The 144179-nt window shown below is 43.8% G+C and overlaps 1 protein-coding gene across 1 annotated transcript; it reads left to right on the top strand.

Annotated features, from left to right (window-relative positions):
- Positions 1-23743: 23743 nt before the first annotated feature.
- LOC141114392 (embryonic polyadenylate-binding protein-like) lies at positions 23744-124283 on the top strand. Its single transcript, XM_073608039.1, has 15 exons — positions 23744-23936; positions 33143-33336; positions 38237-38352; positions 51645-51784; positions 52919-53013; positions 53282-53419; positions 53908-54003; positions 61833-62102; positions 64741-64753; positions 71609-71680; positions 87431-87553; positions 93245-93378; positions 112319-112409; positions 122715-122845; positions 124132-124283. Exons 1-15 carry the CDS (start codon positions 23744-23746, stop codon positions 124210-124212), a joined length of 1887 nt encoding a protein of 628 aa, XP_073464140.1. The 3' UTR covers positions 124213-124283.
- Positions 124284-144179: the final 19896 nt, after the last annotated feature.

Here is a 144179-nt window from a genome sequence, read left to right as displayed (position 1 = left end):
AAGTTCTAAACTGATCAGCCAGATTGTTAGAAGGAGCCAGCAGGAACCACTATACAGCCCATTGCCAATTGTTGTTGGACATCAACTTTATTCCATATTGGGACTGATAGCTGTGACACTTATGCACTTGTGATTCATTAAGGTGTTACTAAACCCTTGTTTTTTTTTAATTGAAATAACAAACATGTTATACTCTACCTGCTCTGTGTAATGGTTTTGCACAGAGCAGCCCAGATCCTCCTTTTCTTTGGTCCCACGCTGGCGCTCCTGGCCCTTCCCTCCTGCTGGGTGCCCCCACAGCAAGCAGGTAGCTCTGGGGGCATCCAAGAAGGCGCGCTCCCGTACATCGGCTCTGTGTGTCCATTCACTCGGCCCCCGCTAATGGCTCCCGCTGCTGCCAAAAGCCAATCAGAACTGCAAGTCCCCGGAGAACCAAGGTTCTCGTAGAGATTGCTGGATCGACAGGGGGCTCACCCCCTGTAGCACCCTCTGAGTTTAGCTAGTGTACTAGGTGTAAATAGGTTTAGTTGTTAAGGCTCATATACACTATGAGAAAATCGGGTGACAATTTTTGTCGAAAGAATTTTCGTAAGATTTTCGTATAGTGTGTACACAACTTTCGACAGCGGATTGCGACTTTTTGTACCATAATTCCTGAAGGGCCAAACTCTAAAATTGTTCTCGTATGGGAACAGAACGAAAGATTTTCGGTTAACGTGTACCGTTTTCAGACGAGTTTCGTATAAGAAAAATCAGAAAAGAAAGACTGCGCATTGATCAGAAACAATAAACAAAAAAAAAAAAAAGCATTTGTCGTACAAGAATTTTCGTACGAATTTTTGTTCATCGGTTCCGATTTGCTGTGAAACAATGAGGAAAATCAGACGATCATTTGCCCGATTTTCTTATAGTGTGTACCCCACTTTAGTGTAGGAAAATTTGGCTTGGCTGAGAGCCAGGGCTGGGTTGTGAATCTGGGTCAGGGATTAGTGACTCAGGGGCTGGACGACTCATCCTGTCAGCTCTTCTGGTGCCTCCCCCTGTTCTCTGGAACATTGGAGAATGTTCTAGACATAGTGGGTGGAAGCTAGGAGGGGCTGTTAGAAATATTTACGAGGACCTCAGCCAATTCCCAGTAGGGTGCTGGCATGAGTCAGGCCAGCAGAGGTAGTCGGGTGGAAGATGGAGATGGAGCATTGATGAAGATGTCGGTGGCCCTTGAGGTTGCCTCTAGTCTGGAGGGGCTGTATATAGAGACTGTATATAGCAAGAGTTGTCCCTGAAGTTTGTTTGAAGTCAGATGGGCATCCCATAATCTCCCATCCCTATCCAAGTTACTGTGTATCCCTCAATAAAACAAAAAAAAACAAAGTCACAGACTGTTCTCTGACTCTGAGTGCTTGTGGAAATTTGGTGTGCCTGGCTGTGCAGGGTGAGGATTCCATTCTACTTGTGGCTCCTAAGGGGTGTGCTACACATAGAATGCATGAAGGTAAAAAACTTGTGCCTTTACAACTAATTTAACCTCTTGTCGACCGCCCATACGTACATTTACAGCCGGCGGTGCCTCCTCTGCGCAGAATCACGTACCTGTACGTGATTCTGCACTTCTGGGTCTGGGGCCGCCGGCGACCCACTCCCGCTGTGATTGGATACAGCGGGAGCCAATCAATGGGTCCCACGGGCACGATGTCTGCCGGGACCCCCAAACGTTCGAGGCACAGGCAGAATGGCAATCTGCCTATGTAAACAAGGCAGATCACTGTTCTGTGACAAGGGAAGGCAGTGATTTTGTGTTTCTGCTAAGCAGGAACATGGATCTCTGCCTTCCACAGTACAAGCACCTCCCCCACACAGTTAGCAAGCCCTAGGAACACATTTAACCCTTTGATCGCCCCTGATGTTAACCCCTTCCCAGCCAGTGTCATTGGTACAGTAACAGTGCATAATTTTTAGCACTGATCACTGTGTCACTGGTCCCCAAAAAGTGTCAAAAGTGTCAGTTAGGTGTCTGATTTGTCCACCACAATATTGCAGTCCAGCTATAAGTCGCTGAGCGACGCCATTACTAGTAAAAAATAAATTAATTAATTAAAATGCCATAAAAATATCCCATAGTTTGTAGACGCTATAACATTTGCGCAAACCAATCAATATACACTTATTGGGATTTTTTTTTACCAAAAATATGTAGCAGAATACATATTGGCCTAAATTTATGAAGAAATTTGATTTTTTTTACATTTGTTTTATTGGGTATGTCTCATAGCAGAAAGTAAAAAATATTGTTTTTTTTTCAGAATTGTTGGTCTTTTTTTGTTTAGAGGGCAAAAAATAAAAACTGCAGAGGTGATCAAATAAAACCAACAGAAAGCTCTATTTGTGTGGAAAAAAAGGACATACAATTCAATTGGGTACAGCATCGCACGACCGCACAATTTTCAGCTAACCACTTAAGGACCGCCCACTGCATATATACTGCGGCAGGGTGGGTATATTGCGCGAAACAACATACCTGTACATTGTTTCATGCAACAGATAGTGTGGGTGCACACGCACCCGCTGCATGGAGGAGGAGCCAATGCGCGCGTCGGGCAGACCAGATATCCACCAGGCACCCTCGATCGCTCCACAGAGAGGTAGAATGGGGATCTGTCAATGTAAACAAGACAGATCGCCGTTCTGACAGGGGAGAACATGGAGATCGTCTGTTCCTAGTAATCAGGAACAGCGATCTTTGTGTTCTTCCTGTCAGTACTTCCCCCACACAGTAAAGCCTCATACACACGGTACGATTGTTGGCCAACCGAGCGTCTGATTTTTGCCAAAAGGGTGTGTGCCAGGATCTTGCCCTGCATACTAATGGCACACAATTGTCGTGCCACAAACAGGAACGTAGTGACGTATTACGAGGAAATTCAGCTCTTGAGCGCCACCCTTTGGGCCCCTTCTGCTAATTTCGTGTTTGGTGAGCATTGATTCCGAGCATGCGTGTTTGTACTTTCGACTTTTGTGTGACGGATTTGTTTACTGACCATACGAAAATCAGACGTCAAGCCGTTGTCCGCGGAAAATTTACTAGCCTGTCATCCAACATTTGTTGGACGAAAGTTGGACAACAATTGTCAAAAGGAGCGTACTAACGGTAAGATTTGAAGACAACAGTCTGTCAACAGACAATCCCCTGCCAACAATCGTATCGTGTGTAGGAGGCTTTAGAAAGCACAAACAGGGAACAGATTTAACCCTTGATTGCCCCTGATGTTAACCCCTTCCCTGCCAGTGTTATTTATACAGTAATCAGTGCATTTTTTTTTTTTTTTTTAGCACTGATCAATGTATTGGTGTCACTGGTCCCCAAAAAATGTGACTTAGTGTCAGATTTGTCCACCGCAATATCGCAGTCCCACTAAAAACCGCTGATCGCCACCATTACCAAAAAAAAATTAAAAGTCCACAGATCTATACCGTAGTTTGTAGATGCTATAACTTTTGTGCAAACCAATCAATATACACTTATTGGGATTTTTTTTTTAAATATGTAGAAGAATACATATCAGCCTAAACTGTAAATTTGTTTGTTTATATATTTTTTTCTTTTTAGCCGATCGGCGGCGGCAGTGGAGGTAGAAGACATCAGTGGAGGAAGAAGACATTGTTATTGACGTTGGAGCTACGACGGGGGACATTCTTCATTTTTAATAAAGGCTTTGTCAAAAACCTTCTCTTGTTTTTTGTAACACTACAATGCTTTTTTTTTGTTGAATGCGTACCCCATACTCATTCACATGGGGGGGCGCGGGATTGGGGGCCCCTTTCTTAAAGGGGGATTCCAGATTCCAATAAGCCCCCTGCCCACAGACCCCTACAACCACCGGCCAGGGTTGTGGGGAAGAGGCCATTGCCCCCACCAACATGGGGACAAGGTGATTTGGGATGGGGGAGCAGAGCCAGCTAAGGGTCTGGTATGGATTTGGAGGGGAACCCCATGCCATTTTTTTCTTTTACTTTGGAATGGGGGTCCCCTCCAAATCCTTACCAGACCTGAAGTCTGGAGACCCCATGCCATTTTTTTCTCCAATTTTTTAGCCGCCAATTCTTTTCTTTACATTCAGCTGTCAGTGGGACTCATTGGTTGTTTAGGACGCGGCAGCTGGCTTCCTGGCCCGCTCCTTAGCAAACAGCTGTATACAGTGTTTTTAAAGGGACATAAAAAAAACACACACAAAATGCAAAATGCATGAAAAATGCACGCAAAAGCGCAGGTTTAAAAACACAAAACATTCCGCAAAACATGTCTGAAAAACGCATCAACCCCAATTACATAGATGTGAGCCTATGCTTCCTATGGTACATGTTCACACCTATGCGTTTTTCAGCCGCTGTGTGTTTGGAAAGGGTCGGGGACCTTTTCTCCCGCAACAGATAGCATTTTGTGTGTATCGGACTTCAAAGGACCCACAACAAAAAAGCAAGTGTTGCGTTTTGATGCGTTTTTATATGTTTTCTTTTTTTTCTCTATAACAAACTGCTGCCGCATCCTTAACAACCGATGAGTCATTAGCTGTCAACCCAGCATGCCCTTGGCTGACGACGTCACAAGGGGCGGGGTCACCCAATTACGTCACCTGGTGGCTCCGCCCCTTAGTTATTTTTAGAACCGTCAGACGGCGGGAACCTTTTTTTTTTTCGGGCCAGCAGTGGCGTCATGATTGACAATGGATTTACTTCGGGGGACATTGTTTTTTTTTTTTAAATAAAGGAATTGTCAAAAACTGCCTACTGTCATTTTTTACACTACACCTTTTTTTTTTTTTGGTGAATGAGTAGGGGTGTATGTACACCGTTCTCATGCATATACGGAGAGGCGGATCTGGGGGCCCCCTTGTCCCCATCAACATGGAAGCGCACTGACAGCTGATGTCTCATTGGTTGTTAATGATGAAGCGACTGCCTGCTCCTTTACAACCGGCTATTCACAGTTTGCTAAAGAGAGAATCAAAATCGCGTAAACGCACCGCAAAACGCAACGAAAAACCACATCAACCACAACTGCATAGATGTGAACCTAGGGTAAAGCAGTAATAAACCCAAAAGGAAACATTTATTATATTGCAGTTTTCTAATTCTTAGATGTGATGGCTAAGTTGGTTTCCTTTTTAGGGTTTCTTTCCTTTATTTTCATCTGGTGATCCAGCCAGCAAGTCTGTTGTTTTTCAACAGAAAAGCGACCTTGCAGTTCCAGGGATGAGACAGACCATTTGACACAGAACAGGGGTGCTTACAATGATCAGCTTTTATTTATTTGTGTGAAACCTTTATCCTAAAAGGAAAAAAAAGGATTAGCTGGAGTTTGGCTTCAATTTGTTACTGTAGCTAAATCTGCTAGTACTTCTAATATTCCCCTCCTCCCCAGACTGACACCTTCATCCAGATTGGTGCCTGTATAATACAGGAGGTGTGTTACTGGTCAGATCACCAGGTGATCTGCCTAAAAAAAAGAAAAAAACACAGCAACCACATCTAATGACTGGTAAGCTTTTTTGGCTTGTATAAAATATTAATTACTGTAATTACATTTCTCTCCACATTCTTCGGCAGGGAAAGTAACCCTGGGGAGCTGGTTACAAAACCTCACAAAAAGCACGGGGTCCGCTCCAGGCTCCTGTCAGTCCAATTCCGGTAACAGCCACTGGATGTGCATGCTAGAAAGGAGCTTGTCTCAGCCCAGACTTCATCCAGGTTACTCCCCCGACGCATTTCGCCCTGCCCACAGAGCTCCATAACTAAGCCCTGTGAGCAGGGGGAAACCGCTTTGGGTGTGTGGCTTGAATGGATTGTGGCCTGAGGAGGCTTTTACTGCTACTACCTCTGAGTTTTGTCAGATGTGCGGCACCTGGAATTGATTCCTTCCCCCTGGGGAACTAGTGTCTGACAATGGGCTATAATTTGTTCCATCTGAGTTTGAAGCCTTCCTGAAAGAGAGAAATATTGAAAGAAGCTCTTCAAACTACAGAGTTCCTAGATGTCTACAGAGTGAATAGGCATGCATCTACTCAAGCATCACCAACTGACCTACCACATGGCAGACAAATTCCCATTAAAAATATATGTTTCAGATATACAACTTCCAAAATGTCCTGTGCCTCTGAAATCATCAACTGCTAAGACTTTGTAAGATCAACACAATAAAAGTAAGGCACATTCTGATCAGAAAGGTGATGCAGGAGAAGTACTTTAGACCTCAGCCAGCCAGGACATTGTGTTGTAGCAGGAGACCCACCACTTCAATCAAAGATCAACTTCTGTTGAGCAGGAACACACTTACTGAAATGTGGCTAGTCCCTGATTTCCCTGATTTTGATCAGTGTATGGCCAACTTTAGACTGACTAGTCAACGAGTCATTTAATAAAGGATGTCACGGAGATGTTAGTGGAACAGAAGACATGCTGAGATCAAGAGGGGTTTAGGGCCCCTGGCCAAGGAGGGACTAAAAAACAGGGCGTCAGATGAGAAGAAGGCCACAGGGCAGTAATTCCAAAACCATAAGAGACATGCAGAAATATAACAAGCCAAATCAAGGGATAATTCCAGAGGCACAGGGCAGCAATCCAGTACAGCAGGGACTTAGTCCAGGGTCACTGGGCAACAATCCATGCATAGCAAGTAGCAACAATCTTGTGCAGCAAAGATTTAAAGAAGAACTATAGGCAAAACTTTTCTTTCATTATGGATAGAGTAAGGAAGAGTTATAACCCCTGTTAGAGTTTTTTTCGCCATCTGTGTCCCATTGCGGAGATTTCCCTTTACTTCCTGTCCCATAGTCAAACAGGAAGTGCCCCCATTGGAAGATTTCCCCTCTATTACTTTTCTGGGGACAACCCAAAATTTGGGATTTTCTTTTACTTTCTCTTTCAATGATAATGGTTAACAGGACAAATAGAGAGGGTCAATCTCTATGGGGTCACAGACTGCAATAAAAACTGACAAACATTCTAATTCCTTTGTGCTTTATCCAAAATGAAAAAAAAAAAAGGTTTGCCTTTAGTTATACTTTAATCCAGGGTCACAGGGCAACAATTCAAGGACTCAGCAGCCAACAGTGGCCTCAGCGGAGGAAGTCCAGGCAGGGTGGCAGGGAAAAGGAGGTTCAGAGGGCAGAGGTCCTTCACAAAGCCATCGTAGGTCCTCGTGGGGCTGTGTGTCCTGACCTCAGCTTCAGGGCCACATAGACAGTAGTTGAAGGAAGAGCAGAGAATAGAGTCAATTCTAAGGCACTCTCAGCAGTTTCATGTATTTTCCAGTCTCCTTCTAAGGAGACCTGCCGTCATGAGCTCTTCTGTCCATCATCTGCGTTTTGAGTTTAGCCAGAGACCTCACCTCAAATTCAGATGGTGCCGATGTGTCTGGCTCTTTCCTGTCACAGTATACAATTATTTATGGGCTATTGTAAATTATCACAGAGTGACCTAGCTGAAACAAACAAGTGTGTGCTGGAGGAAGAAGTTGGAGCTGGATATAAAGACTGTATATAGGAAAAATGTCCCTGAAGTTGTTGAAGTTTTGCTGAAACTGAATTGGACATCTCATAATTTCTGTGTTGACAGAATTTCTTGCTCGTCAGATGGGTTTTGCATTCCTGCACAATTCGCCTGAAGCAGGTGGAATGCAGGTCAGAAGGAGCTAAATTGCAGGTCCAATAAGCCAGACAATGAATTCTGGATGACCTCAGAAGCATCCAAAATTGATATCATTGAAACAAGCTCAAAACTGGTTGACATGGGCCCTGATAGAGGTCTACTACACACCAAGAAGGTCCCTAAAGTAGATGCAAACTGTAAGGGCTTGTTTACGCTACACTTGCGGTTGGGGAACAGTAAAAACACATGGTTGAGCTGTGTTTTTACTGCCCCCCAACCATTGGGGGTGCTCACACACACCGCATCAAGAATGATCCCCTCTGTCGTGGTTCGGCGAATGCAACCCATTTAAATGCATTTATAGAGGTAAAACAGGTAGTGAGGAGGCAATGTATTGCCAAACACCCCTGAAAAGCCATCCACCATGAACAGGTGCCCCATTATGGTGTGTCCTGTTGACTCTAGGGTGGAATTTCACCCAAAAAAAATATTTAGCTTTCCTCATTCCTCCCCCATTTTTTAACCGCTTGCCAACCGCCCTTTAGCAGATTTACTGCTACAGGGCGGCCATGCTGCACAGAATCACATATACATACATGATTCTGCAATTCCGGGTATGGGGCGTGCCGCTTCAGCTGTGATTTGTCACAGCAGTTGCTGATCAGCAGGTGCTGGCCAATGGATGTCCGCTGATCGTCGAGAAGACACCCCCGCCCTCTCCCCAGAGTAGAACAGTGTTACTATGGTGACAATTAACTACTTTGATAAAAAGCATGTAAAAAACATTGTACAAAAAGAAAAATAAAGTTAAAAAAATAAAAAAGGTTTAAAAAAAATAGAAAAAAATGATTTATTTATTTTTTACATACTGTGATTTGCCACAGCAGAAGCCAATCAGCAGGTGTCGGCCAATGGGTGTCCGCCGATCATCGAGAAAACACACAGAACGGAGCTCAACCTTTGTAAACAAGGCAGAGCTTCAGCCCTGGTTCACATTGGTGTGTTTTAAAATGCGATTTGACATGTCAAATCGCATGTCAAATTGGCGGCAATGCCACCATCCTAAACGGTGCGGCGCGGCACTACTTTCTGTACTACTTTTTGCATTTTCGGGGTGCGATTTCCGCAGAAACCCGGACAGATGACTGTGAAAACGCCACCGAATTCAGGACTGACATGCAGGGATGAATTTGTGCAAGTTCAGCTGAGCTCCCACTATTTCGGTTGGGGAGATAATGGATTTTCTAATCCATCCCATCCCATAGTAAAAGCAGCACACATAGTAAACACACACACTGGCTAGGCACACATTTAACCCTTTGATCGCCCTAGCTGTTTAACCTCTTCATAGCCAGTGTCATTAGTACAGTGACAGTGTATAATTTTAGCACTGATCACTGTATTAGTGTTACTGGTTCCCGCAAAGTGTCAAAAGTGTAAGTTATTGTTTGACTGCCCACCATACTATTACACTTCCGCTATAAGTTGCTGATTGCCACCATTACTAGTATATAAAAAATAAAAATAAATAAAAATTCCAGTATATATCCCAAAGTTTGTAGACGCTATAACATTTGCATAAACCAATCAATGTACGCTTCTACGCTTCTTGGGATTTTTGTTTTTTTTTACCAAAAATATGAAGCAGAATACATATTGGCGTAAATTTATGAAGAAATTTGATTTCTTGCAATTTGTTTATTGGATATGTTTTATAGCAGAAAGTAAATAATATTTTATTTTCCAAAATTGTCGCTCTTTTTTTGTTTATAGCGCAAAAAATAAAAAAACGCAGTGGTGATCAAATACCACCGAAAGAAACTCAATTTGTGGGAAAAAAAGTAATATTTTTTTGGGGGTAGAGCGTTGCAAGACTGTCAGTTAAAGTAACCCAGTGCCGTATCGCAAAAAATTGTCTGGTCGGGGGGGGGGGGGGGGGGGGGGTAGTGGTTAAAGAACTTCCACTTCCTGCTATCTGGCCTAGGCCGGAATGACATCGGGGCCCCGCTGCCTTATGAAATCCTCTAAAATCTGCTGTTGGGCACATTTTGCGACAACAAGTGCGCCACAAGATCTCACACGTGTACGGACGCACCTCAGGTCTGCTAGCTTATGTTCCTGCCCAGCCCAGGAGCAAAGCACCCTCAGGATTTGGTGCCAGAAACGCCCCCTTTATGTACAGGTGTGAAGCAGGTCTCTGTCATATCCTAAAGACCCAGCAATGACCTGCTAAACGCTTGTGTACGTGCAAGTTATTCAAAGATGGCGGCACCGAAGAGGAGCAGGGGAATAAAAATTCTCACACTAAATCGCATGAATTCCTACAGGGACCCCCACAGTTTTCCTGCAAGCGGAACTGCATGGTACCGCAGCAATGCGATTTTGTCAGGTCCTGTTTTTTATAAAGGATTCTGGGACTTCTTTACCCGCAGTTCTTGTGGGCACAGCTTATTGCTGCTGAACCAGTGACCTGTGCGTGCAAACATGGTATAGGTGTAAACCTAGCCTTAAAGGGGGCCTAATGCCTGCCAGATTTGACATAAACTAAGGCTAGGTTCACACTTTCTGCGGCCGCGGCTCACAGTGAGGGTCCGGTGCGTCTCTGTACACCGATTCAGGTGCGAATCAGGTCCGAATTTCTGCCTATATTTGTGCCTGATTCGGAATCAAAGACGCACAGGACCCTTCTTCAATGCAGACCATGGCCACCCCGGAGCTGTGTGAACCGGCTCCATTGAGAGCCGACTCTCCTGTATGCGAATTGGAGGAAACCCGGATCCAATTCAAATAAGTGTGAATCCAGCCTAAAGATAACGTGCCGTGCTGCAAACATGCTGGTCTGAACAGCCTCATTCAGCAGTAAACAACAGACATGGGTGTCGCTTAGGGTTGCCACCTCATTCCTTGAACACATATTATGTACACAGCTTCTGTGGCTGATTAAGGTGGTAATTAACCACTTGCTTACTGGGCACTTTCACCCCCTTCTTGCCCAGGCTTTCAGCGCTGTCACACTTTGAATGACAACTGCGCGGTCATACAACACTGCGCCCAAATGAAATTTTATAATTTTTTTCACACAAATATAGCTTTCTTTTTGGTATTTAATCCCCACTGGGTTTTTCATTTTTTGCTAAACAAATGAAAAAAGACCAAAAATTTTGAAAAAACAACCATTTTTCATAGTTTGTATAAAATTTTGCAAACAGGTAACTTTTCTCCTTCACTGATGTGCGCTGATGAGGCGGCACTGATGGGTACTGATATGCCGCGTACACACGATCGCACATTCCGACAACAAAATCCATGGTTTTTTTTTGACGGATGTTGGCTCAAACTTGTCTTGCATACACACGGTCACACAAATCGTGGCGGAAATTCCGATCGTCAAGAACGCAGAGACGCACAACACGTACGACGAGCTGAGAAAAATGAAGTTCAATAGCCAGTGCGGCTCTTCTGCTTGATTCCGAGCATGTGTGGAACTTTGTGCATCGGAATTGTATACACACGATCGCAATTTACGACAACGGATTTTGTTGTCGGAAAAGATCCAGATCTCAAATTTTGTTTGTCGGAAATTCCGACGGAAAATATCCGATGGAGCCTACACACGGTCGGAATTTCCGACAACAGGCTCCCATCGAACATTTCCCATCGGAAAATCCGACCGTGTGTATGAGGCATTAGGTGACACTGATGAGGTGGCACTGATGAGGTGGCGTTGATGGGCACTGATAGGTGGCACTGATGAGGCGGCACTGGTGTGCACGGATGAGGCTGCACTGACAGGCGGCACTGATGGGCACTGATAGGTGGCATTGATAGGCGACACTGAAGGGCACTGATAGGTGGTACTGATGAGGCGGCACTGGTGTGCACTGATAAGGCTGCAGATTGGTGGCACTAATAGGCGGCACTAATAGGCGGCACTAATGGGTGGCACTGATGGGCACTGCACTGGTAGGCAGCACTGATAGGCTGCACTGATTCTGAGGCACTAATTGGCAGCACTGATCAGTGACACTGATGAGGAGGCACTGATTGGCAGCACTAATGTGCACCGATTGGCAGCACTGATGAGCACTGATTGGCAGCAATGATCGGTGACACTGATGAGGAGGCTCTGTTTGGCAGCACTGATGGGCACTGATTGTCAGCACTGATAAGCACTGATAGGTAGCACTGATCAGTGACATTGATGAGGAGGCACTGATTGTCAGCACTGATAAGCACTGATAGGTAGCACTGATCAGTGACACTGATGAGGAGGCACTGATTGGCAGCAATGATGGGCACTGACTGTCAGCTCTGATGAGCACTGATTGACAGCACCGATGCGCGCTGATTGGCAGCACTGATGCGCACTAATTGGCAGCACTGATGGGACTGCCTGATTATTGGTGTAGGTGTCCCTGAAAGGAAAGCCGATAACCGACTTGTGTTTACATCAAGCTTAGCGGTCATTGGACACAGCTGGTCATGTGGTAAAGGGCCGCTGTGATTGGCCCTTTTTACCCTGCGGTGCACATTCAGCGCGATGACAGGAGGATGCCTATGGACACCCTCCTGGCAAAGTAAGCTCGCGCTGTAGCCGTCTTTCGGCTATAGCGCGGGCAGGAAGGGGTTAGACTCACTTAGTGCTTTATCTGCATTCAATTTGCTTCTGAACCGGTGTGATTCATATGTGTATTCGGTTTTAAAGGGATAAGGTGGCAACCCTAGTCGCTGCTGGATTTGTCACAGTGGCCCTCTGCCGCCATAGTCCCATTCAGAAGTCTGCTGGACAGGGTGACACAATAAGAGCAGAATTGAGACACAAGCACAGAGTGTTGTCACTCTATAACAGGAAGTGCCTGAACAGGTTCCTTCAGGGCAGGGTCACCAGGGATTATTTTCACAACCACTACAAATGTATTAATACAGAAAATGAGTTTTACTCATTTATTAAACTTTATAAGGGATTCTGTGATTGGTTCTATATACTTTAAACACTGCACCACCTGTAATTGGACACCAATGGGAAGGCAGGAAGTAAACAAACATGGCTGGCTCTAGTGTGCCGGATGTAGCTACAGGACCCGGTAAGACGCGCCCCACCTGGAGTCCAAGCAGCGGAAGCTCCGCCCCCACCTGAAGCCCTAGAAGTGGACAGCTCCGCCCCCACCTGAAGTTCCAGCAAAGGAAAGCTCCGCCCCCTATAACGGTTCCGCTCCTGCGTAGCGGACCAAGGAGGAGTGGCGTAGGCAGCAAAGGCCTGATCGGCTTGGTGTGAGCTGTGATCGGACGTCCTCCATCGGCTTCCTTTACCAACACTGAGATCTTACTAGGTAGGGGTATCAGTAACAGTGTGTATGGTGTGGCCCCCTGGCCAGCAGAGAGGTGTGGCGTGATCATTACCTGCACCAGGTATAGTGCATATGGCTGATTACAGGTGTGTGACTGGTGAGCTGCACCTCTCTGGATGATTTCCCTGGGCTGCATGCTTGTTTATAGAAACCCAGGCAACTAGCATTTTCAGAAGGAGATCAGCAATGGCAGCCCCCATGTTCACTTTAATGGAAGCTTGCTGTACCTTTTATAGCTCTTGATGAAGTACCTGTCCTTGCCAGGTTGTAAGACATGCTGGGATTTGTAGTTCCCCAGCAGATGGGGGGTCTGGCTCTAAGATGTGGACAGATTGTTGCATGTTCCGCATTTGGCGATGATCCTTGCTGGTAATGACATTGCATGTTGGTGTGCTGCGCTCCCATCCAATGGCACTCCAGCCAACAGACCTGTGTCGCATCGTAGATCTACGACCAACTGGCTTTTTTGCAACCATATGGCAACTTCAGCGCTAGTTCAACAGCAGGGTAAGTTACTTTGTGACCAAAATAGTTTCCTTTTAGTCGCAAGCTTTTAAAAGGGATTTTGATTGATTGGCGCATCGATGAGGCAAGACGGTGCGGCAAGACGGTGCGGCAAGACGCTTGGCGCGGCAAGATGCTTGGATTGGCGCGGCAAGATGCTTGGATTGGCGCGGCAAGATGCTTGGATTGGCGCGGCTTTGATTGGCGCATCGGCAAGGCGCTTGGATTGGCGCATCGGCAAGGCGCTTGGATTGGCGCATCGGCAAGGCGCTTGGATTGGCGCATCGGCAAGGCGCTTGGATTGGCGCATCGGCAAGGCGCTTGGATTGGCGCATCGGCAAGACGCTTGGATTGGCGCGTCGGTGCGGCAAGACGCTTGGATTGGCGCGTCGGTGCGGCAAGACGCTTGGATTGGTGCGTCGGTGCGGCAAAACGCTTGGATCGGTGCGGCAGGACGCTTGGATTTGCGCATTGGTACGGTAAGACGCTCGGATTGGCGCATCAAGGTGCTTGGATTGACGCATCGGTGCGGCAAGACGATTGGATTGACGCATCGGTGCGGCAAGATGATTGGATTCGTGCATCGGTGCGGCAAAACGATTGGATTGGCGCATCGGTGCGGCAAGACGCTTGGATTGGCGCATCGGTGCGGCAAGACGCTTGGATTGGCGCATCGGTGCGGCAAGACGCTTGGATCGGTGCGGCAAGACGCTTGGATCGGTGCGGCAAGACGCTTGGATCGGTGCGGCAAGACGCTTGGATCGGTGCGGCAAGACGCTTGGATCGGTGCGGCAAGACGCTTGGATTGGCACATCGGTGCGGCAAGACGCTTGGATTGGCGCATCGGTGCGGCAAGACGCTTGGATCGGTGCGGCAAGACGCTTGGATCGGTGCGGCAAGACGCTTGGATCGGTGCGGCAAGACGCTTGGATCGGTGCGGCAAGACGCTTGGATTGGCGCATCGGTGCGGCAAGACGCTTGGATTGGCGCATCGGTGCGGCAAGACGCTTGGATTGGCGCATCGGTGCGGCAAGACGCTTGGATCGGTGCGGCAAGACGCTTGGATCGGTGCGGCAAGACGCTTGGATCGGTGCGGCAAGACGCTTGGATCGGTGCGGCAAGACGCTTGGATCGGTGCGGCAAGACGCTTGGATCGGTGCGGCAAGACGCTTGGATCGGCGCATCGGTGCGGCAAGACGCTTGGATTGGCGCATCGGTGCGGCAAGACGCTTGGATCGGTGCGGCAAGACGCTTGGATCGGTGCGGCAAGACGCTTGGATCGGTGCGGCAAGACGCTTGGATTGGCACATCGGTGCGGCAAGACGCTTGGATTGGCGCATCGGTGCGGCAAGACGCTTGGATCGGTGCGGCAAGACGCTTGGATCGGTGCGGCAAGACGCTTGGATCGGTGCGGCAAGACGCTTGGATTGGCACATCGGTGCGGCAAGACGCTTGGATTGGCGCGTCGGTGCGGCAAGACGCTTGGATTGGCGCGTCGGTGCGGCAAGACGCTTGGATTGGCGCGTCGGTGCGGCAAGACGCTTGGATTGGCGCGTCGGTGCGGCAAGACGCTTGGATTGGCGCGTCGGTGCGGCAAGACGCTTGGATTGGCGCGTCGGTGCGGCAAGACGCTTGGATTGGCGCGTCGGTGCGGCAAGACGCTTGGATTGGTGCGTCGGTGCGGCAAGACGCTTGGATCGGTGCGGCAGGACGCTTGGATTTGCGCATTGGTACGGTAAGACGCTCGGATTGGCGCATCAAGGTGCTTGGATTGACACATCGGTGCGGCAAGACGATTGGATTGACGCATCGGTGCGGCAAGATGATTGGATTCGTGCATTGGTGCGGCAAAACGATTGGATTGGCCCATCAAGACGCTTGGATTGGCGCATTGGTTCAGCAACGCGCTTGGATTGGCGCATTGGTTCAGCAACGCGCTTGGATTGGGGCATTGGTTCAGCAAGACGCTTGGATTGGCGCATCAAGGCGCTTGGATTGGCGCATCGGTGCGGCAAGATGCTTGGATCGGTGCGGCAGGACGCATGGATTGGCGCATCGGTGCAGCAAGATGCTTGGATTGTCGCATCAGGACACATGGATTGGCGCATCGGTGTGGCAGAACGCTTGGGTTGGCGCATCAGGATGCTTGGATTGGTGCATCGGCGCGGCAAGACGCTTGGATTGAGATTTGTGACTGATTACTGCTACAGGATTGCTAAATGGCCCCCTAGGCGCAGTTTATTGGCGCGTTAGGTAATTCATTTAAATGAGCGTGTGTTAAAGTGGAGCTAAAACCGTCGATTGAACGGTTTCCCATTCAAGGCACGCCATGAATGATAACTGTCACAGTTGCTTGTGCTCTCAACTGACCTGTCAAAGCATCAAGTGGCTGTTGGCCTAACTTATCACATGTGGAGCACCATTGCTGTTGCATATCGGAGCCTAAGATGGCAGCTTCCTTGGCTATAAAGGAGTGGAGGGTTTCGTTTCACTTTAATTGAGCAGAACAGTGTAAACACAAGTCCGTAGGTACCAGTCATGTCTATAGGCTGCAGCAGAACATGGTGGCCTCCAGCTGCAAGCTGATCACAGGGGAAATCGCAATTATTTGCGTTGCGTTGGATCCTTTCTTCCAATGGGTAAGCTGGTACTGAAAATCATTGTACATGCTCTCTGCCCTACCTATACATGTTAATTGACATGGGAAGAAAAAAATTCTTAAGGGCTGCTTCACACCAGGAATCGCATCATTTGAGTGCAGTGCGTTATCATACTGTTCATTTGAATGGGCTGAAATCGCACCGCACCAAAAATAGTGCATGCACTACTTAAAAAAAACTTGCTGCGCCTGCCATTGCATGGTACTTCTGTACCAATGCGAATCAGGGCAGGTGAACTCGCTGTGTTTGGGAGGTCCTTAGCATTTAATTGACAGACACTGCAGATCATAACGGCGGTGCGGGAAAACGCGCACTGAATGTGAGTTTCCCGAATCGGGTTCTGGTGTGAACGGGCTCTAAGGCACTCTGGTTGTACACCCCATCTAATGTGTGGCACTCATTCATACTTGACTGGCCAGACCAGGGAGGTATAACTCCTGCACATGCGCATGAGAGTTAGGCCCCATTTAGACTTGAGCGTATTGGATTCCGGGGCAGGATTGCACGACTGCTTGCGATTCCAGAATCGCGGTGCAACGTGCTTGTGCCATTATTACTTAATGGCACCTCAAATGTGGTGTTATGTTAGTGATTGTCACGTGATAAAACGTGTGCAAAGCACGAAACCCTAAATGTGAAAGAGCTTTTTTTGGAGTGGAGGGAGGCCCATTCAAAATGAAAGGTGCTGCTCCAAAAAAGCGTGAAAAAATGCGACACAGCAGCGTCACTCAGACATGAACAAGGCCTTAAAGGAGAACTCTGAGGATTTAAAGCTTAGTTGCTGGTCTACATTATCTGCATGAAAAAAGAAACGCTGACCCACTCTCAGGAACATCAGATCTTTATCTGTTATTGTTGCTTGTTTGGCCCTTCCTCTTCATGAAGCCCAGTTTGTGGACGTTTCTTTTGTGCATCTCAATTGCTACTGCCCCTCCCACTGTACCGCCCCCTCTTGTGATCTGAGTCCTCTGTATGTGTTCTGTGTGGAGGAGATATACTGACACGCCCCCTCCCCCTATACCGCCCCCTCTCCTGTGGGCTATATGTGCTGTGTGGAGGAGATATACTGACACGCCCCCTCCCCCTATACCGCCCCCTCTCCTGTGGGCTATATGTGCTGTGTGGAGGAGATATACTGACACGCCCCCTCCCCCTACACCGCCCCCTCTGCTGTGAGCTGAGTGTTCTGTGTGGAGGAGATATACTGACACGCCCCCTCCCCCTACACCGCCCCCTCTGCTGTGACCTGAGTGTTCTGTGTGGAGGAGATATACTGACACGCCCCCTCCCCCCTACACCGCCCCCTCTGCTGTGACCTGAGTGTTCTGTGTGGAGGAGATATACTGACACGCCCCCTCCCCCCTACACCGCCCCCTCTGCTGTGACCTGAGTGTTCTGTGTGGAGGAGATATACTGACACGCCCCCTCCCCCCTACACCGCCCCCTCTGCTGTGACCTGAGTGTTCTGTGTGGAGGAGATATACTGACACGCCCCCTCCCCCCTACACCGCCCCCTCTGCTGTGACCTGAGTGTTCTGTGTGGAGGAGATATGCTGACACGCCCCCTCCCCCCTACACCGCCCCCTCTGCTGTGACCTGAGTGTTCTGTGTGGAGGAGATATGCTGACACGCCCCCTCCCCCCTACACCGCCCCCTCTGCTGTGACCTGAGTGTTCTGTGTGGAGGAGATATGCTGACACGCCCCCTCCCCCCTACACCGCCCCCTCTGCTGTGACCTGAGTGTTCTGTGTGGAGGAGATATACTGACACGCCCCCTCCCCCCTACACCGCCCCCTCTGCTGTGACCTGAGTGTTCTGTGTGGAGGAGATATGCTGACACGCCCCCTCCCCCTACACCGCCCCCTCTGCTGTGGGCTGAGTGTTCTGTGTGGAGGAGATATACTGACACGCCCCCTCCCCCCTACACCGCCCCCTCTGCTGTGAGCTGAGCGTTCTGTGTGGAGGAGATATACTGACACGCCCCCTCCCCCTATACCGCCCCCTCTCCTGTGGGCTATATGTGCTGTGTGGAGGAGATATACTGACACGCCCCCTCCCCCTATACCGCCCCCTCTCCTGTGGGCTGAGTGTTCTGTGTGGAGGAGATATACTGACACGCCCCCTCCCCCTATACCGCCCCCTCTCCTGTGAGCTGAGTGTTCTGTGTGTTCTGGTTTTGCTGCCTAAAGTACTAAGACAAGTACTGCCAGCCCAGCCCATAGTGGATCTCACAAGAGACCCCCTCTTATTCCTTTGCTTCTGCTGTGACGTATAGATTGGGCTTAGATGGTGCACAGATGCAAAGGTGAGCTTTTCTCTTACCTTTAAAAAAAAAAAAAAAAAGTATTCTTTTTTGTGCAGGAGCCTGAAAAGCATTGCATCCGCAATCAGCAGTTTGACAGGAGATATACTGACACGCCCCCTCCCCCTATACCGCCCCCTCTCCTGTGAGCTGAGTGTTCTGTGTGGAGGAGATATACTGAAACGCCCCCTCCCCCTATACCGCCCCCTCTGCTGTGAGCTGAGTGTTCTGTGTGGAGGAGATATACTGAAACGCCCCCTCCCCCTATACCGCCCCCTCTCCTGTGAGCTGAGTGTTCTGTGTGGAGGAGATATACTGAAACGCCCCCTCCCCCTATACCGCCCCCTCTGCTGTGAGCTGAGTGTTCTGTGTGGAGGAGATATGCTGACACGCCCCCTCCCCCTATACCGCCCCCTCTGCTGTGAGCTGAGTGTTCTGTGTGGAGGAGATATGCTGACACGCCCCCTCCCCCTATACCGCCCCCTCTCCTGTGGGCTGAGTGTTCTGTGTGGAGGAGATATACTGACACGCCCCCTCCCCCTATACCGCCCCCTCTGCTGTGAGCTGAGTGTTCTGTGTGGAGGAGATATACTGAAACGCCCCCTCCCCCTATACCGCCCCCTCTCCTGTGAGCTGAGTGTTCTGTGTGGAGGAGATATACTGACACGCCCCCTCCCCCTATACCGCCCCCTCTGCTGTGAGCTGAGTGTTCTGTGTGGAGGAGATATGCTGACACGCCCCCTCCCCCTATACCGCCCCCTCTCCTGTGGGCTATATGTGCTGTGTGGAGGAGATATACTGACACGCCCCCTCCCCCTATACCGCCCCCTCTCCTGTGGGCTATATGTGCTGTGTGGAGGAGATATACTGACACGCCCCCTCCCCCTATACCGCCCCCTCTGCTGTGAGCTGAGTGTTCTGTGTGGAGGAGATATACTGACACGCCCCCTCCCCCTATACCGCCCCCTCTCCTGTGGGCTATATGTGCTGTGTGGAGGAGATATACTGACACGCCCCCCTCCCCCTATACCGCCCCCTCTGCTGTGAGCTGAGTGTTCTGTGTGGAGGAGATATACTGACACGCCCCCTCTGCTGTGAGCTGAGTGTTCTGTGTGGAGGAGATATACTGACACGCCCCCTCTGCTGTGAGCTGAGTGTTCTGTGTGGAGGAGATATACTGACACGCCCCCTCTGCTGTGAGCTGAGTGTTCTATGTGAGGAGATATACTGACACGCCCCCTACACCGCCCCCTCTGCCTGTAGCAATTGTACTGCTAGCAAACAAAGAGGCAAACCAACTATGGGACTCCCAAGACCACCACTAAACCCATTGCAAAACCCGCTCTGGAGACTTCAGGTGTGGCATTGGAAAATATGTTGGGGTCCAAATATGTACACCATATGTTAGTGGGGTTGCTGGTTTTGCTGCCTAAAGTACTAAGACAAGTACTGCCAGCCCAGCCCATAGTGGATCTCACAAGAGACCCCCTCTTATTCCTTTGCTTCTGCTGTGACGTATAGATTGGGCTTAGATGGTGCACAGATGCAAAGGTGAGCTTTTCTCTTACCTTTAAAAAAAAAAAAAAAAAGTATTCTTTTTTGTGCAGGAGCCTGAAAAGCATTGCATCCGCAATCAGCAGTTTGCGGGTGCAATGCAGAGCTCCTGCAGCCTGTCATTGTAAGCTGTCTGTCCGTACATTTTACAGGCAGGCAGTTACAGAATGACAGGAGGGATCAATAGACTACAAGGATGCTCACCAGCACCCTTGCAGTGTATTGAGAACTACAAGCCTGCGACTTTAAGTTGCATAGATTTGAAGGGGGTTCCATTGCAATCAATGGGCTGCAACTTGTCATGTGACTGTGTTCAAAGTCGCATGTTAGGGTTAAGAGTTGGTTTTAAATGTTAGGGTTCGGATGCTAACCCTAACACACAAAGTTGCAACCCATTGATGGCAATGGAACCCCTTCAAATTTATGCAACTTAGTAGCAGCGACTTTGAAAAGGTTTGTGCACTACTTTGATGCAACTTGTCAGAGTATAAAGTCGCACTTAATACTTTGCCATTGGCTAAGAAAAAAGCGAAGTGAATCAAAAACACAACACTTTGTTTTCCGTTTTGGTGCGGTTCTTTTGAAGTCTTTTGCACCAAAAACGCAATCTGCTGTGGGAAAACCAGTCCCTGACCCTTTCCAAGAAATGCAGCGAATGAAAACGCATTGATGTGAATGTGTTCCATAGGAAACCATGTTCGATGGACTGTTGTACGTTTCTGCAAAACGCGCTGAAAAAACTCATGGTTGTGAACAAAGCGTTAGGCACTCCAGTCACTACAGATAGTAGCATATCTGCTAACATCAGTTTTTGGAAGTGTGGTCTCACAGCTAAGACTTTTCAGATAATCTAATGAGAGTAATTCCTTCGCAATTAGCAGGGCAGAGATGTCGCACTCTTTACCTTGTCCAATGGGAGAATGCTTTGCTTTCCTTCAGAACATGCAAAGAATTCTCTGAATGGCACCTATTGAAGATATGCTGTCCAGTGATCTCCACTTGCTTCTGGGTCCCATGCTGAGCGGCTTGCCTGATGCATTGTAAATACTGAAAGTTGGCTGCTCAGCACGGGACCCAGAAGCAAGTGGAGATCGTTGGACAGCACATCTTCAATATTATCAAGCAAGCATGCAGTCCAACAATATCGCTGTGGCCTACATAAACTATCAAATAGAAATAAGGAGTCAACCGGCATGAAAAAAGGTGGCTCACATATTGTGCTTGGTGAAATTTCATAATGCAGTTCTGTTGGCAGTGCGTTGTCCAAGAGTGGACAGCTGGATGGTGGATTTCCTTAGCAGTCAATAGCTGGGTCTGGGAGTGTGGACTCTGCACTAAGACGTGTTTTGTCAACTTTGCCTCTGATGGACAACCTTGAATGTGGATTTTCTTTTCTCTTCTTCCTTCCTTTTTTTTTTTTTTTTTTTTGTGTTATGCCATAATCGGGGTCCCAAGGTTGGTACCCTGCTCCAGAGATCCTTTCATGGATACAGTTTATGCTCTGGCTGCCTGAGAACTCCATATTCACTGGTATACATAATTACCTCTCTTAAGCTGGCCATAGATGGAACGAATCTTGGCCGATTCAGCAGGAACTGGCAGAGATTTAATCCATCTATAGGCAGCATGTTGGATTTTTAGCGTCTTCAGCCTCTAGCAATAATCAATGTATTCTCCCAGTCGGGACGGCTATCTGCAAAAAAACACCCCCCCCCCCCCCCCCCCCCAGCCGGGAGAACACAATAGCTCCATGGAAGGGATTTCCCCATCAACACTAATGCCGCGTACACACGAGCGGACTTTACGGCAGACTTTGCCCGGCGGACGGGATTTCGTCGGACAATTCGATCGTGTGTGGGCTCCTTTGTTTTCTCAAAAGTTGGACGGACTTAGATTTGAAACATGTTTTAAATCTATCCGTCGATCTCGAGTCCGGTCGAAAAGTCCGCTCGTCTGTATGCTAGTTCGCCGGACAAAAAGCCACGCTAGGGCAGCTATTGGCTATGAACTTCCTTGTTTTAGTCTGGTCGTACGTCATCACGTACGAATTCGACGGACTTTGGTGGATTGTGTGTAGGCAAGTCCGTTCATTCGGAAAGTCCGGCATAAAGTCCGCCGAGCAAAGTCTGCCGTAAAGTCCGCTCGTGTGTACGCGGCATTACTGTGTTGATGGGGAAATCAAGCAATTATTTTATTTTTTCTTGCAAGAAAAAAAAAAACACCCATGTGAGAATGTGAGTTCCCGCTACGTGGCGTTGTTAAGTGGGCCTGACAGCTGAGTGTCTCCCTTCACTCCCATCTATGTACATTTGTATAAATCTGACCATACGCTATATAATCTCTGTACAATTTTACCAGATCTATGGAATAGGATGAAACACCTGAACAATTTATTCAATTTGTATCAAATCAGACAGGCCATTGTACTACATAGCTGATGGAAGATCTAAGGAGATTGTAGAATCGGGTTGTACATAAAATGGGAGGAAAGTGTTATAGTAAGGGGGGGGCGCAGAGTGGTGAACACGCCCTATCATGCCCTTTTTCTGTGATTTATTGTGGGATTCAAGCTTCCTGGATGTCACATGATCTACAGGAAGTGATGGAAGCAAAAAAAAAAACATTTTTCAAACACTCAAACAAATGAAAATTGAAAGCTTCCATCGATGAGGTAAGTTAGAGAAGAGCACGTTGGGATGGCTGGGCCAGAGATGACAATAGTGAAATTCTGCCCAAACAGGTCAACTTACCCTTTAGGATTTTCATACACTGAGTTGTAGACCCTAATCCAGTCTTTGCAGCCTAGGGCAGTACCAACAGATGTGGAGCATTGTACCTTCCTCTTGGCAGTTGCTGAAACAGTAAGGTGAATGTTGAGGTCCATATTTTACTATCTGAGGTTGGATAAGATGCCATCCAAGTAGTATTTTATATGAATTTTCAAAATTCAATATATTGAAGGAGCCCAACTCTTTCTACCCAACTCCTCTTCCCATTTCTTTTGTTATACAATTAGTTTTAGGAATCATTTTCGATAAGTTGATTGGATTGATAATATTAGGTTAGGGGGCACGCCTACCTTATTTATTTCATTCCAACTCGTTAATAATTTTCCTTATTGAGTATCTCTGACCTACAGAATTTCAAATAGTGGAAGCACCAGCGAATAGATTCTGGTGCTTCCACAAAGGCTGTGGTTTCTGTATAGTCCAGTGATACCTGGAATACCCAAGGGGGTAGTGTTCCGCTTGCATTGCCAACATTGTCCTTGGGTCAAGGTGATTGCTTCTGTCAATGTGTGAAGTATGACCTGTCTTGCACATTTGTATCTTTAGGGCTGGGGAAAAAATCGATTTAAATCTTGAATCGAGTTGAGAGGTCAAATCGATTCAAAATTTCAGCAAATCGTTTTTTTTTTTTTCACCAGGACCGGCGCTGACACCGCGCCGGTCCTGAGGAGCTGCGGGCAGGAGTTTTTAGGCGAGGCTGCGGCTTCGGCCTAGCCTCGCCTAAAAACTCCTGCCCGCAGCTCCTCAGGACCGGCGCGGTGTCCAAAAAACAAAACAAGATTCACGATTCGAATCAAGTTCAAGTTTTTTTTTTTTTTTTAAATCGCAGATTTTTTTTTTTGAGAAAATTGCCCAGCTCTAATCTGCATTAGATCATTCGAGGCAATATAGTTGTTTTTAATGTAACTTTTGTAAAATTGTTTCTGTTACCCTTTTCAGATTGCCATGAATGCAGCCGTGCCAGGATTCCCGCTATCCTCCCTGTACGTTGGGGACCTTCATGTAGATGTCACAGAAGCAATGCTATATGAAAAGTTTTTACCAGCAGGCCCAATATTGTCTATCAGAGTTTGTCGTGATTTGACCACTCGTCGGTCCCTTGGCTATGCTTATATCAATTTCCAGCAGCCTGCTGATGGTAAGCTTTGCAGAGTTTATCTTGACGTTTAAAAAAAATAAAATAAAAAAATAGATCTAGCCAGAGAGACATATAGATATAAATCTTCATCAGGGATGCACTGATAACACTTTTTAAACTACGAGTATGGATACTTTTTTGCAAGTACTCGCCGATACCAATTATAGATATCTATCGCCTAATAAGAGTTGGGAGGGGGGTGGTTTGGGAGTTGGGTGAGGGCAGGCTAGGAGGGGGGAGTAGAGGGGTAACTGAGGGCAGGGTAGTTGAGGGTGGAGTGAAATGGGGCTTGTGGGGTGGGAGAGTTGGGATGGGGAAGGCTGTGATCGATGGGAGGGTATTTGGGAGACATGGGGGCAGAGGTGACAGCTGGTGGAGACAGGAGGACACAGTACAGGGGGCAATAAGGCACAATACAGGGGGGTAGGAAGGTGCTGTAAAGGGGGTTAGGAGGGCACACTGGTGTCACTGGGCAGAGCTCTGTCTCCCATCCCTGCATTGTACACAGCCTGAACACAGGCAGCGCAGTAACCATAATCAATTTTGTTATCTAATAACACTTACAGAAGGTGTAGGAAGAAAATATGCAGGAGGGGAGGAGGAGGCGTTCGGCTCCCAAGCTGACATCGCCGGTATCTGTTTCGGGTATCAGCACATTTTCGCGAGTACCGATACTCGTGTAAAATGCCTAGTATCGGTACCGATAAAAAAAACACACGATACAAATGTTCTCGATTGAGTTGCAGTTCAGTGAGTAAAATAAGTATTTGATTCCCAAGCCAAACATGATTTAGTACTTGGTGGAAAAACCCTTGTTGGCAAGCACAGAGGTCAGACGTTTCTTGTAGTTGGTGGCCAGGTTTGCACACATCTCAGGAGGGATTTTGGTCCACTCTTCTTTACAGATCTTCTCTAAATCCTTAAAGTGCTACTAAACCCAGGACTCTGCATTCACTATATCTGGTCTCCCACAGTACACACAACATGGAAATGCAATTATTTTAGTAAATATAAACTGCTAAATACCCTTTCTCATCTGCAGTATATAGCAATCTTGTTGCTTTTATGAGTTTCTGCTTAAAGCTTGTAGGAAGAGTTTTCATCCTCCCCTTATCTTCTGTCTAGACAGTGCTGATTGGCACTGTGCTGATCACATGCTCTCCCCAAAAAAACAACTCTCTACTCTAGCAATACACACCAAACTGAGCATGTGCAGCCTGACTCCTAATGCTTTGTTCTATAATAAGATGGATTGGTGTTAAAGAGGAGGAGGATCAGAGAGACCGGATCAAATTAGCCTTTATACACCATGCAGAGGATTAACCCCTTAGGTTCCACAGTGAGTATAACCAGCATGCTTTACTGCATATACACACTGATTTTACTGTTGTGGGTTATGTAACACTTTAACGTTTCTTTGCAACTTGAAGTTTCAGCTCCCTTTGTACATTTTCTTTAGGATTAAGGTCTGGAGACTGGCTAGGCCACTTTTTTACCTTTTTAATGTGCTTTTTATTCACTCATTTGTTGTCCTGGTGGTCTGTTTTGGTTCATTGTCATTCTGGAAGACCTATCCACAACCCATCTTCAGTGTTCTCAGGGAAGAAGGGTCTCATCCAAGATTTTACAACGTATGGCCCTGTCCATTGGCCCCTTAATGTTGCAAAGTAGGCCTGTACAATTAGCAGAGAAACCGTCCCAAAGCATAATGTTTCCACCTCCATGCTTGACTGTAGGGATGGTGTTCTTAGCGTCATAGTCAGCATTTTTCTTCCTCCAAACACGGCGAGCCCCCCTCCTCAAGAAGGCACATGTACAGCCCCATGTGAAGTTTGCCAATGAACATCTAAATGAATTTAGAGAATGATTGGGAGAGAGTGTTGTCAGAGAAGACCAAAATTGAGCTCTTTGCATTAACTTGACTCGCCGAGTTTGGAGGAAGAAAAATGCAGACTATGACCCTAAGTACACCATCCTTACAGTCAAGCATGGTGGTGGAAACATTATGCTTTGGGGCTGTTTCTCTACCAAACGTACAGGCCAACTTTACCGCATTGAGAGGCCAATGAATGGGGCCATGTATTAGCCAGAACACTGAAGTTGGGTCATAGATGGGTCTTCCAGCATGATAATGTCCCAAAACATACCGCCAAGGCAACAAAGTAGTGGCTCAAGAAGAAGCACATTAGGTTAAGTGGCCTGGCCAGTCTCCAGACCTAAAATTTATGGTGGGAGCTGAAACTTCGAGTTGCCAAGCGACAGCCAAGAAACCTTAAGGATTTAGAGAAGATTTGTAAAGAAGAGTGGACCAAAATCCCTCCTAAGATGTGTTCAAACCTGGTCACCAACTACAAGAAATGTCTTGCCTCTGTGCTTGCCAACAAGGGTTTCTCCACCAAGTACTAAGTCATGTTTTGCTTGGGGATCAAATACTTTTACTCACTAAACTGCAACTCAATTTATAACATTTGTATCGTGTTTTTTTTCTGGAATTTTGGTTGATATTCTGTCTCTATTATTTAAAATACACCTATGATAAAAAATTATAGACCCTTCATTTCTTTGTAAGTGGGCAAACTTACAAAATTTGCAGGGTATCAAATAATAATAATTTTCCTCACTGTATATATACTTGTGTATATAAGACACTGAAAATTACTAGATCCCTACCAAAAACAAACTAATAGGACTTTCTCAGGAAAAACTGACTTAGAACCGTGTCATAGATTTACAATGTACATGCAGCGTGGACCAGGAAAGCGGGACCATGACCACTGTATATCAGGGAAGACCAACCCAATATTTAGATGTATAATTTTAGGTAGAGGGAAATATATAAACTCTCTTGACTAGTCAGGCGATTCAAAGTCAAGGGGATCGCCTTCAAGATTAATATAGATGTTACCCCACCAGCATGGTATTAAATGGGGCGGGTCGCGTTCCTGCTTTTATTGTCCATGCACATTGTAAATCTGTCTGTTCTCCCTGAGGAAGCTGGCTTTGTCCCTGCAAAACGTGTCAGACTCTTGCATGGGAAATACCATTTGAACTCTTTAGGAATGTGTTTCATAACTTGTCGAACTATATGAATGCAGTTTTCTTTTATTTGACACCTATGAGCTTTGAGTGTTTTACATTTTTAAACTTTTTAAGGTTTCTGTCCAATAAAACAATTTTGTTTTTGTTTTTTTATGTTTGGCGGTACCTTTAAAGTCATATAAGTTGGTTTCTGGTAAGGGTCTAGTATTTTTCAGTGTTGCTAGATTTGCCCGTTGAGCAAAGATAATTACATTAACTTTTCATTTTCAAAAGTAGAAGTCCCACCAAAGCACACACACCACAAGGCGTTGTTTTCTATAGAAGCCTTTTTTGTGTTTCCCTATTCATTTTTTTTTTTTCTTAAAGTGGGGTTCCACCCAAAAAAAAAAAACTACATGAAAAATTAAAAAAAAAAAAAAAAAAAAACATTTGGATATTTTTTTTTTACTTACCTCTAAATGCCTGTTGCTAGGTGGTCCCTCGTAGTCTGCCTCTTCCAGTGCCTGGGCTGGTGACATCACTTCCCCCTCGGCACAGGAAGGGCTCAGCTCTGCTCCCTCCCTCCTGTCAATCATCTGGGACCCATTACAGGTCCCAGGTGACTGAGCGGTCAATCACGGCGCTCGGCGCCGCTCGCGCATGCACAGTGGGTGCCAGGCTGTGAAGCCACAGCCCGGCGCCCACAGTTGCAATGCCGGCGCCGCTGAATGGAGGGGGAGACGAGCGGGGCTTTGATCCATCGCATCGCTGGTCCCAGGGACAGGTAAGTGTCCAATTTAAAAGTCAGCAGCTGCAGTATTTGTAGCTGCTGACTTTTAATTTTTTTTTTTTTTTTTTTTACTGGACGCCCTGGGTGGAACTCCTCTTTAACGACGCTATCACAAGGGCTGGTGGTGGGGGATGCGGTAAAAACCGGTGGCTGAGCTGCGCCGGCCGCACACCCAAATGTTAGCATTACAGCCTGCGGGAGCATTACACATGCTGCCTGTCAAACTTGCCCATTAACTACAGGGGTAGCACACTGTAACCACAAGCCAAATGCTTGGCTCATGGTTGCTATGTTGTTTTTTTTTTTTGTTTTGTTTTTTTTTATGCTGTTTTTGGAGGTAAAATACAATATTTTTGTATTTTGCCTTTTTTGCAGTCTTTTGTCTACTGCAATTAAGCTGCAAAAGCGTTCCTCTGTGTCATGGTTTAGAGCCATGACAGCCTCTTGTATGACACAGTCTCTGAGGACTTCAATATTGAGTAAGGCCAGCAAGGCTGCAGTACTGAGAGCAACCTCAAAATTGGTACCATTGGGTGCCATTTTGAAAAACATTCAGTTGCACACACTATTTTGACTTTCTCCTACCTTTCAGCCTAGAGGAAGCATGTTCCTGTTGCTGCTCCTACTTCTCAAGCGCACTGTGGACCATCCAGTCTAGGCTTCCCTTCCACTGCCCGCCTACAGTGACTTTGTGACCTTCTAAGATCCTCATCAGCACTAGCCCCCCTGGGTTTGTGAGTACACAGGGCTTTCACTCACTTGCAATGACTTTTTCAAAGACATCTGCACCAACAGGTGACCTCTGCCCATATTCCTCCACTGCTGGTGGGGGTGACTTACAGTGAGGGGGAAAAAAGTATTTGATCCCCTGCTGATTTTGTACATTTGCCCACTGACAAAGAAATGATCAGTCTATCATTTTAATGGTAGGTTTACTTTAACAGTGAGAGACAGAATAACAGAAATATCCCGAAAAACACGTTTCAAAAAAGTTATAAATCGATTTGCATTTTAATGAGTGAAATAAGGATTTTATCTCCTATCAATCAGCAAGATTTCTGGCTCCCATGTGTCTTTTTCTATACAGTCAACGAGCTGAGATTAGGAACAATCTCTTAAAGGGAGTGCTCCTAATCTCAGCTTGTTACCTGTATAAAAGACACCTGTCCACAGAAGCAATCAGATTCCAATCTCTCCACCATGCCAAGACCAAAGAGCTGTCCAAGGATGTCAGGGACAAGATTAGAGGTCGGCCGATATATCAGCCGATATTTGGTGTTTTTTACTTAATCGGCATAAGCCGATTGTGCTGATAAAAAAGGCCGATACCGCGACTTGCAAATGACTTCTGTAAGAGAAGTCAATGCAAGTTGCCTGTATTCTTCTGTGAAGCCACTTCTCCCCTCCTCTGGGCAGCCTGCCAAATCTGATAAAAAGAACCTGAAGGATACAATGTTTACACTTATGAATGAACTGAACTCTGTGTGTAGAAGCTCTCAGTTTAACTATTTAAAGACTAAATCTTTTCTGACATTTGTTGCTTACAAGTAAAAATCCTGTATTTTCTGCTAGAAAATCACTTAGAACCCCCAAACATTATATATATATTTTTTTTTAGCAGAGACCCTAGGGAATAAAATAGTGGTTGTTGCAATATTTTATGTCACACGGTATTTGCGCAGCGGTCTTTCAAACGCAGTTTTATTTTTAAAAAATACACTAATAAATTAAAAAAAAACTAAGCAGTAAAGCTAGCCCATTTTTTTCGTCCAAAAGTTTTGATTACCTGTTTTTGTGTATTTATTTTTAAGATATAGTTTTTTTTTTATTTATTTTTTTTTTTTATCTAAATTCTACATACAAGTGAACTGATTGGAGGTTTGTTTTGTTTAATAAATGTAAAAAATGTTCTGTATCACTTAAGGTTGCTTTCACACTGCAGCGGGCATTCGTTGACTGTAAAACGCTGCTAGTTTTAGCGGCGTTATTCTGCTGCTAGCGGGGAGCTTATAACCCAGCTAGCAGCCGAGGAAGGGGTTAAATGCGCCCCTGAAGCGTCGCTGCCGAAACGCTTTGCAGGCACTTTGGCAGCGGTGCGCATTCATTTCAATGGGCAGGAGTGATGGAGCAGCGGTATGCACCGCTCCAAAGATGCTGCTTGCAGGACTTTTTTTTTAACATCCTGCCAGCGCATCACCTCAGTGTGAAAGCACTCGGGCTTTCACACTGAGACTGCAGGGGAGCCGTTTCACTTTACAGGCGCTATTTTTAGCCCAAAAGCGCCTGAAAAACGCCCCAGTGTGAAAGGGGTCTAACTTAAATTTTATGAGATGAAGGAAAAAAAATCGGCCTAATATATCGGCCCAAAAAAATCGGCATCACATATCGGCCATCGGCCACCGCGATTTCTAAATATCGGCATCGGCCAGAGAAAAACCCATATCGGTCGACCTCTAGACAAGATTGTAAACCTACACAAGGCTGGAATGGGCTACAAGACCATCTCCAAGCAGCTTGGTGAGAGGGTGACAGTTGGTGCGATTATTTGCAAATGGAAGAAACACAAAATAACTGTCAATCTCCCTTGGTCTGGGGCTCCTTGCAAGATCTTATCTCGTGGCTTTTCAATGATCATGAGAACGGTGAGGAATCAGCCCAGAACTACACAGGAGAATCTTGTCAATGATCTCAAGGCAGCTGGGACCATAGTCACCAAGAAAACAATTGGTAACACACTATGCCGTAAAGGACTGAAATCCTGCACCGCCCGCAAGGTCCCCCTGCTCAAGAAAGCACATGTACAGGCCCGTCTGAAGTTTGCTAATGAACATCTGAATGATTCAGAGGAGAACTGGGTGAAAGTGTTGTGGTCAGATGAGACCAAAATCGAGCTCTTTGGCATCAACTCAACTCACCGTGTTTGGATGAGGAGGAATGCTGGCTATGACCCCCAAGAACACCATCCCCACAATCAACTTTCCCGCATCAAAGGAACGATGGACGGGGCCATGCAACGTCAAATCTTGTGTGAGAACCTGCTTTCCTCAGCTAGGGCATTGAAAATGGGTCATTGATGGGTATTCCAGCATGGCAATTACCCAAAACGCACAGCCAAGGCAACAAAGGAATGGCTTTAGAAGCAGCACTTTAAGGTCCTGACGTGGCCTAGCCTTAAGACCTTAATCTGACAGAAAATATGTGGAGGGAGCTGAAGGTTTGAGTTATCAAGCATCAGCCTTGAAACCTTAATGACTTGGGGAGGATCTGCAAAAAGGAGTGGGACAAAATCCCTCCTGAGATGTGTGCAAACCTGTTGGCCAACTACAAGAAACATCTGACCTCTGTGATTGCCAACAAGGGTTTAGCCACCAAGTACTAAGTCATGTTTTGCGTAGGGGTCAAATACTTATTTCACTCATTAAAATGCAAATCAATTTTATAACTTTTTTGAAATGCGTTTTTCTGGGATATTTGGGCAAACGTACAAAATCAGCAGGGGAGCAAATACTTTTTCCCTCACTGTAATTGTCTTCCCGGAAAAGGCCAACAAGTACAGCATACACACTGGGACCCATATTATTATGGGGTCATCCTCATTGGTGTCTTGTACAGCTCCACAATGCATGACTGCACCCTCCCGTACGATCACAAGACCTCAAATGTCTAGTTCGGATTTTTTTTACTGGTTTGTGCAGAAATAATACAGCAGTTTGCTCGCAGGGGCTCTTAGTATTTAGCACCCTCCACAACTCATTTCAGTTTTTATCCTAAGGTACTTCTAAGCGTGTTCAAGGTTCCGATTACCATCTCTGATTCAGAGTCCTCATGGCTTTCCCCTTTAAAAGCCTGTATTTCAGCAAGTTCCATTTGACTTGGCTTTGCAAGGAGTTGTTGATCCTTTTGAAGTAGTGCATTTATACCTTGCAATTGGAGAATAAGCCTTCTGTTCCAGGCACTTTAGAGCTGTCACTACAAAGACCTTCCCAATACATTCGGTATGTAAAACCTCTCCTCTATGGCAGATGTGTCAAACACAAGGCCCCCAGGCTGAATCAGGCCAGCTAGGCCATTTCATGTGGCCCTCGAACCTGGGCTTTTTTTCAGCCAGAACCCTGCACACTGTGCATAGCACACCCCTAAACCTTGCATTCTGTACATATTGCACCCCTTTATGTAGCACATCCCTGAACTCCGCACAACACACTCCTGGTATTTATTGCCCTTTTAAGATCCTCCCACCCCTCTTGTAAAATTCTTACATCCATTGGATTTCTCAGTGGCTGTTGCTCACCCCTCAGTTGGAATGCTTTTAGGACAGGGGTGTCAAACTCAATTTCAGCGTGGGCTGCATCAACATTATAGATATAACAAAAAGCACAGCGCTGGATATAAATACAAAAATTGATATTACTATTAAAGCACCAACAACTTTCATATGTGATAAAAGAAAAAAATAGAAATGAACAATAACATGAATGCTTCACTATAGTGATATATATGCATGAACAATAACATGAATGCTTCACTATAGTGATATATATGCGTGACTACTCCCAGTTTTTTATCCACACATTTAGAAAAAGTCCAAAGATGCAAAAATTATGTCAAAACAAATGTCCAAAAAAGCAATTAAATGTGACTTTGAATAATAAATCCGTGACTGTCACCGTGTTGAAATCCCGTCACCTGGTATAGATTGAAGGCTTACCAGATAGCCTCTGATCAGCGGCGTAGAGCTAACAGCTTGGGGTTTGCCCTCCACAGCGGCTGGAACTTTAGCTGGGATGATGGATGTAGATCCACAAACGATCGCCACAGGCTTCCAGACAGCGGTACAATCAGGGAAGAGAGCTCTCACCGATATGGAAGCGTTTAAAAGAAAAGAGAAAACTCCAATGGTGTAGAACGTTTTATCTCTTGTTTATTAAAAAGTCGCCTCACTGGCATCCATAAAAACACTTTTCCTTGCAAGGAACCAATACAGCTTTAAAACGAAAACTCCGCGCATGCGCCGTCGGTACGAGCGTGTCTATCTATTTGGATAGACACGCTCGTACCGACGGCGCATGCGCGGAGTTTTTGTTTTAAAGCTGTATTGGTTCCTTGCAAGGAAAAGTGTTTTTATGGATGCCAGTGAGGCGACTTTTTAATAAAGCAGTTAAGGTCCTAGACAGCGGATATTCTAAACCGAGACCTGCGTGAGTCCTGCTATCAGAGATGGCAAGGTGGATTGATTTTCATATACAGAATACCTTAAAAAATGGATAATATAACGTGATAAATCTGTTAAGTGGGTAAGAACATTAAATAAATGTAGCAAATAGTGCATAGATTGATTCAATGAGCCAAACTTCGAATCCATTGAACATTTTTTCTTACTTGTGATAACTCTTCACAGCTGAACGGGCTTTAGACACTATGAACTTTGAAGTGATTAAAGGTAGACCAATCCGTATTATGTGGTCTCAGAGAGATCCTGGCCTTCGGAGATCTGGAGTAGGAAATGTCTTCATCAAAAACCTTGACGACTCAATTGATAACAAAGCATTGTATGATACATTTTCAACATTTGGAAACATTTTGTCTTGTAAAGTAAGTTACTTTTTTTTTTGTATCAAATGTTTGTGCGTTTTGTATAGTGCTGCAGTTTACATGATTTTATTTGAAACTCTCCTGCAAGTTGAATTGCTTTAGAGCTTGTTAATGTCAAACACTCCCAACGGCAAAGTTTTCCTGCAGTTGTTGGTGACTGTGTCTCCTTCCACATAGTTAGGATAAAGATGTCACTGTTTTATTACTGGACACACCAATAGTTTATTATGCATTATTAAAATCCTATGGGATAATCTGACACTAGTGTGTGTGTATGTGTATATATATTTATAACAGGAAGATAATTTAGTGGGATTTTGTGGGTGCCAGGCAAATAGAATTAGACATACACCAAAGTAAAAAAAATATTTATCACATTTTATTGAACATAGAAAAAGTTTAAAAATTGTGCTGGCAACAGGGAGAGGGAAAGGGTAGGAAGTAATAGGAAGGAGGGGAGGGGCAAGGAAAGGGCGGGGGGGGGGGAATAGGAGTGAGGTGCAGAAAGGGAGGGAAGAGGAAACGAGGACGCGTGGGAAGGGAACGGGGTGGAGATGTGAGGCAAGGGGATGGTGTAATGATGCTTTAATGTGTAGATACCACCTGGGATAAGTGAACAGAAACCAGTGTGAGGAGAAACAGTGGCTGTGGGGTGAGGAAGTGATAGCTAGGTTAAGTGGGCAAATGGAAGATGTACTTACAGGTCACCCGGCTAAGTCTAAGAAAAAGAGAGGGCTGCCAAGCAAAGATGTTATCTAATTGGGAAGGTATAGACCATAATGAATATCTGCTTCAATTAGTGCTGGATATAAGAAAAAAATATGAGGAAAGAACACGCTGCAATGATGGGGTTGGTTCAGGGGAGATTAGACTTATAAACAGTATAAGGGGACATATATATTGGTCATCCACATATTAGAGGACCATAGTCCTGTGTACAGATCGTCTGTCCCCACTTTGAGAGCAAAGAGTGGAGAAAGATAGACGGTAACAGGTAATTATAATGAATGAATAGTCAGCGTACTCAGCATGGCTAATCAAAAGCAGCGAGGTTTAAGCATAAGGCAAAAGGTTGAAACAAATTCACACCCAGGGGAATAATAAAAGCATGTTGGATTCAGAGAATTACCTTATACAAGGAGATATATCAGGGGTGGCAGCCCATCCAGTGTCTGACATAGTGTGTGATAGGGAGTGTTTAAATGTATGTGCACGTTGTGCACGTGTTGGTGATGCCTCTTTGTTGACACTGTCACCTATCCATACCAATCGGTGTGTGTGTGTGTGTGTGTGTGTGTATGTATATATATATATATATATATATTCTCCATGAGGTTACTGATTCAGTTGAATGGAGCTATAATTTCTTGGGAGACAACGCAGTCCTAGAACGATCTAGGAAGCCTAGATATAAACCTTGAGTGAAGTTGGCCTTTCAACGTTTCTTAAAGGAAACCTTAGTTAAAAGAATTATGAAGGCTGTCATTGTGAAGATTCCAAGTGCCATGCTGACCCAAAGACTTCAGTATTACTAACCTGCAGTAAGTAAGCAGGCCAGGCGCTCCAAATTCACTTTTGATTTTTCTTGATGGATGCCTGTGCCAAGTCGTTGATCGAAAACTTTGTACATCATCACTGTCAAGCACCTAGCATTTCCAACAAGAAGTCCGTAATAGCAGCCTACGTGTTCCTAGTGGTGGGTACCAGTGCTGGATTTATAAGGGTGCAAAAGGAGAAATTGCCCGGGCCCTCCTGTCAGAGGGGGGGCCCCCCAGCCCCAGACTTCCTTTATTAAAAAATGTTATTTTAAAATGTAGTTTTATTATTAACAAAGTGTGTGTAGGTGTCGGGGTACAGAACAGTTAAGCCTGACTTCAGAGGCAAAGAAGGGGATGAGGGCTTCTGTGATGTATGACTTGCAAGTTCCAATTACCTGTGTAATGTGTATTCTTATGCCCCGTACACACGGTCGGATTTTCCGATGGAAAATGTCCGATCGGAGCGTGTTGTCGGAAATTACGACCGTGTGTGGGCTCCATCGGACATTTTCCATCTGATTTTCCGACACACAAAGTTGGAGAGCAGGAGATAAAATTTTCCGACAGCAAAATCCGTTGTCGGAAATTCCGATCGTGTGTACACAAATCCAACGGACAAAGTGCCACGCATGCTCAGAATAAATAAAGAGATGAAAGCTATTGGCCACTGCCCCGTTTATAGTCCCGACGTATGTGTTTTACGTCACCGCGTTCAGAACGATCGGATTTTCCGACAACTTTATGTGACCGTGTGTATGCAAGACAAGTTTGAGCCAACATCCGTCGGAAAAAATCCATGGATTTTGTTGTCGGAATGTCCGAACAAAGTCCGACCGTGTGTACGGGGCATTACAGTAAATAAAATTGAGAAAAAAAATCAGAAGTGTCTTCGGAACCTAACTTTTTTTTTTTATTACTTTTATAATTTTAATTTTTTTCTTGCTAGATGCTATCCTCTATCATTGCATACTAGCACATTATGAGAGCAACAAAGTCACCAGCGTTAAAAAGTAGACAAGTGTGAAGCTGAAAATGGGGGGGGGGGGGGGGGGGGGGAGGGAGGAAGGAAGTAAAAGTCAATGGAGAGGGATCTGAACCCAGTGCGGCTGGATAAAAACCATAGCTGGAAGATACGGATCAGAACAGTCAAAATACTAAAATCCTGCGCTCGATGGGTGAGGAAACAAGCAGTCCCACAATAGATGAAAAATAATGAATGAATGTATTCAATCTTGCAGATAATAAAAACCAGTCCTATGTAAAAACAAACGAATTAAACGAATATCTTACGTTGTCACCTAGAGTCCGCTGAACAGCGAGGAGCCTAACAGTGTCCAGATAAAGTCAGTTCTCCGGCGCTCGCCGGCGTGTAGATGATAATCAGACGTGTGGGGAGCGAGGACAGGAGCAGCGTTCAGTGGGAAGGTGGAAGGGAGCACATAATGACAGACTTCTCTGAAAACAAAGCCCTGCAGCGGCGCGCTGTCACTACTGAAGGCATGCAGAAGTTGCTGTTTATGGCATGGCTCTGAAAGAGTTCCTTCAGAGCACATTGCCGATGATGTCATCAGGCGCATCTAAATTTAAATATTTCCTAAATGGTGCACGTTTAGGAGATATTTACATTACCTATAAAGAGTAGCTAAACCCAAAAACAAATCCTGTAATATATATTGCTCCTCACCAGTTCTTAGATGTAGTGGCTGCATTAAGCTCCTTCCCTTTATTTTCACCAAGTGATCCTGTGAATAACATGCTTGCAGTCCCTTCATGGCTGCACTTATTTCTCCACTGAATCTGAGGGCAGCCACAAAGGTTGGACATCAAACATGCTTTCCTTTTTATATTTATTTGATGGTACTAGATAAGGGATAAGCAACCTTCGAGAGATGGAGATCTACTTATGCAAATCAAAGACAGTAAGACCTTTTTTATTTATTTTTTGTGTTTTGAGTAAAAATATTTTAAGTATTACAAGAGAGTGCAGGGTTTAGGAGTGGATTATGCAGAGAATTCAGGGTTAATCAATGCATTTTGCTCAGAATGCAGGGATCGGGAGTGCGTTGCTCTCAGAATGCAGGGATCGGGAGTGCGTTGCTCTCAGAATGCAGGGATCGGGAGTGCGTTGCTCTCAGAATGCAGGGATCGGGAGTGCGTTGCTCTCAGAATGCAGGGATCGGGAGTGCGTTGCTCTCAGAATGCAGGGATCAGGAGTGCGTTGCTCTCAGAATGCAGGGATCAGGAGTGCGTTGCTCTCAGAATGCAGGGATCAGGAGTGCGTTGCTCTCAGAATGCAGGGATCAGGAGTGCGTTGCTCTCAGAATGCAGGGATCAGGAGTGCGTTGCTCTCAGAATGCAGGGTCCAGGAGTGCGTTGTGCTTAGAATGCAAGGTTAGGGAGTGCATTCGGTCAGAATGCACGGTTGTGGGGGATGATGTGAAGGGTGGTAAAGGACACTGCTATGGGGTGACCCTGCCCATAACGATATCCCCTGCCCCCTTCATATCCCCTAATCTCTCTCTCTTGCTCTCTCGCTCGCTCTTTTTCTCTCACACACGTGTCTACTGCGCCCCCCTTTTTCCCCTATAGCAGTAACCTCTGGCCTCCCTTCCCTCCCATAGCAGAGAGTCCTATTAGCAAGCTGGTGATTGGTTGCATAGGACCACCCCGTGTCATGGCAACCAATCGCCTGCGGTTTAACTTAAAAAGTTAATTTGGCCGGCTCCTCCTCCCACCCTCCGTCCTGAGCTGTGCTTCCTCCTGGTCTACGCTGTTCACTAATGACAGCTGCAGAGGAGGCGGGAGGCAGGAGGGAGAGAGAGACCAGTACATAGAAGGTGCGGCAGAGGAGGCTTAGGGCTGGGAGGAGAGAGGACTGGCAGCTAGAAGACGGGGGTCGGTGGCGCAGGAACTTGTTTACGGTCTACATGTCACTTGCAGGCAGTCAACAGGTGGTCCATGATCGACGAGTTGCCTACCCCCACACTAGATGGACTAGTAGTTTATGCATGGAAAATAAGGATGTTTGTGCTTTCTTTTCAGCTCACAGACAGTAACAAGGGCACTGCATTTCCAGCAAGACCAGCTGTTCTTGCTGAAAATTTTCTTGGTTGATGATTTTCTCCTGAAAAGTGAATACTAATGCAACCACAACATCTGTGGACTAGTAACGATAGATTTAAGTTTTTGTGTTTTGGCTGTGCTTTAAGATTTCATTAGGTGGAAGCCATTGTACTGTACTTTGACTAACATTGGGTGCTTGCAAGATATGCCCCTGGCCACTTTCTTAACAGGTGTGCTCTTCCACTATGCACCCCAAAGTTCGGGTTTCAGTGTACCATGGTTTTATATTATTTCTACAGGTTGTTTGTGATGAGAATGGATCAAGAGGTTATGGTTTTGTTCATTTTGAGACTCAAGAAGCTGCCACCAAAGCCATACAAACGATGAACGGCATGCTGCTCAATGACAGAAAAGTGTGAGTACTAAACTTTTTTTCTTATGTATATGTTATGCATGGCTCCTCCTCCACAGCTGCATCCTTCATTCAGACATCTATGTTTTTTTAAATCACAAGACCTGTCTGCCACTGCAGCAGACAGGCCTGTAGTGGAACGTGGAACATTAGTGCACTGCACTTCTTCAGCTCTCTAACTTAACCACTTCAAGCCCAAGGACGTCATATGAAGTGATTGACTTTCAGTGCGGATATACAGGCGGCGGGAGGCGACATCTCCCTCCCGCCGCCCTCCGGTGCTTCTCCGGGCTCTCCCGTGCGATCGGGGACCCTGAAAAAGAATCTGACGACACCGGATGAAGAGCATAGAGATTTCCGGCGACCAGATGGTCACCAGTCATCTCTGACCATCAGAGGCCCGGGCGTGAGGTTATGATGTAACGTCTGGGCCACGGATTTAAACAAAGCTGAGATCTCGGCTGATGAAAAGCACGGGATCGTTCATTTTTTTTTTTTTTTTTTATATTTGATGCTTTCCAGCCTGGAGGAGAGATGTGGGGTCTTACAGACTCCACATCTCTCCATAAAGAGGACTTGTTGCGCACCATTCCTATTACAAGGGATGTTTATATTCCTTGTAATAAGATTAAAATTTTTTATTAATTTTTTTAAAAGAAAGTGTAAAGATAAAGAAAATTTAAGTTAAAATAAACAATACATTTTTTATTTTTTTTAAAGCGCCCCCGTCCTCTTGTGCTAGCGCCCAGAAGCGAACGCAGATGTAAGTTGCGCCCGCATATGTAAAGGCTGTTCAAACCACACATGTGAGGTATCGCTGCTTGCGTTAGAGCCAGAGCAACAATTCTAGCACTAGACTGTAACTCTAAACTGGCAACCTGTAAAAAATTTAAAGCATCGCCTATGGAGATTTTTAAGTACCAAAGTTTGGCGGAGAGGAGAAAGGAGATATATCTAATCCTCTGATCCTCCCAGGACAAGACCAGTGGCATGAAGGATCGGGTGAGTATAAGCTTTCTCCTCACCTCCCCCTTCTCTTTTTTTTTTTTTTAATTTTTTTTTTTTTTTGCCTGGAGTTGTGCTTTTAAAAGCAAAGCTGTTAAAATTAAAGAGAAACTGCAGTCTGCTCACATAATTTGTAATAAAAACATCTTTGCCATTTTGAAGCTTCCCTCCAACCACTTTGCATATTTTATATATACTGTGATTCTGCACTTGCCAAATATGCTGCAGAAATCTCCCTTCACTGAGTCTGGCTGCATCCATTTTAATCACGGCAGCTGAAGCTACTGCCTGTTTGCTTCCTGGATTTACACAGACACCCAGAGGCACACCTCCAGCCCTGCAGCTTTCATTGGCACTCTTATGACCCATCCCCTACTCCCTTCCTGGCAAACACTCAGGAGAGTGAGAGAGAGAACTGTGCATGATGTCATAATTTTTACCAGACAAGAAAGAGGAAGTGGGCTGTATAAGGTATTTACTCGCAGAAAAATTTTTTATATTATCCAACGTTAAAACAACAAGGACCGAAGATTTAATAGATGGAAAGTTGAAAAAATGACTAAAGATCCATTTCAAGGTGTGAATAAAATCTGTACCAGGAAAGAAGAATGTAAATACTCACCTTTTTGCAATGCCCAACATTCCGTTGATAAGAAATCCTATGCTAAGTTGTGTTGCAGAAACCTTCCCTTTCCAGGATTGTCGATCTCTAGCTTTTCGTTCGGAGTTCATTGGTTGCTCCCAACTGCCTTTACGTTACTACTGCTGAGAAGTTGAAGTATGGCAGAAAGAGACATAGGTCACCCTTCTGACTTCCTTCACCAGTGTCATAAGTAGGGCATATGAAACGTACCAAGTAATTATGTCAAACTCTGGCAGTTTACTGAACAGTATTTTTTTGGCTAGGCAGAGCATTGATCTAGTCAATGAAGAGGGCAGGGGGGAGGAAATGAGCAGTGCAAGCAGATTCACTTTTCTAGAGCAACATACTGGTTTTCTAACCACCTCAACTGATTATCCCTGTTCCTCCCAGTAGCCCAAAGTTCTTTGGTCAAGCTGAAAACAGATCAGCCATGGTTATCCTATGCCAATGGGTGCCCTAAGGGGAGAATGGTTTCAGTCTGCCAAAATAGTAGGATTTTGCGTCCGATTTAGTTAGATCAACATTTTTTCATTAAAGCTCCACTCTGCCCCTTTCTGAAATGCAGAATAAACAAAAACTTTTGGGGGTAAACAATTTAGATAATATGCTCGCCTTTCCCCCCAAGCCTAGACAAGGTGAAGTTCCCTTTCTGGGAAGATCTGGATAATGAAAAATACTTAATCTACCGCAAGATTTGGAGTGCTTACCGTTTCCTGGGATTTTTCCTGCAAGTTGATGACATAACCCTCTGCACCAAAGAAGCTCATGTAATGTAGTGTATAATATCTCCCCTAATTTTTTTTTTTTTTTTTTTCCCCTGCAGGTGTTTTTATAATTTTCACAATATTTTACGCTGACTTGTTCAAGCTATATCCAGATGGTTAGTCTCTACACTACGTTGTTAATGTTAACTCACATTTATCTGACTGATCAAATAATAAAATTGAACTTTGTGTATCCTATACAATAGTTGTATTGCCTTACAATCAGATTGCTCTTATACAATAAACAGTTATATCAGAAATGTTGCAAGGAGATCTGTAGATCTGACCCTGAGAAGGCTCTCGGCTCTACAGGTCTTTATTATGCAACTACCTTTTGCAACGTTTGTTCTTTTTCTTGGAATGCGACTATAGAGGACACCAACACTGGTCTATATTATTAGGTGCTCCTATTCTGATTCCCACCCCACTTCCCTTCCTTTGTACTTCCTAAGTAATTGTATTGCTGAACGATCAGAGAGTAGCTAGGATTGTTCATTATTTTTTTTTCCTCAGAAAACTTTCAATAAAAGTTTGAAACCGAAATGTTGCAAGGAAGGCCAGGTTTGTTTTAGTACGAGAAGACCATTGGGGACACATGCATATGTACATGCTGTGGCACTTTGACCTTTACTTGGGGTAACTGCTGGACATGCATTAGTATGCAAACCTTGCAGCATGTGTGCTGGCTCAGCACTGGTGTTGACACAAGCAACCAATCTAAACTGAAACACTGCTTGGACAATGAACATGGCTGTTCTGCTCTTTTGTGTATGACCTGGCTTGGGACCTGCTTTTGGACATTTGCTTACTCATTGTGTTCCTCAGCCTGCTTGCTTGACACTACTCTGCTGACGCTACTCTGCTGCCCGGCTGTTACCAACTTTGGCTTGAATCATCAACTCCCTGTTTCCTGAGTTGGTGCCTTCACTGCCCAGCCGTTACTGGCTGTGGAACAATCCTTGATGATCTTGTACTTTAGAATTCACAGTTCATGCACAATAACAAGGATGTCAACCTTATCACAGAGTCTTGTAAGTGGAGTTCTGACACTCCCTAACCCTCCCCACTGCTGTGCTCGTGAGGTGCTGTGAGGTATAATATGAGTGGCTTCACCTGTCACAGGCACTCTTTTCTTTCTGCGCCCCCCTCCTCCGGTTCCATAGAAGCCGTGCTATCAGTTTCCTGAAATTAATGGAAGTGAAAGACCTTACATTTATCCGCCTATCCCCCATTCATAAAGTGCTTTTTTTCTTGGGGGGGGCCTCTAAAGTTGCTTTAAGGATGAACTGGCCAGATTGGGTATTCCTGATTCTCTTGAGGATCTGATCCATCATGTCATTTAGCTTGATTGCAGACTCCAAGAAGGATGAACCTAGAGGCCCAACAATACTCAAACCACCTGGGGATGCTACCTTGAGTTTCGTCCACTCCAGTTTCACCTGCATGTGTCAACTCACCCATGTCCTCTGACATTTTCCCTAAACTTGGGTTTGTACGCTCACTACCTTCCACCAGGTAAAGACTATGACCACAACAGTACAATCATCTTTACTGCGGAGAAGTGGACAATTCCCTTCACACCGGCCTTGTAAATTTGTTCCCTCTTCCCATGTTGCCAAATATTCTGCAGGGAGCAGCTTCACTCACATTGCTTTACCTTCTTTTCTACAGATATTCAGAACATTCAGGCCTGAACGATCATTTACCCTGTTTGCTTCACTCAACGCGTAAGATTCCTTTGCAAGCCAAGACCCCACCATTTACCATTCACTTGCCCAATGGATCCATTCTCAAATCTGGACCAATAACTCAAGAGACTTTTCCATTATTAACTTTGTCTGCCGCTTTTCAATAAGAATATTTTGTGTTTGAACATTGTTCCATCTCCTTTTTGTTCCCTGTTATACTGAGCATTTCTTGGCTGCAAGCATTCAAGCCTCCTATGGATTCGAGTTCAAAGAGAGTAACACTCCCTTTTGTTTACTGCCAGCAGCAATGTTTCCAGTGGGTTTCAATTGACTCTGAACCTGTTTCTTGACTACATTCCAAAGCCCTCCAGTATATCATAATTTTTTGACATATTTGACAAAGAGAAAGCGGACTACTAAAACCTCATTGGCCTTATGACTGCCTGATTGAACTTTTGGTGCTGAAATACCTTTTTTGGTTGGATATTTCTTCTGTCTGTCTGCAAGAACTCCTCATATTGGTTGGATAAATTCTCCCATCATCCCCTGCCAGGGCAGAAATAGTCTTCATGTATAAAAAAAAATCTCTTGATTTAGTCACTTTGAATATTATACAAAAATCTGTCTCTCATAATAAAGAGCACATAAATTATATGTTCCACACAGTGAGTGTGTTTAAAGGACCACATGCGATAACAAGTCGCATTGAAGTCACATGAGTGGAAAAAGGGAAATGCTAGCATGAGTGTTCTAATACTAGTGAATAATAAAGACACACTATAGTAAAAAAATACTTAATAAAACAAACCCATGTATGACCATAGATGTGATAAAAAACAAACAAACACAATACTAATTTCAATTGTGCTACTGAGAGTGAGGTTCAGAAACAAGTCAATATCAAATAAACAAAAAAAAATTCAAAGATATTAATGTGTTATACAAATATGACTAAATTCATGAAAGTCCCTGAGATTAAAACATCAAAAGCAAACAGTAAAGTTGTATGAAGAAAACGTTGCTATAGCTATCTGACAGTCTCTTGGGTAAATGTGATGGGCAGTTGGTAAATACACCCGGGAGTGCCTCCACCCTCCAGGAGTAGGGGGGGGAAGGGGTACTCTTACCAGAAATGGTGGACCCAACTCGCCATACGGCGGTGGATCAATCAGGCATGAGACTGGAAACTTAGAATCAAACTCCAGGGACGGACCAATCGATCCCGTCCTCTGTAGGCCAATAGGAAATCCAAAGCGCCAATTACCATGAAAATGGATAGGGCTCCTACGATAAGATACTCCGTCTTCTCATGTGCCAAGTAATGGGAGGTTGCAAGCACAGCTCAATGTCTCCTCCAGATAGTAGTGATATTTTCAAGGCATTAAAAGGGAGAAAAAACCTCCACATATCATAAATCCAAATGGTGGAATTTAAATTTATTTAAAGTAAAAATATATCCAATATCCAAATCTATTTGTTTTGTTTTTTTTATCACACTTCTAAGGTCATACATGGGTTTGTTTTATTAAGTATTTTTTTTTTACTACAGTGTGTCTTTATTATTCACTAATATTAGATCACTCACGCTAGCATTTCCCTTTTTCCACTTGTGACTTCAATGCGACTTGTTATCGCATGTGGTCCTTTATACACACTCACTGTGTGGCACATATATTTATGTGCTCTTTATTATGAGGGACAGATTTTTGTATCGTATTCTTTTTGATTATACAGCCTTTATTAAGGTTTGTTAGGTTCACTTACCTCACACATTATTAACGCTACACATTTCACCTTACATATTTTTTCACAATTAGTCTTATTGTTGTGTCGGCTGCTCACATTTGGGGTTGGCGCAGTATTTTATTTTCTTTCTCTTTTTTTCACTTTGAATATTAAGTGATGCCTTTTTAGGTTCTGCAATTCCGTCCACTTTCCAGCATTTTGTAAACAATATTTTTAGAGACTTCTTGATCTCTCTGTGATTGTACATCTTCATGATGTCCCCATCTTCTCTGTCCTTTCAAATGCATTAACACAAAGTCCTCAGCCCATTGAGAGAACACGGACTGTGCTTTAAAGCTGAGAAGTATAACAGTCCAATTCTTGGGGCTCCTTCTTTGAACTATTGGTATCTTCATTGACCCTCAAAAGGTACATTCCATCCTTTGAATGGCATGCACCAATGGACATATCAAAGATTTGTAGGGTTTGCCAACCTCCACCAGAAGTTGAGAAAAAATTTTTTTGGCATGATTCGCTTAATTTCCCAGCTAATGAACCAAATTACATGATTACCGTAACTGCCAACGGCACAAATCGGATTATGACAAATGAAAAACTCCTTTACCTTAGCACTAGTCATGCATCATTCTAATCCTGCATTGCCCTTTGTTCTTAAAGTGGATACCTCAGAAAATGCATTGGGTGCTATTTTTCTCAATGCTAGGGTGTTATTTTGGGGGCCGTTTTGCTCAATGACAATGTGAGAAATATGTTAAATTGCTGCGCTAAACCACTAAATAAAATGAATAAAATACAAAAAGTTGCTATTGCTAAAACAAAGTCCAAATGAATTAAATATAAAAAAGTGTAGTGCTAAATGTTCCAAAAATGGAACACCAAAGGTATGGTGAACCAAAGTGAAAAGTAAGTGGAAGTACTATAACACAAAGTGATAGTGTTCAAAACCTTGTGAGGATGAAAAACACAAAACAATAATGGTGTATGATAACTAAAACATAATAAAGTCCACACACGGAAAAGAGAAATGTAAATAAACTTCATAAAAATGTGTCCAATCAAATGGCTGGAACAAAGAAGGTAACCCCCTCAAATGGGACTTTGACAGACCACCCACACAGAGATAGATAAAATATAATCTTTAATGATATAGAATAAAAAACATATAAAATCTACATATGACAAGAAATGCACAATGTGTATCACATGGAAAATAGAACAAAAACTGTACACATGAACGTCATTCAATGTGAATGCCCAAATGCCCGACGCGTTTCCGGTATGAAGTGTTCAAATACCTTCCTCAGGGTCCGAGTGTTCGAAAAGTTTTTTTACATATATATTGGTTCCAGTGTGATGATTCCATTTATAGGCAGGCACTGAAGACACAGAGGTCGTAATGGTATTACATAGCTCTCAGACTGTAAATATTGGGCAAATTTTTTAGGTGCATAGTATCTGCAATATCAATCCTGTAATCTGTGCCAATTTAGTTCCCGTAAGGGTATGAGGGACAAACCAGTCACTGGAGCTTAGAGTATTAACTGAGTGACCAAGGGATGGATATCCAGATGTCCCACAGAGGATATGTCTTGCAGGTATCACCGTCTGGCGTGTAGCGTGTTGTAGCTTGATCCCTGCCTCCCTTGTTCTATTTTCCATGTGATACACATTGTGCATTTCTTGTCATATGTAGATTTTGTATGTTTTTTATTCTATATCATTAAAGATTATATTTGATCTATCTCTGAGTGGGTGGTCTGTCAAAGTCCCATTTGAGGAGGTTACCTTCTTTGTTCCTATTTATAGGGATGGGACCACCACGCTCTACGTGATATGATGGGAGCCTCTCTCTTCTCTAGTCAAATGGCTGTGATACAATCCTCTGTGACAAATGATGGAATGATGTAGACAAAAAGATGGCTGCGTGGCACATACAAAACGGGATGGACATTCATCTGATGGAAAGTTGTAGATAGATACTTCACAGTGGGTCAATCGGGCTTGGGTTGGCCAAAAGCCAGATACGCATCGGTAATACCAACTCGGAGGTAGACTGAGCCTGTAGAGGGATCGCTCCAGGAGCAGACACTGGATCAATCCGCGAGTATGGATCCAGGTATGGAAACCAAATCTCCAGGGCTCGAGTAGGTCTTCTAAGCAGGTAAATATTGGACCTCTATTGTTGGGGAGCAGTGACAAAATAGAATGTTGAAAAGAAAGAATAGAAAAAAGAAAAAAGGCTCCATATGGTGCAGGTCATAAAAATTGAAAGATTTTTAATCTTATAAAAAAAAATACAGAACATTAATGACAGATGATTGCATAAAAAGTGATCACAAAAATAGTATTAAAAGCAATGTGGGAAGCATATATAGCAAGCCCTATGCGTTTCGACCTAGAGGCCTTCAACTGGGGCATGACAATGCTAAGTCACTCTTTTCTTGAAAATTCAGTCCCGCAGGAAAGAATTTTGATGTGGGAGACCATGGACTATTATCTATAAACCATCTCTGCTAGAATGGCATTATATGCTAGAAGGCACAGATCACCCATTTCTGATTTTCAGATCACAAAAACCTGAAATACCTTGATATGGCCAAATACACTAAACTTTGCAAGGTGGTGCTAATTTTCTATTTACCTTCCACATAATTTACAGGACAGTTTCCAAGAATTGTAAGCCAGACTCGTAAATGTTTTCAGCAAATAAGGAGTTTTATCAGCCAGTTAAAATTCTACTATCCCAAAGCTTTCTGCTACTGCAGACCGATCTGATGTCCCAGTTCAAGCAAGTATCCTTGAAACATCTGATATCTGCCTACAAGAACAGGAAGGATTATTCCATCATGATTAGATGATCTTTGTATCCACAAACATGCGTCAGCCTGTGACCCCTTGGAGGGAAATTTTTGAGATACGTAAAACTATGGAGCTTCTTTAGCAGTCTTTCTGGTGGCCCAATCTTAGGTCTGTTTGCCAGGACTATGTTAGGTCCTGTGAAAATTAGATGATGTGGTTAACATGTGGCAATAGACCCTTTGTTCTTTGAACCCAATTCTCAGAAGGCACTAGGAAATAGCCAGAAATGGCCAGTTTGGACTTGATGGTTGAACTAACTCAGTCTAAAATGCTTACCCTGTGTGGTATTTTGATGTACGCACATTTGTTAAAGAAATAGCCATACTTAATGCCTAGCTGCATCACGACTGTTCCCATCAGGTTCTAGAAAGACTCTACAAGGCACTAAAGATTTAAACTTGTTTTTCCCCACGTCGTCCTCCAGGATGGTTACACGAGAGAGAGACTCCACCTCCTACAGGAAAGACGAGCACAGAGAGGTTTGAAAAGGCCACCCCTCAGTTCTCGTTTCCTGCTTTGAAAAATTCCATTGCCAGATGGATCAAAATGACAATTGGTGTGACCTATGCTTCTCAAATCTTGTTTGCCCATATTTAAAGGCTCATTCGACTTATTGCATAGTCAGGTTGAAAAAAGACTCAAGTTCAACCCAAAAAAATAAAAATAAAAAATACAATCCCATATACTGTACACAAACCTATACCCACAGTTGATCCAGAGGAAGGCAAAAAAACCCAGCAAAGCATGCTCCAATTTGCTACGGGAGGGGAAAAAATTCCTTCCTGATCCCACGAGAGGCAATCAGATTTTCCCTGGATTAACTTTGCCTATAAATGGTAGTACCCAGTTATATTGTGTACATTTAGGAAAGCATCAGGCCTTTTTTTAAAGCAATCGACTGAGCTTGCCAGAACCACCTCTGGAGGGAGTCTAGTTTATTCCACATTTTCACAGCTCTTACTGTGAAGAAACCTTTCCGTATTTGGAGATTAAATGTTTTTTCCTCTAGATGCAAAAAGTGCCCCCTTGTCCTCTTGTGATGACCTTAACCATTTAAGCCCCGGACCATTTGGCTGGCAAAAGACCAGAGCAATTTTTGTGATTCGGCACTGCGTCGCTTTAACTAACTGACAATTGCACGGTCGTGCGACGTGGCTCCCAAACAAAATTGACGTCCTTTTTTCCCCACAAATAGAGCTTTCTTTTGGGGGTATTTGATCACCTCTGCAGTTTTTATTTTTTGCGCTATAAACAAAAAAATTTGCGACAATTTTGAAAAAAATTATTTTTTACATTTTGCTATAATAAATATCCCCCCAAAAATATATAACAAAACGTTTTTTTTCCTCAGTTTAGGCCGATACGTATTCTTCTACATATTTTTGGTAAAAAGAATTGCAGTAAGCGTTTGGTTTGCACAAAAGTTATAGCTTCTACAAAATAGGAGATAGTTTTTTATGGCATTTTTATTAAAAATTTTTTTTTGTTAACTAGTAATGGCGGCGATCAGCGATTTTTATTTTTTTTTTTTTTTTTTTTTTTTTTTTTTTTATTGTGACTGCGACATGGCGTACAGATCGGACACTTTTGGCGCTATTTTGGGACCATTCACATTTATACAGCGATCAGTGCGATTTAAAAATGCATTGATTACTGTGTAAAAGTGACTGGCAGTGAAGGGGTTGAACACTAGGGGGCAGTGAAGGGGTTAAGTGTGTCCTAGGGAGTGATTCTAACTGGGGGAGCGTGGCTATGTGTGGCATGACACTGATCACCGCTCCTGATTATAGGGAGTGGTGATCAGTGTCCTGTCACTAGGCAGAACGGGGAAATGCTTGTTTACATCAGCATTTACCCGTTCTTCCTCTCCGTGAGACAAATGGGGGTATCGGGACCCACAATCACACTCATGGAGCTCGCAGCGCGCGCACCCGCAATCTGCTTCTTAAAGGGCACTGTACAGGTACGTTAATATGCCTGTACGTGCCCTTCTGCCGACGTATATTGGCGTGAGACGGTCAGCAAGCGGTTAAAGTGAATAACTCAACACCAAGTTCACAATATGAACCACTTATGTAATTGTACATGTTGATCATATCCCCCCTTAATCTCCTCTTCTCAAGAGGGAATAGATTCAGTTCCTCCTAATCTTTCCTCATAGCTGAGCTCCTCCATGCCTCTTATCAGTTTGGTTGCCCTTCTCTGCACTTTCTCCAGTTCCCCAATATCCTTTTTGAGAACTGGTGCCCAAAACTGAACTGCATATTCCAGATCAGGTCTTACTAATTTGTACAGGGGCAAAATTATATCTCTCTCTCTGGAGTCCATACCTCTTTTAATACAAGAAAGGACTTTGCTCGCTTTGGAAACCGCAGCTTGGCATTGCATGTTATTATTGGGCTTATGATCTACCAAACCCCCCAGATCCTTCTCCACCATTGATTCCCCCAGTTGTACTAAACCTAGTTTGTATGATGCATGCATATTCTTAGCCCCCAAGTGCATAACTTTACATTTTATCAATGTAAATTGTTCTGTGGCTACCTCCTAGGCTGAGAGGACTGGGGCTTCCATTGAGCAAATATGCAAAGCTGCTACCTGGACCAGTGATCCCCCTTTTGCTAGATACTACAGAATCGATCTGGTCTCCGCCCAAGATCTAGCTTTTGGTCGCAAGGTCTTGCAAGCAGCAGTTCCACCCTAGGTATGCATCGTTGGTGTCTCATGTGACCATCCTGGAGGATAACTTGGGAAAGTCAGAGTTATTACCTGATCACTCCCTTTCCAAGAATCCTCCAGGATGGTGGATTCCTGTGCTGTTTCTGTATTGTTTATAGATCATAATGTGTCATGCTTATGTTGCTGTCCAGTTAATCTCTTTATAACTGAGGGGGCAGCCTTATGGGCGACCTTTTTAAACTTCTCTGTGCTTGTGTTTCCTGGAGAAGGTGGAGCCTTTCATGTTACCGTCCAGGAGGATTCCAGGAAAGGGAGTTATCGGGTAATAACTCTTACTTTCCCAAGTTATTCTCCAGGATGGTTACATGAGACATCAACGCATACCTAGAGTGGAACTATCGCTTGCAGGACCTTGCGGGACTTTCTTAAGATTTCCACCCACAAACAGTCAAGCTGAACATACAAATCGGACACTAGGGCAATTTCTGTGCTTCTTTTCACACAGACTGACTGAAAATGTATTTTTCTCTTATCAGAGTTTGCCTACAGCTGTTCTGTAAGCTCTGCCTTTGAGCACACTCTATTTTTTGTAAATGTTTTATTTTAATCGAAACGCTTTTTTTTTTTAACCTGATGGGGTTCCCAACTCTTCAGCCATTTCACTTTAAGGGAGGCTGGAATTTCCAATGTCCAATAACAAAATGAAGCCATCACGAAGGCCCAACATGATGATGATTTATTTTGACAAGAAATAGAGATATGACTTAAATCTCAAGCCAGGAGATGAGGTGTGGCTGTTCACTGCCAACCTAAATTTGATGTGCCCATCTAAGAAACTGGGCTCCAGGTGTATTTGCCCATTTTCTGTTAAAAGAAAGACGTTCATAAACCAATGGTTTGTTCTATTACCAGAAACCTACAGAATTCATCCAGTCTTTTATATGTTGCTATTAAAGCCTGCCGTTTTGGGTGAAGTTCAGGACCTCTTACAATAATTGTAGTCAAGGCTATTAAGTCAAGACTATTCTGGACTGCAGGAGGCCACATCTAGTATCTAAGTAAAAAGGCTTTTGTCAAAAAGAAAATTCCTGTAAGGCAGAAACCAACATAGACCCCAGTTCGGAGAGCAGTGTAATGAAGGTCCAGTTTGTTCTAGTACAAGAAGTCCAGTGCAGGCACATGCATTTTATAGAATGTGGCCAGGTTGAAGGCTGGACTTGCATTAGCATGAGCTGGTCTTGATGCTCAATGGCCTAAAGAAATTTTGAACACTGCTTAGATTGTTGTCTACGACTTGTTCCTGTTAAACTGTGACCTGTTGTTCTGCCTTCCTGTGTACAATCAGCTTGTCTTTGGACCTGCTTTTGGACTTTTACTTAGCTGCTGTGACCTCAGCCTGTTTGTTTGACACTGCTTACTGGCTTTTGCCTTGTACCTCTGCTGCGCAGCTGTTACTGACCTTGGTTTGAATCCTGTACTCCGATCTGTTCTTCTAAATTGGTAGCCAGACTGTTGTGGACTTGAATCCCAGACTCTGATCCTGTCTACTGAACTGGTACCTTGCTGCTCAGCTGTTGCCGGCCTTGGCTTATATTCTCTGTCCCTAACGTACCCGGGTGTTCCTGCGTTTGGTTCCTGTCCAGGGGTTTACAGTTTTGTGGTCAGGGCATCTGTTAAACAGATCTGGTATTGCCTGTAGCATAGGCACTCATTAATACTCCATATCCTTGCATTCCCTGTTGCTACTTCCAGGTATGTTGAACAGGAAATGCTAGAGAGACCTCTTCAACTGTCTCCACCAGGTATGTGACATAAAGACTTTTCTTCAAAATAATATGTAGGTTTGAAAATCTAAACGTGTAATAAAACTAAATCTAGGGCTAGAGTTTAGTTTTCTTTTACTTTTTTCAGATTTGTTGGACATTTTAAGTCAAGAAAAGAAAGGGAATTGGAATATGGTGCAAAAGTGATGGAGTTCACCAATGTATATATCAAAAATTTTGGAGAAGATATGACTGATGAAAGGCTAAAGGAGATCTTTTCTGTTTTCGGTATGGAGCTTCCTTTATCTCACATCAATGCCACTGAATGACTGGAACATTACACTTTACACTTTACATGTATTGAGACTTGCATAGTTTCACTTTCAATAGGTTTTTATTGAAGCTTTGTAGGATATACAATGTAACGTGTATAAATGTTCAAATGTGAATAACATATGAAAAAAAGGTTCAGAATGTGTCCACAAGTCACAAAAACAATATTGATTATAACAGAAGAGATCAGTAAGTGTGACATTCTACAAGCCAGTGGTGCAGTAGCAATACCCGCATTGTGAACTGCATGAAAGTAGGTAGAGAAGAAAGGGTGGGACGGGTAAGGGGAGAGGGCAAATGTGTATTAACCATTAACTAGAAGGCACTCTTGGATTAGATGGAATCGGGCTCTACACATAAGGTAGTCAAGGAAAATATATATAAACCAAGGCCTCCCGGGATTGGGGGCAAAGAAGAGAGCAGGAGAAGGACTTGGGGACATCCTGGCCACAAACGAGACTTGCATAGTTTAAGTGTAACACAAATAACAATTTCTTCTGTTTATCTGAAAAAGAGTATATTTGCATCTACTTTTCCCTATGTATCTTTCCTTCTTAAAATGTAAAAGAAAAAGGGTAAAGATGCCTCAGTGTATCGGTTGTAAACCAGTTAATACTAAGTTTTAGTTTGAAACTTGCTGGTTTTTAGGCTATGACCAAGTGGGCGTTCAAAATTCTCCCAGTTGCCTGTACAAATTTTATGAATCTGGAAATATAGCATTTCCACAGCTGTACACTCCTTGAAAAAAAAATGGAGCGATCAATTTACATTACTGTCAATGTAGCTGATGAGCTCAAACTAAGAAAAAAAGTAATATAAAGACTTTATAACTTTTGCTTTCGTATTTAAAAAAAAAAAAAAAAAAAGTGCACGCACAGGTATTTTTGTGATAGGCACAAGATTTTTCTTTTTCTTTTTCTTTTTCTTTTCTTTTTCTATTCTTTTTCTATTCTTTTCTTTTCTATTCTTTTCTTCTTTTTCTTTTCTTTTCTTTCAACTAGGAATGATTATATGCTCAAAGTTGTGTAATGTTTTGTGCAGTATGATACCATTCCTAATAGCGGTCGCCTACATGTGGATATTTTGTAGGGAACACAGTAAGTGTAAAAGTAATGGTGGATGATAATGGCCATTCTCGGGGATTTGGATTTGTCAACTTTGGAAATCATGAGGAAGCACAGAAAGTAAGTAACTTTTTGTTTTTAAAAGAATTGAATGCCTGTTTGTATTCTGGGCATGGCTTTGTCCCTGATGTAGGTACCAAGCCCAAAAATTACTTCTTTTTAAAGTCCTAGCTACTTAAAACCCAATAACATTGCATTGCATGCATATGTGTATAGTAAAAAACACTCCTCTAAAAATGTACTTACACTTATTTGTACATTATGTCAAAGGAAAGTGTTTCTGTTTTTTGCTTTTTTGTTTTTTCTTCTCTGCTCTGCTCTGGGATAGGCAGTTGCTGAAATGAATGGCAAAGAGATAAACGGACGTATGGTTTACGTAGGAAGAGCTCAGAAGAGGATAGAACGTCAGTGTGAACTCAAACGCAGATTTGAGCAAATCAAGCAGGAACGAATTAGTAGATATCAGGTATGAAATCTTTTATTGTATTTTGCTGTAACACCGGGGAGGGGTATTTACTAAAAACTGGTGCACACAAAATCTGGTGCAGCTGTGCGTAGTAACCAATCGGCTTTTAACTGCAGCTTGTTTAATTAAGCTTTGACAATAAGACCTGGAAGCTGATTGGTTAATGCACAGCTGCACCAGTTTTAGTAAATCTCCCCCATTGTCTTCCTGCTACAGTCTGAACAATAGATACATTAGTATCCAGCATTTAGAAACACAGTACATTATGCAATGATGTTATTGGATTAACTGACCCAGAAATTAATATTTGTTTTTAAATTTATGCTAGGGAGTTAAATCTTCCAACAGATTTTTTTTATGTCTCTTGTGGATTCTCCTTTTATTTTATTAATATGCCTGTGCATAATTTTGTTTTCCCTTTTTTATCTTGTGGTTGTGACTTAGTAAAGTTGCATACATATTTTATGTATTTATTTTTTAAATTACAGGGAGTAAACTTGTATGTAAAGAACCTGGATGATGGTATTAGTGATGACCGACTCCGAATAGAGTTTTCTCGATTTGGCACCATTACCAGTGCAAAGGTACTCATGTTAAGTGTGAAATGTTTCATTTTTGTTAGTTAAAACCACTTGCCTACTGGGCACTTTAACCACCTTTCTGCCCAGGCCAATTTTCAGCTTTCAGCATTGTCATACTTTGAATAATGACAATTGCGTGCTCATACAACACTGTATCCAAATAAAATTGTTATTTTTTTGAGACAGATTGAGCTTTCTTTTAGTGGTATTTAATCACCACTGGGTTTTGTTTTTTTTGCTACACAAATTTAAAAAAGACCATAAAATTAATAAAAAAAAAAAAGTTTTTCTTAATTTACAAAATTTTATAAAAAAAACTAAGTAATTTTTCTCTTTCACTGATGAGGCTGTACATTGATGAGGAGGCACTGATAGGTGGCAATGATAGACAGCACTTTTGGGCACTACTGATGGGCACTGATAGGCATCACTAATAGGGCTGAACTGATGAAAAAAGCCGCTTATAGGCTCTCCTCACATGCTGTGCGAGGAGAGGAATGCCGATAACTGGCACTTTCTATTTACATTGTGATCAGCTGTGATTGGACACAGCTAATCACATGGTTAAGGGCCTACGTCAGAGGCTCTTTACTATGATCGGTGATGCGGTGTGTCCAAATGACATGCTGCACCACTGATCGCCGTGCTGTGCGCCCCCAGGGGCTCGCACAAGCGGCCGTTCTGAAGAACAATGAAACCCCCACCTGGCCATCAGTCTGCTATAGGCAGGAACTGGTTAAAGCTGCTCAGTCACAAAAAAAACTGATGTCGTGGATGCTGGCACAGACCTGGAGCGACCTCCAAACCCTGCCATTACACCAGAATAACAGGCTGTTGTGACTGGCAAACCTGACATTTCTTGTGTCCGGGTTTCGCTTCACCTTCTCGTCTCCAACTCAGTTGTGTTGGCCCATCTCTTTGGTGAATTGCCTAATTGGCCAGTTGGTATCTGCAGGAAGTGGCATCCAATGCTACTAGAATGTTCATTGCTTTGCCTATCACCACAAGATTTCAAAGTGTCTTGCCTCGTGTTATCTAAGTCCAGTATTCTTGTAGTCCAATGTAGATTTGAGACCTGTGGTGGTTAGTCCTCACCGATCTTTTGCACTGATTGGACCTGGAAGTGCTTAGCCCCAATGGCTTGGTGATGGCTCCGAGAGTTGTGTGTGTGATGATGATCAAAGTGAGGGTGAAGAAATGTCATCAGTAAATCAAGGAGTCCAAAGCTTCATTCGCATGGTCACACGGAACACATATGGCAATATTTCAGAGCCACGCAGGGTTCCTTGCCTGATGATGAAGAGGCCCTGCATGACTCTGAAATGTTGCCATATGTGTTCCATGTGACCGTGTGAAATAAAGCTTTGGACTCTTCCGAGGAATCCTTGGTTTACTGATGACATTTCTTCACCCTGATTGTCTACGGTTTCCATGCAGTGGTCATTACCGCACCCAGCATCACTACAGCCATTTCCATGAATGTGTGCGTGGGGAATATTGAACTTTTGATGTCTTGCAGTAATCTGTCGATCTAGTCTATCAGGCTCTTGCTCACCAAAAAGTGCTCTCCTAGTGCTGCTGACTCTGGGTGACTATTAACCAACAAACTTGTGTGGCTTAGTCCAGATTTAGCTTTAATTTGTAGCATTAAAATTGTAGCTTGGTTATAAAGTCACTATGTTGCTTTTTGCCACAGCGGAATTCAAAACGAAATGGTACCTTTCCATTGAATTTGATCCCTACCACTGGCATCCTACCACACCTCTTGCAGCATTCTTGTGTTGCTGAATAGCAGAATATGTGATTGATTGATTTATTTTTTTGCATCAGGTACCACTATGTAATATTCATAAGCATGGAATAGCTGTCCATGAATCCCCAATGTATTGTGTGTACAATGTTCTGTACATTGTTGTTGCTGACAATACAGATTACATATAACTACACATAGGTTATGAGGTTTTATTCTGGCTTGCTCAGTTATGGCATGTATTGATCCAAAACATTTAAAGTGTATGTAGACTCTAACAATGCAATTCTTGTATTTGCTTTTTTTTTTTTTTTAAATATTCCATTTTGTTATCTGCTTCATAAGTGCAAAAAAATACTGTTAATCTTATCAGAAATTCAGAGCAACCCTTGCCCTTGAGCACACCTGTTGTGTTATCTCCAAGTCCTGATCGTTTTGGAAGGTGAGAACTACATATGCTTTACCACTTCAATAGCGGGCACTTATACACCTTCCTGTCCAGAACAATTTTCAGCTTTCAGCGCTGTCGCACTTTGAGTGACAATTTATACGGTCATACAACACTGTACTCAAACTAAATTTTTATCATTTTGTTCCCACAAATAGAGCTATCTTTTGATGGTATTTGATCACCTCTGGGGTTTTTATTTTCTGCTAAACAAATAAAAAAAAGACCGACAATTTTGAAAAGAAAAATGTTTTTTTTTTTTTTTTTTCTGTTACAAAACTTTGTAAATAAGTAAGTTTTCTACTTCACTGATGGGCAACAATGAGGTGGCACTGATAAGGTGGCAGTGATGGGCACTAATATGCAGCACTGATAGGTGGCACTGATAGGCAGCATGGATGGGCACTGATGGGTGGCATGGATGGGCACTGATAGGTGGCATTGATGGTACGGATGGATGCCAATCAGTGCCAAACAATGCCTGCCAATCAGTGATGCCCATTGTGGGCACTGATTGGCATCCATTGTGGGCACTGGCATCCATTGTGGGCACTGATTGACATCCCTGGTGGTCTAGGGTGGCATATCTGGTGGTGACATCCCTGGTGGTCCTAGTGGCGTCCTTGGTGGTCCAGTGTGGGCATCCTCGGGGGAGCTGCGCTGATAATCAGCACAGACCCCCCCTGTCAGAGGAGCAGCCGATCGGCTCTCCTGTACTCGCGTCTGACAGACGCGAGTGAGGAAAAGCCAATCAACAGCTTTTCCTGTTTACACTGTGATCAGCAGTGATTGGACACGGCTGATCACGTGGTAAAGAGTCTCCGTCAGAGACTCTTTACCTAGATCGGTGTTGTGGTGTGCCGCGATGCGTGCCTCCGGGGGCGCGCAGCGGCTTGATATCCTGGCGACGTCATATGACGTCTGGTCAGGATATTGAAACCACTTTGCCGCAGTCATTTTGCTATATGGCGGGCGACAAGTGGTTAAAGCAGTGTTAAACCCAAAAGCAAACCTTAATTATATTGCAGCTTACCAATTCTTTAATGTGATAGTTGCATTTTCTTTTTTTAGGCTTTATTTCCTTTTAATCTAGCCAGTAAGTCTGTTTTTCAACAGAACAAGCTGTCCTGCAAATGTGACGGTTACAGGGTTTGAGAAAAACCATTTACCACTGACTGGTGCTTAAATGATCGGCATTTATTTATTTAAAACCTTTATCCCAAAAGGAAAAACTGTTTTCAGCTAACACTTTTTAAGCAGTTACAGCAGTTTGACTTCAATTGGTCTAGTGTATCTAAATCTGCTAGTACATCTAACGCTCCCCTCCCGACAGACAATCTAGCTGTCTGATGTTGCCCCCTGTGCTCCTTCATCCAGAGTGCGGTCACTCTAATAAAGGAGGTGTATTGCTGGCCAGATCACCAGGAGAAAAAAAAAGATGATGAATGCAGCCACCACATCTAATGCTTGCTAAGCTGCAGTGGATTACATTATTTGGTTTTGGCTTTAATACAGCTTTATAGACAGCAGTAAGAGACATGATACCCCAAAAGGAAGCTTATATTCATAAAAGTGTGTAGACGCTTGCTGCAGTTTGTGGGTTTTTTTCAGGGTTTGCAAGTTAAAGGATAAGTCCACCTTTCATAACATGTTCCATCCATTTTCAGGGTGTAACATGTTATGAAAGGACCGGCCCCAGCTGCCCCGCATTGACAGCTAGTGGGAGATCTTCTACCTTCGCTAGCTGTCACAATTTAAAAAAAACAGCGGCCCTGCGGGGCTTGTAGTTTTCAATGACCTAGTTCATTGATTATTCCTGTCAGCGTATATTGGCTACCTCATAAGAGGTATGAGGAAGCAGATACACTGACTGATCTGCAGGAGACCAGTATGGCATCAGTGATCTGCTGATCCCTGGTGCAATGCTTTACAGGCTCCAGAGACAGCATATATAAACCATTTTTTTTTTTTTTTATCGGGGGGAGGGAAAAAATGTGCATTTACAGCACCTTTTGGAAAAGTATTCATACCCCTTGAAATTTTCCACATTTTGGCATGTTACAACCAAAAGTGTAAATGTATTTTATTGTGATTTTATGTGATAGACCAATGCAAAGTGGCACATAATTGTGAAGTGGAAGGAAAATGATAAATCATTTTCCAATTTTATTTTTTTTTACTAATAAATATCTGTATTCAGCCCCCTTTTCTCTGTTACCTCTAATGAAAATCTAGTGGAACCAATTGCCTTCAGAAGTCACCTAATTAGTGAGTCCACCTGTGTGTGATTTATTCTCAGTATTGAGCTGTTCTGTGAAGCCCTCCGAGGTTTGTTAGAGAACCTTAGTGAACAAACGGTATCATGAAGGCCAAGGAACACACCAGACAGGTCAGGGATAAAGTTGTGGAGAAGTTTAAGCAGGGTTAGGTTATAAAATAAACATCTCACGCTTTGAACATTTCACGGAGCACTGTTCAATCCATCATCCGTAAATGGTAAGAGTATGGCACAACTGCAAACCTACCAAGACATGGCCGTCCACCTAAACTGACAAGCCGGCAAGGAGATTACGGGACTGGCTAAAGATGCAGAGGGTGTGAATCTCGGTATACTTCAATTTGCATCGGTTTCAGGTTTTCTTTCAATATATTTTGCAGAAGAAAGTGGAATCTAAGACAAAGCACGTTCCCTACGGACAGTCCTACCCCAAGTGTGTTTTGTTTTGTTTTCTTTTTTTTTTTTAAGCAAATCATTCCCTCTGTCTGGAACATGAAGGTCCAAGCATTGGATTGCCAGAGGCCTCTGTTCCCGGGGTGTTGAGGAGCTCAAATTGGTGGTTGATGGTTTGGAATCTGGAGAGGGTGAAATTCTTCCTTTCAGGTGTTTGGAAGATAACAATAAACAGGCCAGTCTCTTCAGTTAGTTTAAAGGTGGGTTTCCACAGGAGAGCATACTGCCCATTGATATCTTGAAACTTTTGGATAGTACACCTTGCTCTGCATTATTGGACAAACCAGTTGTAGGTTCAATCCGACAATGCCTCTACAGTGGCATATATCAACCATCAGGATGGCACTAGGAGTCATGCGGGGTTTCCCAGTCATCGGCAACTAATGCCAGGACCATGTGGTCGATTCCAAGTTCTTCAACAAGTTGGATAGGTTGTGTCTGGGACGAGAGTCCCACTGACGATAGGGGTAGATGCACTGGTAACACCTTAGTTATCAGTTCTCCCTAATTGACGCCTTCCCTCTGTTTTCTACTTACTACTGCAGCATCTTTTGAATCCAGGAGGTGGTAACACTGATAATAGTGTTAGCTAAATTAGCCCAGGAGAGCTTGGTACACTGACATAGCGAATCTTGCGGGGTATGCTCCTTGGACACTTGCAGTCCAGCCGGACCTAATGGTCTTGGGTCCTGTTATCTCTTCACTGTTGAGCACCTGGAAGCCGGCTTCGGGGAATTTCAATTAGAGGACTTTGAGATACTTTACACCTGGGGTGAAGCCAGGAAGTGGCACCCGCAGAAAAGTCAGTGGGAGTTTTCCTTTTTCCTTTTTTTTTTTTTTTTTTTTCCCCTTTCTCCAATTGGGAAGGGAAGTGAGATTGACCTTAAAGGGGTTGTAAAGGTTCAGGTTTTTAGAAAAAACAAACATGTCATACTTCCGCTGTGCAGTTGGTTTTGGCCCCGATTCTCCTCTTCTCGAGTGCCCCGTGAGTTGGCCCACCCTTTGCTGCCATAACAGTTTCAACTCTTCTGAGAAGGCTGACCAATAGCTTTAGGAGTGTGTCTATGGGAATGTTTGACCATTTTTCCAGAAGCGCATTTGTGAGGTCAGGCACTGATGTTCAGCGAGAAGGTCTGGCTTGCAGTCTCTGCTCTAATTCATCCCAAAGATGTTCTATCAGATTGAGGTCAGGACTTTGTGCAGGCCAGTCAAGTTCCTCCACCCCAAACTCGCTCATCCATGTCTTTATGGACCTTGCTTTGTGCACTGGTACGCAGTCATGTTGGAACAGGAAGGGGCCATCCCCAAACTGTTCCCACAAAGTTGGGAGCATGAAATTGTCCAAAATGTCTTGGTGTGTTGACGCCTTAAGAGTTCCCTCCACTGGAACTAAGGGACCAAGCCTAACCCCTGATAAACAGCCCCACGCCATAATCCTCCATCCACCAAATAATTTGGACCAGTGCACAAAGCAAGGTCCATGAAGACATGGATGTGTGAGTTTGGGGGAACTTGACTGACCTGCACAGAGTCCTGACCTCAACCTGATAGAACACCTTTGGGATGAATTAGAGTGGAGACTGCGAGCCGTGCCTTCTCATCCAACATCAGTGCCTGACCTCACAAATGCGCTTCTGGAGGAATGGTCAAACATTCCTATAGACACACTCCTAAATCTTATGGACAGCCTTCCCAGAAGAGTTGGAGCTGGTATAGCTGCAAAGCTCAATATTGAACCTCTATGCACTAAGACTGGGATGTCATTAACCGCTTGCCGACCAGCCGTCGTCAATATACTGCGGCAGGTCGGCATGTTCCCACGAACCGTCGTAGCTGTACGTCAGCCCTTTGAGCAGGGATAGGTGCATGCCTGCTGCGGGGGTGCCAATGCACGTGGCCGGCGGGCACGAGAGCCAGAACCGGGACGTGTGTGTAAACACACAAATCCCTGTGCTGTGAGTAGAGGAGAGACAGATCGTTGTTCCTAGCTAGTAGGAACACACAATCTGTCATCTCTAGTCAGTCCCATCCCCCTACAGTTAGAACACACACGAGGGAGCACAGTTACCCTTTGATCGCCCCCTAGTGTTAACCCCTTCCCTGCCAGGGACATTTACACAGTAATCAGTGCATTTTTATAGCACTGATCGCTGTATAATGGTCCCAAAATGTGTCAAAAGTGTAAGATCTGAATGTCGCAGTCCCGATTTAAAAATCGATGATCAGCGCCATTACTAGTAAAAAAAAAAAAAAAAAAAAAAAGCCATAAAAATGGCATAAATCGAATCCCTATTTTGTAGACGCCATAACTTTTGCGCAAACCAATATACACTTATTGCGATTTTTATTACCAAAAATATGTCGAATACATATCGACTTAAACTGAGAAAAATTAGCTTTTTTAAAAAAAAATTGGGGATATTTATTATAGCAAAAAGTACAAAATGTGTTTTTTTGTTTTGTTTTGTTTTTTCAAAATTGTCGCTTTTTTTTGTTTATAGCACAAAAAATAAAAATCGCAGAGGTGATCAAATAACACTGAAAGAAAGCTCTAGTTGTGGGGAGAAAGGGGACATCAGTTTTGTTTGTGTAGTGTCGCACGACCACGCAATTGTCAGTAAAGTGACACAGTGCCGTATCGCAAAAAATGGCCTGGTCATCGTGCGTGTAAAGGCAGGCGTCCCAATACTTTTGGCAATATAGTGTATCTTAGAGCTCACCTTTCATTTCTGTTCTTTTGTTATAGTAGAATATGATGAGCTGCTGACCAAGGAAATGCTAACCTTAAAAATCTGATTTGGACCCATTATTTATAATTTTATTTATAGTTAATGTATGTTTAACCATTTTTTTTTTTTTTTTTTTGTACCTATTCTGTACAAATCTTTAATTTTCAACTTCAGGTGATGATGGAGGGAGGGCACAGCAAGGGCTTTGGGTTTGTCTGTTTTTCCTCTCCAGAAGAGGCTACTAGGGCTGTGACTGAAATGAACGGACGAATAGTTACCACAAAGCCTCTGTATGTAGCATTGGCTCAACGGAAAGAGGAGAGGAAAGCAATTCTCACCAACCAGTACATGCAAAGACTGACAAACCCGAGACCTATGCCCCCCCCGCCAATGTTTCCAACATTCCAACAGCCTCCAAACTACTTTCTAAGTCCTGCGCAACAGGTAATACATTTTTTGGCTGTTATATTGTGTTTCTAATAATGGATACATCTACAGGTGTTTTGCATTAAGTAATAGTTGCTCAAGTCCAGGTACTACCTATCATCTTTAGTCTTGAACACACAACCTGTGGAACTTCTTATAACCTAAATCCAGGCTATACACATGGCCTTCATTATTTTGCAAGCAAAAATTGAGCCTTAACACCTGCTATTCAACTGTTGATTTTATCCTTTAAAGCAGGGGTCTCCAAACTTAGTAAGCAAAGGGCCAGTTTACTGTCTTTCAGACTTTAAGGGTGCTGGACTGTAGCCATCGGGAGTACAAAATGTCCCAGAATTAGTGGTAGTAAACCACCCCCGTCATTGGTGTCAGTGGGAGGAATTGTGTCCCATCGTTTGTCATTGGTAGGAGTTGTGCCCCATTGTCGGTGTCATCAAAAGGAATTGTGCCCCATTGTTGTGTCATTGGGAGGAATTGTGCTCTTTATTGGTGTCGGTGAATAAAACAGTGCCCCAAGGGCAGGATAAAGGCAAACAAATCCGTTACTGGGCCGCAGTTTGGAGACCACTGCTTTTAAAGTACATAGCCATATATCCAGCTAAAACTTTTTTTTCAATAGTTCTGGATAAAATGAGGAAGAATTGGTTGGTGTTTTAGTTAGAAAGATTTCCTCTGACTCATCTGCTTATCGTGGTTAAAACAGTTTTACTTGACAGGAAAGAAAGGGAAATCTGCAGAGGTACACAGACTGCCATTAATAGCTTGGGACTTGGGAAACCTTTGTCACCAGGACAGTTAGTGGGTGATACTTTTTCCCTCTGTCCTTGCGTTCTACCATGGCATCAGATTAGAGTGGTTCCCTTAGACTACAGATTGTGAATTACCAGACATCCAACCCCCACTTTTTTCTCTCCCATCTTTCCCTGTCCTAGTGTGTTTTTAAATATACTCTATAAATGCCTCTCACATCGGGTCTCGTGTATTCGCTCTTTGAACTTTCAGTTTGTCACACTCTCCGTCAACATCTTGACATCTGTTCCATGTCATTGTCTTACCACTGGACCTGTTACCGAGGGCCATCAGCTGAGGTTGACAGCCTGATAACACTATGGTGGTGGTGTACAGAAGCCAAAAAGGAGGCAGGAGTCAAGCTATCGCGCAGAAATCTGAGCACATATTCCTTTGTTTGAAATATTGGGTCCCATTGCTCTCAGCAGTTCATATACTTGAAGTGGAAGACAGGCCCTCACTCCACCAATCCAGGGCAATAGTCTGTACGCCAGGAAGTGTTCTTTCAGATGTGTTTAAAGATGGGGAACGTTTCTTTGAGTAGATCATCAGATCTCAGCTTTCTCAGTGGTTCCTATAGCCTGATTGGAAGACGGACAGGCAGACTTCAGAGTTGGCACTGCATTTTCCTAGGGGAAGGGTCTCTCCATCAGCAAGTGTTCTTCAGTCGTGTCAAAGATGGAACTGTAGAACCTTGTACTGATGGCATTTTGTCACAGTTGAAGGATATCCTGGTTCATAGCCAGCACAAGGAAGGGACCCTCTAGCAGATGCAGTTGATGCTCTGGTCATTATGTGAACGCAATACTCTAGGACAGTGATGGTGAACCTTGGCACCCCAGATGTTTTGGAACTATATTTCCCATGATGCTCAACTACACTGCAGAGTGCATGAGCATCATGGGAAATGTAGTTCCAAAACATCTGGGGTGCCAAGGTTCGCCATCACTGCTTTAGGATCTATGTATTGCCTACAGGCCTGTAGGAGCCTGTACAACTGTGTAAGACTGCAGGTAAGGCTGGAGTTCAGGTTATTTATACAGTACAGGACTAGTATTCATAGACAATGGGTTATGCTGCTACCTTCAAGTGATTGGACAAGGGCAAACATTTTTGCCAGGGCTGCTCCTAGAGCATACCTATTATCCCATCCACTCAGTGGGGCTCCAGTTTTTTTATAGTGTTCTTAGGTGAAGGTCACGTTCTTCTCCTGAATAAGTATTTTTCTTTCTAAACCCTTGAGTCTTCTCTCAACATCTGACTGCTTATTGCCTTGCAGTGCCTAGCAGTTTCCAGATCAGTTATCCTTGGTGTGTACCTCAAGGACTCACTAAGAACCCACTACATAGGGCTGGCCTGTATTGTTTGCTTTGGGCACTGGATCCTGTGTTGGGCGCTTACCATGGTCCATAGTGCAACATGTGATTTTTGGCTACAGGGTACTGTACAGGTCTAGGGTCTATTTCTATGGTTTCCAGACCCTGAAGGACCTTAATGGGCTCAGCATCGTGGATACGGTAAGAAAGGGTTTCCTGTATATAAAAAACAGTTTCCGGCTTTAAACACACTATCTGCTGGGGATAGCACAATATGAGGTTTAGTGGGCAGAGAAATTGGGTGATGGTCCCTTTATTATGGCACCCTCTGCCATTTTGCCTCTAATGCTTCTCAGCGAGTAATTTTAAAATTGATGATTTTTCCCTCCTGTCTGGACTCTCAGAAGGATTAGGTAAATGCATCATGGTCCCAGATGAGGTGTTTCTGCCCCTCTGTTACACTGAGAACACCGTACATTGCTGCATTCCCATGGCCATCTTCTGCAGAGACACAACTACAAAACATTGATCAGCACCTGAGTTGTAGTGGCTCCTTTTCCGCATTCGCAAACCCCTTCCCTTCCACAATTCTGCATCGTGTGTATCCCACTGGGGATCCCCTCACTAGCAATGGTGGATCACAGGTGCAGGGAAGGTGGGACAAAAGGGTCTAATAGCATGCCTTTCTCAAATGGCCTACATTAAACACAGAACACCACTCAGATAGCTGTTCCCTTGTCCTGAATCTTGACACCACTCCCATCATCTGACTTTAGCTGCCTCTTAGGTACACACCATGTAACCTGTCTCACAAAAGCTGATTTCTCTGCCACTATGTCTGACACTTTTAGGACCTTTCGGTTTCCAGAGGCTAGAAATGGTACATGGTCCTGTATTCCCCTTGAATCTGTTCAGGAGTCAGAAGTGGAACCTCTTTTACTTAAAGATATTGAGAAAAATATTGATGACAGCACCTGGCTCTACACAGCCTAAACCTACCCATATAGGTATGAATAGACTGGCCAAATCAAAAAAGGCCTTTCCTATACACATTTAGATTGATTTTGCAAGCCTTGGTCTACCAAATCCAGCAAGCCTTCCAGGAGCCCTCAGTGAAGGGGCACTTCTACTCCTCAGATTGGGGGATATTTGATCTTTGCGCCAGTCTAGAAAGGAGTACAAAATAAGCGTTTCTATCCTTGCCCCCTCCTTGCTTTTCCTTTCAGTCTGTCACTTTCAAACCAAAAAAATGAATTTGACTGCCTTGTACCTACTTCATCAGTTCCTTCAGACGAATGGTTTTAAAGTTTTTATTCAAACTTGTTCAGTCCCAAAGAAAAAAGGGACATCTGCCCAGTACTGTCTGTGGGAAACAAGCACTGCCATTCGGGCTCTCCTCTGCACCCCAAGTCTTTCCAAAAATGTGTTCTCTGGTTCTGGGGTTCTGGCTTTTCTATGAACCCAGGACATTCATGTAACAGATTGACTGGATGACCTTTTACTGAAGGACACTTCACCCAAGACCCTGTCTGCCAGTGTCTAAATGACCATTCAGTTCTCCAGTCCTCCAGTCGTTTGGAAAGTTGATTATCCAACCAAAGCTTTTAAAGTCTGCTCTCCAGCCCACATACTGTCTGGAGTACCTGGGTCTTATCTTGGACACAGCCCAACTCAGAATCCAATTACACAGGAGAATACTGCCTCCCTAGGATCCAGCTCTTGGGTCTCATGGTAGCCTCCTTTTTTTAGGCAGTTCCAGATTCCAAATTTCACTCCAGACCCCTTCAATCCTACACCCTCAAAACATGGAACAAGAAGAGCCAATCCTTGGATCAACCAACGCTTCTGTCAAGTCAAGCGAAGATCTCCCTGCAGGGAAGCCATCAGAAATTTTGGGGCCCCTTACACAGCTTTAGGCCTGGGCCCCCCGGGGCCTGACCACCAACATTCCCCAGGGCCCGCCCACTGAATCCGCTCTGAGTCCTTCAGTGCACCCACATTTATTTTAACACTCTTACAACTTAATGTAAGCCCATCCATGCCCAGCATCATCCATCCCTCTCCACGATGTATCCCCACTCAAGCCCAGCATTATTCATTCCTCTCCACAATGTATCCCCACTCACGCCCAGCATCATCCATCCACACCCAGCATCATCCATCCCTCTCTGCAATGTATGCCTACCCACGTCCAGCATCATCCATCCCTTTCCACAATGTATGCCCAGCATCATCCATCCCTCTCCACAATGAATGCCCACCCACACCCAGAATCCTGGAGAGGGATGGATGATGCAGGGCGTGGGTGGGGATACATTATGTAGAGGGATGGATGATGCTGGGCGTGGATAGGCATGCATAGTGGAGAGGGATGGATGATGCTGGGAGTGGACGGGCATATATTGTGGAGAGGGATGGATGATGCTGGGCGTAGATGGGCATACATTATGTAGAGGGATGAATGATGCTGGGCGTGGATGGGCATACATTGTGGAGAGGGATGGATGATGCTGGGCGTAGATGGGCATACATTGTGGAGAGGGATGGATGATGCTGGGAGTGGATGGGCATATATTGTGGAGAGGGGTGGATGATGCTGGGAGTGGATGGGCATACATTGTGGAGAGGGATGGATGATGCTGGGAGTGGATGGGCATATATTGTGGAGAGGGATGGATGATTCTGGGTCTGAATGGGCATACTAAAGGGATGGATGATGCTGGGTGTGGATGGGCATACTAGAGGGATGGATGATGCTGGGCTTTCCACAATGTAACTCATATCCCCACCCAGAGTCATCATCCTCATCCGTGCAACTCCATCATGCTACCTTTTCAGCCTCAGGTGACCGTGTCCCATCCAAGGAATAAGTGAGTGAGTCCAAATCTATGGCGGGGGGGCACAGGCAGCAGCACACCCTAACTCTCTGTGACTTACCCTCCACGCTGCTCTCTCATATCTGCATGCACCTGAGAGGGCTGGGTCCGCTTTTACTGCTAGTGAACAGACCATGGCCCCCGCCCGAATCGCGGCCAATCAGATTGCAGTCTAGCCTAGCAGCAGCAGCCAGCATGTTCCGCCTTAGCAGGAAAGGAAATGGAGCGAGTGCTGAGCTTGATCAGCTAACCGGGGGGGGGTGCTAGTGAAAGGCAGTGGAGGCTCAGGCTTGTATGCTTCATTCTTCTTCTCTTTTGCGGGCACTGTCTGCCTGTAGATGACAGTTTCATTTCATGTGCTGCTGGAGGGAGGCAGGGAGCTGGCCCGGCCAGCTGGGCCCCTTACAACAGTATTGCCTGTACCCCCCTGATGGCGGCCCTGGCATGATGGCTCTCCAATCCTGCCTTGAAACAGGGAAAGTTGTTCCTTCACAGGACTTGGAATGTGGTAACAACAGATGCATGTCTTACAAGCTGGGGCGGAGTTTACAAATCATTCACTGTTGACTGTTTCGGGAAATCAAAACTACCCTTCAACATTCTGGAACTGATAGCCAATAGATTATCTTTAGAACTTTGGACCTCTCTTCTACAAGGCCCGAGTGCAGTCAGAAAATGCTACAGTAGCGAGCTACATAAATCACTAAGGGAGCACCAGAAGCCTAACAGCCCTAAAAGAAATGAGTCTTACACTCTCATGGGCAGAAACTTACATTCCTGCTTTCTCAGGAATCCATAATCCTGCAGGTGAACTTTCTAAGCAGTAAAATCCTAGACCTGGGAGAGTGGTCTCTGCATCCCAAGATCTTTCAAAATCTGTCTAACATGGGGAAAACCAAATGTGGAAATTCTGGCTTTCAGGCTCAACAAGCTTAACAAGTTTGTGGCCAAGACCAAGGATCCCAAAGGAAAGGTTTTTCTTTAGTTATTCCGACCTTACTCTGAGCAAGGAAATACAACTTCAGCAAGATTTACTATTGCACATGGTAGACTTCTTTTGCCTAATGCAACCCTTGCCTCACAATCCCTTATCCAAATCTTTCTACAGAAGATTGCCCGAATGTTTTCCCCAATTCGACGTCTGGTGTGTAACCCTGTGTTCTCTGCTCTTCAGAGACCCCCCCCCCCCCCCCCCCCGAACCATTTATAGATATTCCATTGGAATACCTCAGCTTTTAAGGTTGCTAGCTCTCTCTTGTAAGGAGGCTTTTCTTGTTTTGTACAAGGATAAAGTGGTTTTGAGACATAAGCCTTCTTTCCTTTCTATGTAAAGTGGTCTATTCCTTTCACCTCAATGAGGGCATCATCCTCCCTTTACTCAGTCCTGCTCCAAACATGACAAGAGAATTGCCTCACATTGTCTAGATATGATTAGTGCTGTCAGTCTACGTGACAGCCACCTCCCTTTTTGCAAAATGTAGAAGGCACCCTGCTTCCTGTGCCAACATTAACAGGTGGATCAGACAATTGATTTCCAAGGCCTACAATCTTAAAGTGATTTTACAGGCTGAATTTTTTTATGCATTCTCTGCATAAAGGTAAAAAACCTTCTGGGTGCAGCTCCCCCAGCCCCCTAAATACTTACCTGAGTCCTATCTGGACCAAACGCTGTGCACAAGAGCAGTAACTCTGCTCTCTCCCTTTTCATAGGCTCAGAGACAGCAGCGAGAGCCATTGGCTTCCACAGCTGTCAATCACAGCCAGTGAGAAGGAGGGGGGTGGGGCCAAGCAACGCTCTGTGTCCATGGACACACAAAATGCTCCTTGGGAGCTAACCCGCACATTGCACCCATAGCAAGCACTTGCTATGAGGGCACTTGGTACGTTGGAGTAGCCAGGAGCGCCGGCAGAGGACCCAAGAAAAGGTGGATTGGGGCTACTCTGTGCAAAACCTTTGCACAGAGCAGGTAAGTATGACATGTTTTTGTTGTTTTAAATTTTAAACAAGTTTGTTTTTCAGTGTTCCTCCTTAACCATCAGAGCCCATTCTACCAGGGATGTTGCTGTCTCCTGGTCTTTTCAGCATGAAAAGTCCTCTGTTCACAGGTTTTCCAAGTTCTGCCAGGTGGATGTTCGGGCCTCAGCTGATCTAAGCTTCAGTTACAATGTTCTGCAAACTGTTATCAGAGAAATTTGTTTGGGTTTATTAAACCCATGTGGTTTTTGTGGGCCTGTTGGCAATTCATGTGGTTATGTTGCCCACGTCACATTTTATTGCTTGGGTACTTCCTATGATCATTGAAGACCAGTCCTGTAGTGTATGGTTAAAATAATAGGAATTTTGATTTACCTGTAAATTTTCTTATCTTGGAGATCACTCCTTATTGCTTGCTAAAAAAAAGAATTGAAGCCTCTCGGAGTGGGTAGTGTTTTATTGGTACAGTGTAGGGGGCGGCCATAGCAAAAGTTTTCCATTAATTAAAGGTAGCAGCATATAACCAATGGTCTATGAACACCAGTCCTATACTTTTACTCCAAGATCAGGAATTTACAGTTAAATCAAAATTCCTATTTTTTTTGTTTACTTCCCTTCCTAGCAGTGAGAGAGAAGCTAATATGCAATCTAGGACCTGATTCCATAAAAAAAGTTCTGCCTGTGCCCACGCTATACAACATAATGTTGGTCAGCAAAGTTTGTACTGGGCAAAATAGGGAAAGCTGAAATGGACCTGACATGCAGAGAAGCATTGTCCACATAAAGGCCCTGTTAGCCTACACCTTTCCACATAGGCCTTAGTGATAGAGACCTCATACATTTTTACTTCTTACAGGAAATTAAACTTTATAGTTAAAAAAAAAAAAAATCAAACAAACCTTGTTTAGCCTTAGAACCTCAGCCCCAGGAAAATATAAGGAGGGAGACAAAGCTCACTCTGAAAAAATGGTGGGATTTTAAAGGGAGGTGATGTATCTGTTTGAAGGTGAGCAATACCACAACAGTTAATATAAAAATATAAATTTTTATTGAAAACATATAAAATGTACAGTAAATCAGCCAACATGTTTCGCATATTTGCTTCATCAGGGCATTACAAGCATCACAGATTTCATCTAAATTATATAAAAATATAAATCATTAATGTGATCATACATGTCAGATAAATTTATGACATTTCATTGTGTAGGTAAACAATAAATAGGTACACAGTATCATGACTAAGCTCACTTGGTCCATTACAGACAAGAGGGCCACTGAATACGCATCATTAACAGCCAAATGTCTCTCTTTGAACCACCTGGTGCTAGTTAACCCATGGATACCAGGTCCAAATGGGCCACGCCAGTAAGGGAACTGGACCGTGTTCACGGTAAATGATAATCTGGCAATATTGAAAAAGATTATAATAATAGTTATATTAATAAGAACCTCAGCCCCAGATTTTCATGGTTTTGTTAATGGTGAGCAGTATTTTCTGTGGCGAGAAATTGTAGGTGTAAAATTGTCCTGTATGAGCTTGTAGAACAAGTTGTCACTATAGACTACATGGGACCAGTCAGAACCCTAATCAGAATTGCAGTGCATGCTGGGAAATGGCTCTTTCTAAAAAAAAAAAAAAACCTAGTGATCCTCGTGCTGGTCTGACCTGCCAGGGAGTGGCGCCATAGAAAGCAGGCGAGTGATTCCATGGCTCTCCTGGCAAACCTGTTGCCGGCGGGTTTCCATTAAGGACAGGATCTCTAATACGTCACACACCTTAGAATTTACAGTGGTCATGCTGTGCGTTAATATCAATATTTTGCATTCCATTATTTTTATCCATTTAGAAGATTTATACACATGAAAATATTGAAGTAACATAATAGATTCCTCATTTGACAAAGCACAGATTTACTAAACATTGCTTTTAATGTGCCTTTTCTGTTTGAGCCTAATTAAAGTGTTACTTAATCCAGGACCCTGCATTCACTATATCTGGTCTCCCACAGAACATGGAAATGCAATTATTTTAGTAAATATAAATTGCTAAATACCCTTTTCTCCTCAGCAGTATATAGCAGTCTTGTGACTTCTTATATCAGTGTCTGGTTAAAGGTTGTAGAGGAAGTTTTCATTTTCTCCTGATTGTCTTATGAGGATGCATGACCCCTGACCCTCTGTCTTGACCATGCTGATTGGCTCTGTGCTGATCATATGCACTCTCCCAAGGAAAAAAAAAAACTCTAGCAGTACACACCAAACTGAGCATGGTGTGCTGCTCAGTCCTATTAGGAGATTGTTTGGGGACAGTGGAAGAAGGGGAGGATCAGAGAAGGCAGGATCAAAAAGCCTTTTTACACAATGCGGAGGATAACCCTTAGGCTCCACAGTGAGTATAACAAGCTGCATATACAGACTGATTTTACTGTTGTGGGTTTAGTAACACCTTAAAATGGTCTATGTATTGAGATGAATGCACTATGGTAAATGAGCATTAACAGACTGGTGCAAACTGTTTATTTTTTCACTTTTAGCAAGTGGGCCGAGGGTATTTCGGTCCAGGCCAGGTAGCTCCTATCCGCCCAACAGGTCACTGGCAACAGCATCCCAGGCCTTCTCGTAAGTAAATACCTGCTTATTTCAGGCGTTCATTTCTGTTAAAGGATGTTACAAAGGGTTTGCATATACTGCTGCTTACCAGCCTTTAGATGTAGTGACTGTATTCGTTTTATTTTTTTTAGGCTTTTCATTATTTTCACCTGGTTATTCTGTCAATATAAAGATTTTCTGGGCTGGGGTGACTACGCTACCTTACTCCACTGTATGTGTGGAGGGCGCTGCAGTTGTAACCCAGGCTGATCACCTGATTTGGACTCCAAACACATTCTCTTCTGTTCTATCTCCTATACAGGGGAGGGGCAGGGGACTTATAAAATAGCTTGAAAGCCCCACTGCATGGGAAAAAATTTTTTTCCCGGCGTTCTTCTTTTAAACCTTTGTTTTTTGTGGGCCTGTTAACATTTTGTTTGCCATGATGCCTAATCCAATTCCCAATTTATTGCTCAAACATCCCAGGATCTATGAATAATAATAGGAATTTTGACTTACCGGTAAATTCCTTATCTTACTGTACTGCACTCCAAGAGGAAGCATTTAGGGCTCATGCACACTGTATCTCAAGGAAGCTTGAAGAAGTTTCTTCAGGCTTTTGAGCTTTTTAAAGTGGAACTTCAGTCATTTTTTCATCTTTCCATCTATTAATCTTCTCCCCTTGTTGTTTTAACTTTGGATAGTAAAACATTTTTTTTCTGCCAGTAAATACCTTATACAGCCCACTTCCTGTGTCTTGTCTGGTCATTAGCCTAGGCGTATGGCATCATGCACAGCTCTCTCTCTCTCTCTCTCACTCTTGTGAGAGTTTGCCCGGAAGGGAGGGGGGGTGAGTTATAGGAGGGCCAATGAGAGCTGCGGAGCTGGAGGTGTGCCTCTGTGTAAATCCAGGAAGTGAACAGGCAGCAGCTTTAGCTGCCCACAGTTAAAAAGGATGCAGCCAGACTAAGCAGAGGGAGATTTCTGCAGCATATTTGGCAAGTTCAGATAAAACAGTATATATAAAATAATATGCAAAGTGGTTGGAGGGAAGCTTCAGAATGGCAGAGATGTTTTTATTACAAATTATGTGAGCAGACTGCAGTTCCTCTTTAAGCTCATTTTTTTTCTGCCTGGAAACTCTCCCCTCCATGTTGGCCAATGTGACCATGCACACTAGCAGAAAGACACCTAAGTTCCCAGAAACGCATTAACCGCTTCCCGCCCAACGACGTCATATGTCGCCTATTTTGAGTGGGGATATATGAATGATGCCTGCAGCTACAGGCATCATTCAGATATCTTCTTTTAGAGCCAGCGATTCCCTGCACATAAGAACAGTCATAGCGGGTTTTCAGCCGCTTGATCGTTCTTACAGGCAGCGGAAGGGGAAGACCCCCTCCTGCCGCCCCCCCCTGGTGCTTCTCCCGGCTTGCCTGTATGATCAGCGAGATAGAGAAGGAATCGGTCCATGCCACAAGTTTACCATAGAGAATGCGGTGGGCCAGATGGCCCCTGGACGTCTCTGTGATCATTCAGAGATCGGGCGCAATGTTATGACGTCACGTCTGGCCTCTGCATTTGAAAAAACGCTACCTCGGCTGTGAAGCTGAGAGTTTTTTTTTTTTTTTTTTTTGTTTTTTTTTTTTCCAGGTTTCCCAGCTTAGAGGTGAGATCTGGGGAATTAATGAACTCAGATCTCACTTAAGAGAGGACCATTTACTACTATTCCTATTACAAGGGATGTTTACATTCCTTGTAATAGGAATAAAAGTGATCAAAAAAAATAAAGTGTCAAACTAGAAAAATAAAAGTAAAATAAACAATAATAACAAAGAATTTGAAGCGCCCCCGTCACTGCGTGCTTGCGCACAGAAGCGAACGCATACGTAGGTCGCGCCCACATATGTAAACGATGTTCAAGCCACACATGTGAGGTTTCGCCGCAAGCGTTAGAGCGAGAGCAATAATTCTAGCACTAGAACTCCTCTAACTTTAAACGGGTAACCTGTAAAAAAAAAAAAAAAAAAAAGAGTGTGAAAGCGTCGCCTATGGGGCTTTTTAAGTACGGAAGTTTGGCGCCATTCCACAAGTGTGCGCAATTTCAAAGTGTGACATGTTAGGTATCTATTTACTTGGCGTAACATCTTTCACATTATGCAAAAAAAAATTGGGCTAACTTTACTTTTTTTTTTTTTCTCCCCAAAAAAAGCGTTTGAAAAATTACTACGCAAATACTGTGCGAGATAAAAAGTAGCAACGGCCACCATTTTATTCCTTAGGGTCTTTGCTTAAAAAAAATATATATATAATGTTTGGGGGTTTTGAGTAATTTTCTAGCAAAAAAAGATAATTTTTACATGTAGGAACGAAGTGTCAGAATTGGCCTGGGTAGCAAATGTTTAAAAAGCTCAAAGCGCGAAAACGCACCAAAAAGGAAAAATCAGGGAGGGGTTGTGAAAAAAACACTTATGCTCAAATAAGCTCAATGAAAATGCGCAAAAGAGCACAAAAAAAAGCACAAGCTTCTAGGCAGAGAAATAAAAGCTCAAATGTCTTTAAAAGCAGTTTTTTTGAGCTGCATGAGCCCTTACCGGTATGTAAAAATTCTTGTTTTTCTGTATTTGCTGAAAATGTTAGTAGCCTGAAAAATAATGTAGCCACCACATCTCCATGACTGGTAAGCTGCAGTGTATCACATTTTTCTTCCAGCGTTTAGATATTCTATAAGTTTTGCCATTGTATAACAGTAGGGATAGCTGTCTTGCACTGCTGGCCGGAAGTGAAGAAGCTTGCCATTGCCTGGAGGTAGAGCAGGACAGGTATGACTGTGAAAAATGCAAGATGGCTCTCCTTGCCTAAATTTTGTTCTAGCAGTGAGTAAGGATCATCAGTGGCTCTGTCAGCACTGTCAGTCACTAAGAGGTTTGTGCCTAACAATTACTGTAATAGTTATTCACGAATAAAAATGTGATGTTTGATTGCTATTAGTATATTGGACACTCAAGTAACAATTGTTTCTCTTTCGTTCATTGACGGACACAGCACTTCCATTCTTGACCTTAGGGTTATATCGCCACCTTCAGGAGTAGGACTAGGCAGAAAAAAGAACAAGCACAGCACCGCCTAGGGGCGGTCCTTACTGGTAGTAACCCCCCCACTCTGCTACAGGCAGCTCAGGGGAGGCCGGCGGGCTAGACCCCTCGCAGGGACACACATGACCAGGCACCTGACGTCTGGGTCACAGTGTCATAATAGCCGACACTCACTCCTTTTAGGTGGTAGGTGGATTTGTCTTGGGAGTGTGACCTGCAATTCCTGCTGGATGGGTAAGTACATGCTTCCCAGCCCGGTCTGGGCACGGTTTGGAGCAGTTGGGTACTCCCTGGGGTGGTCGGTTCTGAGGAATCTCCTTCTCTCCCTCCCCCCTGCCCCCCTGTTACGCTGCCTGGCAGCCATTGCCCAGTTGTGGATTGTTGCCACTAGGTGGGCATTTTGGACCCTACCTGACCTTTGCGGGGTCCCCTCCGGGCAGTCTCTTTGCCCTCCAGGTGCGTGGTGTTTGGCTGGTGTCCTCCTCCGCGTGTAGCAGCGGTCATTTGTTTGGGGCTGATCGCCATGGCCATTTTCTTGTAGCCTCGTGGGGAGAATTCTGCTGACCCTTTAGCGCTGGATGTTATTCCTGGAGCCTGGCACGAGCGCGGATCTCTTTGTGGTTTATCCCATCTGTCGGTGAACAGACTGAGGTTAGGGTCATGAGTGGTGAGTCCTCCTGGGGTTACCCCAGTCCGCGGCAGCTGGGGGGGTGTTTCCTTTCCCTCTCTCTCCCTCATGGGCTTTCTGTCCCTGGTGGTTTCCGGTCAAGCGTGGGATTTCCATGGCGTCTGAAGCAGGTACCTCTCCCCCAGACACCCCAATGACGGCAGCTGGTCCCTCTGGGTCTGCTGTTCCTCTGGACGCTTTGTCGGCGGTCTTGGAATCCTTCATTTCCCGGGTTGAAGTGGCATGCGGGTGTAAGGCGGGTAAAAAACGCCCCCTACCACCTCAGTCTTGTGGGGAGGACTCTGATCCGGAGTCGGGCTCCCCTGTAGCGGGTGGCCGCTGCCCTGAGGGCTCAGATGATGCGCCCCTGATCCTTCGGACAGCGAGGAGGAATCCTCAGCATCCGATGCTGCGTATGAAAAAGCACTGGTGGGAGCACTCATTACGGCAGTGCGTGATAGCTTGAAAATTTGAGGATCCGGCGGGGGCGTCTGAAGAGGTGTCGTTTCCCTTTTGGGTCTCATAAGCCTGTCTTGCCTATCTTATTTTGATAGGTTTAGCTACAAGGATTGGCAACGCCCGCAGTGGTCCTTTTTAATTTCTGAGATGTTTTTCGCTGCGTTACCCCTTTTGAGGAGAGTCTGCTGAAGAAATGGTCTTCTCCTCCTGTCGTTGATCCTCCCGTATCAGGATTGAACAAGGCGACCATGATTCCGGTGGAGATGTCCCCTTCTTTCAAGGACCCTGCCGGCAGAAAGGCTGAGGCGGTCGCTCGGTCTATGTTTACGATGGCGGGTTTGGCCCTTCGTCCGGTGTTGGCCACGGCTCTGGTGTCTCAGATGCTTACTGAGTGAGCTAAGCTATTACACCGCGAGTTTGGTAATGAGCAAGCTTCTCTGGTCTGCGTGGAACTGGCAGACCAGTTAGTGCAAGGGCTCAATTACATTTGTGATGCGGCCTTGGAAAGGCCCTATTACTTTCTAAAATTTCTGTGTCGGCCGTGGTTCTTCACCAGTTGCTTTGGCTTAAGTGCTGGTAGGCGGACCAAACATCTAAGAAGGCTCTGGCGAATTTGCCTTTCCAGGGTGGGCAGCTGTTTTGGAGCCACTCTGGATGAGATTATAAAGGATATTACTGGGGGGGAAGAGTACATTTTCTCCCACAATCCAAAAAGGGCAAAGATCCCTACCACAGGCAGCGCCCCTCCTTTTCGGCTTACAAGTGTTTTTTTCGTCTGCCTAGTTCTGCGGGCAAGAGTTCCCAGCCCGCTACGGCTCCCACAGGTGGACCAAAGCGTCCTTGGCATCGCAAGCCCAACAAGTCAGCGGACAAATCCTCAATACAAAACATCCCCCAGACGATGTCATTGTATTGACGAAACGTGTGTCGGGAGGAGCTGACGTCACCGTGTACCAGTGTTTCCAGTGGACGGGCGTCCATGCACAGCCGGTCGGCTATTTACTGCTATTTTGTTTTTAACCACATTGTAAGTGTTATTTCTTATTCCTTATTAAACCTTTTTTACGGTATGACGCTATGGTGAGCCTTTCTTTTCTGGGTCCTGTATGACCGCCTGTTGGAGGTCCTCGGCTTAGGAGAGCCTGCTGGGTTACCCATAGTATCCGGTGGAGCGTTGATCCCCCTGAGACACCTGCCTTGTCTCTAGGACACCAGCCCGGGATTAGAGTTACCTGTTTACCTTGGGATAAAGGCCCTGACCGGGTTGGAGGTCACAAGCTCCATTTGCTTGCTATTTGGTAAGCTTGCATTTCTTATGGTGGTCACTTTTTTGCTGCGGTGGTGGATTTGTCACGAAATTACCAATTTATTCATTTTTTGTGAACTTTTTATCCTTTTCTGAACACTTGATTTTTAAATTTGAATTGATATCACGAAGGGGGAATCAATTTATATCCTCCCATCCAAGGACTCTTTATTCACATGATTCACTTTTTTGATGATTCGCTTTTATATTGTTTAATTTTTATGTTATATCCTTTATATATAATATATAAATATAATCAATTTATGTATTTATGTATGTATTTAATTTTTCAATTTTTAGCACTTAGTTTGATTTATCACTAGTTTTCATTATTGGTATATTTAATGATTAATATTTAGTGTTTGTATACTCCCCAAATACTTTGTCATCATTCAGCACCAGTGATATTCATTTATCACTCATTCCTTATCCTTAGCGCTGCTACATTTCTCTTTCAAGTCAGTGGACAAGCCCTCTTCTGCATGAAGGCTTACCCCCACCTGACTTATAGGTGGGGGGTCGCCTTTGGTGGTTTGCCTTTGGTGGTTTCCGACCATTGGGTCCGCAAACTTATTTTTTGTCAGGCTAAAAAAAATGGAGTTTTTTACCGGACAGGTTTTTTCCCTCCAATCTTCACCCCAGTCTTGTCAGCAGGCTTTGTTTGGGGCAGTGCAGGACTTGCTTCTTCGGGGGGGAGGTTTGATGGTTCCGGTACCAGTTTTAGAAAGGTTTCAGGTTTTCTAGTCCAATCTGTTCATAGTTCCAAAGGAAGGGGTTTGTCCAATCCTGGATCTCAAGGCCCCGATTGTTTTCTGAAGGTACGGAGGTTCAGGATGGGGTCCGTTCATCCTGTGGTGGCCGCGCTTCATCAGGGGGATTTTCTGGCCTCCCTGGACATCAAGGATGCGTGCTTGCATGTCCCCATCTGTGTCAGACACCAGCGTTTCCTTCGCTATCAGTTTGTGGCACTTCCCTTTTTGCCTGTCCTCAGCTCACCGGGTCTTCACCAAGGTGCTGGCACTGGTTCTGGCGTTGTTGAAACAACGGGGGATGGCAGTCATGGGCTACCTGGACGATCTCCGAGCGCCCTCACCTTCAGAACTGAGGCACAATGCAGTGATCACCATGCAAGCCTTACAAGAGTTTGGCTGGGTGTCGAACCTCCAGAAGTGCGTGTTGCTCCTGGCCCAATGCCTGGAATACTTGGGGTTGATTCTCGACTTTGTGTGGGCGAGGGTTTTTCTTCTGCAGATCAAACTTCAGACCCTTCACTCTGCGGTGCGGTTGCTGCTGTCACACAAGTGGTCGTCTTTATGTTTTTGCATGCGGGTTCTGGGCCTCATGATATCCACCTTCGAGGCGGTTCCATATGCCCAGTTTCACACTCGGGTCTTGCAGAGGGAGATCTTATCCAAATGGGACAAATCCCCGGCATCTCTGGATTGTAGGATCCACGTGGGCCATCTGACCAGGGCCTCACTTCTTTGGTGACTATTGTCTCCGGCCCTATGAACTGGGAAGTCGTTTCTCCCTCTCCATTGGACAGTGATCATGGCAGATGCCAGCCTGACCGGCTGGGGGGGTTTCTAGACCTTTGGTCGGCCCAGGGCCGCTGGACGTCAGAGTCTCGTCTATCGATCAGCAATCTGGAGTTGTGTGCGATCAGGATATGTCTCTCCATTTGAATGCAGCTGTTGTGCGGTCATCCAGTCAGGATCCAGTCGGACAATGCCACTGCGGTGGCCTTCGTCAACAACCAGGGGGGGACGAGAAGCTCGACAGGAGCGCTAGAGGTCTCTCACATTCTGCGGTGGGCAGAACTTCACATACCGGCTCTCTCCGCTGTCTACGTTCCAGGAGTAGAAAACTGGCAGGCGGACTACCTCAGCCATCAGTTGCTGGATCAGGGGGAGTGGTCACTGCATACGGAGGTGTTTTGTCTTATATGTCTACGGTGGAGCACCATACATTAATCTTCTGGCCTCACCTCTCAATCGGAAGGTGCAGAGATTCGTTGCAAGAACAAGGGATTTATTGGCAGATGCGTCAGACGTGCTGGGGGCGCTGTGGGGGCATTATCCACTCATTTATGCCTTCCCTCTCAAGCTCCCGCCTCGTCTGCTGCGCAGGGTAAAGGCAGAGGGGCTACCGGTTATTCTAATTGCTCTACATTGGCCTTGGCGTCCATGGTACGCAGACGTGGTACAGATGGTGGCACACCCCCCTGGCGACTGCCGGTGCGGGAGGACCTTCTGTCTCAGGGACTGATATTCCACCCCGGGGGTTGCGGGTTTCTGTTATTCCCACTATGTTGAAAGCGTGTAAGCCCACTTCACGGAGGATTTATCATCGCACCTGGAAGGCTTGCATCTCTTTTGTGCGAGGCTGCGGGGTGGCATCTGCGCTCCCATTCGGCATCTAAGATCCTTGTGTTCCTGCAGCCTGGAGTTGATCAAAAGCTGGCTATGAGCACTATCAAGGGTGGATTATCGGCTCTTGCTATTTTTTTTCATCGGCCATTGGCTACTCACTCGTTGGTGTGTACCTTTTGTTCAAGGGGTTCGGCACGTGGCTCCCCCAGTACGCTCGCCACTGTCTCCCTGGGAACTAAACCTGGTGCTCTCGGTACTTCAGAAGTCATCATTTGAGAACATTAGGGAGATCCCCTTACTCACGCTCTCTCAAAAGGTTGTCTTTCTAGTGGCGATTTACGTCCGACCGGCGAGTTTCTCCTGAAGGTGGAATCTGCCTTTTATCTACACAAGGACATTGTGGTGGGCGTGCGCTTTTGTTTCTTGGGGGGGGGGGGGGGGGGGGGGGGACGTATTGCAGGCCATGGTGGCTCTGTGGGATTAGTGAATCTGTTATAGTCTCATTATTTGCTGATTGCAATCTGTGCTTCTGTTTAGTACTTATGTACATGCGGTTGTGCTTGGCCAAGTATTTATACTATTATTGTTGTGGCCCCGATGGCTGTGTCCATACCATCACCCCCCCACCCCCTTTTTTTTTTTTTTTTTTTCCCTCTTCAACATACCCGTTAATATTATTAAAATACACGGTAGATAATATTGTGAGCCACCTACTTCTGGCCAAAAATACCCAAGTGTCTGAATACTATATATGGTGATAAAAATAATGTATACTCTCTTAGGAGAAGAAAGTATTAACAGCGCTTAGTGAGATTAAAAATTAATGAATATGATGCCTCATATACTGCTAAATTAGTCTGTTACATTCAAAGCATATAATAACCTCTGTATCTGAAGTGGTAACTCCAATAATGATAAACAAAAAAACTATCCGATGCAGTGACATAAAATCAAATGCTCTAAACCAGTGGTTCTCAACTCCAGTCCTCAGGACCCACCAACAGGCCAGGTTTGCAAGATAGCTGAAATACATCACAGGTGATATCATTTGCTGCTCATTGACTGCAGTATTCTAGTCTGCAACTCCCCAAGGTAATACTTAAAATCTGGCCTGTTGGTGGGTCCCGAGGACTGGAGTTGAGAACCACTGCTCTAAACGAATAGTACTGACAGATACAATCAGTGGTATTTTAAACCAATTGCAGCTGCTGCACAGCCTTAAAGTCTTTCTATAAACAAATCCTTGCATGCAGGAGACATCAGTTAAGAGGAAAAAGTTCTAATCCTTCTGGGGTGCATTGTCCATGGGTCGCTACACCATCACCGCGTGACCAGCCCCCCTTTGGATATGAGCTTACTGGAGGTAAGAGTTAGACAAGCCTATCTTATCCTTCCCCCATTGGATTAGCTCCTCCGCTGCCAGAATACCTAAGTCCTCCTCAGTCAGGCTGTATGCGGCGGTCAGACACAGGCTCACACTTCCTCCCTTCCTTGGTCTTCTCTCCGCTTCCTTCCGGGTGTGACCTCGCTGTGCCATTGTTGTTGCCACCGCCGCCCCCTTCAACCAACCAGCGGTGTGCGAGAGAGGAAGAGAGCAGACAAACACCAGGCGGAGAATGCAGGAAGGCCTAAGAGAGTATACATTGTTTTTATTTTGGTTTGTCCTTATAACAGCAGCTAGAAGCATTTTAAAAGGTAGATTTGTTTCTCCTTTCTTCCATTTTGGAGCGCTAGGATCAGTGTTGTTTATCACCTCTGGTATTTTTCTTTGATTTTATATATGGTGATACCTGATGCTTAGTGGGGAGATTATCGTCCATGGACTTCTTTGCAAGATAAGGAGACCTGTTTTTTCCAGCAAGCCCTGAATATGTCCTGACGAAGCTAAACAGCGAAACGCGTTGACGCACAGGGGCTCACGGTTATGTATATTATGCATGTTTTTCCACGTTATGTATTATGTTTAGAGTGTATTATATGTTTTTAATTCTTATTCTTTTTTGCTCTGTGTGTACTATGTATTGTATCATAAATAAAATATTTTTTATACCTTATGAATGTGCCTCTAAAGTCCGACCTTGGGTTATTTTTGCCCAATTTTTCTGTTGTTACTAATTGTTCTTCCTTCCTTGTGTCCTCGACCGTCTCACCCCAAGGAGGTCGCTTTTGCACTCTTTGCATGTGGTTCGGGTTCCTCGTGTGTACATGTCGGTTAAGGCTCCCTTTCGGAAGTCTCTTCAGCCACTATTTCTCGTTGGATCAGACAGACTATTGTCCAGGTTTATGCCATTAGGGGGCAGGTGTCCCCCTTTCCCGTCATGGCACACTCTACCAGGGCGATTAGTGCTTCCTGGGCCTTCCGATATCAAGTGTGTGTTTCTCAAGTGTGTAAGGCGGCTACATGGTCGTCCGTGCACACTTTCACCAAGTTTTACAGGGTGGATGTTTTGGCATCTTCGGATGCGTGTTTCGGCCGCAAAGTTTTGCAGGCGGCCGTCTGAGGTTTTTGGCTCCCCTTACGGGGGGGGGGTTCTGTTTGGGTGGAGGTTATTTTTTCTTTTTTCTGTGTCCCAACCCCTCGTGGCACTGCTTTGGGAAGTGTTGTGTCCATCAATGAATGAAAGAGAAAACTGTTTTGTTTTTTTCTACTCACCGTAAAATCCCTTTCTCTGAGTTCATTGACGGACACAGCACCCACCTTTCCTGTTTGTGTTTTGTACGGCTTTTGCAACGAACTGAGCTGCCTGTAGCAGAGTGGGGGGTTACTACCAGTAAGGACCGCCCCTAGGTGGTGCTGTGCTTATTTTTTTTTCTGCCTAGTCCTACTTCTGAATGTGGTGATATAACCCTAAGGTCAAGAATGGAAGTGCTTCATCCGTCATTGAACTCAGAGAAAAAAAATCTAGTTTTTTTAGAGTTACTGACATGGAACAAGTATGGAACATGTAAAGTCAAAAAATGTCATTACTTCAGACTTTCATGCTTGTTTTTCAGTTACTCGCTTAAAGTTTTGAAATTATTGGATCAGCATGGTAGCCGAAGAGACAAGCAATTTCAGGATAGGTCATGATTGCGGCCTACATGTCACCTTGATAGGTTTCCATTTAGAAATACAAAGAGTTAACTGTATCAATTCAAAGACCCCTTGCATCTTCTGAACCAAAAGAAGGCCAAGGGTGCCAAGATGTTGGCAGATATCCGTCCCTATTACCACAATTTAGCAAAAAAAGAGATACACTGCCCATGGAACTTTTAGGAGTTGCACCAAAAAAGTTAATACCACTTTATGTAAAATATACAAAAGTTATTCCATATTAAAGTTAAAAATAAACAGTGTATAATTAATATGTCATACTATAATGGAATACATAAGCTGATACATTATCTCACAAATATGAGTACACCCCTCACATTTATGTAAATATTTTTAATATATCTTTTCATGTGACAACACTGAAGAAATTACACTTTTCTACAATGTAAAGTAGTGAGTGTACAGCTTGTATAACAGTGTAAATTTGCTGTCCCCTCAAAATAACTCAACACACAGCCATTAATGTCTAAACCGCTGGCAACAAAAGTGAGTACACCCCTAATTGAAAATGTCCAAAATGGGCCCAATTAGCCATTTTCCCTCCCCGGTCTCATGTAACTCGTTAGTGTTACAAAGTCTCAGGTGTGAATGGCGAGCAGGTGTGTTAAATTTTGGTGTTATCGCTCTCACTCTCTCAAACTGGTCACTGGAAGCTCAACATGGCACCTCATGGCAAAGAACTCTCTGAGGATCTGAAAAAAAGAATTGTTGCTCTACATAAAGATGGCCTAGGCTATAAGAATATTGCCAAGACCCAGAAACTGAGCTGCACATGGTGGCCAAGAACATACAGCGGTTTAACAGGACTGGTTCCACCCAGAACAGGCCTCACCATGGTTGACCAAAGAAGTTGAATGCACGTGCTCAGGGTCATATCCAGAGGTTGTCTTTGGGAAATAGACATATGAGTGCTGCCAGCATTGCTGCAGAGGTTGAAGGGGTGGGGGGTCAGCCTGTCAGTGCTTAGACCATATGCCGCACACTGCATCAAATTGGTCTGCATGGCTGTCGTTCCTGAAGGAAGCCTCTTCTAAAGATGATGCACAAGAAAGCCCACAAACAGTTTGCTGAAGACAAGCAGACTAAGAAAATGGATTACTGGAACCATGTCCTGTGGTCTGATGAGACCAAGATAAACATATTTGGTTCTGATGGTGTCAAGCGTGTGTGGCAGCAACCAGGTGAGGAGTACAAAGACAAGTGTATCTTGTCTACAGTCAAGCATGGTGGTGGGAGTGTCATGGTCTGGGGCTGCATGAGTGCTGCCGGCACTGTGGAGCTACAGTTCATTGAGGGAACCATGAATGCCAACATGTACAATGACATACTGAAGCAGAGCATGATCCCCCTCCCTTCAGAGACTGGGCTACAGGGCAGTGTTCCAACATAACGACCCCAAACACACCTCCAAGACGACCTCTGCCTTGCTAAGGAAGCTGAGGGTAAAGGTTATGGACTGGCCAAGCATGTCCCCAGACAACCCTATTGAGCATCTGTGGGGCATCCTCAAACGGAAGGTGGAGGAGCGCAAGGTCTCTAACATCCACCAGCTCCATGATGTCGTCATGTCGTCACTTGAGCTTCCAGTGACCAGTATGAGAGAGTGAGAGTGATAACACCAAATTTAACACACCTGCTCACCATTCACACCTGAGACCTTGTAACACTAATGACTCACATGAGACCAGGGAGGGAAAATGGCTAATTGGGCCCATTTTGGACATTTTCAATTGGGGGTGTACTCACTTTTGTTGCCAGCAATTTAGACATTAATGGCTGTGTGTTGAGTTATTTTGAGGGGACAGCAAATTTACACTGTTATACAAGCTGTACACTCACTACTTTACATTGTTGCAAAGTGTAATTTCTTCAGTGTTGTCACATGAAAAGATGTGAGGGGTGTACTTACTTTTGTGAGATAATGTATATATTCAAACGTAAACAACTTTGCAGCTGTGCGCATGAACATGCATTGAAGGGTTAATATCTAGGCGCGCTTTGTGAATTAGCGTTTACTTCTTCAGACATTCAAAACCAATATACACTCACCAGCCACTTTTATTAGATACACCTATTCAATTGCTCGGTAACACAAATTGCTAATCAGCCAATCACATGGCAGGAACTCAATGCATTTAGGCATCTAGACGTGGTGAAGATGACTTGCTGAAGTTCGGACAAAAGAAGATTGGAAAAACATTGCCTGGTCTGATAAGTCTCAATTTCAGCTGCGACATTCAGATGGTAGGGTCAGAATTTGGTGTAAACAGCATGAAAGCATGGATCCATCCTGCCTTGTATCAATGGTTCAAAGCTGGTGGTGTAATGGTGTGGGGGATATTTTCTTGGCACATTTTGGGCCCCTTAGTACCAATTGAGCATCGTTTAAATGTCATGGCCTACCTGAGTATTGTTGCTGACCATGTCCATCCCTTTATGACTACAGTGTACCCATATTCTGATGGCTCCTTCCAGCAGGATAATGTACCTTGTCACAAAGCTCAAATCATCTTACCACTGGTTTCTTGGACAGGACAATGAGGTCACTGTACTCCAATGGCCTCCGCAGTCACCAGATCTCATCCAATAGAGCACCTTTGGGATGTGGTGGAACGGGATATTCGCATCATGAATGTGCAGCTGACAAATCTGCATCAACTGCGTGATGCGATCCACTATGGACCAAAATCTCTGAGGAATGTTTCTGACACCTTGTTAAATCTATGCCATGAAGAATGAAGGCAGTTCTGAAGGCAAAAGGGGGTGCAACCCAGTACTAGCAACGTGTACCTAATAAAGTGGCCGGTGAGTATACAGTGGGGACGGAAAGTATTCAGACTCCCTTACATTTTTCACTCTTTATTATATTGCAGCCATTTGCTAAAATCATTTAAGCTAATTTTTTTCCTCATTAATGTACACACAGCACCCCATATTGACAGAAAAACACAGAATTGTTGTCATTTATGCAGATTTATTAAAAAATAAAAACTGAAATATCACATGGTCCTAAGTATTCAGACCCTTTACTCAGTATTTAGTAGAAGCACCCTTTTGATCTAATACAGCCTTGAGTATTTTTGGGAAAGATGCAACAAGTTTTTCACACCTGGATTTGGGGATCCTCTGCCATTCCTCCTTGCAGATCCTCTCCAGTTCTGTCAGGTTGGATGGTAAACGTTGGTGGACAGCCATTTTTATGTCTCTCCAGAGATGCTCAATTGGGTTTAAGTCAGGGCTCTGGCTGGGCCGTTCAAGAAAAGTCATGGAGTTGTTGTGAAGCCACTCCTTCGTTATTTTAGCTGTGTGCTTAGGGTCATTGTCTTGTTGGAAGGTAAACCTTCGGCACAGTCTGAGGTCCTGAGCACTCTGGAGAAGGTTGTCCTGTCCCTGCAGCTGAAAAACACCCCCACAGCATGATGCTTCCACCACCATGCTTCACTGTTGGGACTGTATTGGACAAGTGATTAGCAGTGCCTGGTTTTCTCCATACATACCGCTTAAAATAATGCCAAAAAGTTCTATCTTGGTCTCAACAGACCAGAGAATCTTATTTCTCACCATCTTGGAGTCCTTCAGGTGTTTTTTAGCAAACTCCATGCGGGCTTTCATGTGTCCTGCATTGAGGAGAGGCTTCCGTCGGACCACTCTGCCATAAAGCCCCGACTGGTGGAGGGCTGCAGTGATGCTTGACTTTTTACAACTTTCTCCCGACTGCATCTCTGGAGCTCAGCCACAGTAATCTGGGTTCTTCTTTACCTCTCACCAAGGCTCTTCTCCCCCGATAGCTCAGTTTGGCCGGACGGCCAGCTCTAGGAAGGGTTCTGGTCGTCCCAAACATCTTCCGTTTAAGAATTATGGAGGCCACTGTGCTCTTAGGAACCTAAAGTGCAGCAGAAATTTTTTTGTAATCTTAGCCAGATCTGTGCCTTGCCACAATTCTGTCTGAGCTCTTCAGGCAGTTCCTTTTGAACTCATGATTCTCATTTGCTCTGACATGCACTGTGAGCTGTAAGGTCTTATATAGACAGGTGTGTGGCTTTCCTAATCAAGTCCAATCAGTATAATCAAACACAGCTTGACTCAAATGAAGGTGTAGAACCATCTCAAGGATGATCAGAAGAAATGGACAGCACCTCAGTTAAATATATGAGTGTCACAGCAAAGGGTCTGAATACTTAGGGCCATGTGATATTTCAGTTTTTCTTTTTTAATAAATCTGCAAAAATGTCAACAATTCTGTGTTTTTCTGTCAATATGGGGTGCTGTGTGTGCATTAATGAGGAGGAAAAAATGAACTTGAATTATTTTAGCAAATGGCTGCAATATAACGGAGTGAAAAATTTAATGGGGTCTGAATACTTTCTGTCCCCACTGTATGCCAACTAAAAACATTTTGAAGAAAAAAAGATCCAAGGAAAAAGCTCAAAAGGGCATAGACGCAAGGAGACATCCAAAGGCACATTCTGTCAGGGAGCAGGCCACCGACCACCAGGAGGACCCACAAGGCAGGACCATACACTGTCGTATTAGCAGCATGGAAAAGATGATGACATGGTGTGTCAGCAACCCAAAAAAGGGAATGTCTTCTTTTATACTATGACATATTTAAAAGTCCCATGGGCACAGTTTCTCTCCTTTTTTTTCCTTTTTTTTTTTTATTTTTTGCTTTGGCAGCTTCTGACACGGATGTAGCTGTTTGGAAATTATATTTACAATATGTCGAATATGACGGCAAGTAAAGTGGCTTTTGATTATTACATATTTTTTTTAACCTGTGACTGCAGAGTACCATCCATCTCCATCATTCATGCGACCATTTCCTCCCAGACGCTTTACCTCCAACATCAGTTCAATGAAACAGGCCTCCACACAGGTGCCCAGGGTTACTCCCCATAATCAAAGAGTAGGTAAGAAATGTCTCCATGCATTTGAATTGTCTTAGTATTTTATGGTCTGTCCTACATGTCATCACTAAACATGAGAATTTTCTCACTTCCTGCCCTGGAGATGCATCTGGAAGTGAGAGGAAATCTCCCCAAAGTGAGGAGAATTTTGATCTTAGACAGTTGCCACCTCTAATTTGTCCCCATTGGAGTATTTCCTCTGACCTCCAACTCTAAAATGTAGGATCTCAATATCTCCATCTCCTTTATCTCTCTCTCGATAGCCCCCTCTCTCTCGATAGCCCTCTCTCTCTCTCGATAGCCCTCTCTCTCTCTCGATAGCCCTCTCTCTCTCTCGATAGCCCTCTCTCTCTCTCGATAGCCCTCTCTCTCTCTCGATAGCCCTCTCTCTCTCTCGATAGCCCTCTCTCTCTCTCTCGATAGCCCTCTCTCTCTCTCTCGATAGCCCTCTCTCTCTCTCGATAGCCCTCTCTCTCTCTCGATAGCCCTCTCTCTCTCTCGATAGCCCTCTCTCTCTCTCGATAGCCCTCTCTCTCTCTCGATAGCCCTCTCTCTTTTGATAGCTCTCTCTCTCTTTTGATAGCTCTCTCTCGATAGCCCTCGCTCTCTCGACAGCCCTCGCTCTCTCTCGCGCTCTCTCTTGATAGCTCTCTCTTGATAGCTCTCTCTTGATAGCTCTCTCTTGATAGCTCTCTCTTGATAGTTTTCTCTTGATAGCTCTCTCGATAGCTCTCTCTCTCTCGATAGCTCTCTCTCTCTCGATAGCTCTCTCTCTCTCGATAGCTCTCTATCCCTCTCTTGATAGCTCTCTCTCGATAGCTCTCTCTCGATAACTCGGTGTGTGTCTCTCGAAACTCGGAATCTTGATCTTTTGATTTCTCAATGTCTGTGTGTGTGTCTCTCTCTTTCGTCACCTGGACAAAAAAAGGTGTGAGTCTTCCCAGTGGTGACACAGACCTCAATGAAAACTTGGTAGAAGGTCTATCCCTTCCCTAGTTTATAAAAAGAAAGGTGCACTTAAAAAATATAGCCTTGGCCACTGCAGAAGGGTATATTAAAATGGCACTCTCCCCCCACCTGTAGTGCTATGTTCTCCTCTTTTAGGTGCTATACAGTGTGTCCCACACCACCGTCTTGATCAACTACTCTTCCAGGTGCAGGCAGACTGCTACTGACGATGTGCTGGGCCGGTCCTTAGCCACTTTGTGTGCCAGATCTTGCAGCCTCTTGGAAGATGTGATGGTCATTTTCCAGTAGGCTGCAGGACCAGGTACAATATCAGTCTAGCCTAGACCAGAATGGTGGTAGGGGGTGGGGCCAATGAAAAAATGTAAGCACAGGGGGGGAAAAAAACCTAGTTTGTGTAGGTGGGAGTGTTTTTAAATTGAACCAACTCACTGTTGAGTTAAAGTGGAACTAAACTTAGTGGTTATGAATCTCAGACGTGAAATATGAACAAAGCATATCCCTCTATACCCTCTATAACATGTACTGTCAATCCGGAGCACGAAGTGTCATTTCTGTCTGCTGGTAAAAGAAAGATGTCTCTTTGAGTTTATTAATCCAGGTATAGTACAAAATAAAGAGTTTATGCGTTTCGGTGTGGAGCGTCAAGCATTGCCATGGCTATTGTGAAGGCTACATGCCTAAACGCATTGGCTCTGTATTTTGTGCTACACCTGGATTAAAAAAACTCATTCATTGCCGAGCTGCCAGCTTTATTTTACCTGTGTGCTTTCTCTGGTGCTAGGAGTTCACTACAAGCCAGTGCATCGACCACTCACCACCTCAGGGGATTACAATACGTGTTTTCTACCATAGTTTCATTTATGTCTGCTGTCTCCTCCCTCTGCTGTCTGATTGGTTTTCCTGACACCAAGAGAATAAAGGTGACAGGGGAGGAAGCTTCAGTACACAGCCTGTGATTGAAAGCCTCAACTCTATTCCTGTGTACACTGTTGGGGGGGGGGGGGTGTCCCTTCCCTTTCCTTTCCTATTCCTGTTGGCTTTAAAGTGTCTTGTTTCAGGCATCTTTTTTTCTGAGCTGGACAAGATGATGAGAGCAGTTTTAGAGGAGAAGCTGTTCAGGTGCAAAAATGCACACACACACAATCTAATGTGTGCGTTTTTATAGGCTCTACCAATGAAAATATAGGGGCAAATACTGAATATGCTGGAAAAAAAAGTATGTATTTTTTTGGGATTAGGGCAACAGAGTGCAAGGCGTAGAGTAAAAGTGTGAACAGAGACCATTAGAAAGGAATGATGTACACATACAAAGGAGTTATGTCCTTTGTGGCCTTGGTTGAAGGTCATGGGGCCCGGTAGAATTTTGACCTGTTGTACCTAAATTGTATTTCCTAGCACGTGCATATTTTAAGTTTCATTTTCAAATTTTTACATTTTTTTTTTTTTTTTAAGTGTGAAGCGTACATTTTTTTTATTTGCTTGCTTTTAAATATAAAGACTTGTAATTTTAAAGTGATCCGAAAACAAACACTGTTTAATTTGCATTATCCCTCCATTTTATGTATATGGAAGATTTTAAGTTTTAATTTTAAGTAAAAAAATAAATCTTTTTCTAGTAACCGATATACAGTTGTCATGTGACCTAGCACTTTCCCAGCCTGTCTGTAGGAAAACATCGGCGGGTAGAGTTTCTAGTCCTCTGCTGCCGGTCGAAATACATAATTAATATCAAATGTTTAAAATAGTCATACAAATATATTGTATGTAATGTATTTGAACTCAATAGTTATTATTTTGTGCAAAAACATGGTGTAGGCTTTCTAAGGGGAGGTTCTGCCAATCGTAGGCTGTTTCACATCTTACCAGCCTGTGTCTATTTGTATCTGTTTGCAATTACTGGGAGGTAAAGCCTCAATCAATAAACATGTGCTATACCACACCCATTGTGTTTAGCTGTTTACTGGAATTGGAGGAGTTGGGAGGGAGTGGGCTGTCATTTACTACTATGAATATGTCCACATATGTAACTCTATAGTCACGTGGGCTGCAGAGATAAGAAACGTGAGGAAATGAACAGCTTAGAAGGGAACAGAAACTGGAGCATGCTCAGTTGATGTGGCAACGGTTGGTCTACATAATCTCTGGCTGTAACGGGGACATAGACAAGGAGGGAGGGACAGTGAGCTTCAGGAGCAATCAGGTTTTGTGCAGAATACAGAGGACAGATCCCATAGTTGCTGCGCATGAACTGCAGGTAATAAAAACATATAGGGACAGTTTTAATGATGTGGGTTTAATGACACTTTGTTCACTATTGGGAGCTCTGTACTTAAAGAGGAGTTCCACCCGAAACAAATATTGTAGCTGCTGATATTTAATATTGGGGTGCTTGCATGCCCAGGCATTCAGCGGTGTCCTCACCATGGCCGGTTCTTGAATCGGCTCTTGAGTGCTACCACTGCCATCTTGGCTAAGGGAAACTGGCAGCGAAGCCTTAAAATGGGGGGGAGGCAGATAACCGGAGCTTCCCCTTTTGGGTGGAGCTCCGCTTTAACACGGGCTTCTTTTTAGTGTTTCCTGTTTAAAAACTGTTAGGGTTGACTTATTCTTAGGCTTGTGTAGCAGTGTGAGTCAGGAAGCAGAACTTGAGTCTATAATAAGCTAATGTGGCTGCCCTGTATGCATATAAAATTCCAAACTACACTATATTGCCAAAAGTATTGGGACACCTGCCTTTACACACACACATGAACTTTAATAACATCCCAGTCTTAATCCGTAGGGTTCAATATTGAGTTGGCCCACCCTTTGCAGCTATAACAGCTTCGCATCTGCTGGGAAGGCTGTCCACAAGGTTTAGGAGTATGTCCTTTGGGAATGTTTGACCATTCTTCCAGAAGCGCGTTTGTGAGGTCGGGCACTGATGTGGACAAGAAGACCTGGCTCACAATCTCCTCTCTAATTCATCCCAAAGGTGTTCTATTGGGTTGAGGTCAGGACTTGCTGAAACTCAACTATATTGCCAAAAGTATTGGGCCACCCCTCAAAATAATTTGGTGGAGGGGGGATTATGGTGTGGGGTTATTCTTCAGGGGTTGGGCCTGGCCCCTTAGTTCCAGTGAAGGGAACTCTTAAAGGAGTTGTAAAGTCAGAAGGTTTTTCTTATCTTAATGCATTCTATGCATTAAGATAAAAAGCCTTCTGTGTCCAGCAGTCCCCCTCTAATACCTGAGCCTCCTCTCTGTCCAGCAATGTCCACGAGTGTCTCGGGTGTCCGAGACTCTCCCTCCTGATTGGCTGAGAGACAGCAGCAGTGCTATTGGCTCCCACTGCTGCCAATCAGTCAGTCAGCCAATCAGGAGAGAGAGGGGGCAGGCCAGACCACATTTCCATGCCTAAATCGACACAGGGAGCTTTGACTTGGCTCGGCTGCCCCCATAGCAAACTGCTTGCTGTAGGGACACTCAACAGGAGGGAGGGGCCAGGAGCACAGAAGAGGGACCCAAGAAGAGGAGGCTCTGGGCTGCTGTGTGCAAATCCACTGCATAGAGCAGGTAAGTATAACATGTTTGTTATTTTTATTGAACAAAAGCAAGACTTTACAATCACTTTAGGCATCAGCATACCAAGACATTTCATGCTCCCAACTTTGTGGGAACAATTTGGGGATGGCCCCTTTCTGTTCAAACATGACTGCGCACCAGTGCACAAAGCAAGGTCCATAAAGACGTGGATGAGCGCATTTTTGGGTGGAGGAACTTGACTGGCCTGCACAGAGTTCTGACCTCAACCCGATAGAACACCTTTGGGATGAATTAGAGCAGAGACTGCAGGCCAGACCTTCTTGTCCACGTCAGTGCCTGACCTTACAAATGGGCTTCTGGAAGAATGGTCAAACATTCCCATAGATACACCCATAGATACACTCCTAAACCTTGTGGACAGCCTTCCCAGAAGAGTTGAAGCTGTTATAGCTGCAAAGGGTGGGCCAACTGAACCCTACGGACTAAGACTGGGATGCCATTAAAGTTCATGTGTGTGTAATACTTTTGGCAATATAGTGTATATTATGTTCCCTTTTTTTCTTTTTTCTTTTTTTTTTTTTCTTTTTTTTTTTCTTTTTCTTTTTCTTTTTTAAAAACAAGAAACGCATATATACAATAAGATCCTTTTTTGCATGTATGTCTAAAAAATAAAATAAATAATACAAAAAAAAAATCATGAAAAGGCTTTACATTCCCTTTTACAATGCATGCTCTCTATGTTCTGCTAATTGATCCTCCACATCATCTGAAACCTCAGGTCCCAGCCAAGTGACACATGGAAGGATTGACATCTTCTGGTGTCACTGTAAAAGCATAGACTTGATTGTAGCTGCAGCAGCATATGCAGTCAATCCTGTTCAGTAGAAGTAGCCATAGCTACTGCAGATGTGGCCAGGAAAAGACCAAGGTCAATAACACTCAATGGGGATGTTGACAGCCCATTTCGAGCCTGCTACTGACCTGTCCAACCTGAACCTGAAGAGGTATTGGGATTTCTGATGCAATGTATAATATGTAAATAGGAGCACCACTTTTAGCTCTTCTCTGCATTGGGTAAGCACAGGCTTGCTCCTTCTTGCTACTTTAGGATAATAAAATGTCAGGAAGGGGAGACATTGATGTTTGGGGGAAAAAAAGCTTGGAAATTATTATTTGATATTGTGTTTCCTTTTTTTTGTAGCAAATATTGGTACCCAGACAGCTGGCGCTCGGGCCCAGGTGAACCCATCAGTTATGCGTGCAGTGCACCAGTACAAGTACTCCAACTCTGTAAGAAATGCACAACCAGTGGGAGGCAACGCACACCTCCAACAGGCACTGTATTCTAAGTATAATTTTTGACTGTCACTTTGACATTGTACCACTATGCACAAAATTTATGGCCAAATTTGTGCTGATCAATCTGCCTGTTTGTGGCTAGTAGCCTGTGAAATTCTAGCTTGCTAACAAATTCCCTGTTAACCTGAACCAATGCATTCCAAGTTCAGGCTCTTGACATTCCTGCGAAAGAAGAAGTTTTATATGTACATCTCCCACTACCCACGCCGCCAAATGCTGCTTCTTCTTCGAAAATGTCTGCTAAAATTTGTTCAGAAACGGACACTTCCTGGAGTGGCAATCTTGTGGTCCCCTGCTACACTCAGTGGTTCCTCCCTGTGTCTTGCAGTGACGTTGGGATGTAAGGAGGAACCACCGAGCCCAGTAGGGGCCGAGGAGAACGACACTCCAGGAAGTGTCTTGTTTCTGAACAAATTTTAGCAGATGTTTTCTATTTATTAAAGCAGCGTTCAATGGTGTAGGCCGCAGTAGAGGTGATTAACTCTTGACCCCTGCAGGCACAGATTTTTGGCCAATTTTATTTTGGTCGCTAATTTAGGGAATAAATTAAAAATCTTTCATAACTAAACCTGCAAAAAGATATTATTTAGGACTATATATAGGATTCTTGCAGTACTCCGATGGTGACTGGTTTACTTTTACTCTTCTGTGTAGAAGAGAAGGACCAGGAGTACTGCACCTGAACTGCTGTTGGCATCGTGAGGGATCGTACTAGTCCACCATGTCATATAAAGAAAGACCAGTATCTCCCTGCTAGTCATTCTCAAGAAGATATGCCTAAGACTAGTCTTACATATTTTTCTATGAATGCCATTAAAAATACTTTTCTATAAATTTTAATTATGTTTACTAGTCCTTTAAAGTCTATGTCCAGGGAAAGCTAAACTCCTTAAACTGGAACTAAACTGTGTCTGAGCACCACAAACTGAAACCGCTATTTAATTAATTTTTAATATTCAGAGCAAATTCCCCCATCCATCCATGTCTCCATGTTTTATTTTGTTGAGAAATCTCTATGAAAAACACCCCCTTACGTTTCTAACTGCGGCCATCTTGAGTAAGGGCAGATGGTCCATGTAGCATTTACTTCCTGGAAACCATCTGCCCTTATCTTGAACATGCAGGCAGTAGGGTGTGCTTAGAAGGAGAAAGCTCTTCCAGATGAAAGAAATGCTCATGGAATGCATGACATCATTTTGGCCTAGGCCAAAAACTAAATAGTTGGCCCACCCTTTGCAGCTATAACAGCTTCAGCTCTTCTGGGAAGGCTGTCCACAAGGTTTAGGAGTGTGTCTATGGGAATGTTTGACCATTCTTCCAGAAGCGCATTTGTGAGGTCAGGCACTGATGTTGGACAAGAGAGTCTGGCTCACAGTCTCCACTCTAATTCATATAAAGGTGTTCTATCGGGTTGAGGTGCAGGCCAGTCAAGTTTTTCCACCCCAAACTCCCTCATCCATGTCATTATGGACCTTGCTTTGTGCACTGGTCCAAATCATTTGGTGTAGGGGGGGATTATGGTGTGGGGTTGTTTTTCAGGGGTTGGCTTGGCCCCTTAGTTCCAGTGAAGGGAACTCTTAAGGTGTCAGCACACCAAGACATTTTGGATAATTTCATGCCCCCAACTTTGTGGGAGCAGTTTGGGGATGGACCCTTCCTGTTCCAACATCACTGTACACCAGTGCACAAAGCAAGCTACATAAAGACATGGATGAGCGAGTTTGAGGTGGAGGAACTTGACTGGTCTGCACAGAGTCCTGACCTCAACCTGATAGAACACCTTTGGGATAACTTAGAGCAGAGACTGCGAGCCAGGCCTTCTCGTTCTGCATGCCTGACCTCACAAATGCGTTTCTGGAAGAATGGTCAAACATTCCCATAGACACACTCCTAGACATTGTGTACAGCCTTCCCAGAAGAGTTAAAGCTGTAATAGCTGAGCCAACTTAGTATTGAAACCATCAGACTAAGACTGGGATGCCATTAAAGTTCATGTGCATGTAAAGGCAGGCATCCCAATACTTTTTGACAATATAGTGTACCCTCTTATCTACAGTCCAGTCCATAAATATTGGGACATGAACACAATTCTAATCTTTTTGGCTCTATACACCACCACAATGGATTTGAAATGAAACAAACAAGATGTGCTTTAACTGCAGACTTTCAGCTTTAATTTGAGGGTATTTACATCCAAATCAGGTGTAGGAATTACAATAGTTTGTATATGTGCCTCCCACTTTTTAAGGGACCAAAAGTAATGGGACAATTGGCTGCTCAGCTATTCCATGGCCAGCTGTGTGTTATTCCCTCATTATCCCATTTACAAGGAGCAGATAAAAGGTCCAGAGTTCATTTCAGGTGTGCTATTTGCATTTGGAATCTGTTGCTGTCAGCTCTCAATATGAGATCCAAAGAGCTGTCACTATCAGTGAAGCAAGCCATCTTTAGGCTTGAAAAACAAAACAAACCTATCAGAGAGATAGCAAAAACATTTAGGTGTGGCCAAATCAACTGTTTGGAAAATCCTTAAAAAGAAAGAAAGCACTGGTGAGCTCAGCAACACCAAAAGACCCAGAAGACCCCGGAAAACAACTGTGGTGGATGACCGAATAATTCTTTCCCTGGTGAAGAAAACACCCTTCACAACAGTTGGCCAGATCAAGAACACTCTCCAGGAGGTAGGTGTATGTGTGTCAAAGTCAGCAATCAAGAGAAGACTTCACCAGAGTGAATACAGAGGGTTCACCACAAGATGTAAACCATTGGTGAGCCTCAAAAACAGGAAGGCCAGATTAGAGTTTGCCAAACAACATCTAAAAAAGCCTTCACCGTTCTGGAACAACATCCTATGGACAGATGAGACCAAGATCATTTTGTACCAGAGTGATGGGAAGAGAAGAGTATGGAGAAGGAAAGGAACTGTTCATGATCCAAAGCATACCACCTCATCAGTGAAGCATGGTGGTGGTAGTGTCATGGCGTGGGCATGTATGGCTGCCAATGGAACTGGTTCTCTTGTATTTATTGATGATGTGACTGCTGACAAAAGGCGCAGCAGGATAAATTCTGAAGTGTTTCTGGCAATATTATCTGCTCATATTCAGCAAAATGCTTCAGAACTCATTGGACGGCGCTTCACAGTGCAGATGGACAATGACTCGAAGCATACTGCGAAAGCAACCAAAGAGTTTTTTAAGGGAAAGATGTGGAATGTTATGCAATGGCCAAGTCAATCACCTGACCTGAATCCGATTGAGCATGCATTTCACTTGCTGAAGACAAAACTGAAGGGAAAATGCCCCAAGAACAAGCAGGAACTGAAGACCGTTGCAGTAGAGGCCTGGCAGAGCATCACCAGGGATGAAACCCAGCATCTGAGGATGTCTATGCGTTCCAGACTTCAGGCTGTAATTGACTGAAAAGGATTTGCAACCAAGTATTAAAAAGTGAAAGTTTGATGGATGATTGTTAATTTGTCCCATTAATTTTGGTCCCTTAAAAAGTGGGAGGCACATATACAAACTGTTGTAATTCCTACACCGTTCACCTGATTTGGATGTAAATACCCTCCAATTAAAGCTGAAAGTCTGCAGTTAAAGCACATCTTGTTCATTTCATTTCAAATCCATTGTGGTGGTGTATAGAGTCAAAAAGATTAGAATTTTGTCGATGTTCCAATATTTATGGACCTGACTGTATTTGCCAATGTTAGCAGCATTAGGATTAAAAATAGTTCATGTTAATTGAGAGTTTATTTCCACATTATAAATGCTCGTTTAAGTCTAGGGGACTAGGGAAAGAAATTTTATTTACCTAATCCCTTGACAGCTGTCACTCTTTGCCCTTATGCTCTGAAGGTATACTGTCCACACATCTAATGCAGGGCTATGGGCTTTGCATTGTACTTCATGATGTCAGAGGACCTGAGACTGCCAGAGTGCAGGTAAGTAAAGGCTGTGGGGATTGGTCTAGCAGCACAGAGGATCAGGTAAGTAAAACTGTTCTTTTTTTTCTTTTTCCGGTACCTTAGATTATTACGAGCATTTAACCCTTGTACTGCAAGGGAGGAGTTTTGTTTTCCCCGGAGTTCAGCTTTAAGGAAACACTAAATATAGAACTAGCACGTCATTTTCATCTTTGAAATTGATAAACTACTGTGATCTGTGCCTGCTGGAAAAATGAAGAGTCCAATGATATAATGTAGCCCCCACTGGTCTATAGCATTTGAGAAATAAGCTGATCTAGTGAACCTCATAACCTTATATTAATATCTTACATTGTTGTTATCAATTGTAGCTGTTAGTAATTATTGTTCACTATGTATTCATATTTTTTTAATAATAGCTGGTTATTTGTTGTATCAATGAATTGTCCCCAGTTTACCATGTATAGTAGTTTTTTAGACCTTTGACTAACCAGAACAAAAGTAGTGTAAAAAAGGCTGCATTCACAGTCTATAAAACAAAAGTAGTGCCAGTAATGGTATTTAGAAGAAAAAAAAAGAAGATGCCAAGCCAGATGCAAGGAGAAGGTGACAAACATAAGAGTTTTGTTCAGTTAAGCTTTAAATGAAAGCTAGAAGCTAATTGGTTGCCAGACACAGCTGCTCCAGATTCTGTATGCTTCGGTTTTGATAAATTCCCCTCCTTGTGTTTTTAAAAAAGTGCTTGGTGATTACCAAACAGGCAAATTTCAGTGAACTTAAAGGAAAAGTACAGCCAAAGCTCGTTTCGGCTGTACTATGGATCACAGGTGTGCAGTTCGTTTTGCACTTCTGTGACTCATTTTCAGCAGAGGACGAACGGTTGTCCGCTCTCTGCTGACATCACAGAGTCGGTCCAGGCTCCTTGCGACCATGGAGTCGGGATCCACCTAGATCCCTGGATCGACACCCGGCTCAGCCTCTCAGCGAGCCGCTGAGAGGCTGAGCCAAGCCCCCCCCCCCCCCCTCCACAGCCCAGCTCTGGGAGCTGTGAGAACCGAGCCATCGGCGGTGTTCGATCGATTTGGTTTTCAGTGCAGGGGCACTGAGGGACAGATACACCATCGGACCGATGCTGCATCCACCTAGGTAAGTGTGAATAATGGGGGAAAAAAATACTTTTCTTTTAATAATCGCATCCTAAAAATCCAATATGCTGGTCATACCCAAGTCAGTTGATTGTTTGAGTTGGGTACAATCGGAATGCCCATACATGGTTCAAATCTCAGCTGGTCCCTGCTGAACCGGCAAAAATTTAAACCGTCTATGGCTGACTTAAAGTGGTTGTAAACCCTCACATATTCCTAGTGAAGTGAACAGCCTCAGATGATACACAGAGATTAAACAAATCCTACATAAGTTTTACATGGTGATCCTGCAGTCTTAACCTCTCTACAACCCATTCCAGAGTGCAGATTGTGTTAAAAATCTTTCTTCATCTGTCAGCAGCACAGAGAAGAGGGAGGAGAGACTGCAGTAATAGTCTGAGAGACTGCAGTAATAGTCTGTGAAAGCTGATTGGAGGAAAGGAACACACCCCCCCTCCACACAGCAGAACCGTGTTTTGAATAGACCAGCTCAATTCTGAGCCCCCTGCCGACACAAAGCTATCTCATGTGTCTGGAAAACTTCTCAGAAGTGACTCCTGCTGTTAACAGAGGAATGAAGCACAAGAGAGAAACCACACTTAGAGCTTTGGAGAGAGAAAACTAAACGTTGCAGATATGTGCTTTGCTCAAATTCCATGACTCATGTTTACAACCACTTTTAAGTTTCAGCCATTGCCATCTCTTTGTCAAATGAGAGTGACCTCATTGGCAGCTGGCAGCCGTGAAGTCAGAGCAAGTAAAGCCCCAGTAATCAACTAAATCTGAATAAGCGAATGGGGCATAAAAGAAATGGTCTTTCTCATCCATTCAGGGACACAGGAAGTCTTAAACCTGTGGGTGATACCTCCACCTACAGGAGGATGGGCAAACTCTAGGCCAGCCCAGGGTAACCCATCCCACTACCAGCATGCTTTAGGTGTTTTTCTAGTGTCCTAGGAGGATGGACATCTATCCTACAGCTTTGCGGTGACAGCCCTAAATTCTTTGAAGTTTCTTCTGTCAGCCAAACACAAACGCAGATTTACCAGTACATTATGTGTACGGGTGTTATCTCTGCAACGGTCCTTTAGTCCTTCGCCATTACCCACAGGATTCTGGCCTTCACCCTTCTTGGCTGAGGTGTTTATCATGATTATGCAAGATTTGTGACCCAGATTACCCGGTTATTTGCTGACTTCTGTGATCGCAGAGGCAGTCTACTGTTCTTAACGATAAAGGAGACCATTTCAACTCTTGCTGATGCCGTGCTTGCCACTGATAAACTAGAGGAATTTTAGCCTGTGTTTGCCAGTGCCATTTCCAGCCTTTTGCCATTTAAAACTCCTAAGGACACAAAAACTTTACCATTGCACTTGCTTTTTCCAATCTCAATGGGATTGGAAACATCTTGACAAGCTGAGACTAATTATGTGGGGGTCTTGTTAGCCAAAGATGGACTGATGCCTCTGTGAGGTGAAACAAATATAGATAAGCTGCAAACACTAACCACGTTTCATTGCGTGCATAAACCAAAAAATATAAATAAACGTGCCTGCGCTGAAAAAGCAGATATATCCCAATAGTTGGGAGGTGCATATATAGTGTAAAACTATACTACAAAATTTCAATATAATAAAAATGCTAGTAATATATAAATTATAGAATGAATACAATCCTTATATAAAAGTATCCCATAAAGTGCAACATGCAAAAAAACAATATATATATGTGGTTATAAATATAAGATCAAAGTGCAAAATCAAGTGTCAACATTTAAAAAGTTCAATTCATTGATATCAACACATAAAGTGCAAGTAAGTGGTGTCCACAAAAAACAGTGTTCCTCATGCTCCTCCTTAATGGTGTTCACAATCCAGCATGCTTCAGTGCTCTCCTGTGACCCCCCACTTGTGCTTGCGCTCACCTCTGAGCGTGTGACACGGTAATTAAACGGTGTCTAAACACGCATTGGAGCCCCCCCTAGGGCTCATACAGGGTATGCTGGTATAAACTCCACCACTCTCAGATGTCATCAGATAGTCTCACATACAAGAAAGAAAAAGCTCCATAGTGTGATACAGTAGGGATTTATTTAAAATATATTAAAACTTCCCTCCAGAAGGGTATTTACAATATGTAGGTGCGTGAGTGCACCAATCTTTCCAGAGAGTGTTTTCGTATTCGGCACAGGGATCACGTGCCTTCCTCTGGGGGAAGATCCCCCAGAGGAAGGCACGTGATCCCTGTGCTGAATACGCGTCGGGGAGGGGTAGGATGGAGCTGTCAGCAACAGAGGTAGATGAGGAACGACACACTGCACGCCATACAAACGCTTGTTTTATACAAACACTCTCTATAAAGATTGGTGCACTCACGCACCTACATATTGTGAGTACCCTTCTGGAGGGAAGTTTTAATATATTTTAAATAAATCCCTACTGTATCACACTATGGAGCTTTTTCTTTCTTGTATGTGAGACTATCTGATGACATCTGAGAGTGGTGGAGTTTATACCAGCATACCCTGTATGAGCCCAAGGGGTGGCTCCAATGCGTGTTTAGACACCGTTTAATTACCGTGTCACACGCTCAGAGGTGAGCGCAAGCACAAGTGGGGGGTCACAGGGGAGCACTGAAGCATGCTGGATTGTGAACACCATTAAGGAGGAGCATGAGGAACACTGTTTTTTGTGGACACCACTTACTTGCACTTTATGTGTTGATATCAATGAATTGAACTTTTTAAATGTGGACACTTGATTTTGCACTTTGATCTTATATTTATAACCACATATATATATTGTTTTTTTGCATGTTGCACCTTATGGGATACTTTTATATAAGGATTGTATTCATTCTATAATTTATATATTACTAGCATTTTTTTTTTTATATTGAAATTTTGTAGTATAGTTTTACACTATGCACCTCCCAACTATTGGGATATATCTGTTTTTTCAGCGCAGGCACGTTTATTTATATCTTGACAAGCTGTTTGCTTCCCTTTAAAAGCTTGTGAAAACCCCATGATGGATGCTACTGGAGGCAAGAGCATCTATCTTCCTTAATGGAAGAATTTGTTAACCCTATCTGACTTGGGAAGCATCTTGGGCATCCTGTTGCTATAGGGGGATTTGGTCGTCATCTGAGTCTCTTCTTCCAGTCAACATTTTTGACCTTAAGTTAATTTGGCTCTGCAGCATTGGACCATCTTACTGGAGGATCATCTAATTTGTACTCAGTTTGATGTACACCACCACAGTGATTTTTTCAATCATCAGAGAGGAGGCAGGAATATCACCACAGCAAGAGAAGTATATTGGATTCTGCCTTGAGTAGAACTTTACGTTCCATTTTGTCAGCCTTTTACATTTCAGATGTAGACAATTGGCAGGCAGACTTCCTCATCCGACAGCATCTGGACCTGGGACCCGGGAGATGCTTGTTACAGGGTCCTGTGCCGCAAATGGGGGGGATGTTGAATGTGGATCTCCTGGCCTCAACAACAACAAAGTGGACAGGCGGGTGTGGTACTTCAGAAAGACCCCATGGGCTTTACCAGATCATCACGATCTGCTGTTCAAAGGATGGATTTCGATCATGCCTTGCGGTCACAGTCTTTAATGCCATGGCTTTTGAAATGAAGGTTCCACCAAGATTCCTACGATGCTTAAAAATAGGAAATCTACTTCTCACAAAGTCTACCATTTGACTATGGAAGGCATACTTAACCCCTTCCCGCCGACCGTACGCAGATGTGCGTACTCGGCTTTCGGGGGTTATACCGGGATGATGCCCGCAGCTGCAGGCATCATACTGGTACCGTTGTTTCGAGCCGGTGATCGGCTATCCGTATATAACAACCGATGCGGCTAAAAGCCGCTCGGCTGTTATACCGGAGGAGCAGGAGGGGATGCCCCCCCTCCCGCCAATCGGCTGCCTCCGGCGGCTGGGGGCGGGCTGGAACGAAGCCATGAATGGCTTCGTTCCAGCCTCCTAATTGTAAACGCGGAAGCGACGTCATGACGTCACTTCCCGTTTACTCGGCTGCCAATGGCTCCGAATTTAAAAAAAAATACACAGTATTCAGAGTATTCTTTTAGACCCCCGATCCCTCCATAAAGAGTACCTGTCACCATCTATTACTGTCACAAGGTATGTTTACATTCCTTGTGACAGCAATAAAAGTAAAAGAAAAACATTTTTTTTTTAAACACACTTTATAAGTATAAAAATAAATTAAAAAAAAAAAAATTTTTAAAGCGTCCCCGCGAGCTCGCGCAGTGAAGAAAACGCATACGGAAGTCGCGCCTGCATATGTAAACGGTGTTCAAACCACACATGTGAGGTATCGCCACGATCATCAGAGCGAGAGCAATAAGTCTAGCCCTAGACCTCCTCTGTAACTCTAACCTGGTAACCGTAAAAAAAATTTTAAGCGTCGCCTATGGAAATTCATAGCTACCATAGTTTGTGCGTGCAATTATAAAGCGTGACATGTTTAGTATCTATTTACTCGGCGTAACATCATCTTTCACATTATACAAAAAAATTGGGGTAACTTTACTGTTTGGATTTTTTTAAATTCATGAAAGTGTCGCTTTTCCAAAAATTTGCGTTTAAAACACCGCTACACAAATACCGTGTGATATAAAATATTGCAACAATCTCCATTTTATTCTCTTGATTTGGGGGTTCTAAGTAATTTTCTAGCAAAAAATATGGATTTTAACTTGTAAACACCAAATTTCAAAAATAGGCTTAGTCATGAAAGGGTTAATTTTGGTAGGAGTCTGAGTTTCCATCCTATGGACACATTTTCTGCTTCCTGTAGCTATGCCTGGACAGTGTCAGGTTTCTGCCCTTACTGGTTTTCTTCAGAGACAGTCTCTTGAATTAGGACCTTTGTGCTGGGGACTCTCATGTAGCTTCCCCATTCATTCGCCATTGACTTCACAGGATCTGAATCCGGTTCTCTCCAGAAACCACCAATTTAACCCATTGCTGTAATTCCTCTCTTGACACAAGATGTTGTTTCTTGTAGCCATCACCTCTGCAAGGCGAGTGTCTGAACTGGCAGCCCCCTCCTGCAAAGAAACTTTTTCTTTTTCTGGATAAGGACAAGGTTGTGTTGAGGCCCAGGACTTTCTTCTTGCCCAAGGTAGTTTTTTTTTTCTCAACCAGGATATCGTTCTTCCTTCTCAATGAATAACTCCAATTCACCAAAAGCAAATTTCACTTCATTGTCTGGGTGTGGTTCAGGTTGTGAGAGTCCGTGTCAACCACTGTTTCTTTCAAAAAGACGGATTCCCTTTTTGTGATCCCAAATAGACCCCGTAATTATGGACCAGCTTCTTGTTCCACCATGTATAGGTGGCTCAGGCACACCATCATTCGAGGTTATGATCTCAAGGATCGGGGCCTACTCTTTCCCGTTAAGGCACACACAGTAAGATTTGTGAGTGCTTTTTGACATCAAGCAAAGCTTTTCAGAATTTGCATGGCTGTCACCTAGGCTTCTTTTTGCACGACCTCTAAGTTCTTACCAAGTGGATGTTGTGACCTCATCTAATACCAGCTTTCAGTTGTAAGATCCTTCAGGCTTGTCTTTGAGCTGCACGCAGGTCCCCAGTTTGTTGTTTTCTTGGGCAGTTTAGCATTTGTTTGCTGTTACCCACCCCTCATGAGAACTGCTTTTGGACATCCCAGAGGCTAAAGGCTTACTGTGTCCCTCAATGACTGGATAGGAAGTAGCGATTTTGTACTGTCTGTAAAAAATGTTTCATTAAGGGACACAGGACGTACCACTCTGTGTATGATCATGTTCTTGGTGCTAATTTGCTAGAACACTGATTCATGCTGGTGGTGAGAGGGGTTATCCTGGGCCGTGTACAGGGTTTTTCTTTTTTTTCTTTTTTTGTGGGCCAGTGTTTTATCCTGTAGGCAGCATTATAACCCAGAGTTTAAAGACTTTCTGTCCCTTAATAGACTCCAAGAAAAGGGTTTTACTACAGTGAGTACAAAAAAAGTTTTGTCTGGATAATAATTCAGGACATCCAGTGGTGTTTGCTGTTAGGCCTCATGTACACTGCTGCTGCTAAATGGACGTTTAGGAGCAGTTGGGCATTTTTTTCAACTGCTCCTGAGCTCTCCTCTATATTAGCTTATCAGTACATGTACACTGGGTCGTTTACAGTCGTTTCTAGGCAGTTGAGTTTAGAGGCTTTTTTTTGGAACGCAAAAAAATGGGTTCAGAAGCTGAGTTTAGAGGCATTTCAAGCGCCAAGCGATTCTAAACGCGGCAACTCACGTTTGGCCACATTTCGTTTACAGGCATTTTTCATTTTTGTCTATTTAAAAAAAATAAAATAAAAATTATCTTTTTTTTTTTTTTTCTAAACGCGGCATGTAAACGCGGCAAAATGGACATTTTCAAACGTGGGTTACTATCTGTCAAGTTAAATCGTTCAGGAGAAGTTGTAAAAACTTCCTGTGTACATGAAGCCTTAGACAGCACTTTAGCATTAAAATGGAGCACAGGTTCGTTTTTAAAAGCACCAGTTTAACAGCTTCCTGTCACATACAAGGCTGGGGGTTGCCATTTTACCACCAATGAACGAATAAAGTAAACCAGCTGAGCTATGAAAGTAGGAGACAAGGTTATCAAACTGTTTTTTTTTTTTTTAGATTAGGTTATGTTGTGTAATGTTATGCTATAATGTTCCATGCCATACAACATGGTACCCAAATAGTTAATGCATTGGGTAGGATTAATAATTTTCCACCAGCCTCAGTCAATTTTTAATGTTGTTTTTGCCAAACCGGCTGGTGCTGACAGGACCACCCATGGCCTGAATTTCGCTCATTTTATCTGGAATCAGCCTAACTTCAAGCCTTATATGGTCAGCTTTAAAGGGTATTTCCACTTTTGCAGGCAGATTTGGGAAAACCCTATGTTTGTGTTCCCATTCACACAGCAAACCTATTTTTTTATTTATATATATATATATATATATATATATATATATATATATATATATATATATATATATATATATATATACATATATATATTTTCTCTCATCCTTTAGATCAGTGGTTCTCAACCTGGGGGTCGAATGATGATTTGCCAGGGTTCACCAAATCCTGGGCTGTTCCTGAAACCCACACCACTCTCCCAGCCTTTTTGCCCAGCAGGGCTTTCCCTGGAGGCTGAAGCTGCCCAGCTGGGCTCCTCCTGGAGCCCGTGGTCGCCCATTTGGCCTCTTCGCAGCCGCTCATTCAGTTCACAGCATGGCTGGGGGGCAGAGACTAGAGGTCAGCTGACTGGTGAGGAATGTGAAGTGGGAGGGGCTGGAGGAGACCCCATCTCCTGATTTCGGCATAGGTGTCACTGCTATGAGATGCCACAAAGTCGGGGACACAGTGAGTAACACTACCTGTGATTATAGTTGCCATTAAAAGTCCCCACTACAGTTCTCAGATCAGCAGATGACCTTGATCAAGAGCACCTAAAGTTGGTTGATCAGAACTTCCCCCAGCATTGCCACTCATCCCAACTTCCCGCCCAGCACTGCCACTCATCCCATTCCCCCCCACCAAGGAGCAAGTGAAGGAATAAAAATGGAGAATACATGGGAGGGAGGAACAAAGAATAAACGAAAGAACAAGAAAGTTGGCTAGAAGGAAGGATGGGGAAAAAACCCAAGAAATTAGGATAGAGAGAGGGATAAAAGGGAAAGAAAGGAGAACAAAGAGAAAGAGTGATACATTCTAAAATGTACCATAAGGGGTTTTAATACTGTACAAGTGGAAGGGACTCTGGGAGCGCTAAATGTCCGTGGGTTAGGGGCACAAATTACTTGTCTTGCCTTGGGTGCCGACAACCCACGCTATGAAAATAATTTTACTGTTAGGGGTACAACTTGGGAAATTTTATCAAGGGGTCACAGCACTAGAACGGTTGAAAACCACTGCTTAGCATTAGCTGTTTCTAAGGAGAGATGTCATGGCTGATTCGAAGAATCTTTAGACCAATGAGCAATTTCTGTCTCTCAGATAAGTTCCACTGACAAAAAGTTGATCTTTTTAGCTATCTGTAAAGGGGTAATTATCCACAAATGTAAGTAGCATTCTTCTCACTGACCATCACACTAATGTATCATCATAAGTTGAGGGTATAGTGATATTTTTTTAGCAGGGGTCCAGTGAGACCAGAAAGTTATTTCAAGGGTTCACCTGTGTTAAGAAAGGCTGGTGTAGACAGTCTGTGTCTTTGTCCCCACACAGACTGAGCAATACCTCAATAACATACAAAGCAGGAGAACCATTTTTAGATGTTTAACCACTTCCCGCCCGCCCTATAGCGGATTGACGTCCGGGAAGTGGTTGTGTTATCCTGACTGGACGTCATATGACGTCCAGCAGGATAACATGCCGCAGCGCGCCCCCGGGGGCGCGCATCGCGGCGATCGGTAGAGCGGTGTGTCAGTCTGACACACCGCTACACTGATCTTGGTAAAAAGCCTCCGGCGGAGGCTCTTTACCACGTGATCAGCCATGTCCAATCACGGCTGATCACGCTGTCAATAGGAAGAGCCGTTGATCGGCTCTTCCTCACTCGCGTCTGACAGACGCAAGTAGAGGAGAGCCAATCGGCGGCTCTCCTGGCAGGGGGGGTCTGCGCTGATTGTTTATCAGCGCAGCCCCCCCTCAGATCACCCCACTGGACTACCAGGGATGCCACTAGGACCACCAGGGAAGGGGCAACGTGGATGGCCAGGTATGTACCCCTTGGCCATCCACATGTGCCCAATCTGTGCCAATCAGTGCCCACAAATGGGCACTGATTGGCACTATTATGTCCATGCCCAGATCTGCCCAGCAATGCTCTATCAGTGCCACCTGTCATTGCCCATCTGTGCCACCTGTCATTGCCCATCTGTGCCACCTGTCATTGCCCATCTGTGCCACCTGTCAGTGCCCATCAGTGCCACCTGTCAGTGCCCATCTGTGCCCACCTATCAGTGCCCATCAGTGCCACACATACGTACCCATCAGTACCACCCATATATACCAATCAATGCCACCTACGAGTGCCCATCAGTGCCGCCTATGTGTGCCCATCGGTGCCACCTATGAGTGCCCATCAGTGCCGCATACCAGTGCCACCTATCAGTGCCCATCATCAGTGCCCGTTAGTGCCACCTCATCAGTGCCACCTCATTGGTGCCACCTCATCGGTGCCCATCAGTGCCGCCGTATCAGTGCCCATCTGTGCCGCCGTATCAGTGCCCATTATTGAAGGAGAAAGCGTACTTATTTACAAAAAAATTTAACAGAAACAAAGAAAAACTTGTTTTTTTTCTAAATTTTCGGTCTTTTTTTATTTGTTGCGCAAAAAATAAAAACCGCAGAGGTGATCAAATACCACCAAAAGAAAGCTCTATTTGTGGGAACAAAATGATAAAAAATTTGTTTGGGTACAGTGTAGCATGACCGCGCAATTGTCATTCAAATTGCAACAGCGCTGAAAGGTGAAAATTGGGCTGGGCGGGAAGGTGTCTAAGTGCCTGGTATTGAAGTGGTTAAACCTTTAAGACAGACCGTGTTCAAAGCTAGTTTACCGCAACGCTAAAGCTGGCCATACATTATACAATTTTCTTATTTAATTTCCTTTAGATTTACCTTCAACTATGTAGTGCAAGGGCATGTCTGACTACAAGTTGAAAGTGTTTAGGTCTGACCTCGTATTATATGGTTTTGGTAAATGTAAAGGAAAATTGTATTAGAAGTTTGTATAATGTGTGGCCAGCCTAATACAGTACAGACAGGGTTATTAATGTTGAACGTTATTCCACACCCCCTCCTAAACATTACTAAGCAGATAGAGCGTGTGGGGTGTTATAAGCAAGTAAAAAGCACCTAAAAAGGAAACCAGCGTTTGTTTTTTGTTTTTCTTTCCCAGAGTTGCGCTAACATGTCACAAACCTAAAGTAGGTGTTTTTCCAATTTGGCTGCAAAAGTGGAAATGCACTTTAAAGTAGAAGTCCACCCTAAAACTAAACTCCCTACATCTATAGACATCCACGATCTAACTCTAACCTATCTAGTCCTCTAGCGTAGATATGTACATATATACATACCTTTTTAATGAAGCCGATCTGGCTCGATCTCCAGTGCTGAAAGCTCTGCAGAGGACACGGCTGACAACGGCTATGAAATGAATGGGGAGTGATGTCACCCATAGACTTGGGGCTTCTGTTGGCTGTGTCCTCTGCACCCGCCCCCACAGCGAAGCCGTGGCTAACAGCTCATCATGGGATCGGGTCGGAGCGACTTCAAAAAAGATATGTATACTGATTTCTTCTTTACAGGGCTAGATAGGTTAGTGTTAGATTGTGGATGTCTATAGATGCAGGGATTTTAGTTTTAGCGTGGACTTCTACTTTAAAGCTGAGGCACATTGACAATTTTTATCTCTTTGTACGAAACAATACAACCTGTTTTTGGCAGCCACTTTGTTTACACTGTACTGAAAAAAAAAATGCCATTCTATTTAGATGATTGCCAAGAGGCTTAATCATTAGCAAGAGATTAAAATCAACCATGTAGTTTAGCCTGCAAGTCATGACACTGAACGGTGAAACTAAAGCCGGGTACACACGATTCGTTTTTTTTGGGTTGAACGAAAAAAAAAACCTGTCAGCTCCGGTTGGAGGCGCTATATTAACCATGCAAGGTTAGTTCAGTGATCTCCCCCCGCTAAGCTGTTGTGTTCTGACAGGAGGACAGCCAGTAGGCCAGAACACTCTGATCAGCGCTCTCCGCCATTAGCTGAGAGTGCTTATTGGGAGTCGGTCAGCTGCTGGTTTTCCAGCATGCACATCTGTCAGAAGCCGGCCCAATGGCCAGCTTCTGCCAGACAGATCGACATACACACATGCAGAATGTCGCCTGTTTTCCTTTTAAACCGGCAAATGTCTCCCGACATTCTGCCCATATGTATGGGGCTTAAGAACTTGCTGTGGTAGCATATCTGCTGAAGTTGTTGCTGGCCATACATTTATATTATACATGCATATACAGGAAAGTTTCAGGGAAAAAACTTTTTTTAAAAATTTTAAATAAGAAACTTTGAAGTAAAATAAGGGTCAGTGCCCATCTGCAGCCTCACCATTGCCATCAATGTAGCCTGATCAAGGCCCACCTGCAGTCTCACAAGTGCCATCAATGCAGCCTCATCAGTCCACATCAATGCAGCAGCCTCACCATTGCCATCAATGCAGCAGCCTCGCCATTACCATCAGTGCAGCCCGATCGATGCCCATCTGCAGATTACATACAGTGAGAATCTCCTATGATAGACAGAACAGTGGTCCAATGGCGGCCCAGGAGACGGAACTTACTATTACAGAGGCCGCCAAGTAAACAAGAGATTTTCACTGTATGTAATCTGTCAGCGCTCATCCCGCCCCTCCCTGTCCCCTCCGAGGCAGCTAAAATTGAAGTATTGGCGTATAACACGCACACACTATTTGCACCCAATTTTCGTGGTGAAAAAGTAAGTGTTATAGGCCAATAAATAGAGTATATTATTTCTTGTTCAGTTTCCTTTAGATTTACCTTCAACTATGTACTACATGGTTGCTCAACCTGTGGCCCTCCGGTTGAAAGTGTTTAGGTTTGACCTCGTATTATATGGTTTTGGCAAATCTAAAGGAAAATTGTACAAGAAAATTGTATAATGTATAGCCAGCCTTAGTGTCTGGCTGTGTGAATCAAAGTGAAACCTAAACATGAAAATTAAAAAACAAGGATCCCCAGCACTGGTCACAAGTGGCCATGGCAGCACTCAGCCTTCCAGATTCATCTTGGGAGATGTTTCTCCTCATCCTCGGGCTTCTTACGCACAAGAAACAAATTTACTGTTTTATAATAAATGCATCTTTGTACAGTTGTTTCTTGTGATCTTTTTTTTTTTTTTTAAATCTAAACGCTGCACATACTAGTTGTTTTTTCAGCTTCCTTTTTCTTTTATTTCATTTTAGGCAGTCTAAAAAAATATCTTTTCTTTTCCATTCTATATTGCAGTCCCTATCCTCCCTTCTTCTGCACTACTTTTTTTGGGGGGGAATATATCCAATTGTGGTCAGTGATGTAATATGAAATGGTCCCTACAGCCCTGGTGCCCAACACATAGTTTACCAATGCTTAACATGTAGACTGCTGTGTTCCAGGCTTGAATCCAGGTCTAGATCACAGCGGGCTGCAGACTATGTCTCCGGAGCTCGGAAGAGGAACTGCCAGCTGTCACTGATGGCTGCTGTTTAGTAGTCAAAAAGCTGAATCGATCAGCTTCCACTGGGCATGTGATCCTGCTTCAGAATGCTCCGTAGTAGAACACAATGCTGCCATGTTATGTTAGAGGAAGTGCTGTGACTGCTTCACTGGTATAAAGTCATGGGCCATTCCTGTTAGTCCAGCTACCTTGCCCAGCTCTGTCCTACCTACTCCCTTCAGCAACAGTTTACTACAGTGGTGATCTGTTACATGCTGATTAGAGCAAGCAGTGGATCACTAAGTGATCTGTTGCTGTAGCTGTGCATGGAGGTGCTGCAAAAAGTTTCCCCTAACCTCATCTAGACCCCCTTGAGGAAAACAAATGTAAAGATAAGAAATTAACCCAAAATTAATACATTGAATCAGTACAGGAAAAAAAATGTCTCTAATATATGCCCAGGCCCCAACACATGCGTCGGATGTTCTGGATGACATTTTCTTTTATTGCATGAGCATCAAACACTTGCATAAGCAAGTACAACGTCGTTCAGAATTTTACCTATCGCAATTCATGTTGTACTAAGTAATATTGCTATCATAATGTATTTTTATTTGCTGCATTGTAAATAAAAAGAGGCGTATGGGTTTTTTTTTTTTCTTTTTATGAATGATACTTACCTAATTGGATGCAGCATCGGTCCCCTGCTGGTTCTAACACTGAGAACTGAGCGATCAAACACCACCAATCGCTCGATTCTTAGAGCCACCTAAGCAGAGAGCTGGTGACTGTTAGTTACCGCTCTCTCTCCCCCCCCCGCTCACTGGAGTGCTGGGCTGTGGAGGGGACGGAAGCTTCCATCTCAGGCTCTCAAAGGCTCGCTGAGAGCCTGGGTTGGGTGCCGGTGTTCTGCCGAAAACTCCAACTCATCAAAATTTCCAACCACGAGCTGGCTGTTTTGACAGAACAGCGGCGGCGTATACAGTTACAGTACACCATATGAGTGGACATTGTTAGTCTGCCTGATACTAACCGACAACATGGCCGCCTCTAAGCCGGCGACAACTTTTTTTTTTTTTCCTCCTTACCCGCTGTTCTGTCAAAACAGCCAACTCGTCCAGCTCTCCATTATTATTGCTGCTGGAAAGTCACCGGAAGTGACATGGTTGGAGATTTTGGCGAGTTGGAGTTTTCGGCAGAATACCAGTCCAGGCATGTAGTCGGATCTCGACTTTGTCACGATTTTGCCCAAGCCTGGACTGGCTCTGCGACGGCCCTGTGATACACCTAATGGATCTTAACATAAATTGCCATGAGAAATATTAGAACGGCATTGCAAATATGTATAAAGAAATTTAAGAGTTAAAAACCAAGGCTGATGTGGCGCTTTGTTTTGTTTTTTTTCACTTTTATAGATGAGCCTCCAAAAGTTAAAATATTAGAATTATGTTCTTCTGATGTTTTCAAAAAATGACTGTAATCAATGATCCATCGATTCTTTCATAGCCATACTTTGTGAAAATCCTAAAAAATGTTTTTATTCTTTTTTTGGTTCTTCCATAGGTCGCAGAACCAGTTATCCAGATGCAAGAAGAACCACTGACAGCAACGATTCTCGCAGGCGCCCCACCACAAGAACAGAAGCAAATGCTCGGTTTGTAAAGTTTTGCCATCCATAATTTCATCTGTGGGTTTGGCTGAAATGTATTGCAGTTGATATCAAAATAGAACCATTATAGCTATGTTCAGGCTCACACTAGCTATGGGACAATTAATATTGGGAAACTGAGAATTTGTTTGCTAGGGGATATTATTTCAGATACTCAGTGATCGAGCACTTATGTTGGTGATACCATGACAGTTTTCAAGGCTCCCACTGGTTACCTTTGCTCATAGCAGATCTGAGGTAGCGCAGAGTCCAACATATGAGAATACAAATATATAACTTGCAGATCACAACGGTGCAAATTACGCTTGAAAAAAATGAATACAGTGCATCTGGGAAGTATTCACAGCGCTTCACTTTTTCTACTTTTTGTTATGTTACAGCCTTATTCCAAAATGGATTAAATTCATTATTTTTCTCAAAATTCTACAAACAATACCCCATAATGACAACGTGAAAGAAGTTTGCTTGAAATTTTTGCAAGTTTATTAAAAATATAAAAACAAAAAAATCCCATGTACATAAGTATTCACAGCCTTTGCCTTGACACTCAAAATTAAGCTCCGGTACATCCTGTTTCCACTGATCATCCTTGAGATGTTTCTACAACTTGATTGGAGTTCACCTATGGTAAATTCAGTTGATTGGACATGATTTGGAAAGGCACACACCTGTCTATATAAGGTCCCACAGTTAACGGTGCATGTCAGAGCACAAACCAAAGCATGAATTGTATCGAAGCACAGATCTAGGGAAGGGTAGAGAAGAATTTTTGCAGCATTGAGTTCCCAATGAGCACATTGGCCTTCATCATCTGTAAATGGAAGAAATTTGGAACCACCGGGACTCTTGCTAGAGCGGGTCTCCTGGCCAAACTGAGCGATCGGGGGAGAAGAGCCTTAGGGAGGTGAGCAAGAACCCAATAGTCACTCTGACAGAGCTCCAGTGTTTCTCTGTGGAGAGAGGAGAACCTTCAAGAAGAACAACCATCTCTGCAGCACTCCACCAATCAGGCCTGTATGGTAGAGTGGCAAGATGGAAGCCACTCCCCAGTAAGAGGCACATGACAGCCCAACTGGAGTTTGCCAAAAGGCACCTGAAGGACTCTCAGACCATGAGAAAAAAAATTCTCTGGTCTGATAAAACAATGATTGAACACTTTGGTCTGAATGGCAAGCGTCATGTCTGGTTTCCACCAGGCACCACTCATCACCTGGCCAATACCATCCCTACAGTGAAGCATGGTGGTGGCAGCATCATGTTGTGGGGATGTTTTTCAACAGCAGGAACTGGGAGACTAGTCAGGATCGAGGGAAAGATGAATACAGCAATGTACAGAGTCATCCTTTGATGAAAACCTGCTCCAGAGCGCTCTGGACCTCAGATTGGGGCAAAGGTTCATCTTCCAACAAGACAATGACCCTAAGCACACAGCCAAGATAACAAAGGAGTGACTACGGGACAATTCTGTGAATGTCCTTGAGTGGCCCAGCCAGAGCCCAGGCCTGAACCCGATTGAACATTTCTGGAGAGATCTGAAAATGGCTGTGCACCGACGCTCTAATCCAACCTGGTGGAGCTTGAGAGGTCCTGCAAAGAAGAATGGGAGAAACCGCCCAAAAATAGGTGTGCCAAGCTTGTAGAATCATACTCAAAAAGACTTGAGGCTGTAATTGGTGCCAAAGATGCTTCAACAAAGTATTGAGCAAAGGCTGTGAATATTTATGTACATGTGATTTTTTTTTTTAAAGCGGAGTTCCACCCAAAAGGGGCACTTGCGCTCATTTGTCTCCTCTCCCCTTCCAGGGAGTGCAGCCCGTGACATCACCGCGGGGCTCCCTCCTCCTCTCTGTCGCCGGGCCAGTAGGAGAGAGGAGCGCGGTCTTGCGCATGTGCAGTAGGGTTTCCGCCGTGAAGCCGCAAGGCTACACTGCCCGGTTACCCTTACCCGCAATGGCGGCAGCTTATGGAAACATCAGCTGTGGTGCCGACATTGCTGGACTCCAGGACAGGTAAGTGTCCGATTATTAAAAGCCAGCAGCTGCAGTATGTGTAGCTGCTGGCTTTGAATTTTTTTTTTTTTTTTTTTTTGGGTATAACACCGCTTTAACCACTTAAGCTCCGGACCATTTTGCTGCCCAAAGACCAGAGCACTTTTTGCGATTTGGCACTGCGTCGCTTTAACTGATAATTTTGTGGTCGTGCGACGTGGCTCCCAAACAAAATTGACGTCCTTTTTTCCCCCACAAATAGAGCTTTCTTTTGGTGGTATTTGATCACCTCTGCGTTTATTTTTTGCGCTATAAACAAAAAAAAATAGCGGCAATTTTGAAAAAAAAACACATTTTTTACTTTTTGCTATAATATCCCCGAAAAAAACGCAATAAGCGTTTGATTGGTTTGCGCAAAAGTTATAGCGTCTACAAAATAGGGGATAGTTTTATGGCATTTTTATTAATAATTTTTTTTTTTTACTAGTAATGGCGGCGATCAGCGATTTTTTTTTTTTTTTTTTTTATCGTGACATTATGGCGGACAGATCGAACACTTTTGGCGATATTTTGGGACCAGTCACATTTATACATTGATCAGTGCAATTAAAAATGCATTGATTACTGTGTAAATGTGACTGGCAGTGAAGGGGTTAACCTCTAGGTGGCGCTATAGGGGTTAAGTGTGTCCTAGGGAGTGATTCTAACTGTGGGGGGGGGCTATGTGTGACACGACACTGATCACCTCTCCCGATTACAGAGAGCTGTGATCAGTGTCCTGTCACTAGGCAGAACAGGGAAATGCTTATTTAAATCAGCAATTCCCCGTTCTTCCTCTCTGTGAGACGATCGCGGGTATCCCCGCGGACCTCGAGTCCACGGAACCCGCGATCACACTCACGAAGGTCGCGGCGGGCGCGCGTGCCATCAAACCGCTTCTTAAAGGCCAATGTACAGGTAGGTTAATCTGCCTGTACGTGCCCTTCTGCTGACGTATATCGGCCTGAGCCGGTCGGCAAGCGGTTAATAAATTTGCAAAGATTTTCAAGCAAACTTCTTTCATGTTGTCATTATGGGGTATTGTTTGGAGAATTTTCAGGGAAAATAATGAATTTAATCAGTTTTGGAATAAGGCTGTAACATAACAAAATGTGGAAAAAGTGAAGCACTGTGAATACATTCCAGAGACTGTAGCTGAAAATATAAATGCCAAATGTGCAATGTATATGCTAGATGGACATAGACGACGCGATGTCACATTAATAGGATTTTGTGAAAAAATATATTTGAATAAACACCAACAAATAATAAATATAATACATGAACTTAGTGGGCATAGACTACGCTGTGTCTAAACATGCAAAAAAAAGTGTAGTTCATAAAAGGTCCATGAAGTCCAATGAGTGATATGAATTCATATATGTAAATTCAGAAAGGTGCAAAGGTGATAACAATCCAAATAAGGACGCAGTAATACGTGTTTCCCAAGTTGGAAACCGAAAACACTTGAGTAATTCCACCTCATGTGCAGGAAAGAGATCACAAGCGGAAAGCCATGACCATAAAATCATAAATGGTCAAAATGCGCATAAGATGAATAAGAATGTCTCACACAGCAATATACGTAATCAGCAGACGGCGTCACGGGCACAACCAGCAACTCCGGATCTCTCCTCAGTCAAAGGGCGGCATACATAAAAAAGGAGAGCCGCACATAGTGTAAAACTGTCACAGAAGCTATTTAATCAAACTGCATTGCACTTACATAAGCAGTCTTCATAAAAGCATGATCGAACAAACAAACTCCGGCCAGCAAAAGTGTAGAGAGGACTGGATTCATGTGCTGACGTCAAACAAATTCATATCATTTATTGGACTTTATGGACCTTTTATGAACTACACTATTTTTTGCATGTTAAGACATTGCGTTGTCTATGCTCACTAAGTTCATGTATTATATTTATTATTTGTTGTTGGTGTTTATTCACACATGTTTTTCACAGGATCCTATTAGGTTGACATAGCGCCCGTCTATGTCCATCTAGCAATATACATTGTACATTTGGCATTTTATATATATATTTTTTTTTTTTTTTTTTTCACGTGTAATGTGCACCGTTGTGATCTGCAAGTTATATATTTGCATTCGCATATGTTGGACTCAGATCTGCTAATTACAAAGAAGTATTTTTGTTTACCTGGCCATTAGGATAGCTGTGAGTTCCCCTATCATAAGCCTTTATAGAGTGGTGAGCGCAGCTTTGTTTTTTTTTTTTTTCACTACTTTTGCTCATAGTTGAGATTTAGGTATCAAACTTTACAATATGCTTTGTTGCCGTGCTGGGACCTTGGTACCATGTCATTATTACTTGCATCTCTTGATGTTAGATTAGGGTTTATCAGCTAGGGTTCCTCCAGGGGTTGTTGGGGGGGGGGTTCATTGAGCAATGATAAGTTTCCACTGACACCATTGATCCTTTTAGCTATATGTAAAGGGGGTAATTCTTCCCAGTGACCACAAGTGTAAGGGGCATTCTTCCCACTAATGTAACCATGAGTTGTAGATATAGTCATTTTTAGCAGGGGTTCCCTGGGACCAGAAAGTTTATTTCCAGGGTTCCTTTGTGTTGAAAAGGTTGAGGAGAAAGGCAGTGTTAGAGGAGTAAAGGAAGAATCTATACTCACAGTATATGCTTACACTGGCATGTTGGGATCCTCTATTTAAAAATCTGAAAGGCCAACATGGAAATAACACAGACCTAGGAGGCCCACAGTGGAAGACCATATTTGCAAGGTCAAACTACATGCCTAAAGATTGCAGACCACAGTTCTCTCTGATAATGTGTATAGTGCAGCTTGATTAACATCATCATCAACTTTGTATGCTTAAAATAGCACTGAATTCTCACCAAACTGATGCCAGGACCCTTTTTATGTCCGCACCAGAATCCGACCACTGCATTTTGCAGACCGATTGCAGGGTGTCGTTAATGTAAACGCTTAAGGACCGGAAAGGATTTGCCCCCTTAATGACCAGGCCATTTTATGCGATACGGCGCTGCTTTGCTTTGACAGTTGCGCGGCCGTGCGACACTGTACCCAAACAAAAGTGTCCTTTTTTTCCCACAAATAGAGCTTTCTTTTGGTAGTATTTGATCACCTCTGCGTTTTGTTTTTTTTTTGTTGTGTTTTTTTTTTTTTTTTTGCACTATAAACAAAAAAAGAGCCAACCTGCTGCAGTATAATGACGGCGGCTGGTCGGCAAGCGGTTAACATACTCCGCAATTGGTTTGTATGGACGGGTTGCGATTTTTAGATGCTGTGAATTCGCACAACATCTAGTGTGAACCCAGTGTAGGGCTGGCCATAGACGGATCGAATGTCTCTCCTGCAACCACAGTGTTGACAGGGGAATCCCTCCACCGAGCCATTGTGTTCTCCTGGCAGGAGGGCGGGGGAAGCCATCTTTCCCGCTGGGAGAAGACCATGGTTATTGCTAGCGGCTAGAACAGCTGCCAGTGATAATCGCATGTAAAATGCAGCAGGCTGGTTGTACCCAAGTTGATGGATCTATCGACTTGGGTACATTCAGCCTGCCCATACATGGATCGAAACTCAGGTGGGAATCTCTGGGAATGGATGCAACTGAACATAGAGTGATTGTGCAGATGTCCATGTTTTCTAAATTTATCATATGTCTTAGGTGATGATTGATTCCATTGCCAAAAGTTCTTTCCCCACAGAATGTGTTTATGTTTCACATCCTGTTTTTTAAAGGGTCAGTCCATTAAAAACTGATACTTCCCCTATAGGTAGATGCTGTTGGGTTAAATTCTCTGCTGGTGTCTTGCGTTCTCAAACAGCCAAAGCAAAATTTCCCTACAGTACACAGTAATGACGTAGGGGGTGAGGGTCAGCAGCAAGAACCACATTCGCTAAGGGGGGGTTCACTATCTGACACACCCAGAAATGCCCAATAGCAGTGGTGCTCAGAGCTCTACCAGAGAGCTAAATTTTAACACACCACCCACTGGAAAGGTCCATATTCAGCTACTTCTCCTGCAGGGAACTTCACCTGTGACAGGGTATCTTTGAAAACCACTATTCTGAAAAATATGATCCACTGATAACTGTATGCTACCAGTATGTAACATAATGGTATCCAGTAAATATATTCCTTTTTTTTTTTTTTTTTTTTTATATCCACTTCTTAGTTCTCTTGACTGAAATGATATTTTTGTGAAATTTGCATGTATCCAAGTTGTCAACAAAAGTGGTGGGGCCTGGGAAAATTCATTACACTTCTAGTTGTGCTGTGGTGCACCACACACACACACCGCGAAGGTTAAATATAGGGGTAGAGAAATATGGTGTGATTTTTACATAATTCCTTGCTGCGGCAGGCTCCCTTTATCTTTGCAACTGGTCCCCCGACTCTTCACTAGGGTGCTTTGGCTATATGGTTACATCAAGTACAGTGCAGTACCAATAATGCTACGTTGTACATGAGGACACTGAGGGCCCCAACTACAACCAGGAGCATCAAAGCGAAGAGTGTCAGTGCATCAAGCACTTAAGCCTAGTACACATAGTCGTCATCGGCTGGTTCATTAGAAACCGGACAACATTCGGCCCGTGTGTACTGCAGCTGGTCGCACAGAAGTCAGCAGTTTACCTGGCTTCTGTTGAAGGCTTGACCGAAAAAGGTCTGCCAATCTGCTGAGACCGCTGAGTGTTCAGACAGAGGGATGCCCCCCCCCACCAAAACACAATAGAACAGCAGGGGAGACCGTTGTACTAACATCACATGGTTAGTATGGCGGCTCCTCCGGAGCTGTTAGTTTTTTTTTTTGTTCAGCCACGTTGGGTTGAACAAAAAAACTACTAGTGTTTACTAGGCTTAAGGTAAGCATTACAGCTCTTTCCTCTACCCCCTTGACCAGTGATGGCGAACCTTGGCACCCCAGATGTTTTGGAACTACATTTCTCATGATGCTCCACTACACTTTAGAGTGCATGAGCATCATGGGAAATGTAGTTCCAAAACATGTGGGGTGCCAAGGTTCGCCATTACTGCCCTAGACCTAGCAAGCATTTAACCCTTGCATTGAGGGGGCCCACTGCAAGGGTATTTTTTCTTAATCATTCATTAAGGGACACAGGATCAGATATAAATCATAGACAATACCTCCTTTTATATAGGGATTAATTCATTCTCCTAAACCTAACACTACATCTGCTGTAAGATATATCTCTTAAGGGTATAGATCAGGGGTCTCCAAACTTTCTTAACAAAAGGCCAGATTACTGTCCAGCAGGAGTTGAAAATGTCCAAAGGTCAGTGGGAATAAACAATTCCTGAGGCTTGGTGGTCAGAGGGAGTAAGAAAGTTACATGGCACCTGCGGTCAGTAGGAGAAAGGAATCCTCATTAGTGTCAGTGGGCAGAATAGTGCCCCATCATTGGTTTTCGAGGGGTGATATTGCCCCGTCATTGATGTCAGGGGAGGGAATAATGTCTCATTATTGGTGTCAGTGGGAAGGAATGGTGCCTCATCAGTGGTGTCAGTAAAAGGAATAGGCCCCCAAGGGCTGAACAAAGGCAAGCAAAGGCCTGCATCTGGCCCGTGGTGAGAATGCTGGTATAGATTGAGTAGATAAAGATCATTACAGCGCTTGTATACATTGCAGTAAAATGTGACCGTAGATTATCAGTTCATATAAATTTATGTGAAAAGTTCCACAGACAAGGTGCAATCCAATAAATAAAGAATAACAGATCGCCTTGCAGATTTTCAGATGGGCTATTTCTCCGCATACCACTTGGTGAGCAACAGGACTTGTCCCTGCTAAAAGAGGAGACTGGCACCCATGCAGGGTCAGTTCATGGGTTCACTTCAGTGTTATTATCTGTATTTTGATACATTTAATGTGCCATAGGCACTCCATGTTGGCAGCACGATCCTTTTTAAAAAGTTGCCAAACACTGGACGGGAACCCCTCCCATGCAACAAGACGCGACATATGCTGTTATGCACACACGCTCCCTCTGTATCCCCCACACCCTGCATGTGAGGTCCAACCGTCTCCTTTAAAGTGGCTGTAAACGTTTAATTTTTTTAAATGGTAAACATGCTTACACTTACCTGCTCTGTGCAATGGTTTTGCACAGAGCAGCCCTGATCTTCCTCTTCTGGGGTCCCCCGCCAGCTCTCCAGGCCCCTCTTCATTGTGTACCCCCACAGAAAGCCGCTTTCCATTAGGGCACCCGTGCATGCTTGCTCCCAAGTCCCGCTGCTGCATCTATTGACACAGACAGCAGGACTCAGGCCCACACCCCTCTGCCACGTCACAGATTTTGATCAACCGTAGTGGGAGCCAATGGCTTCTGCTATCAATCTGTCCATTAAGAAGCTGCTGAGCTTGTGCACATCGCTGGATTGGATCGGCTCAGGTAAGAAAAAGGGGTGGTCGGGGAATGCATTAAAGTGAAAAACCTTAAGGCTTTACAATCACTTTAAAGTCCAGAATCTGTCGTCCTTGCTGCTGCCTTAATGACCTGGTCACAGATGGCTATTGACCCTTCTTCAGCAATTGGTTTGAGAGTACTCATTATTGGGTATTTTCTCATTTTATGTACTATTAGTATGCCAAATGTTACACACAAGAGTAGTGGTTCTGTGAATCTTTCCAGTTCACACTCCACCAACACCACCTGGGAAGCTTGCAGTATACCTCCTGAAGGGTACCTCCTTCAGATTAGCTTGCAGTGTACCTCCTAAAGGACCTGACCATACATGGATGAGTCACTCCAGTGAGTGATATCCTGGGTATTGTCAGGATCCACTCAGCTGCCTGACTAGCAGCTACCTCTGCCTCCCAGTGTGTGGCTGAGAGCCGTAGCCAGCTGCGCCTGCCCCCTCTCCTGCCCGGCACTCCAGTGAGTGCTACAAGAGCAGAGTGGAGAGCAGTGACTGTAAGCAGACCGAGAATTGGGCGATAAGCAGTACGTGATTGCTCAATGTTTAGGCTTAGAGCCAAGGCGGCACAGCTGCAGCATAACATAGTAGAGGGAAATATGTAGGTTTATTTTTTTTACAAACCCAGAACTTCTCCTTAAACAGCCTTTAAACCTCTCGGGGATATCCTTTGTCTACCCTTATTTGCAAGGTTGCTTTCCTCATGGTGATCACTATGGGAGGCAAGTTTGAGTTGGTGGCCTTTAACCTGTAAAGAACCCTTTCTTTTTCTAATAAAGACAAAGGTTGTCTTGAGGTCTAATATCTCCTTTCTTCCCAAGGTTGTTTTTTCCTTCCACCTTAATCATTGTTCTCCTTTCTACCAGGTGAGCATTCAGGGTTCAGCTGAGGCCTGCTTCACTCATATCTTCTTCAGGTGTCTCTGGAGGTTCTGTTGACCTTGGTTATTCTGTTGGTTTTTATGCATTTGTTGGCTTTTGTTTGCTGTGTTGACCACCCCTCAGTTGGACTGCTTTTGGATGTTTCTCAGTAATCAAAATACTTCATTGTGTGTCCCTTAACATATGATTAAGAAAATAGATTTCTTTTACTCAATCCTGCTTTTGCTTTTCTACAAAACTGAGGAATGATGTGAGTAAAGGATTTTATTAGAAGTCAAAAAATCTTATTTTTGCTGGTATGAGGCAGTGTACAACTACTTTTTTACTTTGATGACTAAAGCCAGGCATATATGGATTGAGGTTTTGTCCTGATCAATAGCCGGCAGCACTGATCAGTGCATTCTGACAGCAGGGAACTCCCCACTGTCAGAATATAGAGCCACCTTGAATGTGTGGATGTGGTAATTTTTTTTTTTTTTCCCCAACCTGTGGGTTGAAAGGAAAAAAAATGACTAATGTATGGCCTGTCTGAAGACCCTAAATCCAGATTTTGCATCCATAATCAGGCCTTGCGTGTAGCAGTATCTGTAAAATTCTTTTATATGTACCAACATCCATGTAGTGCAAGGGCCTATCAAAAAATTCTATCAATGTATAACCAGTCAGGTCCTCTCACTATATTGTTGTTGGTATATCTTAAGAAGATTTGGATTTAACATGTGAGGCCGGCTGTAAGCCGTTTCTGCCCACAATCAGCATAGTGAACAAGCGCTGAAGGTCCAGTCTGACCTCATTTATTTTGGCTTGCTGAAGACAGCTTGGCCAAAGAGGTGCGTGTTTTGTGTAATGCCAAGGGAAAGTATACCTTTTGAAGTGTCGCTCTTCTTTTTTTTTTTTTTTTAAATACTAGATAATATGAACAGTATTAATCATGTGTCTACAGGTGAACGGCTTTATCCCATGATACACAGCATGCATGCAGCACTTGCTGGAAAGATCACAGGCATGTTATTGGAGATAGACAATACTGAACTACTGCACATGCTGGAATCTCCAGAATCTCTTCAATCAAAGGTATGAATTTCTTCATTCGGTTAACACTTTAAAGGAAACCTAGACTGATGGATGCTGTCTTCACGTAATGGCAAGTCAGAGGTCAGCAACCTCAAGAAATAGGTAGCCAGCCAAATCAATATGACCAAATGTATGGCCATGATTTACATGGAAGGTACATGTAAGCTGCCTCAGGGGACAATGCTTCTCTCTTTGCACCTTCAGACTCCTCTTCTCCATTAATTCAGTTGGTAAATGGCTGATGCCAAGATACATTTCCTCACTGCTATCTTGGCATTGACCATGCACTGGACAACTTTTTTCCTATTTCAATTACCATCAAACGCAAAAACAATTAAATCGATCAAGACAACATACCACTAACAGTCTACTGTGATCAAAAAACAATTAGCATTTGAAGGTTTAAAAAAAAATGTGTAGGTTTGCAGTGTTTTGGCTAATTTCATTTAAACTTTTTAAGATTTAAAGCAAAGTTCTACCACAAGGTGTCTGCTCTCGCCATTATTATAGACCAGCTGCATGGCGGCCCATTCGATTGGATTAGGCCCTAGAGCTTATGTCCAGCCATATCTATTACAGTGACAACCATTTAATCAGACAAGAAGTGAGCAGAAAATCTACAACAGAGATGCAAACAAAAATTGGTGCCCTTCGGTTGGAAGAAATTATTGTCACTGTGATGTTGACAGGAAATCTTTCTAACAGAGCCCCCAATCAGGCAACAGCTTTGAAGGAGATGGGTTGATTTAAATCTGCAGCCTGTTTTGCTGTGAAGACTTTCCTAGAGAAGCAATGGCAAGAGGAATGCAAAAGGGGGGGGGGGCGTGTCCGCCACTTCATTCCTCTTGCCGCTGCTTGTCTTAGGAAAGCTTTCACAGCCACAACAAGATGCAGCTGTGGATCAACCATCTTCTTCAAAGTTGTTGTCAGATCTGCCACGGCAAGAAGGGAGGAGGGCAGGTTGGTACTCAGAATTAGTGTTAGAAAGCAGTGGGGACAAAGTACTCCATGTTCTCAGAACGGTAAAATAAAAATTACAATGATAGAGCCCCTTTAATGATCATTATTTACAGCTCTCATTTCTTAAACAAATAGTTATTACTATAAATTGTATATCATAGTTGAGTGAAATTGACGTTTAATGTAAGCTCATTTTGAATTGGTTGTTGCGATTACGGCACATAACTGAGCTTTGCATCGGAGCAATCAATACATACCTAATAATGTACACATATTAGGGCTTTTCTTGCATGATGATTTCTTTGCTAAAATGCATTTCATATCAGGTTGAGGAAGCTGTTGCTGTCCTGCAAGCACACCATGCCAAGGAGGGAGCCCTTCAAGCCTGTACCCAGGTGCTTCTGTAATGTCCAGACTATAAGAAGATATAAGTTGACTATTAACTTATGTACACGTTGTATAAAATGCACAAGAGAAGAGGAGCAGATGTCTTCACAGAAGAAAATATAGTTTTTTGTTTTGTTTTTATGTGTGTCAATGTTGTGTAAGGTTACGTAAATTACATATAAATATAAAGACAGTTGTAACTATATGTATTTAATTTAGGTTATAGTTTTTGTTCTTTGTCTTTTTTTTCTGCATTAAATAAAAACTTGCAAATGCAAAGTTGTGTTTATTGTTTAAAATAATTTTGTTGCCTGTTTTTGATTGTAGAAGAATGGACATTTGTAGAAGCTGAACTCTGGGGAAAGTAAAAATCCTTCTTTGCATTGGGCTTGCCCCAGCACTGCAAGGGTTAAATGCCCATTTATGTCTAGGGCACTGGGCAGAGCAGTTTTACTTTCCTGAGCCTATGGTACTGCAGGCTCCTCCGCACTGCAAGGCTGCTCCCCCAGCCTCTGTGATAACTCTCGATTTATCCAAGTTGTGCTGCAGCTAGTAGTTCAGTTCAGCTGGACTTGTTCTGTAATGTTGAAGATGTTTTTCAGCTTCTCTGAGCCACGTATCATCCACATACTGGAACCAGTGACTTGATGCTCCCCTGAATGAGTCAAAGACTCTTCTCTCCACCTCATCCATGTACATGTTGGCTACAATGGGAGACACTTGGAGATGTGAAGGCCTGGAAAAAAATACAGAAACATTGAGAATTTTTTTTTTTTTCCCTCAAAGCCGTTTGTTGTGTTTTTCCAGAAAAAAAAGTGGAATATGTTTTTACAATGCTAAATAATATGTCTATGACAATGTATATTTAACACAAAGATCTTAATTAAATATTTCTTTGGTACCCTTCTGTTCTTCTTTTTTTTTTTTTTTAACTATTTGATGGTAAGGTATCTACTGGTACTGGCAGTTTCTAATTAACCTGACCTCCCCCTTCTTTTTTTCCTTTTTTTTTTTTTGAGAGGCTTAATTAAAGTGGATGTAAACCCAACATTTTTTTTTATGTCATATAGAGTGTAAGATTTCCTATCATTTGAGCCCAGTCTTGCCACAAAGAGTTAATCCATCTCTGAGCAATCCTCTTTTATTGTTCAGTGAGATAAAACTTAAACAGAGAAAAACTTTGTCAAATCCTCCCCCTTGCTGTGAGTGACAGGTGATTTACATATCTTGTGCACTAGCCTAAGACACATGCAGTATTTTTTAATTCCCTCCCACTCCTTTCTTCTGCTGCTCTGCCAGGATTGGATGTTCCACACCTTAGCATAATTGGGCATGCTGAAGTCATGTGGTTACTTTCCTGTCTTTTCACTGGATGTTAGAGATCATAGCAGAAGTTCAGTGTAAGAAATACACAGGAGAAAATGCATATTGACAAGTGGAGTGTAGAGGTGGGCGGGGAGTCTACTGACATCACGACTCCACCCACCGAGCTCCAGACAACAGGCCCGCCCACAGAATATGCAGTTTTTGACTCTCATAACAGACAGAGGGGAGACATTTAACAGGTAAAGATACATGCAGGAGGCATGTATATCCTTATAGATAACCCCTATGGCAGTAATTTAGAAAGGATGACATTGGGTTTACATCCACTTTAACATTTTGCATACTGGTTGGTGTTTTACTAGACGTGCGTTTCTTACTCACTGGTGTATCCAAGACTGCCTTTTGTTTGTTTCTTTTTTGTTTTTTTATTTTTCTTTGTATATGTTCAATTGCACCTCATTTGGCAGTATTTTTGCTGTTCTTTATAGCCAGTGCCTGCATTTTGCGATCTGTGTCTTATGTGGCCTTGGCTACCTATGTCTGTATAAGTGCTTGCAGCCAATAAAACTTTTGTAAAGAAAGATTTCTGAGACTTTATGTAAGTTGCAAGTTCTCTCAGCTGAAGGCAAGCAAATCCTGGAATACAATTCAAGTAACACTGTACTCCTCAATGCAGTTTTCAAACAAGAGAAAAATGTATTTCTGCCACTTGGGGAAGCATCTGAGTTGACACATTCTGTGTTGATTGCATTGATGTTAATGAGTAACCTATGTGGCCTTAAATGTGTTTGTGAAAAACTCCTGCGCTACCTTTTTAACAACTTCAGCTCCAGAAGATTTTACCCCCTTCTTGACCAGAGCACTTTTTAGAATTTGGTACTGCATCGCTTTAACTGACAATTGCGTGGTCATGCAATGCTGTACCCAAACGAAATTTGCGTATTTTTTTTCCTACAAATAGAGCTTTCTTTTGGTGGTGTGTGTTCACCTCTGCGGTTTTTTTTTTTTGCGTTATAAACAAAAATACCGACAATTTTGAAAAAATATATATATATTTTTTAATTTTGCTATAATAAATATCCCCAATTTAAAAAAAACAAAAAAAAAACAAACAAATTTCTTCATCAGTTTAGGCCAATATATATTCTTCTACATATTTTCGGTAAAAAAATCACAATAAGCATATATTGATTGGTTTGCGCAAAAGTTAGTGTCTACAAACTATGGGAAAGATTTATGGCATTTTTATTATTATAAGTTTTTTACTAGTAATTGCGGCGATCTGCGTCTTTTAGCGGTATTGCGACGGACAGATCTGATACTTTTTACACATTTTGGGACCATTGACATTTATACAGCGATCAGTGCTATAAAAATGCACTGATTACTGTGTAAATGTCACTGGTAGTGAAGGGGTTAACAGTAGGGGGTGATAAAGGGGTTAATTGTGTGTTCCCTTAGTGTGTTCTAAGTGTATGGGGATGTGACTGACTGGGGGGGCATATTATTGTTCCTATATTTAGGAATAAAAGATCTGTTTCCTACCCCCTGACAGCACAGGGATTTGTGTGTTTTACACACACAAGCACTCGTGCACAAGATCTTGCCCGCCGGCCACGCGCATCGGGTCCCCCCCCTCTGGTGGCCGAAAAAGGGAAGGACGCCCAGGGGAGCCATTCTGCCGATGTAAATCTGCGTGAGCCGGTCGGGAACCAGTTAATAGACTTCCACCTTAAAGTCGAAGCTTCCTCCCCCTCTCCGGTGCCACATTTGGCACCCTCCGGGGCAGGGGGAAGCAGGTACCTCTTTTTTGACAGGTACCTGTCCCCACTTCTGAGAAATCTTGCCATGGCGAGAACACTCTGAAGTTTTGCCCCCCTCTTCCTTCCCCTGCCGCCGGGCCAGTCAGAAAGCACAGTGCGCCATGCGCAGTAGGGAACTGGCTGTGAAGCCGAAAGGCTTCACTGCTGGTTTCCCTTACCACTTAAGGTGGCGGCAGCAGCAGCACCCGATAGCAGATGGAAAAATTGGCTGGGGTGCCGACATCGCAGGTCAGGTAAGTGTCCTAATAATAAGTCAGGAGCTACAGAATGTCTACCTGCTGACTTTTTAAATTTTTTGCTGGGGGGGACCGAACTCCACTTTAAGCAAAACAATGATCTAAAGGTTGCTGCATGCACAAAATTGTGCTGCGTTACCAATCTATATAAATATAGGAGTGAGATTGCACACAATACAATCTAAAATGGCACTGTCATAGCAATGATATTAATGGAAAAAATAAAATTAAGAATAACGTCCGTATTACACATTCAGTGTTAAATTGTGCCAGTTCATATAATAATATAAGTGAAAGTTCATCAAGTGTTAATGGTGAGATTCTATCCAGAAATCTTCATAAACTTTTAAACCACCCTTCCTTTTTATCACTGTGCTATCAGTTCCCTCGCCTTGTTGGTATGATATACAACACATGTATAATTATATCCAGTTTGGTTCTCTCCAATTGATATCCTGTATAAGGATCCCTATGTACTTGTAGCAAGGCCTCCCACTAACTAGGGTATTCCGTATCCTATCAGATGTTCCTCCTGGGTAGTTGGGTACTGGTCCCTTTTAAGAGTGTCTTACCCGAACGATGTATGGTTACTTCTATGCCATGTCAAAATAGAGAGGATGCACCCAATAGTGTCATATTGTATAGGAAGGCTTTTATTATCAAATATTGTTTTATTATATCAACCTAAAACAATGTAGGCAATCACAGTGGGTACCGGTCTTTCTGGTTTGACGTTACTTCCGGTCCACACTTCCTCAGGCTGTACCCTACGTGTTACGTCACGCACTACATGGCTATATCAGGGAATAAAATTTGACACTTACCTAGGAGGAACATCTGACAGGATACGAGTACCCTAGTGAGTAGTAGGCCTTACTACAAGTCCATAAAGGATCCCTTACACATGCTATCGGTTGAAGAGAACCAAGCTGGATATGATTATACATGCGTTGTATAACATACCAATATGGTGAGGGCACTGAAAGCACAGTGGTGAATGGGATGAGGTGACTTCAAAATTTATGAAGATTTCTGGATAAGAAACGTGCCATTAACAGTTCTGATAAACTGTCACTTATATGAACTGGCACAATTTAACACTGGAGGTGTAATACGAACATTGTTCTTAAAATTTATTTTTATTTTTTCATTATTATTAGCATTGCTATCACATTGCTACTTTAATTGGTTTATGTGCAATCACACTCCTATATTTATAGAGATTAGTAGCACAGCACTTATTAATCCTATCTTTTATGTGGCTATAAATGCTTGGGTATGTTCCTTACGCTCTGAGCTAGAAAAAGCAACGCGGATGATCTGCAAACATCTTCGGTATTACAGAACAAGATCAGAGAAGTGCAACAAACTCTGACTAGCACTACCTAATAAACCTTTTTTTTTCTGGATAAGTAGTCCTTGTTTGTGTGTTCTTTCAATGCTATACAGTTGCTTCAGCTTGAACCGTGACACATGTTCTCAATGCCTGAAGCATGAAACGTTATTACCACCTATGCACTTTGTGCCAGAAGCTTATGTGAGACATTTTAAGTGGCAACTCCTTTGCCTTTTACCAAACTCTTGCTGGGATTAAAAAGTCATCCTAATGAGCTTTTTTTTTTTTCTCTTAAACTTCACCTGTTGTGCAGGGTTAATGGGAGTTTCTATATAAAGGAAATTACTAGGGATTGCAAACATCACATTAAAGAAAATCTGCTCTAAAAGAAAGGTGCAGTCTGTTGTTGCTGGTTGGCTACTGCTTTAGATCAAGCATGCAGTAAGTAAATTCAGAATTCTTGATATGCATAATTCTTCTAGATTTGGAACTTTGAAGATATTGACCTTCTGGATTAGCATGAGAGCCAGACAACTAGAATTCTCAGACAGGGAAGTAGAAAATGGCAGTTTACTTGTTGACTTAAGCCTCATACACACGATCGGATTTTCTGACGGGAATTGTGTGATGATGGGCTGTTGGCGAAAAATCCGACCGTTTGCTCCATCGGAAGCTTGACGGATTTTCCGCGGACAAATGTTGGATGGCAGGCTTATAAATTTTCTGCGGACAAATGTCTGTTGTCAGATTTTCCGATCGTGTGTACACAATTCCGTCGGACAAAAGTCCAAAGTACAAACGTGCATGCTCTGATGCAAGGACGAGCCAGAAGTGGTGGGTCTTGTAAACTAGCGTTCGTAATGGAGAATTAACATTCGTGACGTGGAAAATTATGGAATCTCTAAATGCAGCGCACATTCTCTTCTTCTTTAATGGGACAATAATGAAGCTGCTTTGGTGACACTGATGGAGTTATGGCAAACAAATTTTTAAAGGCCTTTTTTTTTTCCTAGTGATATCAAGAATAATATTATTATGCTTGTTTTTTTTTTTTTTTTTTTCTGGTGCAAGTTACCACAGCACCATTATCCCGAGGTTTTTAAGATCAAAGATACAACTATGTTGGTGTCCCTTGTTAATTTTACATTGGGAGTGGGCAGTTACATTTTAAAAAATACAAACTGTCATCTGAAGTAAAACACATAGCCAAGTATTATTCTCCAATTTTTTTATTGTGCATTAAAAAAAACAAATAGCATTTCTAGTTTTATCTACCAATAGAACTTAACCATAAAGTGCATTCTATGCATCCAAAAATATACCAAATCAAATCATTATTATTCAACAAAAAAATAAAAGCTGCATGCATGTGTCCTGCTTCTTACTATAGGGTTAACAATGCCAAGAGTTGGTGAAAGCAGGGGTCTGTCATCCGGAGATAATTCCGAAATCACCCGGATTGTTCTCCTGGAGCTCCCGTAACAAAGGCATATGACATAATTGGTCACGATTAATAAAGCAACCAATTTTTGGTCCAAGAACTCCTCCTCCTCCTGTTCCTGGACTGGACTTGGGTCAAAGCAAAAACTCCAAGGCCAATAATAAATAACACAGTATCTCCTCCGATTCTGCAACATGGCTGGTTGACGAACGGCCATTCAGAAATGAAATGAAAAGCGCAAAATGAAAAACGCGAGATGAAAAAAGCGAATCTACACTCACCAAACTTCTACTAACACGAAATTAGCAGAAGGAGCCCAAAGGGTGGCGCATGACAATTGAACTTCTCTATCGGCTTGTGTGTGTTTGTGTGTGTTTGTCTGAGGTTTTGTATGCAGAAAATCCGATCGTGTGTATGAGGCTTAAGTCCTCACTTTTTTTGGAACTTGAATTTAGCATTTTATCAGACTGGAGATGGACAGTTTTCTTTGAAATAAAAAAAAAAAAAACATCTAATTAAAGATAAAAAACAACATCCTTTAATACAAATAAGGTATCCTGTGGTGCCAGTGCATACATTTTTTTTCAGTGTCAAGTGCACCTCTAAACTTGGGTCACTCTGGTAAGCAAATCCTGACTTTCTCTGAAAAAACTGCGCTTATTAATGAAAACACTATAAATGAAAATTCAGAAAAAAGCAGCAGCTCTCATGTGCGATGTCACAAAAAAATCAACATAACCAGGAACAGAGTCGCGCATAACATTTAACATGACATACTGATCATAAGAATGTCCAAAAAAATTTCGATGCAATAAAAAGTCCTTATTTCAGGAAAAAAATATAAAATAAAAAATACATCCAATATTACACAGTCTTATGTGATAGGAAGAAAGCAGGTGCAGAACTTGAGGTAGTGAGAAGATAAAGGCGTCACACTCCTGAATTCCCCATCACAGTTCATAGATGCATTCCAAATATTCAGTATGTTATCCACACCGCATGTGACCATCACCAGAGAGAAATGCCTGCTTACTAGATCAATTGGACCTATAAAAAGGTCAGAACGCCTATGGCTGATTACCCTGCCAGGGCCTTTGGGCTGCAGTTCTGCTCGGCACACCAGGGTCCAGTAATCGCTCTCTCTTGTCCTCACTTGTGGGTACTCACGGATGTCACACTCAGAAGAAAGGAGGATGCATCACATAGCATAAAATCCAACGCTTTTTTATTTCAAAGTAATACACTTATTTTAAAAGGAGAGCATCTCCATTAAAAGAGTAATATACCGGCCGGTACTAAAATCGAAACGCCCGCACTTCCAGGACCTCGTATGTCACGATGACGTCAGCATATCGTCTGCCCGACTAGTTTCGTCACAGATTGATAGTGTCCAGGGGCACAGGCGACGCGCTGCATCATCGCCTTAAAAATGTAAACAAACGAGCCAAGCCTCGATCTGGCTCTCAAAGCCTCAGTGAGGTAACCAAGCCTCGTTTTGGTCATACAGGAAAAACATCACATCAAGCTTCCTAGTGAGACTAAGCTAGACACCTCTAGAGTATTGCCTAATCCTTAAGGTTTTATCCCTACAGGTTAATCAAAATACTGCTTATAACTGATACCTAATATAGAAAATAAGAAATATTAAAAATAAAAAATAAATGGTCAATGTTTAAATATGGGCAGCAACAGAGATCCGACCACAGATACTCCGCCACTGCCCTCTAGGGGCTAATCCAGAAAAAACATCCAAAGATACATGTCTATTAAAACGAAAGGAGATATATGATTTAAAAACTGGAAGTCTCAGCAAAGGAACTAACAGGAGACATTCTGCCGCTGACCCCACATCAAATACCACCCAGAGTCTCAAATTCCTAGTTACCAACATGATGGTATGGGGCAACCTCTCCGGACCAAGAAATCTCTTTTTTCCAGAGCAAGTCAGCTCCAGCCATTTGTCTTAGAAAAAACAGGAGATGTGTGATTTTGGAAACCGGAACTCTCAGCAAAGGATCAGACAGGAGACACTCTGCCACTGACCCCACATAAAACTCCACCAAAGATCCAAAATTCCTTATTAATGATATAATGGTATGGAGCAACCTCTCAGAACAAAGAATTCCCTCTACTCCAAATCAGGCCAGCTCCAACCAATTATATCTATATTCCCACCCTAAAATTCCTTTTAAAATAGGATAGCATCTCTACTTGGGGTCCAGATTAATCCCAACAGTATACAGGCAAATACATATATTCTGCATATAAATTACTATAGCAAAAGTAGGCATACTATGCATTGTTCCAAGGCGATTACTGAACATTAGGCGTTATCCACAAAGGCGTTGACGTCTACATCTATGTTGAGGCCTAAAGGGGCGAAACACCCCACTTTATAAATCCACTTCATCTCAAGTTGTGAGATCACCCTTATTAGTGAGCCCCCCCTCCAAGGTTAGCTGTACCTATCAATACCATAGAAAATTGTGTTCCTAGGATCCTTATTATGTGCCAAAGCATAATGCTTTGAAACAGAATGTTTTAAGAAACCGTTCCTGATATTGTTAATATGCTCATTGAGCCTTACTTGTAATGCCCGCTTGGTCCTGCCCACATATTGAAGTCCAAAGGACATTGTAGCAGATAGACCACCCCTGTGATAGAGAAAGTGATAAAAGGCTTTATTTTAAAAATGGTGGCTGTAAATTCTCTGCTATTTCTATGCTTACAGCCATTATTGGCACACAACTGACATTTTCTACATTGGTAGAAACCAACCAATTTTTGAAAAAAAGGAGTAGGTCTAGAGGGTGGGTTCAACACACTTGGGGCAATCTTGTCCCGAAGTGAAGGAACCCCTCTGAACACTACCTGTGGTTTTGGAGGTAAGGAGGATCCCAGAATTTTATTGTTACACAAAAATGTGCCAATGTTTCTGGATAAGCTTCTTTATCCTCCTTCTTTATCCCTTGTCAAGAAACCTTTTAGTCAGTACTGTTGCTTGTTCCTTAAATTCTTCAAACTCTTTTTATTGCATCAATATTTTTTTGACATTCTTTTGATCAGTATGTCATGTTAAATGTTATGCGCGACTCTGTTCCTGGTTATTTATATGTTGCTGCACCATTATTCAAGGGGCTTCTAGGACAATGAAAGTGGTGTAAAAAGAAACGCAGTCCTACCTCCACTACAAGAAACCTGCTATAACCTATATCAAAAATATTCTCCTGTGCTCCTCTTTGACTTGGTTCCACTTTTGTTTCTGGCACCTGATTTTCTGTCTTTTTGGCTGACATTCACCTATCCAACAAGACTATCTCTGTGGCAAGTAAGGCCACTCTCACTGAATGTGGCATGGCAGTTGACAGAGCATAGCCATTAACGTAAACATATTCATAGAAAAGGGTGCAGCCTATCTAAGACTTTAATGGAGGTGTGACACCATTTTAGGTGCAGTTGAAGTGTTGATGAGTTAAAAGTTTCGCTCTGTTTTTTTTGCTGTGTCTTGCTCCGTTGTGGAGGTCTCCCCTCATTAACACTCTGATGTAAAGCGGTCACCAGGACCAGAAGTTCAGAGGAAATTTCAGCTGACAACACATACACATTCCTCCCTATTGGCTAGGGAGGCCGTCCTGCATAAAAAAACAGGGGAGAAATCAAACACCTGCTTCCTAGGTGAAGTAGAAATCTGCTGTAGAGGCCTTAAAAGTTTTTTTCAGATTATAGCAACTATAATCTCTGTTAAAGAGGAGTTCCCACGAAAAAAAAAAAAAAAATTAAAAGTCAGCAGCTACAAATACTGCAGCTGCTAACTTTTATTAATTGGACACTTACCTGTCCCAGGGTCCAGCAATGCGGGGGATCGGAAGCCCCGCTCATCTCCCCTTCCGTTCGGCAGAGCCAGCATTGCAACCATGGGAGCACGGCTGTGGCTTCACAGCCAGGCACCCACTGCGCATGCGCGAGTGGCGTTGCGTGCCATGATTGACCGCACAATCATATGGGACCTGTCACGTGTCCCATATGATTGACCAGAGGGAGGGGGCAGAGCTGAGCCCTTCCTGCACCGAGGGGAAGTGATGTCACCAGCCCAGGCACTGAAGGAGGCAGACTACGAGAGACCCCCTAGCAACAGGCATTTAGAGGTGAGTAAAAAAAAAATGTTTTCCAAATGTTTTTTTTTTTTAGGCACATTTATGCTTTTTTTTTTTGGGTGGAACACCACTTTAAGCTCATGGTCCTGCTACCCTTTTGTTTTTGAATAATTTCTCTACAAGGCTTCTCCAGCTCAGCCAAGCAGACGCTATAGTGGATTTGGAATTAAAAACATAGGCAGCTCCTGCTGCAAGGACTTGATGAGGGACCTCTTCCTCCTTCCGTAACTTAATAGCGCTCACCTCTTTTATAAGGTTAATTCTAAGAAAGTCTTTTAAAGTGTCCCATTTTACCTCTTGTGAAGAGGTTGAATTATTTGGTTAAAGGAGTAAGTTGGGATTGGATATGGGGGTGGGAACTATATAGGGTCAGTCAAAAGGGATTCAGTTTCTAGAACCCCTGTGTGTCTTCCAATGCTGATTGAGAGATCGCCCCTGTTCAGTGTTGCCAACCTACCAGATTGAAATTTACTGACAAGACATCCAGAATTTACTGGCACAGCCATGTTTCCACTGGCATCTCCAGAAGTTACAAAATTACAGTTTCAAGTGCAAATTTCAGTACAGTGGAACCTCGGATTGCGAGTAACGCGGTTAACGAGCGGTTCGCAATACGAGCACTGTATTTTTAAAAATCATAACTCGGTTTGCGAGTGTTGTCTCGCAAAACGAGCACGTTTCAGGCCAAAGCGTGTGCAATATCGCGTTTAGCCTGAGGTGGGGGGTGCCGGAGCTGAGCGACGCCGATCGGCACCGTTTGGAATTGCATGGAAAGGCCTGAGGACAGCTCGGCTGACCTCGGGAATGGAGTCTTTCCAAGGTTTGCCGAGGTCAGCCGAGGTGTCCTCGGGCCTTTACGACCGTTTCCGAGGCTTTCCGGCGCCCCCCATCTCTGGCCGCATGCGGTATTGCATGCCATTGAAGTCAATGTGGAACTAATTATTTTCGTTTCCATTGACTTTAATGGGGAAACTCGCTTTGATATGCAAGTACTTTGGATTACGAGCATACTCCTGGAACGGATTATGCTCGTAATCCGGGGTTCCACTGTATTTAAGCTACAGTACAAACAAGTACAATATGCAATTAGCAATATGATGTAAGGTAGATATATAATGACAGATTTCTTACATTATTTTCGATATAGTAAGTAAGTATCTCAGGGACAGGACTCAGGAGGGCAAGAAATCAGAATGGGCAGGCGCACACATGACATTGACTCACAGTGACACTGACAGCGTTGTGCAGCAGCACAGATGATGATGACACCTTACCGACACATCCCTTACTGAGTCACAGTGACAGTCTCTCCCCATGCCAGGTGGTCCCTTCAGTCCACTGAAGTCCAAATAGCACTGACCGTCCCACTCCCGGCTTGCCTAGCTCCAATCCCACAGTCCCGCACACGAGGCTCTGCCCGCTCTGCTCAGGTTCCCTTGCACTATGAGGTCACACAACACGCTCAGGCACCGCCTCCAACACTGTAGCAGGCACTCTGGGTCTGGGCCAGCTCAGCCATATTTTTTACTGGCAACCTTTTCCTGTTACTGGCATTTACTGGCAGGAGAAAAGTGCCTGGTTTTTACTGGCTGCCAGTAAAAATACTGACGGTTGGCAACACTGCCCCTGTTGGAGAATAGTCAGAAATGCCTCTTTCCTCTATTGGTGCAAATCATACATAAGGAATTGGGTGTGATATGCCCAGAGGTAGGTCCATTCTCAACAGTGACCTTTTGTGATTTAGAGTAACAAAGTATAGTCAGATAGGGCATATACCAAAAGTCTGTCAGCCCAGTACTTGTATACGTTTTCCATCAGGTTGTAACTTCCAGCATTGTCAAGTGCTGGGTACACAAAAGTTACTGAAAATGCCTACAACCAATACAGATAAATACAGTTTACTAGCTGTAAATTGTGCTAGACATTTAAGAAGGGGGAACATAAATGTTGGGTTTGGCACATTTCATGGCAGAGATGCATAAAAACAGGTACCTGCCCTGTGTATGAATCTGGCCCCTTTTGTAGGAAAGCATAACATTGCAGTCTATTAGAGTACTGACACATCTAGATTAGAAGGAATGATGAGAATGAATGGCATATTAAAACTCCCACCTCTTGCAGGAAACTCACCTGATGGCAGCGATTTCCAAACAGGTCACAGCCATTTAAAGATATGCTAACTTGTCAATCATAGCCCCCCTCATCTACCCTCTAATTACACTGATGAAGACTCTATGGACATCTGCTAAGTCTTTTCTTCGATTTGCAGGCGTTTATACCCCTATTCGGCATAATTCTGTCTATGTGGAACTTAAGTTGTCAGGTTTTCAAGAGTGGGATAGAGCTGGCATGAGATTTCTGGCACAGTTATATATTGGACCAGACCTTAAAGAGGAGGTTCACACAAAAATTGAACCTCCGCTTTTCGGAACCCTCCCCCCCTCCAGTGTCACATTTGGCCCCATGGGAGTCTACGCCAGAAGTGGGTGCAAATACCTGTCTTAGACAGGTATCTGCACCCCCCCCCCCTGAAAGGTATAAAATAAGGACACTTACCTGTCCCAGGGTCCAGCGATGTCGCCACCCAAGACTGAACCATCCCCCGTGTGTGTCCCAGCAGACAGCGCAGGGGGACGGGAGGGGGCGTAGACTCCCATGGGAGTCTATGCCAGAAGTGGGTGCAAATACCTGTCTTAGACAGGTATCTGCACCCCACTCCCCCCCTCCCGTCCCCCTGCGCTGTCTGCTGGGACACACACGGGTCCCTGAGACAGTGGGGACCAGTTAGGAAGAGCAGCGCGACTCACGCATGCGCAGTAGGGAACCGGGAAGGGAAGCCGCAATGCTTCACTTCCTGATACCCTTACAGAGAATGGCGGCGGCAGCATCTGAGGACCGAGGGATGGTTCAGTCTTGGGTGCCGACATCGCTGGACCCTGGGACAGGTAAGTGTCCTTATTTTAAAAGTCAGCAGCTGCAGTATTTGTAGCTGCTGACTTTTACTCTTTTTTTTTTTTGCAGGACTCCCTCTTTAAATAATTTTTAGACCCCTTTCACACTGGGGCAGTTTTCAGGTGCTTTAGCACTTGAAATGGCCTCTGCAGAGCGCCTAAAACAAGCCTGCCTCCCATTCATTCCAGTGTGTCTTTTCACACTGGGGCTGTGCATTTGCAGGATGTTTCGAAAAATCCTGCAAGCAGCATCTTTGGGGTGGGTTGGGAGTGCTGTATTTAGCTCTCCAAAAATGCCCTGCCCATTGGAATGAATGGGCAGTGCTTTGTAAGCGATAAAAAAATTCTACAAACAATACTCCATAATGTCAACGTGAACGAAGTTTGTTTAAAATCTTTGCAAATTTATTGAAAATGGGAAAAAAATCCCATGTACATAAGTATTCACAGCCTTTGCTCAATAATTTGTTGAAGCTCTTTTGGCACCAATTACAGTCTCAAGTCTTTTTGCGTATGATGCTACAAATTTGGCAGACCTTTTTTTGTGCAGTTTTTCCCATTCTTTTTTGCAGGACCTCCCAAGCTTCATCAGGTTGGATGGGAGCGTCGGTGTACAGCCATTTTCAGATCTCTCCAGAGATGTTTAATCGGATTCAAGTCTGGGCTCTGGCTGGGCCACTCAAGAACATTCACAGAGTTGTCCTGTAGCCACTCCTTTGTTATCTTGGCTGTGTGCTTAGGGTCATTGTCCTGTTGGAAGATGAACCTTCGCCCCAGTCTGAGGTCCAGAGTGCTGTGGAGCAGGTTTTTATTAAGGATGTCTGTACATCGATGCATTCATTGTTCCCTTGATCCTGACTAGTCTTCCAGTTCCTGCCACTGAAAACCATCCCCACAGCATGATGCTGCCACCACCATGCTTCACTGTATGGTATTGCCAAGGGGATGAGAGGTGCCTGGTTTCCTCCAGACTTGACACTTGCCATTCAGGCCAAAAAGTTCAATCTTTATTTCATCAGAATAGAGAATTTTATTTCTCATGGTCTGAGAGTCCTTCAGATGCCTTTTGGCAAACTCCAGACACTGTCATGTGCCTTTTACTGAAGAGTGGCTTTCGTCTGATCACTCTACCATACAGGTCTGATTGGTGGAGTGCTGCAGAGATGGTTGTTCTTCTGGGAGGTTCTCCTCTCTCCACAGAGAAAGGCTGGAGCTCTGTCACAGTGACAATCGGGTTCTTGGTCACCTCCCCGACTAAGGCCCTTCGCTCAGTTTGGCCGGGCGGCCTGCTCTAGGAAGAGTCTTGATGGTTGCAAACTTATTCCATTTACGGATGATGATGGAGGTCTCTGTGCTCATTGGGACCATCAATGCTAAAGAAATGTTTCTGTACCCTTCCCCAAATCTGTGCCTCAAGACAATCCTGTCTCGGAGGTCTACAGACAATTCCTTGGACTTCATGGCTTGGTTTGTGCTCTGACATGCACTGTTAACTGTGGGACCTAAAACGAGGGGCACTTTATCACGAACAGTGGGAGGAAGAGGAGGACTTCCTTACCTCTCAAGGCCCCCTTTATCCAGATAGAATTCCTGTGGGCCCACCAACACACAGGAAGAAGAGGAGGAGGATTGTGTCAGCATGGATGTAGAGGATAACACTCAGCAGCAGTCTTCATGGGATGGTTTTCAATCCCCAGAAACCCAAGGAGTTGTACGTGGCTGGGAGGAGGTAGTTACGGATTATGTGATCCTTAGTGATCCAGAGGACTCAGAATCGAATGCCTCTGCAAACTTACACTGCATGGCCTCCCTGATTCTGTAAAGCCTAGGATTTGTGGTATCAAGGAGAGGGATCATTACTGGCTGGCAACCCTTCTTGATCCACATTACAAGGGTAAGGTTGCAGAACTCATCCTGCCTTTGCAGAGGGAGTAAGGATGAAACATCTTCAGAAAGCCTTGAAGAAAGGCTTGTTCAACGCATTTCCAGTCCCTAGGAGGTTACAATTTTACTGGAACTGGACAACATGTTGCTGAGACTTCGTTCAGTCAGAGGAAGAGCGGTGAAGAAGGTGGCCGACTGACCGATGCCTTTAAACAATTTTTCAGTCCTCAGCGCCAAGGTCTGATCGGTTCAAGCAACCATCGCCAGCGTCTGCATTACATGGTGCAGGAATATCTAGGGGCAAAGAGCAGACTTGGAAACCTTACCAACAGAGCATCCACTGGGTTTCTGGGTCTTGAGGATGGACCACTGGCCAGAACTTGCCTAATATGCAATTGAGCTACTGCCCTGTCCTGCATCCAGCGTGCTTTCTGAACACACATTCAGTGCTGCTGGAGGATTTGTAATAGATCAAAGAGTGCGCCTATCCACAGACTCCATTGATAGGATCAAATTCATAAAAAGGAATCAGTCTTGGATCAGCAGCTATCAAGCACCTGATGCTGATGTATTTGATTGAATTTGTAATGGATGTGGGATCCCTTGAAGACTGACTATGCTGACTATCCTATTCCTCCTCAATCTTGATGATGCTAGCTTCCAACAATATTTTTGGTTTAGGGCACCACCACCACCACCACCACCACCCAAAGCCCAATTTTGTTGCCCCTGTTTAACAGGGGCATATAATTACAATTTTTGATATAATATTCCACAGCAGGGCCCGTTCCTGCGCCTAACGAGTATCTGTGAGGGGTTACAGTGTTGTGGCACCACCACCCAAGGCCCAATTTTTCTGCACCTGTTTAATAGGGGCATGTAATTATAATTTTTGATATAATATTTCAATGCAGGGCCCGTTTCTGCACCCAACAAGAATAATGGCGAGGGCTTACAGTGTTCTGGTACCACCAACACTCAGATGTTGAAGAGAGATAGCCATGTGGCTTAGGCAGCCACCCGGCTTAAACCACCAGTGAAAAAGGGGATGAACTGCTTCCTGTGTTCCTTTTTACTCAAAACATTCACACCCACTCGTAGCCACCCCCACTTGCCTTTTGTCCAATAGATATTGCCAAGAGGTAGTCCTAATATCTGACCATTCTCCAGGAAGCATGCTGTATTGTCCACTAGGGGGCAGCGTTTGTCCATGAAACATCTCTATGAGCCCTGGGCCATCCTAGCTAGCACTTATTGTCTTTGAAGCCTGTAATCACACATATCACACCAGGTGGGCTTGAGCCAAGCCATTGTTATTCTGATATGCTACAAAGCTTTGATGTGTAACTGGTTACATTCCAACTTGGGGCCATCTGCCTGTATCAGCTAGCAAATGAAATACCACAAGTATGATATTAAATCATGTTGTATTCCAACAACCACCAAAGGCCCAATTTTTCTGCCCATGTTTAACAGGGGCATGTAATTACAATTTTTGATATAGTATTTCACAGAAGGGCCCATTCCTGCGCCCACCAAGAGTAACTGTGAGGGCTTACAGTGTTCTGGTACCACCAACACCTAATGCTCAATTTCCTGCAGAGTATATAGGGCAGGCCGTATAGTATATATACTGCTGTTCAGAGTATATAGTGTCTGGGGGACTCCTACGCCATTTTTTTTTTTAATTTGGGTGCGGGGTTCCCCTTAATAACCATACTAGACCTAAAGGGCTTGGTAATGGACTGGGGGGCGGGGCCTATGCCTTTTTTTCAATGACCTTCATCTATATTGCCGAGACCCGACAATACATTACAGCCGCGAGTAGTTTTAAATTACATTTTTTCCTTTAGAAATGTCATTTTGCTGTGCTATTGTTCTAAACACGGGAAAAAATGTGCTACTTTACAGGCATACTGAGGACACCCTCCAGGCATGATATTTAAAGGAATATGTCATTTTTATTGTTTCACTTTAAGCATTATATTAAATTCACTGCTCCCGAAAAAACGGCCGTTTTTAAAACTTTTTTGTGCATTGTTATATTTCCCCTGGGGCAAGACCCGGGTTCCCAAACACTTTTTATGGCAATAACTTGCATATAAGCCTTTAAAATTAGCACTTTTGATTTTTCACGTTCGTGTCCCATAGACTTTAACGGTGTTCACACAAATTTTTTGCATGTTCTGCTGCGAACCGAACCGGGGGGTGTTCGGCTCATCCCTAATAGCAAGATGAATGCAGTATGTTATCAAAAAATACTGGAGGAACATTTTCATTCATCAGGCAGGAAGCTGCACATGGGACGTACTTGGACATTCCAACATGACAATGATCCAAAAGGCCAAGTCGACCTGTCATTGGCTACAGCAGAATAAAGTGAAGGTTCTGTAGTGGCCATCTCAGTCTCCTGACCTCAATATCATTGAGCCACTCTGGGGAGATCTCAAATGTGCAGTTTATGCAAGACAGCCCAAGATTTTACAGGAACTGGAGGCTTTTTGCCAAGAGAAATGGGCAGCTTTACCATCTGAGAAGATAAAAAGCCTGATCCACAAATACCACAAAAGACTTCAAGCTGTCATTGATGTTAATGTGGGCAATACACGGTATTAATAACTGGGGTATGTAAACTTTTGATCAGGGTAATTTGGGTAGTTTCTGTTGTGATTATGATTTAAAAAGAGTAAACACAGTTGTTTGATAATAAATGGCTTCAGCCAAACACCAACTATGAGTGAAAGAAAAGTTTTTATATTCTCTGTAAAATGGCCAAGAAATCATACATTCTGCCAGGGTATGTAAACTTATGAGCACAACTGTACAAGTAGTATGCCAAACAGTGGCCAACACTTTTGGTAGTTGGCCATCTCACTTTTGTGATCATATTCTAATAACGAATGCATCTCTTCTCCTTTCCTGAAACTCTTTGTGCAGACACATATGCGGGCATCCTTATCGACTCTCCAATCAGATCTACCTGAACAACATGGGAGAAGTCAAAGATCACCAGGCACAGTGTTGCCTCCTAACACTTGATTTAAAGAAGTTTTAAAGTCTCAAGGTTTTTCACCTTAATGCATTCCTTGCATTAAGATGAAAAACCTCATGTGGTGCAGCTGTCCCCCAGAGCCCCCCTTTTTCTTACTTGAACCCGATATTTCCAGCGACGAGAACGAGCCCAGCAGCTCCAGCTGCTGTCTCGGATCCTCAATGGACACAGCAGCAGGACTCAGGAGAGTGCCCGCACGAGTGGCCCCATGGAAAGCGGCTCTCCGTGGGGGCACTCGATGCAGGGAGGAGCCAGGATTGCCTCCGGGGGACCCCAGAAAAGGAGGATTGGGGCTGTTCTGTGCAAAACCCTTGTACACAGGAGGTAAGTATGACATGTTTGTTATTAAAAAAAAAAGAAACAAACCTTAACAATCACTTTAAACCTCTAATTGCCATACTACCTTGTTGCAATCACATTCATTTGTTTGAATGAGGTGGTGAGGAGGCAACTTATTGCCTCGTCACTACCTGCACACCTGTGAATGAGCCCTTAGTTGCATTTGGCAGCGGCACCCTTAGGGCTCATTCACACATAGAGATGGTGGATGGTAAAAACTCTGCAGTTGATTTGTGGATTTACCGCCCACAATCCCTACCCACTTTAGCTGCTGAGTAAGCAGCCAAAGGTGTACACATGCCGCGGCAGGAAAGAAGCCCCCTGTTGCTTTTGATTGGTGCTACTGCCTGCCAAACATGACCCATTCAAGTAAAAGGGGTCACTCTGCAAGCGCCCCGCAAGTGCATGCTTCTGCGGGGTCAAACGGGTTAAAGCAATGTAACCCTGCCTTCTTTAACCCCTTGTTTGCTGTATTTCCCAAGGTTGCAGGGCATTTACAGAGTATTGCTTCACACTGACCTGAAGATCTCTTTCCTGCTGCTGGCACCACTCTAGAGACCATTAGCAGCAATAAGAGGTGGAGTGCAGTTGTTATCACTCCACATGGGACAGGAACCAGCACTACAGAGGAGGCATCTGCTTACGTGGCTCTGGCTGCCTACTACGGCTCCAGCCTTACAAGTAGTCCCTCTGCATTTCACTCTGTTTAATGCTCTAGGATGGCGGGTAAGGAAGCCTAGACCACGATCTACCAGTCACCTGGCCAGATCGTGATCTACTGGTTGCTAACCTCTGTTGTAGAGAAATAACCTCAATTTTTTGCATTGATCATTAGGATGTTGTGACCATTTTGAAAATAAAAAAAAAAGTTGAAATCAAGGTATCAACCAAACATGGGCTGAAAGTTGAAATCTTGCTGATACTGTGGAAAATCACTACATTTCCCTTCCTCCATTGTAACACTTTTCTTTTGTAATGGACTGACAACAATGACTTCAAAATGTGAAAAGCTCCCATCTGCCATGTTTCCCCGAAAATAAGACCTAGCGTGATTGTCGGTGATGGCTGCAATATAAGCCCTACCCCCCAAATAAGCCCTACAATGTTTCTTTGAAAATAAGCCCTAACCTGAAAATAAGACCTACAAGGACTTTAACTAGGGCTTATTTGGTGGGTAGGGCTTATATTGCAGCCATCTCCGACAATCATGCTAGGTCTTATTTTCGGGGAAACAGGGTAGGTACTAACCAAGCCCGACCTTGCTTAGCCTCCGAGATTAGACGAGATCGGGCGCATTCAGGGTGATGTGGCCGTATTTTGTATAATGTGAAATTTAATAAAATTTAAATTAAAAAAAAAAAAAAAAAGAAATGTGAAAAGCTGAACTGTAAATAACACCATAAGGTTACAAAGTTCTGGTTTACAGTCTCTAGTGCAGCAATCAC

Source organism: Aquarana catesbeiana, linkage group LG12 (genome assembly GCF_042186555.1).
Source record: "Aquarana catesbeiana isolate 2022-GZ linkage group LG12, ASM4218655v1, whole genome shotgun sequence".
Lineage (NCBI taxonomy): Eukaryota > Metazoa > Chordata > Amphibia > Anura > Ranidae > Aquarana > Aquarana catesbeiana.
The sequence above is the reverse complement of the archived record's forward strand: the minus strand, read 5'-3'. Positions and strand labels throughout refer to the sequence as shown.

What these genes read in the sequence shown, in the direction of transcription:
- LOC141114392 (XM_073608039.1), top strand. Translation starts at nt 23,744, where the DNA reads ATGAATGCAGCCGTGCCAGGATTCCCGCTATCCTCCCTGTACGTTGGG. An exon ending in GAAACATTTTGTCTTGTAAA is followed by an intron (nt 33,337 to 38,236) that starts GTAAGTTACTTT and finishes TTATTTCTACAG; the next exon opens with GTTGTTTGTGATGAGAATGG. An exon ending in CAGAATCTCTTCAATCAAAG is followed by an intron (nt 122,846 to 124,131) that starts GTATGAATTTCT and finishes ATTTCATATCAG; the next exon opens with GTTGAGGAAGCTGTTGCTGT.